Genomic DNA, 144,179 nt, shown 5'->3' with positions numbered 1-144,179 from the left:
CAAATTGCAGAATTATTAATCCTGTTTGAAACCCTTTTTATATCACACCATTTACTTTAATTCTTATTAGTTTGACCATTATCATACATTATGCATTTTTCTTTGTACTTTTTGGGAGGCAAAGTGGTAGCTAACGTGTACTCTTGAACTTTCAAGGCCTCCGAGGAAGTTCAGGGGAAGGCCCTGACCAGCTGGCGAAGGGAGGGGGAGGGAGGCCCCCCTGCTGCGGAAGACTCTTTCGACATCTTGATTGACAGAAACTTTCAGTTTTCCTCTGGAAGGAGGTTCTTTCTCCAGGCAGGGTAGAAGAGAAACAAACACTAGAAATAAGCAGGTTCTTGTCTCTAGTGGCTTCCAGTAAGTTTATCATCACATCTGCCAAAGAATATTCTTTTATAATTAAATAAATAAGTAGGGATGATATCAAATCCCTGAGATTTTAAAGGAATTTTGAGAAAGAAAACAACTATGTAGGTGTTGAGGCCTGTATTAAAAAGTTAACCCTGTAAGGCCAACTGGCCCGAGGCAGGGCAACGCAATCAGACTCACAGGTTGCATCAGACTGAAACTTTCTGGACCACCCAGTTCCAGGACTGACCTGGAGACTTTCCACCCGGCCCAGCCTTCCCGCCTTTCGAGGGGCGGGACTAACGATCCCAAGACTGATGCGACCGGCACCAGATGTTGCCACGATACCCGAAAAGACCACCAAATAAGGAATACCCTGCACCCTCCCAGATTCACCACACCCCTTTCCCTTCGTCCCCTATAAATTCTTCCCAAACCCTCCCCCCGGGCGCGATTTCTCTGGCCCCTTTCTCTCGGACCAGTGAACCTCGCCCGGGAGCGTCCCCAAATAAAGCTTGTTTAAGCTCTCCTCCGTTTTTGGTACCGTTCCTTACAAACCCCCTTGCAAAAGATTACCCATATTAGTGAGAGGAAAAAAGCAACATTGAAAACCTACAATGTCAACACACTTTGAGGGAGGGCTATTAGCAATGCAAATATGAAACCACCTAAACTTGCATTAATGAATTAGAATGAGAGAAAGATAGCATACTTGCTGGCTTTCTATTAAAATATTTAAATGTTTTGAAAGATGTAGACCCATCCACCTATTTTAGATAACATTCTTAGCTGGAACGTCAATTATGTACACACTAGGTTTTAGGTTTTTATCAGATATATGTTATGATGAGCAGTTCTGGACTCACCCACCCACATGGAGGAAAAACAAGAGGATAGTATTGGTACAGGAAAATAGGTGGCACAAAATATATGCCTGTTTCTCAGATTCTCAGAATTGTGGGGTAAATGGGTGAATAGGAGAAAGGGATAATTAGAAGAGTATATTTCACTAAGTTCCCTTTGGGGCATTGTCAGCACACAGTGCAGTAACATTGATGCCTCTAGCCCTGAGGGGCTCAGTCCTCTCACCAGGGCCCTGGAGAAATGACATCCCCTTCGGTGGGTGTTCCCATATTGCAATCACTGTGCATCAGAAGGGATGCATCATACACCTAGAGTGGAAAAAGTAAAAACGGAAAGATTAGCACAGGTGGGTTCTGTGAGGGCTTTCTGGAGCAAAGTTTTGAAGCTATTATGGAATATATATTTATTGCCATAGTGTTGTAGCCTAAGACACCTGTACTACATACTGATGGGGGGATGGGGCCTGGAAGGATGACTTAACTTTTAAAACCATCACCTGTCTAGACAGAGACATCCCTGAATAGATTTCTGGCCTTCTGACTTAATCAAAGTTTTTCAGTACGCTCTTCACACTCTAGATCGTATATAGGTACATTCAAATTTATTGACTCATTTAGCCATTGAACTAATATTTACTTGTTTATTTATTTATTGAGCATCTATTATGAACTCTGGGAAAACAGTGTTAGCATCTTATAATTTATGGTCTAACTGACAGCAAAGCAACAACAACATATAATTATATAATATGTTAAGTATTGAAAATTTTTATGCAAGAAAAAATAAAGCAAGATAAGGAGCTTGAGTGTTACAAGAGGATTTTTTTATATTAACTAATCAGAGAATCTTTGATCACAAAAAATCAGCAGAAACATGAAAACGGTGAGAGAATAAAACCTGCAATAATTTTTGGAGACAAGTCTGCTAACCAGAGGGAAGAGCAAAGATAGTGAAGCAGGATGGAGCTGAAATTTACCTGAGAATCAATCAACTTGGAAGCCAGTGTGGTCTGAGCAGAGAGAGCATGCAGAGGATGAGGAGAGGAAGTTGGAGGATAGACAGGGCCTTGTAGACAACCATTCAGTGTTTGGATTTTATATTAAGAGTTACAGGAAACTATAGTAACTTGGGGGCAGGACATTAAAATTATGTGATAAAGATTTTGAAAGAATTACTTGAGCTCCTCTGTTGAGAGTCAGGAGGTGAAGAATGGAAGTGAGGAGACCAGTTAGAATGCTAGCATAGTTGTGCAGTAGAGAGAGATGGAGATGATGGTGACTTACATTAGAAGCAGCTATGTAACTGGTGAGAAATGAACAGATTCAGGATGTATAATGGGAAAAATAAGCCAACATTATTTGTTTATTGCTTTGAGGTGGGAAGTGGTGGGGGTGGTGAAGTTTGCCTAAGCTAGATGAATGGTAGCACCATTTACTGAGGTAAAGATAAACATTTTGGGGGTCTAGAGAATACACATTTTATCTCACATATGCTATGTTTCTGATTCTTGGGGACATCTAAGTAGATAACTTACCCATGTACAAAAGGGCTGATTTTCATACATGAATGATAATCGGTATTTCAGTAATATTTTAGGTTACTGGCAGAATAATAAATTCAAATAAAGACAATCCATACAAAATATTTCTGAGCAGACTACTCTAGTTATTTCACTAAATATAATCCTCCATTTCTGTATAACCTAAAGAGTGTTTTCTCTTCCTTCTTCCTTTCTTGTTTGGAAGGTGGAGGCAAGATAGATGGGAAGGAACATGCTCAGTAACGCGCTGCAACCTCTGTGCATAATTCCCAGGAGACTGTCATTATGAAAGTATGTAAAACACAGTGCTATACATAGTATCACAGATGTCAGTAGAACTAGAAAAAGAATGTTTAATGGACTTTCAAGTTGCACAAGTATACTGTGGCTGATTAGACTGACCACAATTTCTATGGGTGCTATTGTCTATTTGTTGTTACATCACAGGCATTTCAATGCCACTTAATCCCCACCTCACCATTCTCAGGTAACTTGTTTACCTCCATTCAGTTCTTCTGGGGATTTATCTTGTCCCTTCATTTGGAACATGTTCCTCTGTCACTTTATTTTGCCTAATTTGCTTTTTTATTTCTATGTATTTGGTAGATTGGTTATGTTTCCCAACCTTGGAGAAGTGGTCTTTTGTAGCACATGTCCTATGTGTCCTAGCAGCCCACTCCCCTCTGGTCACCAGAGCTAAATGCTCTAGGAGTGCCCCCTATATGGGCTGCCTGTGTCCTTCTGTTGTGGCAGGCTGATTAAGGTGGGCAGTCTGGTAGGCGTGGCTGACCCCAGTTTGGGTTGGTTGCCAAGCACTGCCTTGGGTGGTGGCTGCCAACCACTGGAGGGCAGGGTTGGGTCATGAGGCATCTGGCTGCAGAGCCCTGGGGGATCATGGAATTGGTATTGTCTCACTGGTGAGTGGTGCTGGGTCCTGAGGTATCTGGCTGCAGGATCCAGGGTTCCTAGGGCTGCTGCCTTCCCACTGGTGGGTAGGGTTAAGGCCCAGGGTGTTCCGGGTCCAGTACTGGCACAATTGTGGGCAGAACTGTGCCCCAGGATCTCTGGCTGCAAAGCCCTGGGGGTCCCAGAGTTGATGTCTGCCCACTGGTGGTTGATACCTAGTCCTAATGGATGGGTGCAGGGCCCTGAAGGGGTCCCAGAGCTAGTACCAGCACACTGAATGTGGGGCCATGTCTTGGGCCCTCTTGTGTACAGGGCCAGGTCCCAGGATGCCTGTGGGCTCGGGGGGTCTTAAGGAAGCCAGCCTGTTGGTGGAGACTGTGTCCTTGCCAGGCTAGCTGCTTGGCCTGAGGCATCCCAACACCTGCACCTACAGGCTGGTGGGCGGGGCTGGGTCCCAGTGCTAATAAGCTAGAGGGAGAGTCCCAAACTGATGCTTGCCAGCACCAGTGTCCACATGGTAAAACAGACTCCCAAAATTGTTCTGCCAGTGTCTCTGTCCCCAGGGTGTGTTCCAGTTGCCTCCTGCCTCTCTGGGAGATTCTCCAAGATCAGCAGATGGATCTGACCCAGGCTCCTTTTGCCCTGGGTCCTGGAGTGTGTGGTATTTGTGTGTGCCCTTTAACAGTAGAGTTTATTTTCCACAGCCCTCTGGCTCTCCTAAGAGTAATCCCCACTGGTCTTCAAAGCCAAATGTTCTGGGGGCTTGTCTTTCTGGTCCAGGACTCCTGGGCTGGAGAGCTCAGACTGCTTGTTCCTTGGAAAGAACTTCTGCAATTGTAATCACGCTGCCATTTGTGGGCTGCCCACCCAGGGGCATGAGTCTTGACTATGCCATACCTCTTCTCCTACTCTTATTGTGATTTCTTCTTTATAGCTTTCATTTTAGAAGACCTTTTCTGCTAGTCTTCTGGTCTTTCTTGTCAATAGTTGCTCTGCAAATAGCTGTGATGTTGGTGTGCCTGGGGAAGGAGGAGAATTCAGGGCCTTCCTATTCAGCCACCTTGGCCACTCTCCCTATGATCTTCTTCTTGAAGCTTGATGGAGCAAAAAATATCTTAGCACCCTTAACAGAAAGAATTTTGAAATTGAACCTGTAATAAGTAACATGAATTTAGATGGCATGAATTTAATAAACATGTTGAAAATAAGTATGTGCAGAAATAGTTTAGATAGGTTAATTGATTCAATCAGTATTTTTAAAAAATATTTATTTATTTATTTGGCTGTGTCTGGTCTTTGTCGCAGCTCGTGGGATCTTTGTTGCAGCGCACTGGCTTCTCTCTAGTTGTGGCGTGCAGGTTTTCTCTTCCCTAGTTGAAGTGCAGAGGTTCAGGAGTAGTGGTGTGCAGGTTTAGTTGCCCTGTGGCACGTGGGATCTTAGTTCCCTGACCAGGGATCAAACCCATGTCCCCTGCATTGGAAGACGGATTCCTTACCTCTGGACCACCAGGGAAGTCCCCTCAACCAATATTATAAATAAAAATTTTAAACTAGCACCAATTGTCCAGGATTTATTCCAACTATGTGAGAATAATTTCAGAGAAAATATAATACTAGGCCTTCCAAGATATAAAATTCTTCTCTGAATGGACATTGGGTTTGAACCCTTGTGTAATTTTTCCTTTTATTATGTAGCACAGGGTAGCAACTAATTCCTGTGATTATCATACCAATAATATGCCTTTCCTTATGCCTTTTGCTTTATGAAATATCCAGACCTCAGTTATTTCTTCCTCATCCAGTGTCAGCTTTGGGTGAAAGTAAAGGAGATATTTTTCAACTTCAAGGCTTTTATATCCTTTGTAATCTAATATTACTTATGGTGCAGGGTTAGTCTGGCTTCTCAGAATATAGTTTCTAGGAAAGATGCTAGAGCAAACACTACCATGTTGTACACCAGCCTAGAAGACACAGATTTACTTGTTTTACTTTAAAACATTCATTTCCAAATGCTGGGGGGAGAAAAGCACAAACACTTTCATTTTAATAACTGCCTTGAAAAGGTACTTATTCAACTTTTCAAAAGATACAGAGTTGAGGATGACATTAATTTCCTGAACTGCCGAAGATTTAAGGGACTGAATCTATCCCTCTGTAGGTTTCTTTCTCTCACCTAATGGTCTTGTCTGGCCCACTTCGGCCATAATTGGGATAACCTGAGGCAGGGACAAAGCTGAACAATTTAAGGCAGTGACCTTGCCCCTGGACAGAAGTGGTTCAGCACCTTGTACCAGCAGCTAAAAGGATTCTTATGTATTTCCCTCTGGATATAGTAGACAGCTGGCAAAATCGTATGCATATTAATCTTACATGGCACACACATCTTCTCAGGTACAACAAATATATTTTTAAAATCTTTGGTGCATCAAGCAAAGGATCATCCTACTCTATTCTTTAAGGCCTGATGAAAAGTACTGAGTGATATATTAGATTTCTGAAGTTTTCGGGGGTGGGTATATATTGGGGCGCTTACCCTGCCAGAAGGAAGAGGATAGAATGCACTTCCATTGCAGCAAAAACAAAATGCTTTATGGTTCTTAAAGTTCCTAAGGGAAACACCATTAAACCCTGGAAATTATTTTTTATCTACAACATGAGAGGGGAGTAAGGGCAGAATGGTGTTTAATGCTTTTCCTTTCAGGAAAGTTTGTAGCATTTCAAAGGCTTTGGTGTCTCCAACTTAAACTGAATCAGTACAGCCACAAAAGTGTACCTCCTCCTCCACAGACCTTCTCACTGGATGTTTTAAAACCTACTGCTGTGTGTAACTGGAGAATTTAAGGCATTTTATGTGTTTGGACAATGAGCTTGAATGCAGAGCTTTATAAGGCTAGAAAGGTACATGAATTAATAACTTTATAATTTCATTGACTTGGTAAGGAAGGTATATGGACCAAGACAAGAAAATTCATGACTAGCATTTAAATCCCTGATTTGGGATGTCCCTCTCACGTGAAAGTAAAGTACAGATGAAACTCATGGGGGAAAAAATATGTTGGTGTTATTTGTGGATTAATTTCAAAACAAACTTCCTGAAACACTTTCATCTGTTTAAATCACATTTTTACACCCTGTTACTTCACACCAGTGATAAGAGATGTGTTGGAAGGAATAGTGAAATATAATCTTTTCCTTTTAGTTAGGAAATATTTCCAACATCTCTGAAACAAAGGATTTTGTATGAGAGAGGCTGGTCTGCTTTCTGTATGCCCTTCTGACAATCTGCCCTCCTGTCCCATTTAGATATGCCTACCCTTCTCTTTCCCTGCCCTCCCATGCAGCACTCACTGAGAGAGTACCACATCTGAGTTACCACACCAGTCCTTATATTAGTTCCCCTCCATGGAGCTCCCTTCTCCCTCACATCCAACTCATCCTTCATTTCTGTCTGAGGTTTTCTTAATTGTAATCAAAGATGCACACAGCCAATATTTACTGACTACCTTCTATACTTATGCCACAAGTGTCTTTTACAATGTAGCTATTACAAAACAAGATCTCAAATTATATGTGTGTTATGTGTATACATTATCTATATATTATATACATTACATAATTATATACATTATATGATTCTATAACTAGATAATTACATATATATGTACATATATATATATATGTACATATATACACACACACACAGGAGAAAGAAGAGAAAAATTTGTCATTTGTATTCTTCATAACAATAATTACGAGAAGTATCATGTTATACAATCGAGAACCCTGTTTCCAAGGCAGGGTTTTTTCTTAACTAAGGATCAGGGACATTAGTGTATTTAGATGATCCAGAAAATGAAACAAAAATCTAACAAACACATACACACATACATACACACACACAAACCACATTTTTCTTGTATATGTTTTTAGAAAATTAAAATGGGAAAAATACTCAAGATCAAATTATGTTTAAATTGTGTTATTAATGTATAGTTTCTAACATTCAAAAGCTACAATGTTAGGTGTGCTGGTCATCACCACCAAAGTACAATGGCAGGAAGAGTTACTGGGAAGGGGGAACATTGTGATTGTAGATGGGAGCCCCAGTTTACATCCAACCCAGCTAAAGTTATAAAATGTCAGAAAAGGGGTGCATGTTGATGTTTAAAAATCATTTAATTGATATAATTTTTCCATCATTGTTTCAAATGGGATCCTAGATCAACAGTGCTTCTTGTGTTGAAATATCCATAACAAGGGAAGCATTTAGTTAATAAAAGTGCTTCTCTCCATTTTTACCATGCACTAAACTGAGTGTGTGTGTGTGTGTGTGTGTGTGTGTGTGTGTGTGTGTGTGTGTGCATCTGTAAGTGGTGGGAGATAAAACTTGATTTTTAAAGTCTTTATTTACAAATACTTGAATTTACCCCAAGACAAAGAAAGAAAACTATTGTGCAGCATATTAGATTGCTACTCTTACTGGCAAGAAAAGGAACTATGCAAAATTGGAACAACCTTGAGGAAAATATGGAGCTTGAAAATTATCAGACTGCTCTGTGGCTTGAAGCAGAACAAGACAATGTAAGCAGGGCTTCTGTCAGATGATATCTTCCACTCCATAGAACAGGTTATTTAGTTCAATTTTTTGAAGCAAATCATGGAGAAATTGTCAAATATGCCATTTGCCTTCATCTTATAACAGTATTAAACTATTGTGAGCTCAGATGGCTTCTATTCACATGCTTTAGTCACAACCATGGATGTCCTAGGAGAAAAAATATCCATTTCCTTTTGAAAAAGATGCTTTACTGGAAGGTTATATTGGTGATGAAATTCTACTGGAACTGTCTTAACAAAGTATTTCTTTTTATTGATTTCTCTGCAGGCAGAAGATTCACAGATAGCTGTAAACATTGAGGAACAGTTTGGGAATTTCTCTTTAGAGGACCTTATTTGTGTTTTTTGACACAGACAAAAAACACCTCCCCTCCTTTTGCAAAGTGAGATTTGAGAACCCTTACTTCTTTTGCTAATAGTGACCTTAGTTTTATAAATCTTGGATTTACCAAAATCAGATTGATCAAAATTTGCTGTTGTCAAGTGTAAGGTTGGCATTAATTAATTGTCTGAGGTGACATGTCAGTTTGTATGTCAGAGGTCATATGAAAATTTTAACTTTCACTCAGGCAAGTTTAAAAGTTAGGTTCACTTAGAGTTATTGCATCTGATCTTTTATTTTATTTGCATAATTTTGTTATATGCTTTTCTTCAAAAAATGGCAATATCTTAATAAAAATAAGAGAATATATGTACAAATTAAAGCTAAAAATGACAGTACTTATGACAGAAAATAAAGCAAATATCTGAGTTCATACTCATATATCATAAATGCTGATATGAATTCATATTTTTTTAATAAATGAATAAATGAGAAGGAAAAGGCAGCTCTTCCTTACAGCAGAATTCCATAAATAAATGTAATATAAATGAGGGAAGTATAAAATCACTATAAGACAAACATCATAGTGAAATTTGTCACAATTAAGTTCCAGTAAACTATTCTAAAATTAATGGGTTAAAGTTTAAGATGAAAGGTTATACACATTATCAAAGTAATTTCCTCAACATATTTATAAACTACATTGAGAAAGATGGTAACTTTACCGTAAAGAAACCAGAAGACACCACCTTAATCAAGTGATCACAGTTAACATCCCCAGGAGTAAGAGATATCAGCCTCATGACCTCTTTGATATGATATATTGGGGAGGACACAGCATAATTTCTGGGGTATTGCTGCTAAAATACATGACCTCATCCCAATTAGGATAAAATATCAGATAAATCCAATATGAGGAACATTCAAAAAAATAATTGTTTGGTACTCTTTAAAAGCATTAAGATCATAAAGGACAAAGAAAGGCTGCTGAACCTTAAAGATTGAGGTGACTAAGGAAAAAATTTGGTAAATGTGATGTGAGGTCCTGGAGAGACTCTTGGAACGGAGAAAGGACAGTTCATTATTGAACTGGTAAAATTCAATAATGTCTTTAGTTTAGTTAATAGCACTATAGCAATTCTCATTTTCCAATTTTAAGAATTGTTTAATGGTTGTATAAGATATTCATATTAGAAGAAAGTGAGAAAGGATAAATTGGAACTCTGTAATCTTTTACAACATTTTTTAAACTTAAGTTTAAGGTAGTCAAAAATGTTCATTTGAATTAACCTATCAGTGAAAAAAGTTTAACATTGTGTATATGTCTGTCTGTGTATACTATAAACCAGGGGTTCCCAACCCCCAGGTATCCTCGGCGTGTTAGGAACCTGGCCGCACAGCAGGAGGTGAGCCTCAGGTGAGCGAAGCTTCATCTGCTGCTCCCCATTGCTTGCATTACCACCTGAACCAACCCCCCCTCCCCCAGTCCGTGGAAAAATTGTCTTCCATGAAACTGGTCCCTCGTTCCAAAAAAGGTTGCGGACCACTGCTATACACCATCTACCAATAGATAATATACAATTTATTTCCATTTTACTAGAGATATGTTATTTTTTATTAGATTTAGAAATTGATCCTGAAATTTTTAAAATCACATCTGTAAAAACTTAGGATAACCAGTTCCTTGTTTGGCTTTATAGAACAACTTTTCACATTCTCCAGCACCTCCTCATCTTTTCCTCAGTCCTTACCTTTCCTCAAGTAATCTCCCATGTCTGACCTTGTGAATTACTGAACCTAGACCAAGAAGCAAACTATGGGTCAGTTTGTGTTTTATTTTTTAGATTTCCCAGATGTCTAAAAAAAAAAAATGTGCTCTATGAGAAGACCATGTGGATCCAGAAGAAATGTTTTTAGAATCAGGGAGCAAGAAAACTCAACTAAAAATCCAAACTAGATTACAGTGCTGGCTCTACCTCTAATTTGCCATTTAATTGCAAATCTCTTAAGATTTTCTACTTTACTATGCAACTGCCAACATCTTGTAACTCTCCAAGGCTTCAGTTTCCTGTCTATTAAGCAGGAATAATGCTTCACTTGCAAGAGTATTGTGAATATCACATGAGAGATGAGAGAAAAAAACACAGTGCTTGGCCGTGGTGAGTGAAAAGTAACAGTTGTCAATATCTCCATTTGGTATTCTCAAAGACAAGCTAAGTCAGAGCAAAATTAATAAGGCTGGGACCACTTTCTAGTTGGTCTTCAGGTACATTTGGCAATACTTGGTTGACGGCAAGAGGACAAGAAAACAGTTTGGGGACATGTCAAAAAGGAAGGATATTCAACATTAAGATGAAGAGGCTTCTGTGACCAATCAGTTCCTAGAACAAGTGTGTGTGTGGGGGGTGGATGGGGTGATTTTATGGGGTCAAACTGTCATAATAATCTTTATGAAAGTGGCTGCCATAGCAGGTAGTGTCTCAGTCTCCCTGTTGGTCATTTTCCTTACTGGAATCAAGAGATCAACCTTGACTCAGGCTACTGTGCTATCATCACTAGATCATCATCACTGACTATGTTGGGTGCCATCATAGGCATCCTGCTTAAAGATTTTATCCTCATAGTCTATCTTGTTGTGTAGTTGAGTATTGCATGATCATCTGTTGTATAGTCCATCAAGACAGCAGCTGCCCTACAGCATTTAACATCCTGGAAATGACACACTTGATGACTGATATGCACCTTTCCAACAAGGTTTAAGAGAGTAGTCTTTCTTTGATGTCTGTCCCAGGAAACAAAATCTCCCATTTGAAGATTATGAAGAGGCTGTTTAGGAAAATTTTGCTGAAGGGTGGTCTTGACCTACTAGTGATAACAATGGAGTCCTTTAAGTTATTTTGCCATGTCTGCATGTGGCAGAGCAGATTCTAGGGTGGGAGGTGAACTACCTGCTGTGCTTTCCAGTCAGAAATTCATAGGCAGATAACTCACATGGCCCCAAAGGGATGGCTTGGATGACTACAATAGCTAGGGACTGTGCTTTTGGTCAAAGGAGTTCAAGAATTTCTGAGAGGTTTGCTAGTCTCTGCTTAAGAATGCTTTTGTTTCCTTCAACCTTTCTAAGTGAGGTGGAGTATGGTGGTGAGGGCAGTGTAGTTTTTGAGAAAGAGGAACTACTTAACAGATTTCTTCTATGATAGTTCCTGAATAATGTGTGCTTCTATCAACTTGGTATAAAAGTCTGTCTGTCCCAAGTTGGAATCATAAAATAAAGCAGCATTTTAGCAACGGTGAGGACTGTAGCTTTTCACTACAACTCCTCCATATCTTGCATTTGAGGAGTATACTAAGACATGGATTAATTGATGAAAAGTCAGGTAAGCCCGATTTGTAGATCCTGAGGAGGATTCTAAGGTTTTCACTGACTAGTTGTCTGTCTTTCATATGCTTAGGAAAATTCCTAATATTATTTCTAGGACCAAGGTTTAAATCCAGTTGTGGAGGACATTCTAGGCTTATGAACTGAGTTGACCTTAAAAGGAATTGGCAGATGAAAGTGGTAGGAAACTTATGAGGAAAAGGTTCAGGGAACAGAGAGGAAGAAGGTGGGCCTGAAGAACTCTGTATCTCTAACTAAGGGTAGAGCGGGGTATGAGGAAATATGAGGTGCACAGGAGGTAGGGTTCTAATGGGGAAAGCTGTCCCTTCTTTAGTGTCATCAAAATCTTTTCTTACTTTGGCCAAATAATCTTTTAGAGAAGTTAATCTGAGTCAGAATTTCACTTAGAAACTTCAATGTACCAATTAAATTTTTTTCCCATTGGGCTAAGCAATTGTATTCCCCTTTTCCCTAAGTTATCTCTCAAATGAGTAATTTTTGCTAAATCAAATGCTCCCCAAAGTGGTATTAGAGACCCACTTCACTGGCGTTTGCTAAATGACATTGGTGAAATTCTGCCATTTAGAGAAATAGGCACAAGGGTTAGTATTCTAAAGTCATATAGGAAGGTAGGAGTTTTCTCAGAGGCGTAGGAGATTTAGATTAAGGAGAGCCCATAAGAGCTGGTCAGTCAGTGGAAAGTGCATTTTGTGTCTCAAGCCCCTTACCTTAAGTTTAATTACATCTAAACACAAATTTGACAAGGTGTACCCCACTCCCGCTCATGGAAAAACAAGGAGAATAATCCCTGTGTGCAAGCTTTCAGGCAAGCTCTCAGGATGAATAGTCAGGATAGGAGGGGAATCTCTTCCAGTTTTGTTGGTGACTAAGAGCAAAGTTAGTCGCCCTCAGAGTACACAGGTCTGGAGAAAACTACAAAATCCTCAGCCTGGGAAGCTGGTTGGAACAACAGACTTGAGACTTCCTTCCTTATAACTAAACAACATTTAAAAGTATAGCAAGCAGAGGAAGATCACCAAGGATGTAAACCAAAAAGGTTGAGACTTCCTTCCTTATAACTAAACAACATTTAAAAGTATAGCAAGCAGAGGAAGATCACCAAGGATGTAAACCAAAAAGGGAATTTCCAACAAATGCAAATACCTAGGAATGAACAAATAAACAAAATACCAGAACTCTTAGACAAAGAGGGTGGACCCAGTGAAGAAGATTTACTATTTTGAGCAATTGGAGAAGCAGCTGCAGCTCAAAAGACCTGGGTGGGTTCAGCTCCTGCTCAAGAGCCAAAGTCCACATCACAGATCTGGTGGTGTCCATGTGTGGCACTGAGATAACTGTCAAAGACAAAACTAAGTTAGCGACAAAATTAATGAAGGTTATTTATTCATAAACTTACTGTTGGGGTCCCTGTCTTCCATCACTTTTTTTTCAGCAGGAGTTCAAACGTATTAGAAGGGTGAATACATTTTATACACCAAAAAAGAAGAAATACTGAGACAGTCTCTGATTGGCAAGTGTTCTATTAGAGTGGAATTTTTAGAAGTGGGGAGACTTTTTTTATTGTTCTTAGGAACATGTAATTGTCCTTAGGATGCAAGAAGGCAAGCTGTTTGGGAACATTTCAAAAGAGGAAAGATTGTTCAATGTTAGGGCAGAGGGTTTTCTGTGGTCAACCATTTCCTGGAATAAGCAGGGGGTGCTGGGGTACATTTTGCACTGCCATAATAGTCTTTATGGGGGTGGTATCTGTGATGTTGGGTAGTTTCTTTACATCCTATTATGATAATACTACATGCAGTTGTAGAGGAGAAGTAAACATCCAGAATCTCAACTCCTTCACTGAGGACAATTAGAATACATAGATTTCTTCTTATTTTGGCTATATACTTCTTTCCATCTGATGAACTTGTCATATCCTCTCTAAATTAACATCTTCCTTTGGTTTAGCTTTCACATGAAAAGAGGATGCGGATGTGCTTTTTAGGACATCTGATGAGATCTTGCCTATATCCCAGGAGTTTGTACAGACTTTTCAAAGAGCCATATTACTGTGTGCTGACAAATCCAGTGGCCACCGCTACTTGCCTGGATGCCTTCCAGCCCACTTTCAATTAAAACCAACCTGATCATAAATAAGAGACTAAGCTTTGCTAATGTGCTCACTAAATACTCCATCTTAAAATGATGTACTCTGGAGGCTATATTTCTTGGACAGCATATGCCTTTCCTGAATGATGAAGCCCCCAAGTATAATGTTACAACATGATTTATTCATAATACTATTTTACATTTATTATCATTTCATAAATCTTTTGGTTTGTTTGTTTTTTCCCTAAGTAAACTGAGATTGCTTAAACCATTTCCTCTCACAATGTTTAACATAACACCACCTATCCTTGGCAAAGAACCATGTATAGGGAAAAAATAGTTATTTGAATTTTTGTTACTTTTTTCTCCTATATTAATTTTATATAATTGGGTTCTTCTTATTCAAACTGACAAAACAGTTGACTACCTTTAATATTTTTTTCTTTACAGTATTCAACTACATCATTCTTTTTTTCATCTCCACAGTTGAATTCTGTTTCTCTATTCTGTCTGTTCGGGAACTACATTTCTACAACCAAAATTGAAGCAGAAACTAACTCTGATAGGATTTTATTGAAACTGAAGAAGGGTTTATAGACTTTTTTCTCATAGAGAATCCCAAATTTTTACTTGCTAGTATGTAGTTCTTGTAGCTTAAGGTTTTTTTTTTTTTTTTTCCCCTTCAAAATACAAAGGCTATTTCAAGAAGTAACGGCATAAGAGAAAGCATAACATTGTAGATAAGGGATACCCTCTGCAGCCACATGGTCTGAGAACATGCCCTGACCCTCTCTTTGTATTTGCCTCTACATAATATATTGTTTGTGCTAATTAACACATGTAACTATAGATGGTTCATTTAAAGTTCTTAGAACAGTGAATGACATGTAATAAGTGTTTATGGCAGACATTAATGAAATTCATTAGTATATCTAGTTCTCCTTTCAGCATAAACAATAGGACTGAGCTTACCTCTCTTTGAATTTACGTGTGGCTGCATAACTTTCTTTGGATAATGAAATACAAGCTCAAGTGAAGTATATCTTTTACAAGTAAATGTGTCTTAGAGCCAACGCAAGAATCTCTCCTCATAGCAATCACCAGAATACATGTTGGCATGCTCTGTGCCATAAGACCAAAGTGGCCTGGAATGCTGACCAAGATTTGCTGGAGGTTGACTATCCTAAGGAGTTACACAGTCCCACATTAAACTTGGAGTGATGAAGACTTTTTCTTTTTAGTTAGTTCACTAATATTTTATGATTGTTTGTCATCATAGCATAACTCAGACTATCATAACTAATATTCTAATAAATATAAGCTACTATTTTAATTTACACAATAGGTTTTGGAAGGAGAGAAAGCATAGAAAGGGAAGGACTTGTGCATACAAAGTAATAACAAAAGGAGAAGTTAAAGTCTGGGGCATTCAAACATGAATTTCTTTAACATCAAAATGGTTTCAGGAGCTTGCCTCACTTCTTTTCTTTTTAAATTATGTCATAATTATTAATCAATTATTCAACAGTTATGTGTATCAAATGTTTTTCTCTGTCCTTGTTAGATTATTTTTTCTCTATGTTCATTAAAATCTCTTTCTATCAGTTTACTTCACTGCTTATTCTCTGTCCCTTCTTTGCCAAATTCATATCTTTAGTAAGGATCCACATTTAATTTTTTTCCTAGATGAGGACAGTAATGCCCTACTCACAAAACAGTAATGATTTGTGAGTAAAATGGGATGGACTCCAAACTCCTTATCCTTTACACAGATCTTTCAAATTCAGACTCCCAACTTGCCTTTTACATCCTATTTCCAATTATTCTCATTCTACATTTTCACTTGAACTCACAACACTTCTCAGAACAATCTGATCAAAGATAACCAACCTTTATTCCATTTTGTTCTATCACTTGTTCCAATACCTTCTATTGTCACATATTTGATTTATCATCTTTCTAAGTAAACTATATCAGTATAATATCACTTTGCATGTCTTATCATGCCTAGCATATCCCTTGTATTTAATAGATTTTCCTTAAAAATATATGCCACACATTTATCAATTGAATGAAAAATGAATATGTATGTTTATAAATGAGAGAATAAATGGATTTAAAGTTCTCCTGAAAATTCTCTAACTAAAATTTAAAAACTTCTGACATAGTATTACCAATTTATCTCTCTGAATTGAAATTTAAAACATCATATTTATTTTTTTATTTATAAATGATGGCAGGGCAATATCTAAAAAAAAAAAAACAAAAACAAAAACTACTGCAATGACCTAAGGTAGGGAGTTTAGTAAGCAAAAGTCACTAACACTCAGAAATACTTACAACTGAGAAATAAGGCACAGTTTCTTAAATTTCAACTCCTAAAGTCACAGTGCATCAAATTGAGGTGTGCTAATTGATCCACCAGCTGTATGCTTGAATGTGTATATGGCATCGTGGCACATAAAACCTAAGGGTCTTTACTCCAGGACTGTGTTCCTTTAGTGGTGCAATATCTTCTCCTGTAATTGTTTTTCCTTAAGTCTGAACTACAGATTATATTTGACAAAGTCAATTATTAATTTGATTTAAAACAGCTCTGATCAGCTAACAGGGAAGAATTTTACTCCCATTTTACAGATCAAGAAATAGACACAAAGAGATCAAAGTCACTGGTCTGAGTATCTTAATCATTGCAACCATTCTCCTGAAATACACTCATTGTTTGTTCTAACCTGTCATTCTGCTTGACTTTTTTTTTTTTTTTGTCTTGCTTAGTTCCCGGACCAGGGATTGAAGCCGTGCCCTTGGCAGTGAAAGCGCAGAGTCCTAACAACTGGACCACCAGGGGATTCTCCTGCTTGACTTTCTATGAGGAATTTTATTCATCTTGGGGCCAAAGGGGAAGATTCAGCTAATGGAAGAGCAAAACTAAGAACAGAGACTGACCTCCATGACTATTATTCTACCATTTCAGAAATTAACTAGAGGAAAGGTAAAATTTAAAATATTGTAATGTTTCTTTGCCTTACTTTGTATATATTTGTGGGAACTGTTCAATTTCCAGCTGTTGGCCACCTAGGAAAGCCACCATGACTTCCTCCCTTTCTCACAATGAACCAGTGTAAACTTATTGAATAACTGGAGCAAGATGGAGAGAAGGAGGCAATTCTGCTGCAGCAAAAGTGATATAATGCAATCTGAAGACAACTGTGAATAATCTTTTTTTCTTTAAATCAATCATGCAGCTGTTCCTCTCTATTAGCGCATGTAATTGAGAGACGAATATATATGCAAAGAATCACTATTTCAACACTGAAGTTCAGATTTTCTCAAGTTATACTCTTTTGGGAATAGAATACAATAGCCACATATAGTCACCAACACAAGTATAATAAGAACAGTTAAAATCAATTAGATTTTATGACTTAATTTGGTCTTCCAGAAACCTCTCAATCCAAAGTACTCAATGCTTCCAAAAGCACATTGAGGAACTGGGAGTAACTCTTCCATAGTTGTATTGTAATATAAAGGAGGAACAATTTTACTCTAAACAGGTCCTAAAAATATGTACCTCAGATGATAGACATTTTTAAAATATTTATGAAACTTTGGGTCAAATTTTCTATCCCTCTATCTGTCCTCTTACCTTCAGGTTATAGGACATCAACTACTTCTTTTTCATTTATTAGAACTAGGTTAACACTCTTTCAGTCAAGCACATTTTGAGTAAAAACAATAAAAACCCTCATAACACATGAAAATAACTTTATAATTTAGTCAAGAGAACTATGCTTTAAACAAGGATTCTTCTACCCCTCTCAAAGTCAGAGAGATTTATTTATGTTTTCTTGATTTAATTGGCAAGTTCCACAGTGCTTCAAAAGTTTAAAAATTAGAAGGGAAAAAAAAAGAAAAAATGAGAGCTCCAGGATGACTTTTTGCATAACTTCACACAACAAGCAGGTGTTTGTAAGATCAACATACAACAGGGACCACACTGCCCACCTAGCTTGGACAACTTCCAACCCACTTCCAAAACTTACCTGATCATAAATAAGAAATAAAAGCTTGCTAACCAGTACAGTAAATAATATATCTTAAAATAATGTATTTGGGGGCTGTTTAGAGACAGTAAATTAATTCCCATTAGGTTAGAAAATGTTAGAAGAAGATCTGAGGTCAGGATTCCCAGGAAGCCCATAAAATATTATCTTTTTCAGCATTGACTCTGATTGTTTTACAATGTGAACTGCTGAATTACTAAGAAGTTTACAACGTGGGCTTTGCCTGTCAGATGCCACAATGAGATGACTATTTTTCAGCCCCTATGAAAGGTTCAATAAATGTAGCTGTCTGGCAGTAAACAGTTTGGAATGGACAGCATGAATAAGGTGATCAAGTTGGGCATGAGGCCTGGACATACTGTCTGCTATAAACCAGGGCATCCTTGTATAATTGCACCACCCTATTCAAAATAGGAGTTTTTATGTTTTTCATGGAGGAATTTTGGCTTATGACAAAGACCTAGAGCAGAAATTTAGGCAGAAACCTGCTTCCTTCCATTATATTAGTTTTGGAAGCTGGAGGAACAATGAGTATCAAAAGGAGGGAATAGAAGGAAAGTGAGACCTTACAGCATCCATCCTTCCTGTTATGGGTTGAATTGTGTCCTCCAAAAAGATATGTTGAAAACCCTAAGCCCAGTACCAGTAAATGTAACCTTATTTGGAAATAGGGTCTTTCAGAAGTAATCAAACTAAGATGAGGTCACAAAAGTGGGTCCTAATCCAATCTGACTGGTGAGCTTTGTAAGAGGAAAATTTGGGCACAGACACAGACACAAAGGGTAGGTGGTTATGTGAAGGTGAAGACAAAGATTGGAGTTATGCTGTCAAAAGAAAAAGAATACCTGGGGCAACCAGAAGCTGGAAGAAGCAAGGATGAATTCCACTTTAAAGAGAGTTTGGCCATGCTAACACCTTGATTTCTTACTTCTAGTCTCTAGTACTGCAAGATAATACATTTATGTTACTTTAAGTCATATATTTTTTGTTATGTTGTTATGGCAAACTAATGCAACTCTCTTTAATAGTCTACAGAGTTTAGAAAGACTGGCACAAAGACCTACCCTACTTGACTGAAGCATTTCAAACCACCTTTCTAATGCCACAGGATTTGGTGGTTGACACTGCTTTAGAAGTATTGGAATAACAGGTCACCATCAAACAACATTCCAGCTTGTTGTCTAAATAAAGACATAAAAAGAGTTGTTGCTCATTCATCTTTTTCCAACAGGAGTTGATAATTGAAGGTAAAGAAGCCAATGCTCATGTGTTAGCCAGAGTGCTATCTTGGAAACATAAACTTCTATGTGTTTCAAATGAAGGGAATTTAATACACGAAACACGTTACACGGAGAAACATGTTATAAGAGATAAGGTGCAAATTACATGATGGTGAGGCAATTCAGAGATCAGTAACAGTGGAAAACTGCTACTAGCTCTAGACCTAAAGGGACAATTGAATAGATGGTACTGAAGCTGGGACTACCCAGTTGAAGCCAGAACCACAGAGATTCTGCCTAGTAGGGGCTGGAGCCATGAAGAGGAGAGATACTCTGAGTGCTTCCTTCCTCCCAGCTATGCATTCTTGGCCAGTGCCTCCTGTTAAGAATCCAGATGAGCTTAAAAAATGCTGTCTGCAGTGGCAGAACCCATAAGAATGAAGTGGTAGGGCCAAATCATGAAGAATCCAATGACTGTGCTTTACAATCTGGATTATATTCTACCCATAAGGGATAAATCATTTAATAGTTTAAACAGGGAAATCAGTTGACCTGAAATCAATTTTTAAGAAGTAATTCTGGATGTAGTGAGGAAAAAAAATATATAGAGGAAAGAAGTATGAGTTGAAACAAACAGACTAAATATCAGATATTGCAATTACCCAGAAAGATGATGGTGGGTAAAACTAGGTTGTAGAATATGAAGAGAAGTAAAGAGTTGAAACATTTTTTTCAGGTAAAATTAATAGGATTTGATGGATCCAAGTGGACTTCATTATAGTCAAATTCATATAGTCAGTATATAGTCAAAATTTTCAAATTTTCCAAAGATTCTAGTGTTGCTGGTTCCTCACAATGCTCTTTTGGTTCCACATGGTACTAGTTCCCCAGCTGATCCAGTCCATTTAATCAAATCATTAGTTTTTATCAGTTGCTTTCCCTGGACCAACCAACCATTTAACTGATTGCATTTAGTTTGCAAATAGTAAACTTGTAAAAATATTTGTTGGTTTGAACCAGATCAATTTCCAAAATTTATGCTTCATTATTATGTGATCATCCATGCCCACATGTCCTTATATTGTAAAAGATCATCAACCTAAGGTGTTGTACATCTCACAACAGACTTATTCAAACAGCTCAGGTTCTATGTAATTGTGGAATCAAACTGGGAGCTAAATGCATTTTATTTCAGATCTCTCATGGATGTATTTAACTAGTGGGAAATCAGTTATGCTTGATCATATTGACACCAGATATCACAGAGGTAGATTAAGTGCTAAAAGTAATAACTGGCTTCAGGGCATCCTACCTTCCTTCCACCAGAATTCTCATCCCTTCTCTTGCTGTCATTCCCTTTTCCTGCCCGTATCCCCTCTTCTCTCTCAAAAGTAACCATAGACCCAATAATCAAAACCAGTATGCAGTCTCTTTCTCCTTATACATTTGTAATTTTCACAAATGTATGTGATATATGTGTAAATTTCCTTGGGAAAATTATATTACCCATTGATGACTGAATGAATGAAAGAATAAAAGTGGTTCAAAATAAAACAATCTATAATAGTGATTTACCAACTACTGGTAGCTTCAAGTAGATGCTTAGGCTTTGGTGGAAGGTATTATTCACTAATAAGGAGTTTAGAAAGATTGCTAACTTTTTTTTTCCAAAGACTCATGTTTTATGACTCTATGATTGAGAAAAATTAATCAATGCAAGTTTAAACACACAAAAATTAGATAGTTAAAAGAAACAACACTTCTATGTAAGTTATTAACATAAGTTGTTAAGGAACAAAAATAAGGTTAAAGGGAGGCATTTTTCAGTGTTTTAGGCCAAAAGCTATCTTGACAACTCTTTTTTATAGAAATAGTCTTGATCATTTACTATCGAAGTTGTTGATTCTATAACCTGTAAGAGATATTTACAGATAATTAATCTCATTTAATCTTAAAGAGCATTCCTGATAAATGCATACGGCAATTTTCAATGTAATTATGAGAAAATAGGCTAAGAATGATTAAGGACCATCTTCAATATTCAAAGCATGTAAACTGTTAAGGCAGCATATGAACTCAGATATCACATCATGCCACAGCTGCCTCAAATACAATGCTATCATAAGGATATTTTTGATATAAATCACATTATTTAAACTAATAAAATTTACATGTGGTGAAATTCTAATTTCCAACCTTATATAAAAAAACATGCATTCCCATGTTATGTGATTTGAGAGGAAATAGAAAATATTCACAGCTATGTTTTGGTGGAAACAAATTTGAAATTATTATAGTCTACACAAGAATAAATAAAACTTTAGAATTCTTATGAGGTGAATTAGCCTTAAGAATTTTTTCTTTTAAGATCCTTATATTGATTGCCATTTTCATTTAGATGACTCTTTAAAATCTATCATTTTGCTAGATGTGTCATCTATTCCACCTCCTCTCAGGTTCTTTTTTCTATTTTTTTTTTTTAGTATTTAGCTTTTTATTATTATTAATTTTTTAGTTTTTTGAACATATTTACTTTATTATTTAGTTTTTATTTGTATTTTTAATTTTTATTGAGCATTTTTATTACTTAGTTTTATCGCTTTTACTGTCTTTACTCTTTTATTCCCTTTATTTAGTGATTACTCTAGGGCTCAGACATTTTTAATTAATCTTAGATTACCTTCAAATAATATACTGCTTCACATGTACTACAAGGACCTTTAAATAATGTATTCTAAATTGTTCCCTTACATTTTGTGTGCTGTTGTTGTCACATATTTTGTTTTTACATATGCCAGAAAACTACTAATTCATAATTTTGTCTTAGGAAGTCGATACTTTATGGTATTTATATAAGAAAATAAATTTTGTTTTACTTTTATTCTTTCCAGTGCTCTTTATTTCTTTGTGTTTTTTCTATTCCTATCATAATTTTTCCTATTGGAGAATTTCCTTTAACATTTCTTGTAGAATAAGACTACTTGCAATGAATTTCCTCAGTTTTTGTTCGAGCATGTTTTTATTTCTCCTTTACTAATGGATATTTTTCCTTGATCGAGAATTCTGGGTTGACAGGGTTTTTGTTCTGTTATATTTTTCATTTCAGCAGTTTAATATGTCACTTCATCAAATCTTCTTTGCATGTTTCTGATAAAACATAAGCTATAATCCTTTCTCTTATTCCTCTATACTGTGCCCTTTTTCCTCTGTCTTTTCTCATGATTTTCTTTTCAGGTTTGATTCTCAGTAATTTGAACATAATACACCTAGGTATGTGTGGAAAAGGGGAAATTTTATTCTGCTTCTAGTTCTCTGAGTTCTTAGACCTGTGGTTTAATCCAGTCGTTAGTTTTGGAAAATTCTTGGCCTTTGTTTCTTCAAATACTTCTTCTCTGTTTTCTACCTTTTCTTATAGAATTTCAATTATATGTATATTAGACCATTTGATATTGCCCCACAACTCTAGGATCCTTTCTTATGTCTATGTTTTTTACTATTCACCCTACCCTGTGTGATTTAGATTGCATAATCTGTATTGACTTGTCTTCAAATTAATTAATTATCTCATTAGCTGTGTTGACTTGACTGATGAGACAACCAAAGATGTTCTTTGTCTCTGGTAATATGTTTTTCATTTGTTGTGCTTTCATTTGATTTATTCATATAGTGTCCATTTCTCTGCTACAGTCATCCACCTGATGTTACATGTTATCTACATTTTAAATTAGAGGGTTTTTTTTTTAACATTTTAAAAATATTTAACTGCCTGCTTATTCTAATATCCGTGACATGTCTGATTTTGGTGATTGTCTCATCTCTTGAGACTGCATTTATGTGTCATATTGGGCTGACCAAAAAGTTTGTTTGGGCTTGTCCATAAGATGTTACAGAAAAACTGGAACAAACTTTTTGGCCAACACATTATTATACCTTATAGTTTATTTGTTTGGTTGATTTTTAATTGAAAGTATGACAACTTATGTAAGACAGTAGATACTCAAGTAAATCTTTTTTGTAATGCTTGGATATGAGCATAACTTTCTTATTGCTACATTTTTAGTTTATGGCCTTATTTTAATAAAGTCAGAAGTAAGGCTATGTTTGAACTTTGTGGTGCTATTGTTACCCTCAGGGCACTACAGATTTTATATTCTTCTAGTAATTACTTATATTAGGGTGTTGGTTGCAATCCCAAAGGTTATTTCCTCATTGTCTGACCCTTACCCTTGGCTTTGTGTCTTCTTCTTTGTGCTTTATCCCTGAGATAATGTCTCTTGAATCTCTCCCAGCTGTATCCCAGGGCTGTTTTTACTCTATGCTTGTTAGTCTGGTAGTGATGAGTTAAAGAGGAGAATATTCCTTGCTGTTTGGATTAGACCTCCTTCTGAGTCAAACACCATGCCCCTGAGTCTCCAGGTGAAACCCTCACAAGTTTCCCCTAACTCCTCTTTCCCTGTGGAGTCAGGCCAACCTGTATCCCTGTCTGTCCTCCAGGAAAGCTTTTCCCCTGTTCCTCTTCCATCAGTGCCCTAAGGCTTTTGTTCTGTATGAGAGATAGAAATGATGATTCAGGCAGTTTTCCTTCCATGGCTGCTGTACCCCTTCCTCAAGCAGCTTCCCACACCACAAGGTGAGCTGACTCAGTATTCTTTCCAATCTTCCCTGTGAATTCCTGGTAAAATTCTTGAGAGAAAAAGTCTTCAAGAGGAATACAAACACCTCTATATATGTCATCCACAGGGACTTGCATACTCTGGCTCTATCTCACACACAATCTTTTGTAATTCATTATAACTTTAGCTGAATTCTTCCTGGCCTATTTAGCCTCTGGCATCTGTCCTAGGTAAGCAAATGATCAAGATCTGTTTCCCCTTGGAGGCATCAGTCTTTCCTCACACTTAGGGTGAGTGAGTTACCCTGCCACCCTAGTTGTCTAACGGATTCAAGAAATCATTACTTTGCAGTTTTCTCAGCCTTTTTCTTGTTTTAAGAGTAGGAGTGATGCTTTTTCTGACTCTCTGTATCTTTGAGCTAAAAAAAAAAAAAAGAAAACCACTGGATACCTTTTTAATATCAATTTAGACGATAAGCAAAAGGGTTTGTAGGATCATTTTCAAATAAAGAGTTCTTGGTAACAACAAGACTCACCTTTTCCCACCACCCTTCGTATGTTCACGTTTGAGCAATCTAGAAATCACACAGCCAGGTACTAAAATCTTCTCCAAGCCCTTGCTTTTTCTTGTTCTATGTTTGCTTACATGGAACTTTGATGTGTGGACTGAAGTAAAGATATGCCTACAGAATTTACTGTCACTAGCAGTATACTCCAGAGGCAAGAGTGTATTAAAAACAGAGCATGAAGGTGCAGAAGATGGACTGGTAGGGGGCTCTCTGAGCCCAGCACTCTAGCAGAGCAACAGGGACTCTGAAAATCCCAAATTCAACTTGGCCTTTCAGTTTGTTATGAATGCTTAGAACTTTTAAATACATGATAAATGGGTCTTCATTGGTATGATTATCCTTGGCCTTGCAAGTAGAACATTGGTTGTTTCTATGCATAACAAATAATGTTTATTCTTATACTGTTGTGTATTATAACTGATTATGTTATAATGTCTATTACTTAGGTAGAGTTAATGTTCTTTGAAGGAAGAAACTAGGCTATTCCAATCCCAGCAAAATATTATGCATACAATTCTTAATCAATAGCTATTTTTACTGAATTGAGAAGAGAAAATTATTTCAATAGTCAAGAGCCAAATTGTACAACTATGCTGTATTGTGCTGGGAACTTTCTTTTTGTGTTATAAATACATTGGAACATTTCCTGTAAAGATTGCATCCAGGAAAATTCCCTATTTGTTTAAATAAAAATAAACATAGCTTCTTATTATCTTAGGGCATTGAACGAGTGGAAAGGAATCTTAATAGAATGAATCAAGGCTTCTAAGTGTCAGGAGGATAGCACTTAGATTAACATTCTTTTTCAGTTTGATGGAATGAACATTTAGATTAGTAAAGACATGGTTTTTATTAAAATTCAGCCTCATTATTTATAATATATCCTCAGTTTCTATTAGGACCATTTTAAATAAGAGGGACTAGGTAACTGCAGGTCATTTCAGGGGCATTTTGAAGGACTTTTTCAGAAATATGTCATAGAGTTTAAAAATTTACTATTTCATATCTTTCAGTTAATCATTATATTTTCTCTCCTGTCCTCCTTAAAAAATACAGGCAAGAGAAAAATACATCACAATGCTACTCTTGCCTTAATTTAAATATGCTTATATGTTCTCACTCTCTTGAGGAAATTGGAGATCAGTGTGCTTTAGTTGAAGTTATACATAGGCATTGGCATCACAGGAGTTAAGCAAACCTGGTGGTAAGTTCAATTCACCATGGTGTGTCTAATTTCAATCTCTGAGACATAAATGAACAAGGAATGTATGTGTCTAACAAGGACATACAAATATGTACACACATGTTTTATTCACACACACATTTAATTCTATTCATTTTTGTATGACAATTCTTTATTATTTAACTTAAAATTCTTTGACACATTTTCAATGTCAGTATAATGGCTATTTTTATAGATCAACCTATATAGATGGCAAGGACCTTCTATATGTCCCCTGAAATAGTCACATTGCTTTTTCCCAGGGTTGGTACAGTTTATAGAAACGCCTGTAAGGCTACCCTATATAGCTTCAAAGATTAGAAGTCTACCACAGCTATCACTGAGTGATAAGGAGACCTGCCATCCTGCCTTATTCTGCCCATCTTTCTGGACTGGAGAATTTCCTTTACCTTCCCTAGTGGCTTGGAGGAAATAGATGTATTATATTTCCACAAAGATGACTGCATACCTGCTAGTCTTCCAAGTCCAAGCTACCACATGGATTTTTGTTTTCCATGACCAGAAATGTAAATTTTGGCTTTTTCCTGAATCATGCCTCACCTTGTCTTTTCCTTAGAGTGCTGGACCTCTCCTGCTTATCTATGTCACCAGTTTGTTTTTACATTTGGATCATTTCCTATGTCACTACCTTGTCCTAGGAGGCAGGTAACATATCAGGATTAACTACTTTCCCATCCTTTCCTGACCCATCCTTTTTAACAGTTTTAGGTTCACATCAAAATTAAGAGAGGGTACAGAGATTTCTCATATACCCCATTCCTCCACACAAGCATAACTTCCTCCATTATAAACACCCCCCACAAAATGTTAGATCTTTTATCAAGGCTAATCCTACATTGACATACCATAATTCCCAAAGTCCAGAGTTTACATTACAGTTCATGCTTAGTGTGTGTTATCTGGGTTTGGACAAATGTATAATGGCATGTGTCCATCACTATAGTATCATACAGAGTATGTTCACTGCTCTAAACAATTCTGTGCCCTGCCTGTTCACCCCTCTGCACTCAACCTCTGGTAAAAACAGATCATTTTACTGTCTCCATAGAGCTTCTTTTTCCAAAATGACATATAGTTGAAATCATGCAAATTATACTCTTTCAGATTGGCTTGTTTCACTTAGTAATATGCACTTAAGTTTCCTTCATGTCTTTTCGTGGCTTGATAGCTTTTTTTTTTTTTTTTTAGTTCTGAATAATATTTCATTATTTGGATGAACTAAAGTTTATCCATTCCCCTACTGAAGGGCATCTTGTTTTTTTTTCTAAATGTTGGCAATTATGAACAAAGCTGCTATAAACAGCTGTGTGCAGGTTTTTGCCTGGGCATAAGTTTTCAGCCGCTTTGGGTAAATATCAAGGAACATGATTGCTGGATTGTATAATAAGAGTATGATTAACTTAGTAAGAAACTGCCAAACTGTCTTTGAAAGTGGCTGTACCATTTGGCATTCCCACCAGCTGTGAACGAGAGTATCTGTGGCTCCACATCCTTGCCAGCATTTGTGCTGTCAGTGTTCCAGATTTTGGCCATTCTAAGAGATGCAACAGTATACTTTTTGAGAAGTATGTTTGAGAGTCATGTTACACATTTGGCGCACATTGAGCCAAATGGTTTGCTTTATTGCTGACACATTGGCTTTTAAGTCTTCCACATTTATGATATACCTTTGTAGTTTACATTTTATTTTAGCTAAATACATTTGTTGTGGTTACATTTTGTGTGGGCCAAGTGTAATAGCCCCTCAAGAAGTTTTGTCTTCCTGCACTTCTTCTACTTCTCCAAGCAGCCCCACACCTGGAGAAAGAACCTGATGCTTGGACTTATATTTGATTTGCTTGTCTACCACCGATTTGTGGTGAGCCTTCAAAAAGTTACTTCTCCTTTTTGAATTGGTTTTTCTTCTTTCTTCTTTTTTTTTTTTTTTAAAGAGAACTAATACTACCAACTCCACAAGGCCTGTATCAAGGCTTGTATGACACAACATATTCATAACACTTAACAGAATCCCTACTTAATAAGAGTGATGAGTGAAGAGTGATGATCCAACAAAGATATACACAACTGACATAGCTTGTTTCCAAAACTCTACACAGTCCTACCAAATATGTGTTATACTCTTGACTTTATTTTCAAGACTTTATACTTTGGTATGAATGGGACCAGACGTGCCATCCCAAAATTATTCTGAGCTGAAGGCAATTAGAAAGAGCAGACACAAGAAAAACTCCTTACCTTCATCATAATTGCCTAAAAACAGGCAATAAATTTCCCTTTTGTAAAGGAAATTTCCATTTGTAAAAGTGTTCTTTTATCCTGTACCAGGAAAAGGAGAATGAGTGGGAGATAACTTTTATCACCTGAGATGACTGGAATCTCCATAGCAAACCTGACTGAACTACCCTGTTTACCACATATTTCCTAGTCACCTTCCCACAACCCTTGCCCCCCTCCCCCACCCCGCCCATTTTGGAAACACAAATCTCCTTCTGCATACTTTGTTAAAATGTTATCTAAGCCTCTGTATCTATCTGCCTCTTTGGATTTTCACTCCTTTTCTGTGAAGCTCCTCTGTGTATATGTAATAAACCTTTTTATCCTATTAATCTGTCTTTTAACAGTTTTATTTGTGTGCCCCACACACTAAACCTGTGTTTTCCTTCCCCTACAACCACCAGGGCTTGCTCTTTTCTTTACAAAGAAAATTGTGGTCTCTGTCTCCTTTCCAGTATTCAGGTTCTCTGCTTTGACTTTAGTGCTTACACTTTCATTTCTGAACCACTATTATCCAGCACATTTCTGTGACCTTCAGGATAAATAGCAGACCTTTTCATCCTGGATTACCTCTGTCATCAGTCTGGGCTTAGGTAGGTATCCCTCATCTAGTATTAGAACACAAGGTTACTAAGGTCTACAAGGAGGTGGAAGAGTGGGGAAATGATTCCAAAGTAGTCTCAGATAGAGGATTTTAGAGCCTTAAAAACATGTATCATATTTATTAAAGTCTAGTCTTATTTATAGTCTTTTTATGGTTTCTCTTTCTAACATACATGGAGTTTACAGTACCAACATTTCCCATATTTCTGATTCCTAGTTGATGTACTTCACATAACTCATTATTGAAAATCCAGCATGAAAACTTTCTGTAATAAACAGATACAGGTGTGTCTGTATGAACATGAGTCCTCCCCCATTCTGCCAGTACCTTGTCATCATTCAGTCTTTGACCAAGGCTGCATAAATGTTATTGTCTTTTCTTACTCATGTACATCTTTTTTTAAGAGTATACAGTGTGCCTACTCAGCCTTTGAATATTAGGAATTATTTTCTTAAGTGACCATTAATGAAAGAAGAATGCATCATTCTTCATCAACCTATCAGCTGAAAATTGCTGACAGCAAATGTTGTTAATAAAACCACATTAAATAAAGAGAATGAATTTGACAGTTAAATGAATAATTCTCAGTGGCAGGGAGGCCATATTTTTTTGGATGATTGGATAAATTGATATTTATCGAATACAGATGGGTATTAGAAATGAACCCAAAGAGGGCAGCTTTTTTTTTTCTTTCATTTTTTTTATATAGATGGAAAACAAAAATGTCACCTGGGAAATAGCTAATCCAAATCTTATTTTTTGTCGTTGTAGCTATTAGTTTCAAAATGTTTTCCCCATGGGAGCCAGCAATCCCTCCCCATCCTGAACTACCAAATTTCAGACTACAAGTTTTCAATGGCAGCCAATCTGGAGAGTTGCATATATCTACACTTAGACAGCTGCATTATGGAACTAAAAGAAGTGCATCTAAATTCATGAGCCGATAAAAAGTAATCTGGTTAAAGTCCTTTTTTATACCAGAATATAGTGATAATCACACCCTCTTGAATTACAAATGTTCCATAACCATTCAAACCAGTACTGAGTTACTGACATTATTTGAAGTAATGACATAATAAAACACATTTTAAAAGACAAACCCATAATTTACTTACTTCTCACTTAAAAAATGTTTCAGAAATCTTTTGAGATCATAATTGATAGAACACCATGATTTCATAGACCATCAAAGACTTGAATAGGTTTTAATAAACCCAGAGAATTAAAGTGGCTCTAGTTTGCTTGCTAGCTATATTTATTCTCCACCTTCTCCTAGCATTCTGAATAATCTAAAAGTACAGCTAAAAATTAATTAAAACATATAGTGACCTGAAGCTTATTTAATTAAGTTTTCTTCTAGAGGGAAAGCAATAAATCACATATACCTGTATTCTCTATTTAAATTATTTTTAGAGTAAATTTGTAAATAGTCCCTAGTCTAGACAAATTAAGCATCATAGTGCACAGAAGCATGGATTCAATAAATTGGAATGTAAGAGCATTAACAAAGACTATTTATAATTCCTCTTGTGTCCATATTTCTATGGTTCAGAATTCAAACCTTACTGTTAAATTATCTTTGGAAATGGCAAGTCATGATATTGTATCACTAGCCACAGACTGTTTGGGGAATCTCTCATTGGCTATGTTGAATTCATTGCCTGGTTGAGCTAATTAATTGTGCAAAAATATGCTTAATAATTGCTATTCTCAGGGATTTATTTTATAGTTTTAAGCTGAGAGTTTTACTTCAAATGTCTCTTTATTTTCATTCTAAATAAACCTGGTTGAACAAAATTACCTTCACCAGGTCTTTAACCCTTGAAGCATATGTATGGTTATGGTGAACAATGTGTCATGTTCATGTGTCTAAATTCAAAGCAATAGAAGGCAAGCACTTGACACAGATAAGTCTCAAAATTAAAACCTATAATGTTAAAACTAAAAATCCAAATCAGTCATTTAAAAATAATAAAACACATATAAACAAAATAAGTATATGGGGAAACGGCAGCAGGTCCTTTGAGCAAGGACAATTAAAATATGAAATACCAGATTTCTGCTCAAGCTCAGCTGAGTAGTTCCAAATCAGTAACCAAGGCTTCAGAATGCTCAAAGACACCTGGGTAAATATGTCTTGAGAGAGAAAGGCAGCAGAAATCAAGATAAAGGAACCAAGATGTAAGACATGTGGGGCCAAAATGAAATGGATAAAGTATGAACATAATGGGGACAAAAAAATGGGCAAGATATAGTATAAATTTCAGATAGGGCAACCATCAATGCTGTCATTTACCTTAAGGAAGATAAGCTCTCAACTTCCGCTAATTTATCCCAAGGATTACAGGTTCCAGTGACAGTACAAAGACCATTTGAAAGAGTCAAGCAGGAAACTGACCCTTTTTACATTACCTGAGTAAATAATTAGAAAAGATTAATTTTAGCCACAAAATGGTAAACCATTTTTTCTAAATGTCTTTGAGGATTACCAAATAACTTACCAAGGATAATTAAACATCACTTACCGTAAGCCATATAAGTAATATAACTCACAATAAGAAATACAGTGGGGACTCCAAGATCTAACCAAAACTGGAAGTCATGGATTTGCATACCAGGAAGAGATCTTAGAGACTAATGAGTCCAGATCTCCCATTTTACAGATAAAGTAGTTGATCCTCAGTCACAAGATGCTTCTTAATATCAGAGACAGGACTAGATGTCACTTGGGTTGCTGTTACAATCATGGAGTTGAGAACATAAGATCACACTCAAGTTTTCACGCCATAATGCAATTGCCCTCTTGTGTAGGCTTTCTCCCTCCATATAAATCGTAAAATTTATGAATTTCCTAAGCACTTTTCTACTATTTATTCTGCACTCATCATAGCTAGTAGCAAATACAGGGATGGGCGCACAAAGGAATTCTCAATTTCTCTTTAGTGAATGATTTAAAGGTAGATAGAGGAACCGAAGGGACAGGTGAAAACAGTGTCAGGATGTACTGGGCAGAAAACAAAATGTCAACTGAGAAGAAAAGAGGAGAATGAATGTCCTCATTAAAAATGAACTTCAGGCTCTGGTCTAGTGTCCTGATGTTTGAAATAGAGTTTTAAAATCAATTACATTGATTTTTAAACAGACACTTTGTATCACAACCTTCTACCCTCGAACCCACCTTCTAGCTCTATGTATTTGTCAGTCTGGACCTGTTCTTATATTGCAGTGTTATTTTCCTTTGAGTGTGGAAGTTTGTAGATCTCTCCAATCTCCTTTATCTAGCATGAACACGTGGGTTCTCTGGGACTGTCCCTGAGAGAGAGTTGAAAGCAATGATTGAGAGTACAGGCTCTGGAACCTGAAATTTGGCTGCAGATTATGACTAACTCAGTAAGCACTCTGAGACATGTTACTTTAAACCCAGTGCTTCAGGTATTTCACTTGTAAAATGAGAATAATAATAGCATTTATTTCACAGAAATGTTGTGCAAAATAAGTAAGTTAATACTGATGAAGTTTATAGCACATTGTAAACCTTCAACAAATGTTATCTGGCATCTTCCAAGAATTCCTAATATCTTCTGCCACTCTGATGGTAACTTTCATTTCTGGAAATTTATATTTATAAAATAGCATTTATATAATTTTCAAAAATTTCAGCAGTTAGGAAGGCAGATCCATATCTTCAAACATCTTGGTTAATTTATCAAGAGAGAGAATGGACAGAGATCATTTAATCAAAAACGTCTGTTTTTGTTTGTTTGTTTGTGACAGATGAAGGAACAATTCCAGGGACATTCATGAGTTGGTTAAAACCACCCAGGAATCAGCAGCAGTGCTTCCTCCCATAAGATGCCATGTGTTTTCGTGATCACAGTAAATTGCTAAATCCAGTATCTAGTTTTATTAGCCAAAAAGGATCAACTAAAGCAAAATTCATGAATCAAATTAAGGTGAGAAGATCTCTGGATTGTTGAGAGTTACAGAGATTGAATTTTCATTTTATGATAATGAAGAAAACCTTGAAAAACTTAGGTGTTTCAGGTTGCAGAGTACATTGACATGCTAAAGACTTCACTAAGCAAAGGATTATAATATTTCTTGTGAAGGATTTTTCTGCATATAAGATACAGAAAATAAGAATTCTTCACGCTTAAGGAGAAAACATTGGGTGAAGATAAATTGAAACATTAACTCAATCCTAAACACATTGAGAGTTCTGTGGAAAATAGATCTGCCATGCACAAAAAGGTAAGGATTTGACTCCAGAAAATCTTACATGGCGGAAGGCATATTTTTTTTCTACAAAAAGAGGTAAACCTAAATCTATCCATTTTTATACACAACTTGGGTCTCCAAAGGTGAAATATAGTTACATAGAAAGATTAATGAGAAGGGGGAAAAATAACCTTTGAAATTTATTATTTCTCCATTTCCATTGAAATGTCAGATTCTAGGATTCTGTACTGGAGACATTTATATTTTTTTATGTATAAAGCTTAACAGATGCTTAGTAGGTATTTATTCTGTACACAGAATTTTGTGGAATACAAAAAGATGAAAAGAGTTTAGGTCAGTGGACGAAGAATTGTGTTTTGTAGTTCCAGGAATGCTAAAATTAACTCAATATATGACATTGGCCACGATTTCACAGCTTCTCTGAGTTTCAGTTTCCCACTCTATAAATTGAGGAAGTTGGATAACTATTGCCCATTTCAACTCTAATATGTTGGGAAAGTTACAGTGCAGCACACTGCCAAGAACAGTGTATTTCAAGCTAGGAACTCTATTTCTGATCTAACTAAATTATTGTTTGACCTTAAATCAGTTATTTAACTTCTACCAGGCTCTTTTCTTTTCAATTATGAAATGACTATTGATCTCTAAAGTTTCTTGTAGGTGTAAAAATCTATGATTCAATTCATGACCCTGTCCTCAAGAAATATTCCATCCAGTTAAGGAGATAAGAAATGTACATAAAAAGGTCAATAGCAATATCAGCCAAAAATAGAACAGATGTCACTAGGCAATGCATGCCTTAATGCTAAATAAATGGGGGCAGATGGTAAGTAATATAAATGTGGGACAAGCGAGATCATCGTAGGTTGGAATAGTAAGAAAAGTGCTCATAGAAGAGTCAGTCTAGCAGATTTTTAAAGGGTAGATTAGGTGTACCACAGGCAGAGGCATCTGTGGGGCTGGGTGTTACAGTGAGCAGAATACTCAAGTAGGAAAGTACATCCTGAATTGGAAAAATGACGAAAATGCTGTCAAAAGGGAATGGTAGTGGGGCCAGGTAACCTGAATATTTTATTTAGGCATTTTTGAGAATTGGTGCTTTAGAAGGAATCATCTGAGTAAGTTGTAGGTTGGATACATCTTTTCCCTTCTTGACTAAACAATTACCATTTGAGTACCTACATGAATCTGGATCATCCATGGAACTGGGTGCAAAAGGTAGAGGTTATAACTTCATTTGTCAGTATTATTGATGATCCCTTTTCATGCATTATTTCTCCCAAATATTTTAAATTAATTTCTCCCACAATGATCATTCAATCCAAATGTCATTTCCAGACAATTTCAGACCAATGCAAATGACAGATTCTTTGACGTTGGGGAAGTCTACCATTTGAAGCAAATTGCACTAGGAATTTAAATACAAGTATTTATCTGACAAACAAAAGGTGGCGTAGCCCTGAGGTGGGTGGTTGTTACTTCAGAGCCAGTGGGCCGGGAGCTTTACTTCACAGGGAATCATATAGAGCAGTGTTGTATAATGTTGGTAGAAAATCAGTATTTGCAATTGACTTCTTGAGAAAAGGTTCTCAAACCCATCTGGGACGAGGGCAATGCATGATTGAATGCCATATGTTGAAACATGGTTGTAGCTTCCTTAGATGCTGCACAAGATAAAAGCATTTTTTTTCACTCCTCTTGGATAATTTGTCTAATACTTTTCTGGCTCCAAACCAGGTCCCTGATTCAATAACCAATCTCAATCAGAGATATCAAAAGTTTCCCCCTGCCCTAGAGTATAAATTCAACCTCAGAAGCTGTCCACTCTATTAACAATGTATTCAAATTGCAAGCAAGTATTTAATGAATGCTGAGTTTCAGCAGCAGCAGGAAGACTGGGAGAGCCTTAGGAGTTGCTGAAATGAAAGGGCTCTTCTCTTAACTTCAAATATCAGAAGACTTGAACAGAACATGGTATCTTAGCCATCTGAGTTTTTTAAATGTGACATTGGCAGACATACAATGCTCAGCTCTGTGGTACCTGAATAATTGAGGCTTTGAATCTTCAAAGTGCTGACACCTTCAAATGCTCAAGTAGTTTTATTTAAAAGATTCTTCTCACAAAAGAAGACTAACTCTGCCATTTGAGATCAATGCATTCATTTCTCTGAAACAGTATCTCCACTTTATATTGAAACAAACTTGTTTACCACATACTGACTAGCTGTGTCTCATGCACAGAAAGTATTTGATTAAATATATTTATTTGTGATACTATAATACCCAGAAGAATTGAATGACTTGGTCGGGGAAGGGGGCATGATAACAACATAACATTTCCTACGCAGTGAATTTTCTTCAGATCTCTTGTCATTTAAGAAATCAGAATGAGGATTGGAGGATAATCAGTTTCACATTAACTGTTACACATTCAACAACTGCAACAATAATAAAAACACAATTTCATTTATTCTTGCTCTAAGTGATATTTAGTGCACACTCATTATATTCTGGGCATTGTACTAGGGGCTATAAATACAGAGAGAAACACAGAGAAAGTAGGTGTTGTTTAAATTCAGTATAAACTGTTAGGGGATGTTGAGAAGTATTATACATAGGCAGTTACTATGCACAGTGACGTATGCTAAGCAGCTGGGTATAATGGTGGCAGAACCTCTTAGCTCCACATATATAGATCAGGGTATCTGGTAGGCTTCCCAGAAGAGATAAAATTGAAGTTGCAGTATAAAGTATGAGAAGGAACTATCCAATCAAAGAGAAAAGGAAAAATAGGTAATGGCCCAGTAAGAGTTATAATCTTGTGAGTGTACAGAGTTGGTAGAGAGAGGAGATCCTGTGCCAAAAATTATCAATGTGTTAGGCCATCTGGTCCAAAGTGGATGGATTAAGAGATGAGGCTAGAGTGGTAAGGAAAGACCACAACATCAGGAATGGTTTTGTACATCCTGATTAGTTTAAACTTAATACCGAACCATTGCAGGCTTTTAATCATGGAAGGAATAGGACCGCATTTGCGTTTTAGAGAAAGATCACTCAATTCTATGCAGAGAAAAGAATAGAAATGAGTCAAGACTGGAAGAATGGGCACAAGTTGAGAGCCTCTTGCAGTAAGTACTCCAGACAAAAAAATGAAGAGCTGTTAGACAAGGATGATAGCAAGCTGGCAGTGGGAGTGGAGTTATATATTTATTGTATACCATGTTATTTACTAAAAGAGAAAACATGTTATTATCATGTTATTTACTAAAAGAGAAAACATAAGAGGAGGGGCGCGTTCATGGGAAGGAGGATGAGTTTAAGTTGGGGTCATATATGCCTTAGAAATGTGTATCTAAAGCTCAGCTTTAGAGATTGCTGAAAATGACAAAGGAAAGTATGCAGAGAAGAAGGTGGGTCCAGGGCTTAACCTTGAAGGATACAATCCTTTAAGAATATCCAGAGGAAAAGGAATTTACAAATAAGATCACTAAGGTTCAGTCATATACAGTAGTGGGATAGAAATCAGACATGTCACAGAGCTAAAGAAAGAAAGTATTTGAAAAAGGAAGAGAGGGTCAAGAGTGCCAAATGCTACCCAGAAATCAAGTAATATAAGAACTAGAATCGAGTTCTAATTTCACAGCAAGGGGGTACCTGGTAATATTGGAAATGGTAGATTTATTAGCAGGGGTAATAGAATGAAATTCAATGGGGTAGGCAAATGGGATATTAAGAAGTGGAAAGGACGATATTTCACAACTAAAGACTTTGGGCTTTAAAAGGGAGATGAAAAATAAAGTTTTAAGGGAAATGTATGGGTCTAGAGACGTGCTCAGTTTTTCTATATTTTTAAGTATGAGACCTGAGAACATGCACATGCTTATGTTAAGAAGCTGGCAAGAAGGGAGAGGTAAAAACTCCAGGAAATAATGTGAGTACCTGATGGAACCAGGATGCTGAGGAGGAGGGAAGGCAGAAGTGGAGGTAAAAGGTTAGTGAGAAGAAGAAATGCATTTGAAAATGACTGTTCTTATCAAAGGGTCTCAAGTACATAGATGTTCATTCATCCCTTCTACAAATATTCTGAACCTGTAGTATGTCTTAAGCACTATCCTAAGTGCTGGGGAAACAGTAGTGAACAAAGCAGAAACAGTAGTGAACAAAGCATAAAAACAAAGCAGAAAAAAGTCTGCTCTCACAAAATTTATTTTCTAGTTATGCTCAAGTGCAGATGGCAGAAGCCTTTGTGGAAATCATCCAGAGGGACAAGCTCATACCCTTTCCATGTAAGCAGTAAGTATTTTTAAAAAGGAGCTTCTTTACTTCTACCTCAGTTACCTAATTTGTAAGATACTTAGCATAATGAGCCAGGTGAATGGGAGAAGGATTTGGGAAAAACAGTGTTATAGCAAAAGACAGTCACCAACTCTGTGTGTAGGACTGGACTACACTCAGAATGGGAAAAGTTAAGGGGAGCTTTTAAGAGTTAGCTGTTCCCCTTATAGGAGCCATAGTACAATTCACTGCTAATAGTATTTATCTAATTGCAGAAACAAAATCGTACTGCCTGCTCCATAAAAAAGTGAAAACCCATTTTCATTTTGTGAGCTAGTATATGGACAACTGTGTATCAGTGCAAGAAAATGAAGAGTGTTTTGATAATATTCAGAAAGTTTTACCCTGAAAACTGAACACTCACATATCATTTTGCATATTTAATTGTCACGCTGAAGCTAATGATGGGACCCCAGGGGACTTACTGATCCCACATTAAGAATTCCTGACCTACTGCACTGTCTCTGCTTTTGGAAGTAGCAAAGAAAGATATAAATTAAAAATATAACAGGACTAGATGTAAGCAAAATGGATAAGAGAGAATTGCGAAGGAATGAAAAATGCAATAATAGAATTAAAATCTATATTCAGTATGATAGAGCACATTTTAATCTAAATAACTCAAAACATTGCAAATTCAAAATGTTTGTTATGATACCCATCATCCTCTGCTCCTTATTCATGAACATAGCCAGTTTCTTTTCCTGATCTCCTAATTGCTTTTATTAGCACTCTTATAAACTGTCCAGATCTTGCTGTTACAAGATTTCTAAATGGTGAAGATATGCTTTCTTAGTCTGTAGTAACAGTGAAATCTTTTTTTTTAACATCTTTATTGAAGTATAATTGCTTTACAATGGTGTGTTAGTTTCTGCTTTATAACAAAGTGAATCAGTTATACATATACATATGTTCCCATATCTCTTCCCTCTTGCGTCTCCCTCCCTCCCACCCTCCCTATCCCACCCCTCTAGGTGGTCACAAAGCACAGATCTGATCTCCCTGTGCCATGCAGCTGAGGGCATGTTCCAACACATTAAACAAACCAACAAACAAACATCTCAAATAATGTTTTTCTTTTCAGCACCGAGATCATTTCATTAGTGTTTAAAAATAAAGATATCAAAGAGAGAAGAGTTTATAATTCACCCCAAACATCAGCTCCCCAAGACAGAGATGTTTATATTGTCACCTGAATACTTCTCTAAGCCACAACTCAACTATGCACCCTGAAAATAAAAGTTTACTCACACAGGCCTCCCAACTTTACAGTACCTTCATCCATGAATCTGAGCTCTACTTATGCCTCTTACTGTTTGTTAAAATTATCTTCTCTTTCTTTTTTCAACTTCTGTCACCAACACTTTTGTACAAACAAGTGTGGTCTCATTCACAGAGGACTGAGCCTGTGCCCTGCCTTCCATTATTAGCCAGTTTACCTGTTAGTCTTCCTAAAGCACTGATGAGATTCTTTCTCATCAAAAAGTGTTAATGGCCCTCCACCATTATTGCAAAACAATCTTTTAAGTCTCTTTTTTCTTCACCTCAAAATGGACCCTCTGCATAAGCTTTTTTGGCCTATTTACATTTCCACCAAAGACACTAGCTCTCCAACCCACATTCTTGTTCACACAAGAACTGCTGCTTAGAATGCATTTCCGCCATCTCCCACATGGACCTATGCAGGTTTCACAGAGACATACTTGTCATTTCTGTTTCCTAAAATATACATCAAATTTTACCTTTTCTCATGAAGTCTCCTTAAGTCATTCCAGTTGAAATAACTTCTCCAATCCTATGCCATTTATTAAACACTACCTTGCACCGAGCTACAGAATAAGAGTTTAACTATAGTTGCAATGTTTAATCTATAACTTTTATATATTTGCATCTTTCACTAAGAGGATGTTTTTATGCATACGCTAATTGAATCCCTTCCTGTTTTATGAGAGTATGCCAGTACTAATTCAGACTTGTATGAAACAGTTGTAGGCCTTTGACAAGCTGTCCCAAGAAAGAAGAACTAATCAGATAACTTTGACCCTTTACACTCCACTCATTCTCTGCGGAATTTTAAGATCTGTGTTCAAAGAACTTTTCCTGCTGACCTACAATAATGATGGAACCACGGAAGCTTTATGTTCTTTACTGTGATGTCCTACCTCAAGGATTCTATTGGCATCCCAGATGGAATACCCAGTAGATTTGCCAAGAGTGACATAGTTTGTAATTGTAGCACAAGGTGCTATTGCATATTCTACATGCACTAAGTGCTCTTTTCATTGTGGTGGGAAATTAGCTGGTAGTAAGTTTTTGTTTTTTTTTTTTGGTGATAGCTATTCCCAAGTACACTTTATACTGTAGCTTATGGACAAAATTCTGACATTAATCAACAGTTTTCCTGTATTAAAAACTATTTATGAAATAAATGGCTCTAGAGTATTAGAGGTTATGGAACATATTAAGTCATAATTAGTGACTTACTGTATCTTTAGGGTTGGGTGATTTTGTCATTATGGTACCTTACTTCTATTCATTGCAGGCTGTAATGATATATATTCATATTTTGTTATTTTAAACATAGGAAGGTCTCTGAATAAATAATATATTTAACTACTTCTAAAAAGTTTAATTTATTAAAAGCAAATTTTATGCGTTGTGGCCAAATATTTTGTATATATATTTAGTATATATATATATATATATATATATATATATAGTATTTTAACATTTAGAAATTATAGTGTTTTATTCTTTCAAATAAGTCTTTCTTCCTAAACAGGGCCAGACTTGAAGTGGAAAAGAAGTGTGAAATCCAGCCATTTTGATAGACATGTGGAATCCAGAATATTTTTCTCTCTAACATTTTAAGACTTGGACAGCCAAACTTGAATATAAGTTAACTGTGTAGTCATGTATAGCTTTTCTTTTATGGATATCAAGGGTGTCGTCACCTGAATGATGTCAAGGTCAGCTTGAGATGTGGATATCTTGGGAAGGCTAGATGTGCAGTAAAACCCTAATGCTGGAGAACTCACTGTAAGCAAAATTTACAAAGACTTTTCCAAGAAAATCTCACTGAGGGGAACAGGGTTAAGGCAATAGCATATTTTCTTAAAGGACAAACATTTGTGCCTCTGTTTGGAATTCATGACCCCTACTTTTTTTTTTTTCTAAACAGATCACAACACCATCAAAAAACTACATTCTCAAAAATTGGTTCATTAAATTCATAATTAAATGAGAACCCTCATTTTCACTTTATATGCAGAGTATTCCATAGGGTCAATAGGGCTTTCTCATGGTGGAAGTGGGGAAATTGAAAGGTATCAAGGTTTTGCCCCGCTGTGTTCTTTCCAACTTTTCATTTACCCATCTGGACTCTCTTGATACTCTTTGGAATGGCTTGTCATGAAGAAAGCTTTAGGAAACCAAAATACACAAAGGTACCTTCTCCCAAACACCCTGTTATATTTAATAGAAAAAGATGGCAAGAGGAGGGATTAAAGTGAATATACCTGCATAGGGAAAATTTAATTCTTTATTTTAGAAGTAAAACTTTCTCTGGAAGTGTGTGTGTGTGTGTGTGTGTGTGTGTGTGTGTGTAAAGAGAAACATTCAGAAAAAATTTTGTGTAAGCATATAACACCTCCTAGTGACTGTCTTCCATGGTCTCCTTTCGTGAGGGAGGTGGGATTGACTGATACTGACCACAGTCTGCTCTCCCTCAGGGAGACTCACCAAGGACCTGTGTGGAAGGGCTGTATCTGCCTTGCAAATCAGCAGCTTTAAGTCCCCTTGCTCAGAATTTTGCTCTGTGGACTCTCATATCTTTTACACACATTAGAAAGAAACTCATTTTCAACATTAGAAAAAAGATGAAACAGGGTAACAAAACATATGTCATTAGAATTTCCACTGGAGATAATAGAAAAGTCAAGAATGGTTTTCCTAACTCCATCTCTTTCCCTCCCTCTGCTGGTTCTTCTGATGGTCCTTGCAGAGGCTCAGTTACATCCAGGCAACTGCTAGGTCATGTGCCTGATTGAATGAGTATTGTTAAGGGCCTAAGTCTCTTAAGACACTTAAAACATATGACCATCACAGCAAAGACCAAGGTAATATGGGTATCCTCTAGGTGTCATTGGTGTCACATTTGAGAAAGAGTAAAAGATGATTGCAACATTTTGACCAGTCAATATTGCTTAAATATCCTGAAATTTCCTTTTAACTGCATTTTAAAAAAGGAATGATGCCATCTTGCCCACAGAGGTGAGGCACCCCTAATCTAGACTGGCTCTTACATATTATCCACTAAGAGTATACTCAGTCCGTCCTGAAGCTGTGTTATACACATCAAGTAACTGCAATCTTAATAAGGCAATAACAATATGGAAAAAAACAAAGAAAATATTAGACAACAAACAAAAAGCCCGAGAGTATTACCAGACAATAATTCATATTTTATGAAAGAGACATTTAAAAAAAATCTCTTTGATTGGAAGTTGGAAGAAATGGTACCTCAGCTCAATTTTATAGTAATAGTCAGTTTAGTCACTGCAAATAGTAGTCTGAAGAAATGTCCCTTGGGCTTCCGTGGTGGCGCAGTGGTTGAGAGTCCGCCTGCCGATGCAGGGGACACGGGTTCGTGTCCCGGTCCGGGAAGATCTCACATGCTGTGGAGCGGCTGGGCCCCTGAGCCATGGCTGCTGAGCCTGTGCGTCCGGAGCCTGTGCTCCGCAACAGGAGAGGCCACAACAGTGAGAGGCCCACGTACCACAAAAAAAAGAAAAAAAAGAAAAAAAGAAATGTCCCACCTGAAATCATCACATTTCCCTCTAGCATAAGTAGCAGCCCCTATCTCTATATTCACATAATATTTGCTAACTTTTTTATGGCATATATCAAAATATTACATTGTTGTAGTTATTTTCTATTTGATGTTATAGGCCATCACTGTAGATGGCCTTAAACATAATATTATTATGTTTCCACTGTAGATGGCCTTATTATTCTCCACTGTAGATGGCCTTAAACATAATAAGTACAACATAACATTTTGTTGAACTTAGTAGAATTACCACTAGACTGGGTTTTCTCCAGTCAAAGTGAAGTGGAGACATAAGAACCAATAAAATCCTTTTGAGTTCTAGTATATCTAAGATATATGCTAATATTTCATCTTAAGCAATAAATCTTTCCGTATAAGATTGGTACATAGATTTTCAAATAAAAGCTTTCACCTGTCTGATGAGACCATGGTGGTAATGGTGGTAAATGGAAAAATCTGAATCTGGAGCAGGTGGGCTATCTAGCATGTGTCTAGAGTCTGTCTAACCAGTGTGCTTTACTGTAATCAAAAGAAGAAAGTGGCAAGATTTAAAATCAATAAAAAAATTAAAATAGCTTTTGTGGGAAACTGAATTGAGGCTGTTTAGCAGAAAGACAGGGAAATAATGCTCCAATCTAATAAGGGACACAATTAGATAAAATCCTCTGTGGGGATTTATTAACCAGAACAGGCTGGGCAGAAGGAGAGGCTGAGCTGCATTATCAAATTTTGAAACCAAATGAGTGAGAATAAAGTAGGATATAATGGAGATCTGAGGCCAGTAGTTTCCAAATGAGCTGCTACTACTGATCAGTTGAGTATTCTTAGAAAAATTATCTATATTTCATGGATTCAGTTTAATTGTTCACAAAATATCAAGTTCATGTACTTGAAGATGGACTCCAAAATAACTTTCAGCTTTAAAATTGTTTGAGTGTATAACAAAGGCAAGACGATTTCTACAGTTTTAAAATCCATTCTGAGAAATAGTGCCATCTAAGATTAGTCAATTGGTTGAGTTTCTGAGAGAAAAATTTATTTCTGGGGACTAATTTGCAAATTGTACTTTATAAGAAAATGAAAGTTATGCATCATAATGTGTTTCCCTTTTTACTTTAGTTTCTAAGGAACTTAGGAATTAGATCTTAGAAATTTTATAGCAAAATGAAGCTTCCAATGACAGTAACAACTTCTCGAGAGCTTTCTTTTGCTTCTGGATATAGCATATTACACTAGAAGTGTATATATTTTTAATTTTCAATGTTGTTTAGCTTTAAAGTATCTCAACATTTATGGAAAATGCATAATATAAATAAATGAATAGTGTTTAATAGTTGGTTATTATAAAATGAATAAATAAAAAAGTCACATCACTAACATTGCTTTCTACAGGTTTTTAAATTTTACCATTTTTCATTGAGATGAATTATTTAATGTACTAATAATGTTATGTGTTTGTAAGGGATCTTAAATCCACTCTGATCCAAATGATTTATTTTCAAAACACCACGAGCTTTCAAATCAAAGCTATAAATCTACAATGCCATGAATTACTTGATGGTAACTTCTTAGAAGTATAGCTCTTCAAAATAAAAGATAAACAATTTTTGGATGGGCAGTTTGTAAATCTAAACTATTTTGATAATGAGAAAATTTGCTATTTGCTACAACCCTAGGTCTTTGCAAATAGCCCTTTTCAGCATATTGCATCACTAGCATCTGTAGCTCTACTTGGTTATTTTAGTTAAGAATTGAAATTAACATGTTCAAAAGGGACTGGCAGGCCCTATTGTCAATTCTTATGCTAGAGTTGTATATATCTTCTTTTCTTTTTTTTTTTTTTGTTTTTGCTTTTGACAATTTGGCTGGCAACCTCCATAGAGATTCTACTCATTTAGGAACTAAATGGAAGTGGAAGTGATTACTATCATTGATATATGAGTGACTTGGAGAAATTCCATGCCAAGGAGATTATTTTGCTGGATTAGATTATTTCATTATCTACTAATTTCTTGTCAGAATTTTGAGTCAAGTTGTTTTGAATACAATGATATGTATACAAACTTTGTTGTCTGTGACCATTTATTATTTTGATCATTTTTAAATGCATAAATTATTTTTAAAGTTAGCTTTCTCAGAAAATATTATTTCCATGAAATTATTTATTCAATGCATTTTCATCTAAATGATATATGTACACATATACAGGCAATTGAATTTATTAAACACCTAATGATTGGCCTTATTAGACATGGCACAGGAGCCAATGTCCTAACACTAAAGGAGGTCTAAGTGGAAAAGAACACGGCCATGTCAGGGATGAGGTCGGATTAAACTTATCATTTCATATATTTAGTGTGTCTTTTTAAATGGCACAATTAGAGTAGACTTTATATAATTTCAACAAGTAAGAAGGAACACTGGAAACAGAAGCATTCTTCTCCAGTCTCTGGAGGGAATAAGGGAAGCCTCAAGCTACAATTTTTAACCTGAATAAAACTTTTAAAACTCAACTCACAAGTAGTGCATTTGGCCTTGAAATATCAAGTGACTGATTAAAAAGACTTTAAAAATCAATAAAACTGGTTGATTAATCAAATCAATCAAAAGTGTTGATCTGGAATCACCCAAATGCCTTATCTAACCTACAATATGTTCCCATCTTCTAAATTTCAGTTTCCCCTACAAAAGGCAAAACCACCTAGAGTGCATTAATGACTGGACAACTTGAAATGCCTATATCTATGGCATTTTTCTCCCCAAATAGAAGAGTGCCAGGTAAAATAAAACTTTTTTCCAACTGTTGCTTTCAAGAATATTCACTGGATTTTCATGTTTCTCGGATTTAAGGGGGATTTATGAAAAAGAGACTGAAGGCGCTTGTTTTCAACACCGTTGATATTATTGATTAGCTGATAGTCCCGAGGCATTATTTTCATTGTGCAAAATAAGCATAAAAATACTACAAGCAATTAATTGCCTGATTTTCGTATCATGCTTTGCAATGGCCTATCAGCCTTTTATTAATATTAATGAGGAGAATTAGCACAGAAGATCAGGGAGCCACGATAACGCTGAGAACCTGTAAGGACCCTACGGCTCCCTTGCTTTATTATTTTTTAATCAAAGTAGCTGACTTGAAGGCACAAAATTAAAGAACAGAGTCTTTTATGACTCCACAATGACTCGAATTAAAATGATCTATACTTGCAAAATTCCCGGGAACCATTTTGTGCTTGTTAAAAACAGTCAAAAATTGCATAAATTCATGATTTAAGGGCTGTGGTTTCCTTTTCTTAATGAACAGTCCACTTTATGTGTTTCTCCCAACTTGCACATGTGGACATAGTAAAGCAAAAGAGGGCGGGCAGAATGAGCAAGAGAGAGTTTAAACTTACTATTTACACTGAGTAAAAGAGAAATGCTCATTTGTTACTTCTTCTAGGCACACTACAAGTTCATGGCATTTACACACAGTTTCATTGAATGTCCTTGAAAAACGTGTGTAAAAGAAAAGAACTGGGAAAGCCACTTTTTGGTTAGTAACACAGAGCTATATAACAGATGGCAATGGTTTTGTAATAGAGCGCTGCAGTGCCCAGCCCTTACCACTAGGCCATTGCTGCCGGAGGTTACCCCACACCCACTGTTACCAGGCAGCGGTTACCGGGAGACCATTAATGCGAGACAGAGCCACGTTACAAGTCCTGCTTAGCCATTGGTCAGTGCCGCAGTGGGCCCCGCTCCCAAACTAGCGTCAATGAATATCGTTAGAGGGGCATTGAGCCAATGTTCGGGGAATGGTCTTCAGGTGGAGAGTGAGGTAAGGGGCAGATCCCAACCTTCTCCCTGGGGCCCTCCAGCTCACCCTGCCAGGGCCCAGGCCCTGAAGCGGCAGTGAACCTTTCCCCCATCCCTGCCTCTATGACCTAATGACAGCGACAGTCTGCATGGGACACAGTCTAGGGGACCTGGCCCCCACTGTTTGGGCCACCTGAGGAGCCTGAGGGCCAGTTGGGTCCTGGGCACCTGGCTCCCTCAGCGATGACAGCTGGGCAGGGTCTGGGAACCTGGCCCTGAGGGAGCCACCAACTGAGATCTGAGACTTCAGCTAGGCCTGGGCACTAGCGTGAGGACCCAGACTGGGTGCTGGATGAATGATCTGGGGCAGGGTAACTGCCCTCCGCACCCCCTACAGGGACCCCCTACTCTTGGCCACGCCTGGACCTCGAAGGGTGAAAGTTGTGCCTTGGGACCGTCCCCTTTCTTGTCAGTACAGAGAGTAACATTTGTTTGGTGGAGATTTACAGGAACATCTTACCTGACTTTGACCTGACCTCAAGAACAAAGGATCTGACACCAAGAAGTTTGCAACAACTAACCACACCCCTCCCTCACCTTTCCTATAAAAGGGCTTTGTTCAAAGCTTTCTGGGAGTTTGTTTTTTTTTTTTTTTTTTAAGGCAGGAGACACCCATCTCCTTGCATGGCCCTGCAATAAACCTTTCTGTTTTCCAAACTCCAGTGTTTTGGTATTGTTTGGCCTCACCGTGCATAGAGCACACTTGCATTTCAGTAAGTTTAAAATCCATTCAACCTGGAAACTGAAGTCTCAATTGAGGTGCTTAAGTGCATCTATAAAACTTATTTTCCTTTTGACAACCAAAAATTACAGTCTCTAAAGAATCTGTATGTTGTTTCAAATATTGATGTTCCCATCAAATTTTGTGTTAAAATTATCATGCTGTACAAAACTTTTAAAACGAGTGACTTACATTAGACAAATGTGTAACTAGAAACACAGACAAATGACTCTTTCAAAATCATAATAACAATATGGATATGAACACAATGAAATATTGTATATTAATTTTAAGATGGCATAGGTCCAATCTCAATTAATGGAATTCAGAATTCTAAAACATTCATGAGCAAAGTCTCTTTTACATCATAGTGGCACAAATAACAAATTTCAAGGAGATAGAGTTCTCATATTGGTAAAAAGGTGGGAGCTGATGTTGAGTTTAGGAAATTCCTGTATGTCCAGAGAAGGCAAGGAGATCTCCATCAGATGAAGAGGGGTCCAGGACACAAGCTGAGTTGGAAGTGTTGGGAGTTAAGTATCAGAGTAATCTTAAAAAAAAATATTGTCCTGAAAAGTATTTCTCAAATTGTGATCTGGGATCACCTTTATCAATGTCAACCCAAGAGCTTACTTAAACAAAAGAACAAAGCAAAACATTCTTGGACACCCACCTCAGACCTATGAACTATATGTAATCTCCAGAAGTGATGCCTTCGCAATTTCAAAATGGTTCTGCTATGGGAAATCAGAATAATGGTGTTCACTGTTTTGTTTTGTTTTTTAATAGTAGATTTTTTGTTTTGTTTTGTTTTTCTTATTTTTCTTAATCATAAGAGGACTCCTTATCTATAACAAAAAGAAAAAGAAAACTGGAGTTGCTCTGCTGAAAGTATACTGTGAGAGCATTGATCTCCTCAATCTTGGTACAACATTGTCTTCAAACAGCTATATCCCCCCAAACACTGAGACACTTCCCAGGAGTCATAATCATTCTCTACCTCAAGGATTTTTTTCTTCCTCCCCTTAAAACCCTTCCAGTCCTCTCTATCTTGTAGCAGCAGTCCTTAGAGAACATAGCTGAAATGTCTGATAAATCCTAACTTGATTTAAATTTGTTTTATGTTATTATTTGCACCAGCATTATAGATGCCATTCAAAATATTCTTGGGTAGAAGTTCAGAATGTGGACACTATATTGGCAAAGAGGTTTGTGTTATCCAAGTCACACAGTTTACTGGTTAAACATCTCCAGGGATAATCTATCTCTCACCTGGAGTTTCTTCTCTGCCTTTTGCCAAAATTGTGTCTGTTTTACCAGAAGCCCAGTTGTTCTTGATGAGTTTCTCCATAAAATAAAATAACTTTATTTTTGGTGTCTTACATTTATTTAAGAAAAAATAAGGATACATATGACATCTTATCCTGTAAGAAATTCTTACATTTAATTAAATCCAACTGAGAAAATTCCTCATTCTGATTTGAGTCCTTACCCAATCCTTCTTCAACCAACATCCTCCAGAAATTTATTATATCTTTTCTTGTTCCAAGTGTCAGCATCCACTTTCTGATTTGGATTGCTCTTCAACTGTGCTGATTGAGAAGATGTAATTTGTCTAATTCTTCATACTTTGTACACTAAAATTATTAACTTAAAGCAAACAAAAACAAGATTTTCACTACCAATAGGAAAACCATGTTTGCAAATGGATGTAAATGAGTTCATGTGAGTGGTTGTGAATGACACAGAGACCAAGGGAAGCTACTGGGAATGAAGAGCAGATAGCAATCTGCCCAGATATAGAAGGAGTTTGTGTCTATAAAACAAGCTTATTACAGTGCCTAGTACATGGCATATGCTCAACAAGCATCACCCACTGTTATTATTTACCTGTATTATGACAGATGCTTTCACATGTGTCCTCCACCTTCTAAATTAACCAATGCTTTTCATTCCCCATAAAACCTATAAGCTAATGCCCACTGTCTGCAGAACTGCTGTGGCCAGTTGGTTTATCTCTTATACTATCTGCCTTTCTGATCCCACCAGGTGAGTTTTACACTTACCAAGATTAATTTATGTTGATCTACAAAATTGTTAATGCCATCTATAATTTATTAATTTATTTAAAGTTTATGTAATATGTGTTTGAAAAGAAAACTCTAATTAGGAACTTTGGAAGAACTTTATCAAGTTTAGAGATTAAAAACTTTTTAGAAGTTCCGATAACATTTCCAAATGTTTTAAATATATATTTAAAATATATTTCCAGCTATAACTATCTTTTGTAATTAACTGATGAACAACCATAATGAGAGAACTTACACTCTGTTATTATCACCCTGAGGGCACTGAAACTTGGACTGACATACAACAAAGACAGGAAGTAGATGAAGCAAGGCTAGAAACCATACAGCCTGCTTCAGAGTTGTGTGCAGGGTCCACACTAAGCTTGCAAAACCCCACTTAAAGAAATAGAAAGTTTGCTTTATTTTAATTATTCTCAAAGTCATCATCATTATCAGTTACTCTCCTTAGATACTTTTTAAGATTCATTTCTCACCATTCACTGGTCCTAACAAATGCAGAATTAAGAGGATTTAAAAAATAGTTTCCCTGTTAAATAGTTTTTTCTTTTTTTAAACTTAAGAAAACATTGTATTGTGTTGCATTGTACTGTATTGTATCATATTGTATTGTACCATATCCTATTGGATTTTCTCACTTAGGATTTGTATCTAAAGTTACAAGTGAAAACATGCCTTAGGACTGAACCAAAAATGGGAATATCCATGGTCCCCTCCCTCTAGAACACATTAAGTGAATTGGACGGCTGAAAGAACCACCATCAATTTGATGTGCAAAATTTTAGTGTGTAGTCATTATTATATTTAAAATTTGAAATCATCTGCATATTAGTCGAGAGTGGGAAACTGCGGTGGGTATGCATGGAGCTTCCCCTGCATGGAGAGGTTGGCACATTCCCATCCACTCCCAAGGTGGTGGGTAATCCATAAACACTGAGGAGTCCCTCCAACTAGGTCAGCTTCCTAATGCATCTGAGTACTGACAATACAAATAAACTTCATGATAAACACGCCAAGACCTAGTTTAATTTTTCAAACTGTATTTTACATTTTGATGAGGGAAAAAATATCTGAACTGAGGGTGAAACAGGGAGAACAATGGTGGTGTGCATGCTACATTTTTCATCTTAAACAGCATGATTTTCTTTAGCCATTTCTGGAGTAACAAATCCAGTAACTGAAATTCATGCTTGGAATGCCTTAAAGGAATGCAAAGGCAAGTTGGTTTTTCATCTTAAAAAGCTATTCTGGTTAATTTGGTCTTGAAAGGGGATGGAGAAAAGGTAGGAGATCAGATGTAGAGAGAATATACTCATCTATCTTTGAAGTTACAGACTTGAATCTCATTGTATGTTAAAGGCATGTGAAAAATACATGGAGTATTCTACTGGGTGGTGTAGGCTTTTTCTTTTGCTCACTATTTATAGTAAGTACTTCTTAAGTAACAAGTTATACTCTGGGAAACACTGTACCAAAATCAGAATCTCATTTGCACCCTCTTCACAGGTGACAAAGATGATGATGATGGTGATGATGATGATAATTAAAATAACACAGTTAACAAGCTGTGAGTAAAAACCACCTAAAATTCTACCATCCTGAGAGTCACCATGAACATTTCCATAACCATCGTTTCACAGAGCCTCATAAACCTCATAAATGGGATAATATTATATGCACTGTTATCATCCAGAGTAGTTGGCTTTTTTTTTTTTTCTTACCTTCATGGTCATTATCTTCATTTGAAAGGAAACCATTATTTACTAATATATATTCATATAATTTTATTTGTGCATTTATGTATGAAGATAGGTTGATTAACATGCATACATATACAGAAATTTTCTTTGTTATTGTTTGTTCTTTCAAAATGGAATCTCCTACTGCCATCTTTATTTATTTTTTTAGTAACAAAATGTAAATTTTTCCCTCAAGTCAACAGGTTGAAATCTCATTCGTTCATTTAAAATATTGAATAATATTTCATGGTAAAGATTTACCAAAATTTGTTTAATATTTTATAGACATTCACTTTATTGTCAGTGGAACTTTTTATTTTTAGGATATATATTTCCAGGAGATATCAGGTTGAAGAATATCTATAAATTAATTTTAAGAAAGATTGCAAAATTGCATTGCCTATCTTGGTTTTCTTCAGAGCACTTATATCATCTATCCTTTACTTATTTTATGTTTCTCCCACTAGAAGAAATAAATCTATATAAACTAAGGTTGAATCCTTTGTTCATTGCTATATCTTCAGAGCCTGGTACATATCAAGTGTGCAATTAGTATTTGTTGAATGAATAAATGATTATTTAGGAATTGCTAAAACAATGATAATTAATAAATATCATCATGAATGGAGGCCCTCTTCTTTGTATTCCTGATTTAATGGAAATGACAGAGTTCCTCCATTTAAAATAATGTTGAAATTATATGATAAAAACTATTCATAAAAAACTAACATGCTTTTCTTTTGTTCCTCTTTGCTTAGAGTTTTTGTTGTTGTTTTAAAGACAAATGAGTAATGTCATGGAATTACTTTTCAGCATTTACTATTTAATTATGTGTTTACTTCTCGAATTCACTTATGTATCACATACACTGATTGAAATATCCTTGTGTTTCTGGAATAAATAACATTGAGATATAGTATTTTTTATATACCATTGCATTATATTTTGTTAACAATTTATGAAGAATAATTCCCTCTATAATTATAATTAAGATTGTTCTGTAAGCTTTTGTTTGGGGGTTTTATTTTTGTTGTATTTTTGGATTAAAATTGTACAGTCTTAATAAAATGACTTGATAAGATATTCACCTTTTTATAACACCTAGAATATTTTAAATATTGCTGGAATTGTATATTCATTAAAGCTTAGGTAGAATTTACAGTGAAACCACCTGGCCTTTCACTGTTTTAATGGCAGACCTTAAATCAACATCAGAGTCTCTTCTAAGGTAACTGTTCTATAAAAGTTACCTATTTTTCTAAACTTAATTTTGTTAATTTTTTTGTATATAGAAAATTGTTGACCTTTTCTAGTTTTCAAAGTTATTTTCTAGAATTGTGTGTATCCTATTTCATAACTTTGGGTTTTTGGCTTTTTACATTCCAGATTATACTATGTCTGGTATTTTTGTTTTTCTCTTTTTTCTCCAAAGTAGGCTATGGAGGGTTATCTATTGAATTGCTCTTTTCAAAGACCTACACTTTAAATTTACACACATACATACACACACATATGTATGTCTACTAAAAATAAGTTTCTGTAGCCTAACCTGTGTTTCAAACAGTTGGTGTCTATGTTTCCCTATATAGAGAGCCTATAGGGAGAACAAGAAGCCTGGATAATTAGAAGCACCAAGATGATATTATGAGTGTTTTTTTTAAATCTGGACAGAGCCAGTGTAAATCCTTGGTTAGAGTACATCAAAATCACTTGGCCAGCATTTAAGTCAATAGGAGAGTATTTAGCTGACTTCTAAGCTAACCAAGCAGGGACTTCAGTGGCACACACAGCAAAGAATATAGTCTTTACACAGTTGGTTCGGAAAGTCACTAAACAACAGCAACTACAAAAGCAATAATGACTTCTAGATGGAGAGGGGTCTGATTTCCAGATTTTCTACATTATATTGTTTAAAAAGTTCAGTTTTCAACAAGAACAAAAAAATACAAAACATGTAAATAAATAAGTATGGTCCATCCAAAAGAAAAAAAAAATCAATAGAAACTGTCTTGAGGAAGTGCAGACATTTTACTACATGAAGACTTTAAATCAGTTATTTTAAATATGTTCAAAGAACTAAAGGAAAGCAAAGAGCTAAACTAAAGCCTAAAGAAATTATAAGAATAATGTCTCACCAAATAGAAAATATCAATAAAGAGCTAGAAATTATATTCAAAAATAAAATGGTAATTCTGGAGTTGAAAAATATAACTTAAATAAAAATCACTAGAGGGCTTCAACAACAATTCAGAAGACAGAAGGATCAGCAAACTTGAAAATAGTTCAGTAGAAATTATCCAGTCTGAGGAATACAAAGAAAATAAAGCTAAATGAACAGTCTTGTGGCATACCATCAAGCTTACCAATATGCACAAAATGGGAGAAAACTTTCCAATTTTGATGAAAAACATGAATCTACACATGCAAGAAGTTCAACAAATCCAAAAAAAGTGGAATAAGCTCAAAAAGCCCTGTATTAATCAGCATTTTCCAGAAAAGCAGAACCAATAGGATTGGTGAGTGTGTCTCAGTCTGTCTGAGCTGCTACAAAAAAAATACTGCAGGCTGGGTGGCTTATAAATAACAGAAGATTATTTCTCACTGTCCTGGAGGCTGGGAAATACAAGAGCATGGCACTGGTAGATTGGGTGTGGTGACTGGTGAGGGCCCACTACCTGGTTCATAGACTATGGCTTCTCACTGTTTCCTCACATGGTGGAAGAACATGAGGGAATCTCTCCAGAGCCTCTTTTATAAGGGCACTAATCCCAGTAATGAGGGCTCTGCCCTCATAATCTATTCACCTCCCAAAGGCCCCACCTCCTAATACCAACACATTGGGGGTTAGGTTTCAATGTAGGGATTTTGAGGAGACTATAGCATTCCACCCCTGGCTCCCCAAATTCATGTCCTCCTTGCATCCCAGTAGCCCCCAAATTCTTAACTTGTTCCAGCGTCTGTTCCAGCATCCACCAGTTGTTTTTTTTTTTTTTTTTTTTTTATCAACTTAAAAGTCTAAGTCAAACTTAGCATCTAAATAACATGTGAGTGAGACAATTCATTCTGAGGCAAATTGCTCTCCCACTGTGAACGTGTGAAATCAAACTTGTCATGTGCTTCCAAAATACAATGGTGGGACAAGATATAGGATAGAAATCACCATCCCACAAGTGAGAAAAAGGAAAAAATAAATGGGGTAATATGTTCCAAGCAAGTCCAAAACATTAAGACCCACTGGGGTGGTGGGCCTGCCTTCTGGTCACACTAGGGTAGTGGCCCTCCTCCTCTAACTTTAACCAGTTCCACCCCCATGACATTGCTAAGTGCAGCTCATGCTTCAGGTCTCATGGGTTGGAATCAACCCCAGGGCTGCTGCCCTGGTTGAATTTGCATGCCAGTCTGGGTTCACTGGGGCAGTCTCACCCCACGGCTCCACTGGGTATTACCCTAGTGAGGAAATCTGCATGGTGGCCCTACCCCTGCAACAGCCTTCTGCTTGGGTTGTACACCCATGGTTCCAGGAGGCCCCATCTTTTGAAATCTAGGTGGAGGCAGCTATGCACTCCCTGCTTCTTTGCTGGATAAAACACAAGCTACACCAGGGCCTTTGGAGCTGCATCTGGGGCGGCTGAGGAGCATGGCACTGGAATTCAGGGTGCAGAACCTTCAATGTGAGTGCCGAGCAGCTTTGGTCCCTTCTTTAAAATTGTTCTGCCCTGAGCAGGCTTTGTGTTCTCTCCTGAACAGTATTTCTCATTTCTTTCACTATGGATAGGTTGAGAATTTTCCACATTTTTAAATTCTGCTTCCCTTTTAACAATTCAATCTTTAAGTCATTTCTCTCTTCTTGCATTTTACTTTAAGCATTTAAGAGAAGTCAAGCAATACTTAGATATTTCCTCTGTCAAATATTCAATTTTATTTTTTTAAAGTTCTACCTTCCACAAAACCCAAAGACACACACATAGTTCAGCCAATTTCTTTGCCACTTTATAGCACCATGGCCTTTCCTCTATTGTCAAGCAACATACACCTCATTTTTGTCTAAGACCTCATCAGATAGCCTTTCCTGTCCATATTTCTACCAACATTCTATTCACAACCACTTAGTTATTATAAAAGAAAATTGAATAATGTGTTATTATAAAAGAAAATTGAGGTTCTCTTTATAGCTCTCCTCTGTTCCTTCTGGGCCTTCATCAGAATTGCCTTGAAAAGTCCAGGCATGGCAAGTAGGCTTTTTCTAACACACACCTCCAAAATCTTCTAGCCTCTACTGATTACCCAGATCCAAAGCTGCTTCCACATTTTTACTACTTGTTAAAGCAGCACCCCCACTTCTTGATCTAGGACCCAGTTTTTGGTCTTAGTTTGTTTGTACTAGTATAACAAAATATCATAGACTGGGTAGCTTATAAACAACAAGAATTTACTTCTCACCGTTCTGGAGATTGGAGAGTCCAAGATCATGGTGCCAGTAGCCTTGATGTGATAGCTGGTGAGTTCCCACTTCCTGGTTCATAGCTGTCACCTTCCCACTGTGTCCTCACATGATGGAAGAGTGTGAGGGATCTCTCCATAACCTCTTTTATAAGGGCACTAATCCCATTCATGAGAGCTCCACCCTCATGACCTAATCACCTCCCAAAAGCCCCACCTCCCAATATTATCACCTTATCATCACCACTTTAATGGTTAGGATTTCGGTGTATGAATTTTGAGGGGACACACAAATATTCAGGAGATATGCATATGTGTGTGTGTGTGTGTGTGTGTGTGTGTGTATTTTAAGGAATTGGCTCACATGTTTATGGAGGCTGAGAAGTCCCAATATCTGTAGTCAGCAAGCTGGAAACTCAGAAGAGTGAATGGTGTAGTTCCAGTCCAACTGCAGAAGACTAATGTCTCAGATCAATAAGTCAGGCAGAAGAACATTCCCTCACTCAATATTTTTGTTCTATTTGGGTCCTCCATTGATTGGCTGAAGGCCATCCATATTTGGAAGAATAATCTGCTTTACTAAATCTACTAATTCAAATTTTACTCTCATCCAAAAATGCCTTCACAGACATACCCAAAATGATGTTTGACTAAATGTCTAGGCATCTCATGGCCCAATCAATGTGACACATAAAATTAACTTTTACAACTTCATACCTAGTACATCACACATTTTTAAAAGATAAAGTGTCAAATGCAAAAGATAAATAATCTTGAAAGCATCAAGAGAAAAATGAATTATCACATGCAAGAGATTCTCAATAAGATTTTCAGCTGTTTGTTCATCAGAAACCAGAGAGGTCAGAATGCAGTGGGATGACACCAAGTGCTTAAAGACATATTCAAAGTGTTGAAAAGTGAATTCTATATCCAGCCAAAAAAGTAATGCATAGTTGCAAATACACATTGCTTACTAAAATAATCCCCACCCTTTGCCATTCTGATGGCATTATGAGAAAGCTAAGCAAACTCTAAGGTATGAATAAGGGATATGGGGAGTTTCCATTTGGAAGTACATATTACTCATCTGTACACATCGTAACACCAACAATATATTCATCTTATTATATGTCCATTTGCTTTGGCAATACTAAACATTTATAGAGCAAATAATTTAAATGTTGAATTGTTTTGTTTTTATTTGCTAAAACTAGGGCATGACTTTCAAATAAACTCATTTTAGTCTTTTTCTATAATCCTGTCAATATATTAGAAAACCTCTTTAAAAATTATAAAAAGTCACTTTATGCTGGTTTAATTGAAAAGATGTTAAATTATGATTTATTTTCCTCTTTGATTTAGCACAGTGATTCTTACATTCACACCAATTACAAAGTTATCCCCCCATCCCCTAGCCCAGTTCACATGTTCAATGTTAAATCATACAGACAATGGTTGTTCTTCAGAACACATTCTCAAAGATTACACAGATCATAAGAGCATCTTATTTCCTTGTATTTTACTGTATTAATTTATCAAACTCATTTTTAATCTATTCACATTTTCTGAATAGAGTTTTAGCAGTGTGCTCCATTGTGTTAAAAGAAATATTATTTAAACTGTGGAAAACTCATCTTTAAGAGTTAGTGTCTTTTCTTAGATTTGTTATTTCATGGTGAATTGATACTTCTAGCTTGCATGTCTTCTCTCTAGGCATTAGATCCAAATTAATTCCATTTATCCAATCACTAAGTTCAGGTACTAACATGAGACAAGTGCTGTGAAACTACCTTCATAGAAGGCATAGTCTAATTATAGAGGAAAAAGCCAGTATTCAGGCATACATCATTTTATTGTGCTTCCCGTTATTGTAGTTCAAAGATTTTGTGTTTTTTAAAAATTGAAAGTTTGCGGCAACCTCACATCAGGCAAGTCTATCAGCACTATTTTTCCAACAGCGTTTGTTCACTTTGCCTCTCTGTCACATTTTTGTAATCTTCTCAATATTTCAAACATTTTTGAAGTTATATGTTATGGTGATCTGTGATCCGTGATCTCTGTTGTTTCTACTTTGACGTGCTGAAGGCTCAATAATGATTAGCACTTTTTAGCAATAAAATGTTTTTTAATTAAGGTATACATGTTGTTTTTTAAGACATATGCTATTGCACACTTAATAGGCTATAGTGTAAACACAACTTTTATATGCACTGTGAAACCAGAAATATTTGTGTGACTCAATTGTGATATTTGTTTTATTGTGGCAGTCTAGAACCAAACCTGAAATATCTCTGAGGTATGCCTGACTCAGACAGGAGAGTGTTGATAAGTATTGATACTAGGAGGAAGAAACAGAGTGCTCTGAGACACAGTAACAAGTGACAAACTTTCTACTGGGCAATAGGGAAAGTCAACTGAGATGATGTAAAAATGATCTGAGATTTGAAGGATAAGGAAATCCAGTTGGGAAAGCAGTGAAATATTCTAGGATTGGCTAGCATGGGGTAGGATTTCAGTGTTTACTTGCATAAGCTTCAGCCATTTCCATGTTATTTTAAAGTCAAGAATAAATGCTGCTTTGCTTTAAAAATTACAGGTCATGATCTCACTGTTGCACATTCATTGGCAGGGAACCTCGTTTTCCTGGTGTTGGACAAGAAGTGAGAAGGGACATCTTTAATATTCCATTTAAGAAAATTAGGGCTGCTTCTATCTTCAAAGTGAAATACAAATATTTCAAAATTCTGGAAAGATTTCAAAGATATTCTGTCAATGTTTCTAAAGAAGAGATCTGAATTTTTTTTCAAGAAGTCACTAGTAACCAATTATTTATCTGTTTGTTTTCAGGTAGTTGGCATTTAAAAAAATTTTTTTTTCTAATTTTAGGTTGCTGGGGTATTTTCTTTGCATAAAGATGCAACAAATTGAATGATTTTTTGAGAAAGAGAGGAAGTGATTTGAGGCCCAAAGTTTTCAGTTATCCCATGAGAATAAGTGCAGGCAATTTGTTATTCCACCTCAGTATCCAAAGGTATGAGATTTAAATGCTTATATACAGAAGCAACTAGGTGAGCATTCTAAATTTACAGTTCCTCCTGAAGTCACACAAATGTTTGAGATATTACTGTAAAAATTACTTGTTAATATATATTTGCATATCTTTGGAACAGTAAAAATTACTTTTAAAAGTTGTTACAAGTTCCAAAGCTAAAATATCTGAAAAGCTCATTAAAATGAGATGCAATTTATTCACTAACTCACAGGTGAATATTTTTTTAGTAATGATAGAAGAGCAAGGCTAAAGAAAAATACACCTTTCATGCATTGCTGTTGAGAGGCTAAATTGGTACATCTTTTCAGGAGAAACACAACGATAAGAGTTTAAAAATAGGCATGCCCTTTGACTCATAATCATATTTTTAGGAACTTATCCTTAGGACATTGATAAGAAATTCTAGGAATAGATGTATATAAAAGTGTGCTTTATGGTCTCATAAACTTGCAAGTGACTTATACCCAATTAGGGAACTTGTTAAAGATATTATGGTATATTAATATAATTCTATGCAAGTATTAAAATGATATAATTAAGATTTATTTTCATTGAAAATATTTATAATATAGGTTCGGTGAAAATTGATTCATAATCATATTAAGATGGATTTAGGGGGTTCTTGTTCAAAATGGCAACATAAGGGGATCATGAACTTACCTTCTCTCACAGATACGTGAATCTACAGATACATATGGAATGATTCTCTCTGAAAGAAACCTAAAAACTAGCGGGGTCAATAGGAAAAAACACACACTGAAACAGGTAGGAGAGCCTGAGACACAATCTCATCATAAACCCACCCCTAGTATGGCAACCTACAATCAGGAAGGAACACACAACTCTCAACTTCCCCCTAATAAGTGAAAGTTTTGAACCCCACATCCAACACCCCATCTTTTAAGACGCACCTGAGAGATGGGTCCCCACAACATCTAGCTCTAAAAGCCAACAAGGCTTGCATCCATGAGACCCTAAAGGCTATGGTGAACTGAGAAACAATTCTGAAAAGTCTCACACAAATCAGATTTGCTCTGGCTAATGCCCCAAGACACAGTGCAGAGACAGCCATCTGAAACTTGCCCAGTCTTTCTGTGAAAGAGGTCTATTTGTTTATCTTAAAAGACTTGGTGTGAGGGGCAAATGTCTAGTTTAACACACATATAGGAGTCAACTGAAATACTGAACAAAGATCATGGAGGCCAGCATGTGCCACCTTCCTTCTCTCCCTCTACCTTGCTCCAGGTTGCTGATGTCTCCCAGAAAGAGCCTTGTGCACACATCTGGGGCCCTGGTTTTTAATGGCTGCCACCCAGTGGACACCCCTTAATTATGTGGTTCTGGTAACCAGCAGGGCTTGCATTTGCAAGTGCACAAGACTGTAACAAATGGAGAAATAGTTCTTAGCCAGCTACTTCAATCCCTCCAACAGACAGAAACACCCAGTCTTTCCATAAAAGAGGTCTATCAGGTTATTTTCACAGCTACAGAGAGCTAATTAGACATATATCTAGGAGTTAATTGCAATTATCTCCAGAGACTTGTACCATCTTCATGTTCTCCTTCTGCCTCATACAAGATTGCCAGTGTTTCCAAGAAAGGACCTTGTGCATACATCTGTTGCTCTAGATTTTAAGGCTGCTTCTTAGAGGACACATCCCTTGAGAGCCTGGCTCTGGTGGCCCAGGGGTTTTTGTTCACATGTTCAACAGCACTGTAGCAAACAAAATATTTCAAAACAAAATAGTTATTGTTTAAAATAGAACAAAATAGTACTTAACTGGCTCAGACAGAAACACCCATATCACAGTCTTCCTCTGAAAGCTGTATATTTGCATACTTTAAACTCTGCTTCCTGAGGGTCTTGCTTCCAATCAAACTGAATCTAGGTGCTCACTGAGATAATCCCGTCAGGGCACTGACAGGTCTTGGTAAACCCTCAACTGCTGGGGACTACTTAGAGCAAAGTAGCCTTCTTGGAAAATCACAAAGTTTTGAGTGGCAACGAAGAGCGAGGGCAGGGTTGAACAATAAGTTTTATCTCTTACATAATTTAATCCTTCAAGACTGGGAGAAGTGGCTGTTTTTATGAATGCATAGAAATCCAAACTGAGAGTCAAGAAAAATGAAGAAACAGAGGAATATGTCCCAAACAAAAGAACAAAATAAAACCTCAGAAAAATACCTTAATGAAATGGAGATAAGCAATTTGCCTGATAAAGGGTTCAAAATAAAAGTCATAAAGATGCTCACAAGCTCAGGAGAACAATGCATAAACAAAGTGATAATATGAAGAAAGATACAATACAATAACTGAACTGAAAAACATGATGGAGGGGTTCAACTCTAAACTAGATGAAGTAGACATCCTATCAGAGCAGCACAAGGAAAAAATAATTTGAAAGCATGAAGAAAACTTAAGGGACTTATGGGATAATATCAAGTGGGCCAATATTTGCGTGATAAGGGTCCCGTAAGGTGAAGAGAGGAAGAGAGAAAAGAGCATAAAACTTTGAAGAAAAGTGATGGTTGAATACTTTCTTAATCTGGGGAAAGGAAAAACACATTCAGATCCAGATATCTTACAGAGCTTCAAGTAAGATGAACTCAAAGTGATGCACATCAAGACACATTACATTTAAACTGTCAAATGTTAAAGACAAGGAGAGAATCTGAAAAGCAGCAAGAGAAAAATGGCTTTTTACATGCAAAGTAACTCCTGTAAGTCTATCACAAGAGATTTTTCAGCAGAAACTTTGCAGACCAGAATGGCAGTGGCACAATATATTCAAAGTGCTAAAAGAAAAGAAAAAAGAATAATAATAATGCCAACAAGTAATACTCTACCTGAGAAAATTGGTGAGGTTGTAGAGAAAAGGGAGCCCTTGTGCACTGTTGGTGGAAATGTAAATTGGTGCAGCCACTATGAAAAACAGTATGGAGGTTCCTCAAAAAAAATTTAAAAAATAGAACTATCATATGATCTAGCAATTCTGTTTCTGGGCATTTATCCAAAGGAAACAAAATCACTATCTGGAAAAGTTATCTTCTCCCCATGTTCACTGTAGCATTATTTACAATAGCCAAGACATGGAAACATCCAAAGTATCCATCAAGGGATGAATTGATAAAGAATTTTTGATAGGGCTTCCCTGGTGGCTCAGTGGTTGAGAGTCCACCTGCCGATGCAGTGGACACGGGTTTGTGCCCCTGTCCGGGAAGATCCCACATGCCGTGGAGCGGCTAGGCCCATGAGCCATGGCCGCTGAGCCTGGACGTCCGGAGCCTGTGCTCCGCAATGGGAGAGGCCGCAACAGTGAGAGGCCTGTGTACCACAAAAAAAAAAAAAAAAAAAGAATTTGTAATATATATACATACAATTGAATATTATTCAGCCATAAGAAAAGAAAGTTCTGCCAATATTTTTTAATAATGTAATTTACTTGAGGACATTGTTAAGTGAAATGAGCCAAATAGAGATAAATAGATATTGTATGATCTCACTTGTATGTAGAACCTACAAAACATAAAAACACAAACAAAACAGACAAACAAAAAGAAAACCTAAACTCATAGCTACAAAGAACAGATTGATTGGTTGCCAGAGGCAGGGGCTGGGGTGGGGAGTAAAATGGGTAAAGTGGTCAAAAGGTGCAAATTTCCAGTTATAAAAATAAATAAGGGCTTCGCTGGTGGCACAGTGGTTAAGAATTCCCTGCCAATGCAGGGGACACAGGTTTGAGCCCTGGTTCAGCAAGATCTCACATGCCGCAGAGCAACTAAGCCTGTGCACCACAACTACTGAGCTTGAGCTCAAGAGCCCATGAGCCACAACTACTGAAGCCCACATACCACAACTACTGAGCCTGTGTGCCACAACTACTGAAACCTAGAGCCTGTGCTCTGCAACAAGAGAAGCCACCAAAATGAGAAGTCAATGCACCACAACAAAGAGTAGCCCCCACTTGTCACAACTAGACAAAGCTGGCATGCAACCATGAAGGCCCAACACAGCCAAAAATAAATAAATAAATAAGTCCTGAGGATATAATGTACAGCAAGGTGACTATAATTAATAATATTGTATCGTATATTTGAAAGTAGCTAGGAGGATAAATCTTAAAACTTCTGATCACAAAAGAAATCATTAACTAGGTATGGTGATGGAAGTTAGCTAGATTTATTGTGACAATTATTTCACAATATATACATATCTTGAATCTTTATGTTGTACACCTGAAACTAACATTACGTTATGTGTCAATTATATATCTATAAATGTAAATTAATCTTTTAAAAAGATGGAGTTAGTAAATAAGAATTGCAGAAAAACTTATAGAATGCTACACTCGCAAAAGCGTTTGTGTTTATTTCTACATGATAAGATTAAAAGTGATATGTTTTTTTCTGTTTTTGATCATCTACATTTTCTAAAATAAAATATATATTCCTTTCTTATGAGGAGAAATAATGTATTATTTTTCAATTAAGTTTCTAAATGTAATTTACATTAACAAGTAAAATACCGCCACTAAATGTAAGGTCAAGAGGTTTTTAAATTTTGCTTTCAAAGTTTTGACTAAAGGTTTACCTGATAGAGATGCAAATTTCTAGAGTGACATTAAGGATATTTTTCTTATTTTTCCAACTCCTGAGTCACATTTCTAAGTTAAATCCTTATTTATGAGATTTTATGACTGGCTATATAGAAAAGAAGCATTATTCAGGATAAATGATATTTGTTAAGGTTTTACAAAATACTTACAAGATACAGATTTCATATGGAAACAATTTGGAAATAAAAATGATTATACACTGATTTTTAACTCTGTGAAGTTTCTTCCATTGGCATTTATGGTGGTTTTTCTATCATCAGATGGCAATGTCTATACAAATATTTATACTTTTAATGCTGGTTTAACTGGTAATATTTCTCAATATTGTCCCATTCAAGGTGACCTCAGAGATTATTCAAGTGAGTTGTATTCCTCAGAAAGAATTGAATATTTGAAGGTTCGTTGCCATTATTTAAAAATAAAAATTAATATAAAAATATTAATAAAATAAAGAGAAAAAAGAAAAAAAATTAGTGATCTGAATAAATTTTCAGAACCATTATTATGATCCTATGATTGTCTTTCAGAGACACAGAAATGCTACAGATGATCCTTTCTCTCTACCTGAATGTTTAGACTGGAGTCTGGACAAACCATTTAGTCTCTCTTCTTTTTTTTTTTTTTTTTTTTTTTGCGGTATGCGGACCTCTCACTGTTGTGGCCTCTCCCGTTGTGGAGCACAGGCTCCGGATGCACAGGCTCAGCGGCCATGGCTCACGGGCCTAGGTGGGATCTTCCTGGACTGGGGGAAGAACCTGTGTCCCCTGCATCGGCAGGCGGACTCTCAACCACTGCGCCACCAGGGAAGCCCTAGTCTCTCTTCGTTAAATATCATTTCAAGGAAGGAGAAAATCTTCCAGATGAGAAACTGAAGATAACATGATGCTCATTTTCTCCTAATCCAAAATCCCTCTGGAATATTAATAAAGCATTTTTGAGTGCTATTAAATAAATGGGATTTATACAACAATTTCTAAAGCTAACAATGAAAACCAACAAATTCAGGTGCTTCAAATCATTCAAATATATCATTTAAGACATAGCAATCTCTGAAGTCAGCTGAGCAAATAGTGTTTCATTTACTGCTGAAGAAACTTCTAACTTATCCCAGATGATTCATGAGTGAGTGACTGAGTGGTGAGATGGAACTGCAAATGAATCAACTATTTTCTTCCATTATTTATATGTCTGTCTGTCTGCTTATCTATCTGAAAAATCAAAATCCCAAATAAAAGTGGAAATTACCTTTTTCATTAGTGTTCATAAATCCTTGGGGGTTTATTTTTGCAGAAAGTTGGAAGGAATATCCTTGAAAGCAGAGAGAGGGAGATAGAGAGGGATTAGCACATTGAAATTATTTGCTGGCAATTTTCAATCTCTTTATAGTTACTTTTCCCCTTGAATTGTCTGGCAAATTGTTGATTTTATTGTTCATATTTATTTCATTTTTGTCTCCTTGATTCTTGTAAACTGCATATGAAATATGAAGAAAGCAAACAAGTAAATTTGGTGGATGGTCTATCTTTAGTCAGAATGACCCACACCAGAAAATTCCAGATGAGCTCATGATTTTAATTGGTGATGAAATGACATACATGTATAATTCTAACTTCCTCATTTTCTGATTTGTGATTATTCACATGGGGCTGAATAGGGTAGGAATTCTTTTCAGAGGTGTGGCTTTTTCTTCCTGATAGGATTTTAGACATAGAAGAGGATTTCTAGGTGTACTGGTTAGATGCTATAGCTGAATTATAAGGGAACCAATGGCACTTTTGAGGGTCACCTATGTTGTAACTAGAAAGAAGAGTGAGCACACCTCATATACCAGTATAAATTATTGGAATTGTTACATCTTTAATTTGAGACACTTAAAATTTTTAACACTGCAATTAACTAAATATAGTAATATAGTTAGATTATTAAATTATCTGTGATTAGATGTGCTATTAAAAATCATAAACCAAATCATCAAATCCAATCTTTCTTCTAGGATTTTTATGATTTCAGGACTTACATTCAAGTCTTTAATCCTATTGAGTTAATTTTTGTGTATGGTATAATATAGTAGTCCAGTTTCATTCTTTTGTGTGTTGCTGTTCAGTTTTCCCCAACACCATCTATTGAAGAGACTGTTATTATCCCCATTATATATTCTTGACTGTTTGTCAAAAAGTAATTGCCCATGTATGTGTGGGTATATTTCTGGGCTCTCTATTCTGATCCACTGATCTGTGTGTCTATTTTTATGCCAATACCATACTGTTTCAATTACTATAGCTTTGTAACATAGTTTGAAATCATGAAGCATGATACCTCCAGTTTTGTTCTCTCAAGATTGCTTTGGTTATTTGAGGTCTTTTGTGGTTCCATACAAATTTTAGAATTTCTTGTTCTAATTCTGTGAAAAATGTCATTGGAATTTTGATAGGGATTATCAAATTCCATCTTGGTAACTTTTCATGGAATCTTTTTGCTGGATCCTATGAATCTTATATAAGAATTAAAATGCAGTTAACATAAGCAGGAAATAGCTGGGAGAATATTAAAATATGGCACACAATGTTAGATTGGAAATGAACTTTGAAAATGACATTGCTGAACATGAATATCATTTTATAAGAGAAATAGAATCCCAGAAAGATCAAGTGACTTACTGAGGTCAGAGAAATTGTTTGTGCAATGGGTAGGTATAAAGACCTCTACCGTTTTTCATACTTCCTGCCACTTCCTTGAAATTACTAACATTCACATCTATTTCTTGTAGCCATACACTTCTGGCCATGACACTTTACCATGTTATATTGATCTGAAAAGGACCTTCAGATCCTTTTCTGTTGTCTCACTCTCTTATACACTAACTGTATCACCTTAAAAATATAACTTAACTGCTCTGCACTTTTGTTTCCTCATTCATGGTATCTATGATTATTAGTATCCATCTCATAGGATTTTTAAAAGGATTCAATAAAAGAGTTCCTCAAAACAGATTGACATATCAACTGGCATTGAACTTGGTGTTGTTTATTGTTTTTATTGTTAATAATATGATTGTTTTCAGATAAATAGAAGAGGAACACGATGATGAGGATCTCTCTATAAAAGAAAAGAGATATAAGGAAAGTAAGTCTGTCTAGAAAATAATATTTTTGAGGAAGAGTCTGTAATTTTGAATTCAGGTCATCAACACAATCTCCTTCAACATAGGCTGTGCTGATGAATGTTTGAAACATAAGGAATAGCTAAAATGCAGAAATAACTCAAATGTCTATCAACTGATAAATAGATAAACAAATGTGTTATATACATACAATTATGTGGTGTTCAGCCTTAGACACATTCAACAACATGCATGAAACTTGAGGAAATTATGCTAAGTGAAATAAGTTAATCACAAGAGGACAAATTCTGTATGATTCTATGATACATGGAGTGGTCAAATTCATGGTGGCCAGGGGATGAGAGGAGGGAGGGAATGGAAAGTGTTGTTCAATTACTATGGAGTTTCAGTTTGGGAAGATGAAAAAGTTCTGGAGCTCATTGGTGCTGATGGTTATACTACAATGTCAATGTACTTAATAGTAAATTTTAAAATGGCTAAAGTGGTTAATTTTATGTTATGTATATTCTATCATCATTAAAACAAAAGAAACAAAAAAACATAAGGAAAGGGTGTTGCACTGAAGTATAAAAGTTTTGAAGATCTGTACCACAGGAGTCTTAGTAAAAAACTGAGATGGAAAGCCAGCAGTGTGCAGTGGCAGCACATAGTGTGAATGAGGGAAATATGTATTCCTCACTAGAACAGTGGTTATTAGCACAGGGAACAGAGGTATAAATGATTGTGCTTCTTCAGAAATGCCAGTTCCCCACATTTTCCAAGCCAGCAGCAAAGGAAGAGGTGGTCACATCAGTTGTTGTCACCTAACCCCAAGGAGATAAATTATAGAATTTGAAAGACCAGAGGAATTATGACTGTTTATTTTCATTCAGATATTGAATATAAAGAAGAGTTGAAAGAAACTATTTAAAGCTTTCTATGTGTCAGAGACTATGGTGGTTACTTTATGTAATCCCATCATATTTATTTTTAAGGATGTCTAATATTTTCTAGAATGGAATTGATTATCCTTCAGGAACAAATACTCATGCACAATTTTTTACCCTTCTACACTAATACATCGATTAAACATTTACCAGTAGAGCTTGAAATGTGTGTGTGTGTGCATGTGTGATGTGAAGTATTATCTTTTAAAAGGATAAACCACTATAATTTTTTACAAATTTATTTATAGGCAGGGGCAACTTACAGGCATGATTTTCTGAAAGAGTTAAAAAAAGAGCTACCTAAATCTTTCCAAGATGCTAAGAAATAACAGCTTAGCACTACTTCTGTTATGTCTTTATATTGAAGGTCATAAAAACTAGATAGGCCAGATGTTAAAGAACCCAGCCCTGGAAATCAGACAGGTTCACTGATGTGGTCCACAGTCCTAGGTGGAGACCAAGTGGCAAATGTGGATTATTTCAAGTAACAGGCCAAACAGAAAGAACTTGAAACTCAAAGTGGAAAAAGGCAGAGGATAATCTGTGAATAGGTCTGACATTTACCATTTACTCTCTATCTAACCTTGACCAATTTACTTAATTTCTTTATGCCTCAATATTCTCATTTTTAAAACAAGGATTTCAATATCATTGATATTTAACTCACAAAGTTCAAGGGAAGATTAATTAAAATAACACCAGTATAATAAGTAATGCATAGTAAATTCATACAATGTGCAAATAATTTAGACATTAAATTAATAAATTAATACATTAATAAGGATGTTCTCAATAATAGCTATGACAATAATATTTAATAATATGAATTGATATAATAAATTAACATAAGTATAAAATTAATATTAATTATATTTAACCAACAATATGAATAATTATAATTAAGATTAGTTTTATGTAAGACTATTAATAAAATTAATAATGAAAATAAAAATTCATATTACTTTTGTGTCAGACATAGTGCTAAATGTTTTATAGCTGTTACAGTAATTCACACTGTCAACAACCCTATGAGATCTGTATTATTATTCGTATACTCCTGCCCCCCACTGTGAATAGAACATAAGACACAGAGAAGATAAGTAACTAAAGGACACTAAGTGGCAGAGTGAGGATTCCACCGCAAGAGGTCTGGTTTCAGAGCTCATGCTACTCACAGACACAGTAAATGTGCATGAATGGTAATCAGTGGCACTAGCCATTGCATTTAACTCAGAAAGAGCACAGGGCACACTAGCATATGCTAATTGTCATTAATCAATTGATTTCTTCTACTTCTATCTTTTAATTTTACAAATGCTCTATTTTAGTTATATTAGTCCTCTTATAAGGTGAACAGTCAGCTCCCTTACATTACTACTGAAAATGGACCTGTTCTTACATATAAAAATGGAAGGTGATGACCCAGTTGGTGCAATAGGATTTCTCTTAAATACCTACCACATTAAACTTGTAAATTCAGATATCAAAACTGGGAAGAACTAGGGAACTGGTGAAAGAAACAATGCAGAGGACAAGCTTTAAGCACAGGAGAATGAGTGAGCAAGGGGGATAAGAAAAATTTACCTGCTCTAGAGTCATCTAGATTGTTGAAATAGGTAGATTTTATTTAATGTTCCAATCTAAGAACCAAGCAGATTCCCTAGACTGAAAAAATACAGATGTGGAAAATATTTCTAGGGCAGAGAAAGAAAGGCTTCAGCATAGTTGTCAGGTTGGAGAACACCCATGTGGTTGGAACTATGGTTCTCCAAGCCAAAATTCCTACTCCTACAGTGGGATTGAGGCTTAGCTCAAGAAAGGCCTTCAGTTTTCATATGACATTCCAGCAAAGGGTGAGATTAGTCACCTCACACATAAAGTCTTATGCTGGAGGAGATCTTCATGATTAGATAGTATTACAAGAAAGTTCAAGAAGGAGACCTAGGGTGTTAAATAATCAGTCCCAAGTCACACAGCCCATGAGCTTGGTCTTAATGTCCCCATCTGGTTTTCCTTCTACATATCTACTTTTATTTTATGTCTCATTTCCACTTTTACCACTTTACTAGGCAGCAGACATTTACCATTGAAGGGTGCCTCTTGCTTAACTTTCTATGTCAGAAGACTTCTTAAACCATAATCAACTGGGCTGACTGCATTTTGTTTCCCAAAGACAATTGCATTTTTAAGTATAGAAACTGAATCTACATTATAGTTGTGCCTATTTCTTTTTCTTAAACCAGAGTGCTGTCAACTAGAAAGCTGGAGGCTGTACTATCTACAGGCAGCCTTCTTTATTTTATTATATTATATTTTATTTTATAATTTTTGATTGTCAGCCCCCTTTACCTTATCTCAATTTAAAGATGTCCAGAAATGGGCACCTTGTTGTCTACTGCAATGCCTTTTGGTATTTTGTTACTTAAGTGCATCCCTGATAATAATATTGTGGAGATATTCTTTTTATTTTAATTTAATTTTTATTTTTTTCTCTGCCTAAAGAGGTTTTGTGGCAAAATCTAGCAAATGTCACTATCAGCTTGTAAATCATTATGTTAAAGAAGTAGAATCTATTAATGTATGAATGTGCAAAACAGTCCTAAGACATTCTCAGCAAGGCAGAAGGGAACAAAGGAAAAAAAAAAAGGATACTCTACAAACTTTTAGCAAAGCCTACTTATATATAAAGCTGAAATGACTATAAAGAGTTATGAAGAAGCAGAGAAAATACATCATATTCTGGAAGACAAAGCTTGTACTGTTGAATTGCTTTGCATTTTAATGTGTAAATTTGCTCTTGGCTTTTCCATTGAAAAAAAAATCAAACCATTTGGCATTCTGTGTGAGACATAAATGTATTAGAAATGTACAGCAACATTTATTAAAATATATAATGGAAAAAAAGGCTAAGATTAATTTTCCCCTTCTCTTTTTATTTGAGGGCCACCACTAGGACATTTAATATGGATTAAACCAGATTTGGAAAGCTTTCAACTAGCCAGTTAACACAAATGACTAAGAGCTTAATTGGCATATATCTTTTAAATACATTCAGTAGAGGAATTGGACTGTTTATTGCATTGTAATTTATAGGTTTTTTGGTTTTGATTACATAAGGGAAATGCATTTTTTATGCCTTAAAAGCATTCTTTTGTGATGTCAAAAATGTATTACATTATTGTTCAGAAAAAGGTGTTTCAATTTGGTGTGAAAATCTAAAATCACCAGAGTGGAAAAGATAACAAGTAGATTCTTCAAAGTCTTGCCATTTGTGATTTTTTTTTTTTCTTCCAAAGTTATTTTCTTTTGGTTAGATAATGAGTGCAACTCTGCTCAATGGCATCTTTCAATTCTTTCTAAGTGTTTAAATCTTATATTTAGTATATTTGTGGAAAGTCAGTTTAAACAGGATTAAAATAAGTATTTAGTTACTATTTCAAACAGACATAAGGAAAGAAAATGACGTTGAAAATAAAGTTTGAGTTTTTTCTTTCTTTTTTTTTTTACAGTTGGTGGTAATATAAAAGTAATTCTGGGCTTCCCTGGTGGCGCAGTGGTTGAGAGTCCGCCTGCCGATGCAGGGCACACGGGTTCGTGCCCCGGTCCCGGAAGATCCCACATGCTGCGGAGCGGCTGGGCCCGTGAGGCATGGCCGCTGAGCCTGCGTGTTCGGGGCCTGTGCTCCGCAACGGGAGAGGCCGCAACGGGAGAGGCCGCAACAGTGAGAGGCCCGCATACCGCAAAAAAAAAAAAAAAAAAAAGTAATTCTATCTCCACTTAGGTAATACCTAAGGTAACTATGTGGATCAGCTGTTCCATCAAAGATAATTATAAGAAATAAACTCCTAAAGAGGCAAAGCAGCTCTTCTTGCAGTAAAGTTTATCAGCATACTAAGGAGGATCATTTTCTGAAGGCGAGGCCCTTTGTAACCATTTCCACCTCCTCACATGGCAGCCCGTTTCTCTCCCGAGCTGGTCCCTGTGGCCCTGCCTCCTCTGTTTATCCCTCTTCTTATTGCCCTCCCCACATTCATCATACTCTTAACAAAGACAGTAAAGAATCACTGCTTATTCTGAAATTGTTGTGAACTCTTATCAGTCAAAAGGAAAAGGACACTTTCCTTTCCCTGGGAGTTTGCTGTAGTGACTGTTTTTGTAGGTCAGCCGGGAGGGAAACACTTTCTTTGGGATCATATCCTTCATTATTCAGAGGAGAGATAGTTATCATTCTGAGAAAGGAGAACACCCAAGCCATATATCTCCCCTCCCATTCTCTCTTCTCCAAAGAAAATGATTTGCATACATGTTTCCTTCTGAGCTTTGTCCAAGTCTGCTTTTGACATATGCTACCTGGAAAAGTGACTATAGAGAGAAAACGGGTACACTAATCAGGCATTGCCAATGTGGGTTGGAGCAAAGCAAAACTCTTCACTTCTGACGGGAAGATGGCCCCGGGGGGAGATAGCTGCCCCTTTCCAGCTCCCGAAGACTTCTTTAGATGTCTTTTGAAAGCAACTTGCTCTGTAAACTCTGGTAAACTATGTATAGTTCCTATAGTTGCACTTATCCAAAATTAATTATAAATATTCTACATATTATGGGGCTTTTCTGAGGCAAATAAATAATACATGTGAAATGGTTTTGAGATATCATTATGAATTCATGAATGTAAGGAATTGCCGTCTTTAGGAAATCAACCAGAACTAGTCTCAAAAGTACTAACCTAAGCTTACAGTTTGATTTTTAACTTTAAAATATTCACATATTCACATATTGCATACTTATATATATAATATTTATTTAGATAATCTTCTCTCTTAATTCACGTTTGATTAACCTGACCTGTGTAATGACACAGAGGTAAATGTTTTATAACTTTATATTTAAATTATGCAGAGAACTCTACTTCTGACTTGCCTTATTCTAATGTCACATCCTATGTGCACCTACTTCTATTGCAGCAATTGTTATCATATTATAAATATAATATACTAGTCTTTAGACTGGTGCTTTTCAAATATTTTAAACAGTGCAATTTTTCTAATGATATCTCATTTAAAACTTCAAAGCATAAGACATAAAGTTAACAGAAGTGTTAGTTCCATTCACAAAAGTGGATTTTATATATTCAAACATGGCATTTATTTTTTAAAGATTCGACCACTGAAGCAGCAATACTATTTATATGAGGACAATAACCACAGCCTTTTTAAATCAGTTACTATGCTTGGCCTCTTTTTTATTCTATCTCTTGAACTTGTATCTACTGAAAAGCAACGACACACTGCCTGTTTCTTTATCCTTCAGAATCTGGCCTTTTTCTTTATTTACAAGCCAACATAAATCTTTTAGATCCTTACAGAGCCATTTAATGGGTCTCTCTATGGAGTATACTCAGTTTTCACTCAGCCTCTGATTATCATTTTCCTTAATACAGAGAATGCAAAATATAATATTTAGATTTGACTTTTTTGACATGGTATTGTGGTGCTTAATAATATTAATAAAACAGTAATAAACACTCACTGAACTCTTACTCTGTGCCAAGAATTATGCTAAGTAATTTATGCATAATGGATCTTTTAATTAAAAGAAAAAAGCTACAACAGAATATTAAATGATTATTTTATTACAAGCTTTATTACATTTTTTACTCTGTTAATAAATGTGCACCAGACATCAGTGACCCGTTTGTAGATAATGTGAGATAAGAACCAGTGAAACAATATTCACTAGGTAAATCAAAAGCACTCAACTCTAAGGAGGGTCATTTGTTGGGTAGAGAAGTAATTGGCCTCTATTGGGTGTAACCCATCAATTCTCCCAAAGAAGAATTAACCAGTTGAACAGGATTTTTATTTTTTTAACCACTGATTGATGGAAATGTCAATCAATGCATTTGTCAATCTTATTAACTCAGCCATACTTAAAGGCATTAAAATCACATCAGTGTTTTGCTATTTGCCCCTCTGCAACCATGTATTCATACTAAAAGGCGGGTACAGAAATACTGTCATAGAATCTATACAAAATGCTCAAATGAATCATATAATTAGAGCATTCAGTGTTATGTTACTTAATAAACTGGTATTTTTGTATACGGTTAAGGGTACACGTCTTTATAAGTCTGTACGCATAAACAAAGTATGACCATATGTATTTATTGTATGTTTTATATATGTATGGGTGTATATGTGTGTATACATGTGTATGTGTGTATATATATATGATATCTATAGATAAACACATCCACATCTCTCCTGTTACTTGGTTGGATGCCTTAGGACACATTTTACTAAATGAATTTATATTATATTTGCATTAATATTTAAAACATAAAAATATATGGAATTTTCCTAAAAATACAACATAGAATGTGTAATAGTAATTAATAAATTAAATGAAAGAATACCTAGGATCTACGTATTGCTGAAGTGAAGGTCTATTAATTCCTGTTCTTCCTGTGCACAAAAGTGGGGGAAACTTTTATGGGAGACAACTGTAATTTTCATAATGTCTAGCTGCCAACATGCACTGGAAAATGAGAATGACCTTTATTTAGGGTAGTGAATGCTCATCAAAGCTCTCAGCCCAGGTGACTCAGTCATGCTGTTAACAGCTAGAAAGAGCCCCCAAAGGCAAGGTCATTATCTGATGATGGGCACTTCTCATCTAGATGCCTCCTTTATGTGCAGAAGTTGAGGGGAAAATAGAAATATACTCCTTGTGAGAAGATCAGCTCTCAGATAAAGTTTTCTTCCCAAGAAGTGACTTTTCCAAGCTACCTCAATCCAAACAACTTGCATGTGGTGCATTTTGAAGATGGATTGTCAGCTGTGCTCCCACAGCTGTGAGAGTCTGGCACACTGGCTCTCAAGTCAGCTAGCAGGAAGACAGATACTGTCATTTGGGGGGGAATGGATCACCCACAGATATTTAGAGGAGGAGGAGAAGTGTCTATGTCCTTTGGCAAACTCATCAAAATCAAACTCTTACACACAGGCACAGAAAGAACTGGAATCACTGCCTAGCCTGCCATCACATTACCCAGGATACTTTCAAACCATTCATCCTTAGGTGGAAAACAAAATTGTTTGAGATGAAATTCTTTGGCCCTCGAGCAGATGGTACTACATACCTCCATGTGAAGGAAACGCAGTACACCTGGATTTTTTTTATTGCAAAGTTTCTTAAGAGCAAATTCCTGCTCTAGAAACCCAAGACCTATTTTTTTCCCCTCTAGAAATGTTCCAAACTTAGAGTTAATGTTTGCTCATGAATACATTTTCATTCTTTCCTTGCCCTACGGTAGCAGTACTCTTTCTTTATACGCTACCTCTCACTTTGTATGCTTGAACGGACCAATAACGTAATTGTCAGGAGTCATTCTGACTAGCAGACATGTGGTTTTGTAGAAACATGCCACTTCAGTCCTTTCTGTTTGTGTTCTCTCTTCTTGCACACTTTTTGCTCTTCTGCTTTACATAACCCAAACACTACTACTCCATTCTCAGCTCTACTATTGTTATGTCTGCTAAATGATCAAGTCTCAGTCTCTTTTATTTTTCTTTTTCCAAAAGATGACTGAGTACCACTAATTCAGAGAAACAATAAAAGAGTGACTGGTCCACATATCAGTGAATCTTTTATTGTGAGAGTAAGCGGTATCAAATGCCTTTCTTAGATGAAAACATGGGTTATGATTGAACAATGGCAGACTGGAAGAATTAGCCTTTTGAAATGGACATGATCTGGAAAGGCAAGTTTCCCATCTATACATCCCCCACTTGCATCACAAGCTATTTATTTCTTAGTGTTTACATCAGATAAGAGTTTTAAATAACAGTTGATGTAAACTAAAAGAATGTTTTTAAAAAAGTGATCATTTGCCTTAAACTCATCACTTCTGTTTATAATCTCTTTGGCAAACGTAAAATGCTCAGTTATTAACACAGAGAGGAATGCTTTAAGGGTGATCAATAAGATTCTTTTAAAATAATGTTTCATGCCTGAAGTGCTCCCCTTAACAAGAACCTTAGTTCAATTGTTTTATCACTCTGCCTTGTTGAGTTTACTATTATTCATTTGCTTTAAATTACCTCCTTCTATCCATTCACCTAGACCAAATTCACCTAATTCACCTAATCTTTCAAAGTCATATGTACTTCTCACATCTTCTATGAACATTTTCTGGAATAATGAAATTGCATCTTGATTTTCTATAGTAATTTTGAGCTGTACAAAGGTTTATTTGGAATTATTATTGTAGAATTTTAGAACTACAATGCATATTAGAGATTGTCTATTCCCATTTGTAATTTTACAAAGAAAAAACTGAGACCCTTAGGTTCCCTCCTGTTCTATACCTGCCTGGCAAAGCTCAATTTTGTGAATGTGATACATTAGCTTTTATTTTAAAAGTGATCATCTACTATATTTATTTCTAAAATGCTTTTCTTTGAATATTATTACTCTTTCTTTGTGAGATATATACACGTTGTACACATATACATTGTACATATCTATACATATATATCACACACATACATATAAAATATATGTGTGATATTAATGTATATATATTTGCATGTATATATTTATATAAAACACTTCTACTATTATGAGGATTTTCTCATTGAGTTAGGGTTCCCATTATGTTAGTTAGCAATGAAAGTCTCACATCTCAAGAAACCCCTCAGACCCAGGAATCGGATTGTTGGTCACTCTACATCATGTTATTTTGTCTTTTTTGTAAATAAAAATTTAATGTCTATAATATACAATTAACCATTCCTTTACTGCTAAATATTCAGATTGCTTCCAAGGGTCCAATATACCCATATTTTTATATTTCCCTGAATCTAAAACCTCTACCCTGGATGGCACGGACAATCCAAGAGCAAACATTCATCCCCTAGACCTCAGCAATCTAATGCAATAGCCATGAGACACATGTGGCTTATGAACATTAAAATGTTACTAGTCCAAATCAATATGTACAGTAAGCATAAAATATAGCCTAGACCATGAAGACTTAATACAGGAAAATTGTAAGATATCTCATATTTTTATACTGATTATACATTGAAATGGTAATAGTTTAGCTATATTAAATATGTTGTTAAAATTATTTTTTCTAGGTAAAATTATAGAAATGGAAGATGGATAATTTGCTAAGGGTTAGGAATGCGGGACACAGGAGATAGGAAACTGAGATATATAGGGATCTTGGTGGTGACTGAACTGTTGTGTTTTGACTGTGGTAGTGGATACATGAACAGACGTGATAACATTGTAAAAAAACACATTCACACTCACATACAAATAAGTACAAGTAAAATGGATGAAATAAGAATAAGATTGATGGGATAGCATCAATGTTAATATCCTGGATGTAGTATTGTACTCTAGTTTTATAAGATCTTATCTCTGGGGGAAAATGGCTAAAGGGTACAGGGATCTCAATATATTATTTCTTACAGCTCCATGTGAGTTTACCATTATCTCAAAATAAATTATTTAATTAAAAATAATTGTACCTGCTTTTAAATTATTTGATGTTCTTACTTAGAAAATTTAAAATGTCATATGTGCTATGCATTATATTTCTATTGAGAATGCTGTCTTAGGAAAATGGTATATTTACCACCAGTAATTATGCAGATATTTTGTTTACATAAGGCATCCTTCCTTTATTTTTACCACTCAACACACTCTATGAAGAGATATATAATAATTCACCTCCCTATCAACAAATCACTATACAAGGTGAGGGGAGATATTATTATATTACTGTCAGTCCCCACCTTTTATGTCAGTAAATCAATATCTTTATTTTTCTCCTAAAACTTCTAGAAAAGGGGACCCTGAATTCATCACTGTAGCCTTACACCTAAATTTCTATACAGCCCATCTTATATCCCCTGCAATTTTGGAACCTCCCTCCACTGAGAAGCCTCATGTTTAGCCAATCTAGAAGAGTTTCTGAGATTTCAGAGGTAACCCCTTTATCTTTCAATAGGAAAAATAACAAAATCCTATTCTGGAAAGGCTCAAGTCCTGCTTTGTGAGCTGACATTTACCCAACATGATGCTATTCCTGCCCCAAAGCTTCCTGTTCTGAGGACCCATTACCATGAGAAGCTAATTTCTTTGGTGTATAAACTCTGATAGCCTTCCTCATTAAGTGGCCATATGTCTCACCATTATCTCATAACCTGAGTCTTTCAAACTCCTCCTCTACTGAGGGCTTTGATTCTTTGGCTTTTTCTTACAATATCCCCATTAGAATTAAATAGGCCTATATCTTCAAGTAAACTACTTTATCTCTCCTATCAAAAGAGGTTTGGGGACCTCCTTTATATTTCGGTTGAAATAGACTACACCAACTCTCTAATTATCAGTTAAGCATCATCCTAAATATTCCTAAACATTTAAAAATTGCCTCCTCTCAGACATGATATATTCCTGGAAGATAGCTCACAGTCAGTAAAATTATTATTTTGAATATTTTGAATATATTATTTTGAATGGCAAAATAATGCAAAGATTCTGACCCATTACATTATTTCTCTATAAGAGACTTTGGACATTACTCATTGATATTCTCATCTTCAAGACAATTTAACATTTTTTCTTTGTAAGAAATGTAAGGCAGAATGAAACAACACAACATAAAATATATCAAAACAACAACTAAACACCCTATGGCAAAGGAAAGGATAGCTATATTATATTTACATCGTTAATAAGATTCCAGGTTTATTGAGTTCCTACTGTATTAATTTTAGAATAAGATGGGAATGACATGAAATAAAGTTCATGTTACTCCTGCAAAGATATATAAAAAAGTTTCAAGGTATATATGAAATGTCAAAACTGTCTTTTCAGACTTCTGACTTTTAAATCCTACTTGTATCCAACAACTGATTATTAATTTCAGATATCGAACAATCTGAGTTGGTAATGACTTGGTTGAACATGATTTTTATTTTTTTTAACCATGAACCACGAGAGGCTAGAGTGGAATAAAATTAACTCAATGATATGTTGTGCTTGAAGATAAGATGCTACAAAGAGCCCCAAAGATGAGTATATAAGCAGAAAGTAGGTGAGTGTCAAGAAACCCTAAATAAGAGAAAAGAAAAGATGATATGGGAAGGGGTAGAGGAAATTCACAATTGTTGAGTGCCAGCTAGTGAGCTAAGCATTTTAACTTTTTTTTTTCCCTCTCATTGAGTCATCTCAGTCACACCATGAAACAGACAATGCTAAATTAGTCCAGAGGTGAGGAACTAAGACTCAGATTACCAACAGGATCCAAATAATATTTACTCATTTGAACTCAATTTCTGCATGAATTCAAAAAATTGTGCTTTATCTCTTCTACCACAAGCCCTCATGGGAATATCATTTTGAAGTTCAGTCTTTAAGAAAGACAGGATTTCTTCCTGTTCTGGCTGTGAAGGAACTAGCAGCAAGGTTAAATGAAGGTGACTGGAAGAAGTAGTCGCACAACACCTGGGACTATGTAGTCTAGCAAACAGGCAGCTTCATCAGCAGAAAGAAGCAGAAGCAATGACCTCTAACAGGTGGTGGTATGTTCTGTCCACCCCTGCCTTTCCCATCCTGCTGGTTACACTGATAGATGCTTTTACCATCTCAACTAATGGGAGCTAGACAAAAAGGGTATCAGCAAGCTCATCTCTCTAAACAGTAGACTCTCTGGCAGTCCAGTGTGCCAGGAGTAAAACCTTGGTAACCATGAGTACCTAAGTCACAACATTTAGGTACTTTCCTGTCACAATGGACCAACTATTTTGATTCTGTTTTCTCCTTGTTTTCTTGCATATCCCTCTATTCTAAGAATAGAGGTTTTGACATTCTGCTTAATTTTCATAAATCCCCTGAACAAAGCCATTGTTTATACTTTCTATACTCATAATAGCACTTACAGCATCACCATTGGTTTGGCTTTGGGTGTTATTTAGCATTTGGATTTCACTCTGTATTGAACCTTCTCAGACGTTAACACTTAATCTAATCAAGCAGAATTCACAAAATTTGCACACCAGTTGGCTACCTTTAAGGGGCCACATCTATAACTAGACTAATTTCCCCATTCATCATCCTGTCCAATTCAAATTCCATCTCTTCCCTTCCTTGCTCATGTGGCTGAGGTCCTAACAATTCATGCAGTCGTGCCTAAGAAGAATAAGGCACGGTCAAACAGATCCACTGGAAATATTATGTTCAAAAGGGGAAGAAAACTGACAGCAGTTAGCTATAATCCCGCTTCAGTGTCCCCTGACATAACACCGCAGATAGACTGCCATTGGCAAAGCCACAGGCAATGTTGTTAAATTTTTGTTTTTTAAGGTTTTAGGTGAATTAATCTTAAATGCTTTCAAGTGAGAATTACTCAATAGTCTAATAGTGCTTTGTTTTCCTTTCTCTTTAGATATTTAGTTAAAGACTTCAGCAAGAAGACATGCAATAAACCTGTGAATGTAATGAGTTTTTAGAGTACAGATTTCAGTGATATTCAACTTTTGAGGGGGAAATATTATCTCCAAGAAAACTACATGTGGTATTCCATAGAAATATCATGGCTGCTTCATGCTTTAATTTTAATCCATTCAATTTTCCTTTTCTTTCAATATTTTGGTTACAGTATTAGAGTTCTTTAGAGAAACAGAACCAACAGTAGATATAAATATATAGATATAGGTATGTAAGAAATTTATTGTGGGAATTGGCTCACTCAATTATGGCATCTGAGGAGTCACATGATATTCCCTCTGCAAGCTGTAGAACCGGGAAAGCCAATGCTGTATATTTCAGTCTAAGTCCCAAGACCTGAGAACCAGGACGTCAATGGTATAACTCTCAGTGGAGACTGAAGGGCTGAGAATGTAAGTCCTGGAGTCCAATGTCCCAAGAATCAGGAGCTCTGATGTCTGAGAGCAGGAAAGGAACAATGTCCCACTGCAAGAAGAGAGAGAAAGAGTTTGCTTTCCACCATTTTGTTCTACTTGGGCGCTCAATAGATTGGATAATTCCACTCACATTGGTGAGGGAAGATCTTTACCTCAGTCTACTGATTCAAATGCTTTATCTCTTCCAGAAACACTCTCTCAGATACATCTAGAAATAATATTTTACTGGAGATCTGGGCATCCCTTAGCCCTGTCAAGTTGACAAAAAATTAACTGTCACAGTTCCTGGTCTATTACCTCCTAGATTCTTACCACTGCTAACCCCTGGCCTCCTCTGTGTAATATGCCTTTTCTCACGCTCATTTGATCTGCTTTCTTACTTCTTCCTTTGTCTTAACTCCCTGGATATGATAACACTCACACCTCCAAAAGCTATGGGATTTTGGTTATCCTAGTACATCCACCTTATCTTTCTCCCAAATCTTTCTCCTTTTGTAATGGACAAGCTGAGGTAAAATACAGCAAAGAGTAGCTGAAGGCAAAAGTACCTCCAGGGCCTACATCCTCTTCCTCCCCTTAGTTTGCACTTTTCATTGCTGGCTTTGTCTGTTATCTTTTCCTCTTAGAAATAAAGACACATAAACTTGTCAGGGTTAAATTTATTTTCTTCATTCATCCGGGACATTCTTCCTATCCTGAACAAACAGATAGTCTTTTTCCATGGCTCTGTAAAATGAATTATTTGATTTGAGAGTCCGTAATGAATTTTTCTTGGTCTTAATTAGATCATTAAACCAGGGGTTGAGATCAAAACATGTCATCCTAATGATATCTGTTTAATCAAAATGTCCATTTGTTTATATTACGCCAAGTTTAGAGAGCAATTCCAAAGTGCTTTCCAGGGTGTTAATTGCTCTTTTAGGTTTCTTTCTTTCTTTCTTTTCTTTTTTTTTTTTTTCTTTTTTAATGTGGAGGTGAAGAATGTGCTGCAATGGACAAGAAATGATTTTACTAGGTCAGTCACTGGTTTTCCTTTTCTGTCTCTCATTATCCTCTGTTTTTCAATGTTCACCCTAAATGTCAACTTTTCTAAGAAATCTAGACAAGGTTTGCCTATGATTTTTCAGCATGCTAGGTAATCCCTGTATCTCCATTTACCTACCTATATGTAAAGGAGTTAGTAAAGAAAACAGTCCCTAGCAAAAAAACAAAAACAAAAACAAAAACAAAAACAAAAAAACAAAACCAAAACACCTTTCTTAATATATTTTTTTAGAAATGGCAACAGATGACAGCAGCTATCACTAGCTCTCCCAGCGGGAAAAAGGAGGACTGCCAAAGTGGCTGACAAAGGAGTTTACACAAAGAGGTGAGTCTTGGTTATCCTTGTGAAATAAGATATAATATGTGCTCTAAAACAGAGTTTCTCAAAGTTTGGTCCCAAACCAACAGCAACAGCATCCCCTAAGGACTTGTTATAAAGTTCCACACCTGAACTGCTGAATCAGAAACTCTGAAGATGGTTCCAGGTGATTCTGAATGCACACTGGAGTTTGAGAATGCTTAGAAGATAGACGGTAAAGCACTCCCAGGTTACTTAGAGCAGGGGCCCCCAACCCCCAGGCTGCAGAATTTATGTGAAAAAATAGCATTATCTGTTTATCAATAAATAATCATATATGGAACAATATCTATGAGCCAAGCATTTAACATTTTTGCCAACTTTATTAAATATGTATTAATAATTCCATTTCCCAGATGAAAACACATTAAGTAATTTAGCCCAGAAAAATAACTTACCCCAGTTGCTTTATAGCAAAGCCAAGTTTCAAATGCAGGCTGTCAGACTACAGAACTTGAACCCTTAACTGCTGTAACATTTTGACTCCATAATATAAAGATGGCATTTCTCTTGTTCCCACCTGTGTCCCAACATACATATATTCCTGGCAAAGATAGACACTTGGTATGTTTTTAAGAATGAGTGAAAAAATGGAACTAATTTGAGATGGGCATAGAGAGCAAGTAAAGAGTAATGCTCCTCTGTTTTCTTATCTACCTAGATTTTCACCTGCCCACTTTTCATCTACTTTTTATGGGATTCTTCTTTGTTAGGAAATAGTTCCATTACTACACAACAGAAACAGAAACCCAAAGCTGTGATGCTTTGTTCTAAGTCGATATCCTCCAAATACAGCCAACCTTTGAACAACACATGCTTCAGCTCCATTGGTCCACTTATCTGTGGATTTCTTTCATCAATATATACTACAATACTACATGACCTAGATTGGTTGAATCCCAGGGATGCAGAACCAGGGTTATGGAGGGTCAGAGGGCCAACTATAAAATTATAAGGGGATTATAACCTGGTGGAGGGTTGGGGTCCCTAACCACCTACCCTTGTTGTTCAAGGGTCAACTATGTAAGTTCATTCCTATGTTTCTCAGGTATTGGTCTACATTTGAATCACCTGGTGAACTTGTTAAAGTTACGAACACCTAGACCCCGCCATTGAAGATACTCATTCCCTGGTTCTGAAACAGGATCTGAGTTCTGGAATTCTTTTTTAACTGAACCCCTAAGAGGTTGCTATGGAAACCAGTGAAACTTTTTTTTTTAACATAAGGAAAAAATTTTAATAGATTTACATAGACAGTTGTTTTAGCCCCAAGGCAAATAAATATAAGCAAATTAAATAAATATGCAATTCAAGTGGGGGAAGATTGTAGTCCTTAGTGCTGTAGTTGATATTATACATAGATTTTTCAGGACCAAGTTACAGTTTCTTAGTGATCTTTCACTGAGTTATAAAAATACACTGAAGGTTAATTTGAGAAAATAAAATTGAAAGACTGAGAGAAAAGAGTCCAGTGTTAATGAGGTGTTGATTACATTTGGTATCACTTGCACTGTTTGAAGTACACTGGTCTTTGTTAACTGGGTCAGCTAGAGGTCAAGAGAACAGGTGGTTGAGCACAATTACATAAGTACCTGTTTAATATTTGGCTCTTCAATTTCCCTAATGTTGATCAAAGTGGAGATATGATCATTACCCAAAGATTGTTTAGAGAGACTGAGCCTTGACTGATGAGAAAGGAGCTAATTAGAAACTCACCTTTCCAATCTGGAAGGTGATCAATTTTAAAGAAGAATGGCGAGAAACAGACTGACCTGATAAAATTGGTCTCTTGCCACTCTTCTTGTCCCTCCTACCACCAAACATTTTTTGTTCACTTTTCCTAATTTAATTATCCCCTGGCTCTGTTAGAACATACACATTTGTTTTCTATTCTCACTTTTTTCTCCTTCTTTATTAACTGGATCTAACCCTGTCACAAAATCTTTAAAATCCAAATAGATCACATACATTGTTTGTCCTTACCTACATGTAGATTTATCTTCTTTAATAGTCTCAGTAGATTGTGTGCACAAAAGTTTTCTTTATAGAACTCATATAGCTTTGATTTGGAACAGTGTGCTACCTATACACCCTACATAAATCACTTGCTGGGAAGAACTGCAGTGGTGGGTAATGTGGGCACATTTTAGGGCACAGATCTTGCCTAACGAATACAGGTATTGGGAGTACCTAGATCTGGAATTCAATATATAATTAAATCTAGTGAAACTATTTTAGTTTCAGTAACTACATAGGGAAACATTTTGAGAATGAGATATTATGAAAGTATAGAGCATTGATATCTCAACATGAGTTTGAAAATTAAGTAAAGGAATGAGTGACAGAAGACTAAATCAAAGATTTTCATCTTTTCTCACTAGTATTAATGTATACTTTAAAATAAGCATTATGCAATATATGATTTAAAGTAGCAAATAATAGTTTTTCTAAATAATTAGAAAACATTACAGAGGTGGTAATGCTATTCTGCTTTCATCAGCTCCTGAATAAATTCTTAAAGTAATAAGTATACTTATCAAAACTTTCTAGGTTGTAAGCAAGGTAACCATTGGAAAAAGAGCAAACTTATATTTTTAAGCTTTTTAGTCGAAAATCATATGGTAAACCCCCATTATGGGAAATTGGAGATAATAGATAGATGCATAAAGAAAATCACCATCACTAGGGTTACATACATAGTTAACAACTTCAGCATCTGGCATCCTATCTCAGGGCTGAAGGTTGGTGACTGCTACAAGAATATACAAACAAATAAATAAATTTATCATTTTATTTTTTCCTTTATTGCTCATACATCTAATTCAACAAATATTTATTGAGGACAAGCCAATGGATCTACATAAGAGAATCAAGAGTAAAAATCCTGCCCTCATAGTACTTACATTCTGGAGGACAAAAGGAAGTGAATTTTATATAGATGAAGATGGAACATTTTCTTATAGATTCTCTTTCTTACTCATCATGTAAGCACTCAGATGAAGAACAACCAGCCTGGTGAAGGACAAAAGTGGCCACCAAACTAGTAGGTGAACAAGATAACTCAAGAGACTCTGACACTGGTCAAGATCATAAATTCACATGAGGAAAGGATATATTTCTGGTAAATGATGAGAAGACTGTGTACTCATTCGAATCCACTACAAGAAATTTTCTCAGGTATGGAAGACCTTCTATGGTTTCTGCATAGCCAAAGATGTAAACAAACCACCATTTATGCATGGAAAATTGTCTTATTTGCTGCCCAAAAATCCTAAATTATATTCAATTAGCAAGAATTTTGTGGCACTGTATCATGTGGTCTAGATTGAAATGAAATGCTATTAAGAATATAAGTCAAGTATAGAAAGTGATCTCTGATATAGAAATAGTGTACATTTACACTTTGGTTCAATGTATAGGCATACTTGTGGACCAACACTTTTTTGTGTTAAGGAGGTATTAAAAAAGCCAATTGTGCCAGGCAGACAAATCTCACATTAAAATATACATATATATTAGAGTATAGCTGATTTAAGATGTTGTGTTAGTTTTAGGTGTACAGCAAAGTGAAACAGTTATATATATATATAAATACTCTTCTTTAGATTATTTTCCCACATAGGTCATTACAGAGTATTGAGTAGATTTCCCTGTGCTATACAGTAGGTCCTTATTAGCTATCTGTTTCAGTCCCAATCTCCCAATTTATCCCTCCCCTCTTACCCCCTGGTAACCATAATAACCATAAGTATGTTTTCTACATCTGTAACTCTATTTCTGTTTAGTAGATATGTTCATTCATAAACGTTTTTTAGAATCCACATATAAGTGTCTTGCTTACTTCACTCAGTATGACAACCTCAAGGTCCATACATGTCACTGCAAATGACATTATTTCATTCTTTTTTATGGCTGAGTAGTATTCCATTATATATATATATATATATATATATATATATATATATATATATATGAGTATAGCTGATTTACAATGTTGTGTAAGTTTCAGGTGTACAGCAAAGTGAAACAGTTCTTCTTCTTTATCCATTCCTTTGTTGATGAACATTTATGTTGCTTCCATGTCCTCCTGGTTATTGTAAATAATGCTGCAATGAACACTGGGGTGCATGTATCTTTTCAAAATATGGTTTTCTCCAGATATAAACCCAAGAGTGGGATTGCTGGATCATATGGTAGCTATATCTTTTAGTTTTTTAAGGAAACTCCATACTGTTCTCCATAGTGGCTGTACCAATTTACATCCCCACAAACAGTGCAAGAGGGTTCCCTTTCCTCCACACCCTCTCCAGCATTTACTGTTTGGTTTGTAGATTTTTTGATGATGGCTGTTCTAACTCGTGTGAGGTCATACCTCATTGTAGTTTTGATTTGCATTCCTCTAATAATTAGTGATGTTGAGTATCTTTTCATGTGCCTTTAGCCATCGGTATGTCTTCTTTGGAGAAAGGTCTGCTTAGATCTTCTGCCCATTTTCTGATTAGGTTGTTTGTTTTTTTGATATTGAGCTGTATGAGCTGTTTGTATATTTTGTAGGTTAATCCCTTGTTGGTTGCTCCATTTGCAAATATTTTCTTCCATTCTGAGGGTTGCCTTTTCATATTGTTTATGGTTTCCTTTGTTGTGCAAAAGCTTTTAAGTGTAATTAGGTGTCATTTGCTGATTTTGTTTATATTTTCATTACTCTAGGAGGTGGATCAAAAAAATTCTTGCTGCAATTTATGTCAAAATGTATTCTGCCTATATTTTCCTGTAAGAGTTTTATAGTATCTGGCCTTACATTTAGGTCTTTAATCCATTTTGAGTTTATTTTTGTGTATGGTGTTAGAGAGTGTTATAATTTCATTCACTTACATGTAGCTGTCCAGTTTTCCCAGCACCATTTATTGAAGAGACTGTCTTTCTCCATTGTATATTCTTGCCTCCTTTGTCATAGATTAGGGGACCATAGGTGTGTGGGTTTATCTCTGGACTTTCTATCCTGTTCCATTGATTTGTATTTCTGTTTTTGTGCCAGTACCATACTGTTTAGATGACTGTAGCTTTGTAGTATAGTCTGAAGAAACGGAGCCTGAGTTCTCCAGCTCTGTTTTTCTTTCTCATTATTGCTTTGGCTATTCATGGTCTTTTGTGTTTCCATGTAAATTGTAAAATTTTTTATTCTAATTCTGTGAAAAAAGCCATTGGTAATTTGATAAGGATTGTGTTGAATCTGTAGATTGCTTTGGGTAGTATAGTCATTTTCACAATATTGATTCTTCCCATCTAAGAACATGGCATACCATTTGTTCCATATTGATATAGCATGTTATATCTCTCCATCTGTTTTGTCATTTTTGATTTCTTTCATCAGTATCTCATAGTTTTCTGAGTACAGGTCTTTTACCTCCTTAGGTGTGTTTATTCCTAGGTATTTTATTCTTTTTGTTGAAATGGTGAATGGGATTGTTTCCTTTATTTCTCTTTCTGAACTTTCATTGTTCATGTATAGGAATGCAAGAGATTTCTGTGTATTAATTTTGTATCCTACAACTTTACCAAATTCATTGATGAGCTCTAGTAGTTTTCCGGTAGCAACTTTAGGGTTTTCTATGTATAGTATCATGTCATCTACAAAGAGCGACAGTTTTACTTCTTTTTCAATTTAGATTCCTTTTATTTCTTTTTCTTCTGTTTGCTGTGACCAGGACTTCCAAAACTATGTTGAGTAATAGTGGCAAGAGTACATCATTGTCTTGTTCCTGATCTTAGAGGAAATGGTTTCAGTTATTCACCATTGAGAATGATGTTTGCTGTGGGTTTGTCATATATGACCTTTATTATGTTGAGGTAGGTTCCCTCTATGCCCACTTTCTGGAGAGTTTTTATCATAAATGGGTGTTGAATTTTGTCAAAAGCTTTCTCTGCATCTATTGAGATGATCATATGGTTTTTATTCTTCAATTTGTTTATGCGGTATGTCACATTGATCGATTTGCATATATTGAAGAATCCTTTCATACCTCAGATAAATCTCACTTGATCATGGTGTATGATCCTTTTAATGTGTTGTTGGATTCAGTTTGCTACTACTGTGTTGAGATTTTTTGCATCTATATTTATCAGTGATATTGGCCTTTAATTTGCTTTTTCTGTGACATCTGTGGTTTGGTACCAGGGTGATGGCGGCCTTATAGAATGAGCTTGGGAATATTCCTTCCTCTGCAGTTTTTTGGAGGAGTTTGAGAAGGGTAGGTGTTAGCTCTTCTCTAAATGTTTGATAGAATTCACCTGTGAAGCCATCTGGTCCTGGGCTTTTGTTTGTTGGAAGATTTTTAATCAGAGTTTCAATTTCAATACTTGTCATTGGTCTGTTCATATTTTCTATTTCTTCCTGGTGCAGCCTTACAAGATCTTACCTTTCTAAGGCCTCATCCATTTCTTCTAGGTTGTCCATTTTATTGGTGTATAGTTGCTTGTAGTAGTCTCTTATGGTCCTTTGTATTTCTGTTGTGTCAGTTGTTACTTCTCCTTTCTTCATTTCTTATTTTATTGATTTGAGTCCTTTCCCTTTTTTCTTGATGAGTCTGGCTAATGGTTTATCAATTTTATCTTCTCAAAGAACCAGCTTTTATTTTCATTGATCTTTGTTATTTTTTTCTTCATCTCTATTTCATTTGTTTCTGTTCTGCTCTTTATGATTTCTTTCTTCCTACTAACATTTGGTTTTGTTTTTTCTTCTTTCTCTAGTTGCTTTAGGTGTAAGGATAAGTGGTTTATTTAAGATTTTTCTTGCTTCTTGTTGTAAGATTGTATTGCTATAAACTTCCCTCTTAGAACTGTTTTTGCTGCATCCCGTAGATTTTGGATCATTGTGTTTTCATTGTCATTTGTCTCTAGGTATTTTTTGATTTCCTATTTGATTTCTTCAGTGATCCATTGGTTATTTAGTAACATGTTGTTTAGCCTCTATGTGTTCGTGTTTTTTACAGTTTTTTTTTTCCTGTAATTGATTTCTAATCCAACAGCATTACGGTCAGAAAAGATGCTTGATGTGATTTCAATTTTCTCAAATTTACCGAGGCTTGATTTGTGACCCAAGATGTGATCTGTCCTGGAGAATGTTCCACGTGCACTTGGGAAGAAATTGTATTCTGCTGCTTTCGGATGGAATGTCCTATAAATATCAGTTAAGTCTATCTAGTCTAATGTGTCATTTAAGGCTTATTTCCTTATTAATTTTCTGTCTGGATGATATACCCATTGGTGAAATTGGAGTGTTAAAATCCCCCACTAGTATCGTGTTACTGTTGATTTCCCATTTTATGGCTGTTAGCATCTGCGTTATATATTGAGGTGCTCCTCATTATATGAGGAGCACCTCAATATATGAGTGCATATATGTTTACAATTGTTATATCTTCTTCTTCTTGGATTGACCCCTTGATCATGTAGTGGCCTTCCTTGTCTCTTATAACAGTCCTTGTTTTAAAGCCTATTTTTTCTGACATGATTATTGCTACTCCAGCTGTCTTTTGATTTCCATTTGCATGGAATATCTTTTTTCATCCCCTCACTTTCAATCTGTATGTGTCCCGAGGTCTGAAGTGGGTCTCCTTTAGACAGCCTATATATGGATCTTGTTTTTGTATCCATTCAGCCAGTCTATAACTTTTGGTTGGAGCATTTAATCTATTTACATTTAATGTAGTTATTGATATTTATGTTCCTATTACCAGTTTCTTAATTGGTTTTGGTTTGTTTTTGTAGGTATTTTTTCTTCCCTTCCTCTTTTATTCTCTTGTGGTTTGATGAGCATTTTTGGTGTTGTGCTTGTGTTGCTTTTTCTTTTGCGTGTGTATCTATTGTAGTTTTTTGATTTGCTATTCCCATGAGGTTTTGATAAAGTAGTCTATATATATACAAGGTTGTTTTAAGTGGTTGGTCTCTTAATTTCAAATGAAATTCCCGTTTCCTGCATTTGTACTTTCCTCTTCTCACAGTTGCTGCTTTTGATATAGCTTTTGTGTATGGATGATTTCCTACTTTCACTGTATGTTTGCCTTTACCAGTGAGCTTTCCCATTTGTGATTTTCTTGTTTCTAGTTGTGCCCCACCCACCTATCTTGAGAAGTTTCTTTAGCATTTGTTGTAAAGTCGGTTTGGTGGTACTGAATTCTCTTAGCTTTTCCTTGTCTGTAAAGCTTTTGATTTCTTTCTCAAATCTGAATGAGAGCCTTGCTCGGTAGAGTATTCTTCGTTGTAGATTTTTCCCTTTTATCACTCTAAATATATCATGCCACTGCCTTCTGTTCTGTAGAGTTTGTGCTGAAAAGTCAGCTGATAACCTTATGGGAATTCCCTTGTATGTTATTTGTTGCTTTTCTCTTGTTGATTTTAATATTTTTATTTGTATTTAATTTTGTTACTTTGATTAATAGTGTTTCAGCATGTTCCTCCTTGGGTTTATCCTGTGAGGGACTCTGCGCCTCCTGGACTTAAGTGACTTTTCCTTTTTCATGTTAGGTAAGTTTTTGACTACAATCTCTTCAAATATTTTCTCAGCCCCTTTCTCTCTTTCTTCTTCTTCTGGGACTGCCATAATTTGAATGTTTAATGTCCCAGAGATCTTTGAGATTGTGCTAATTTCTTTTCATTCTTTTTTCTTAATTCTGTTCTGTGGCACTGATTTCCACCGTTTTGTCTTGCAGCTCACTTATTCGTTCTTCTGCCTCAGTTATTCTGCTATGGATTCTTTCTAGTGTATTTTTCATTTCAGTTTTTGTATTGTTCATCTTTGTTTGTTTGTTCTTTAGTTCTTCTAGGTCTTTGTTAAACATTCCTTGTATCTCCTTAATCCATGCCTCCATTCTTTTTCTGAGATCTTGGATCATCTTTACTATCATTACTCTGAATTATTTTTGGGGTAGATTACTTATCTCCTCTTCATTTAGTTGTTCTTGTAGGTTTTTATCTTCCTCCTTTGTCTGCCACATATTTTTTTGTCATATCCTTTTCTCTAACTTACTGTGTTTGTGGTCTCCTTTCTGCAGGCTTCAGGATTGTAGTTCTTCTTGCTTCTGGTGTTTGCCCCTGGTGTGTGAGGTTGGTGCAGAGGCTTGTGCCATTATCCCCTTGTTAGGAGGTTTGACTGGTGTTGTGGTGACCAGAGCCTGCCCTGGATATTGAGCGGGGCCTCCCCTTTGCTTTGCTGTTGTCATGCCCTTTCAGGGGCAGGGTCTGCTCCCTAGTTGTTGGAGTAGAGGCTCCCAGATCTGTTTCTTAGGTTTCTTAGCTGTGTTTCTGATCCGTCATTCAAGGTAGGTGGGATTGGAGCACTCACACTGGGAGAGAAGCCACTGAGTATTCTTCCTATGGAGATGTTCACCTGTGAATGTGCTCTGCTGTGTCTCCTTTTGCCCACTATGTGGGCTCACAAAGTACACTGTTGTCACTGCTCTTGGTTCCACCTTAACTGTGAGTATGCTGGCAGTTGGACCTGGTGACTCTTAGGCATTGTTTTCACCAGGCCACTGTCTCAGATCCACTGATGTCAGGTCCCAGGACTGCAGTAGTTGTGCACCTGGACCTGCTGTGGGAAGTATGGAGACAGCTTGAACTCTGGCCTGGCCCAAGCCCCACATGTACATGCCCACAAAGCCCACAGCTGCTAAAGCCAGACCTGTCCCAGCTGTAGGAGCACTTGTTGTCCTTGCAGATGTTTCACAGGTGCTGAATTTACGAAGAGGTCAGTGGAGGTGTAATTCCACAGTTTGTGTAGCTGTGAGGAAAGATTTCAGCTCTTCTTCCCTAATCACATGGCTCCTGGTACTCAGCTGGGTTTTCAGCCCCACCTCTGTGTGTGTTCCTGTCACCAGAGTCAGCTCCAGAGTTGCCAGAGCACAGGAACCTGTCAGTGAGGGAGGAGCCGAGGTGGTGATTGGGGAAAGCAGACCACCCAGGAGGGAGGGTGCTGGGGTAGCGATTGGAATGCACAAGATTGTCAGTCAGCAATCAGGGTGAGTGGGTCACCCAGGTTTGGAGGGAGGGCAAAGGAGGTCATGGCAGGGACTTTCAAGCTGTCTCTAGGGGTAGCCGTCCCCTAGTGCCTGTGAAGGCAGGGGCAGGCCTGTGAGGAAAGAGGCTGCAATAGCAACCCCGCTCTTTGTGCATCACTCAACAATGGCACTATGCTTCTGTGGTGGTCTGGGCTTCCTCCAGGATCATTCCCAGTTGTGGAGCTCAACACTCCCATTCCCTCAGGCTGTCTCCTCGCAGCCAACAGTAGTCCCCTCCCCCAGTCTGCTCTCTAAACCCTACAATGTAGCACCCAGTCCCTGTGCACACTGGCAGACACCCATCTCAGGCTGCTGTGTGCAGTGCTGTGGCACGGACCATCCGTTTAGGTCTCACTCTGTCCTGCCTGCCACAGATGTGTTGATGGTCTCTCCTCCAAGCCCCTGAATCTCCCCTTATATCCCAGCTGCTCTTCCTGCCAGTGAGGGGCATCCCCAGATGTGGAAACCTCTCCTCAGTTTCAGCTCCCCACCAGGGGTTCAGGTCTCGTCCTGCTTCCTCTCCTCTTCCTTTTTCCTCCTTTATTTTGTCCTACTCAGCTATGTGGGGATCTTTCTTGTCCTTTTTGGGGTCTGAGGTCCTCTGCTGGTGTTCAGCAGGTGCTCTGTGAGAATTGTTCCATTTGTAGATGCATTCTTTATGTTTGTGGGGAGAGAGCAACTCCACATCCTCCTACTCAGGAACAGAAACACAGACATAGAGAATAGGTTGGTGGTTGCCAAGGGGCTGGGGGTAGGAGAGTGATGGATTGGGAGTTTGGGATTAGTAGAAGCAAACCAATATATATAAATAGAATGGATAAACAACAAGATCTTACTGTATAGCACAAAGAATTATATATCCAGTGATAAACCATAATGGAAAAGAATATGAAAAATAACGTATATATAAATATATATATATTTATAACTGAGTCACTTTGCTTTACAGCAGTAATTAATACAACATTGTAATTCAGCTATATGTCAATAAAAATAAATAAATAAATCACAAGAGAGAAAAAAATGAAAAGACCATCCACAGCCTTAAAGACGATAATACACATATAAAGTATATATATATATATATAAAACTTTCAAAGCTCAATAATAAGAAAATAATACAATTTTTAAATGGGCAAAGGATTGGAACCAATATTTTACCAGAGAAGATATATTTATGGTAAATAGCACAGAAAAAGATAACATCATCCGTCATTAGGGTAATGAAAGTTAAAACAATAATGGGGTACTGCTACGCACCCATTAGAATAGCAAACATTTAAAAAGCAGACTATATCAAGTTTGGTGAGGATGTGGAGGAATTGGAGCTCTCAGACACTGCTGATGAAAATGTAAAATGTTATATACACTTTGGAAAAACACTTTGACAGATTCTTAAAAAGTTAAATGTTTACCTACCATATGATCCAACTATTCCATTCCTAGATATTAAACCAAAGAAAAGAAAGCATATATTCATAAAACCATTTGTACATGAATACTCATAGAGGCTTTATTTGTAATAGCTAAGAACTAGAAACAACTCAAATGCCTTTCAAGAGGTGAATGAATAAACAAATTTTGGAGTATCCATGCAATTCTAATAAGCAATAAAAATAAATAAACTCTTGCTATACACAACAGCTTAAATGTAACTTAAAACAAAAATGTTGAATAAAAGAAGCCAAGCCAAAAATAAATAAATAAATAAAAAGGAATACAGAGAACGCATGGTGTGCCTCAGCCTGCTGCAATGTCCTGCTGGCCTCTGCTGCCACAGGCTCGCCCTGCATCCGTACCCCTCCATCCCCCCAGGCCCGAGTGAGCCAGAGCCCCTGAATCAGCTGCTCCTGTAAACCCATCCTGTCTGAGCGAAGAACAGATGCCCTCAGGCGACCTAAATGCAGAGGCAGGGCGAAATCCAAACCTGAACCCCGGGAGCTGTAGGAAAAAAGAAGAGAAAGGGAAATCTCTCCCAGCAGCCTCAAAAGCAGTGGATTGAGTCTCCACAATCAACTTGATGTATGCTGCATCAGTAGAATACCTGAACAGACAACAAATCGTCCCAAATTGAGGAGGTGGACTTTGAGAGCAAGATTAATTATTTTTTCCCCTTTTCCTCTTTTTGTGAGTGTGTATGTATATGCTTCTGTGTGAGATTCTGTCTGTATAGCTTTGCTTTCACCATTTGTCCTAGGGTTCTGTCCGACCAATTTTGTTTGTTTGTTTTTTAGTTTTTTTAAAAAAAATTTTTTTCTTAATAATTATTTTCTATTTTACTAACTTTATTTTATTTTATCTTACTTTATTCCCTCTCTTTCTTTCTTTCTTCCTTTCTTTCTTTCTTGCTTTCTTTCTTTCTTTTCTTTCCACTTTTTCTCCCTTTTATTCTGAGCTGTGAGGGTGAAAGCTCTTGGTACTACAGCCAAGAGTCAGTGCTGTGCCTCTGAGATTGGAGAGCCAACTTCAGGACACTGATCCACAAGAGACCTCCCAGCTCCACATAATATCAAATGGCAAAAATCTCCCAGAGATCTCCATCCCAACACCAACACCCAGCTTCACTCAATGACCAGCAAGCTACAGTGCTGGACACCCTATGCCAAACAACTAGCAAGACAGGAACACAACCCCACCCATTAGCAGAGAGGCTGCCAAAAATCATAATAAGTCCACAGACACCCCCAAAACACACCATCAGACGTGGACCTGCGCACCAGAAAGACAAGATCCAGCCTCATCCACCAGACCACAGGCAGTAGTCTCCTCCACTAAAAGGCCTACACAACCCACTGAACCAACCTTAGCCACTGGGGACAGACACCAAAAACAACGGGAACTACAAACCTGCAGCCGGCAAAAAGGAGATCCCAAACACAGTAAGTTAAGCAAAACGAGAAGACAGAAAAACACACAGCAGATGAAGGAGCAAGAGAAAAACCCAAAAGACCTAACAAATGAAGAGGAAATAGGCAGTGTACCTGAAAAAGAATTCAGAAAAATGATAGTAAAGGTGATCCAAAATCTTGGAAATAGAATAGAGAAAATGAAAGAACCTTTAACAAGGACCTAGAAAAACAAAAGAGTAAACAAGCAAATATGAACACCACAATAAATGAAATTAAAAATACTCTAGAAGGGATCAATAGCAGAGTAACTGAGGCAGAAGAATGGATAAGTGACCTGGAAGATAAAATAGTGGAAATAACTACTGCAGAGCAGAATAAAGATAAAAGAATGAAAAGAACTGAGAACAGTCTCAGAGACCTCTGGAACAACATTAAACACACCAACATTCAAATTATAGGGGTCCCAGAAGAAGAAGAGAAAAAGGAAGGGACTGAGAAAATATTTGAAGAGAGTATAGTTGAAAACTTCCCTAATGTGGGAAAGGAAATACTTAATCTATTCCAGGAGGCACAGAGTCTCATACAAGATAAATCCAAGGAGAAACACGCCAAGAAACATATTAATCAAACTGTCAAAAATTAAATACAAAGAAAACATATTAAAAGCAGCAATGGAAAAACAACAAAGAACACACAATGGAATTCCCATAAGATTAACAGTTGAACTTTCAGCAGAAACTCTGCAAGCCAAAAGGGAGTGGCAAGACATATTTAAAGTGATGAAGGAGAAAAACCTGCAACCAAGCTTACTCTACCCAGCAAGGATCTCATTCAGAGTTGATGGAGAAATTAAAACCTTTACAGACAAGCAAAAGCTGAGAGAGTTCAGCACCACCAAACCAGCTTTACAACAAATGCTAAAGGAGCTTCTCTAGGCAAGAAACACAAGAGAAGGAAAAGACCTACAAAAACAAACCCAAAACAATTAAGAAAATGGGAGTAGGAACATACATATCAATAATTACCTTAAATGTAAATGGATTGAATGTTCCCACCAAAAGACACAGACTGGCTGAATGGATACAAAAATAAGACCCATATATATGCTGTCTACAAGAGACCCAGTTCAGACCTAGGGACACATACAGACTGAAAGTGAAGGGATGGAAAAAGATATTCCATGCAAATGGAAATCAAAAGAAAGCTGGAGTAGCAATTCTCTTATTAGACAAAATAAACTTTAAAATAAAGACTGTTACAAGAGACAAGGAAGGACAATACATAATGATCAAGGGATCGATCCAAGAAGAAGATACAGCAATTGTAAATATTTATGCACCCAACATAGGAGCACCTCAATACATAAGGCAAATACTAACAGCCATAAAAGGGGAAATCGACAGTAACACGTTCATAGTAGGAGACTTTAACACCCCACTTTCACCAATGGACAGATCAACCAAAATGAAAATAAATAAGGAAACACAGCTTTAAATGATACATTAAACAAGATGGGCTTAATTGATATCTATAGGACATTCAATCCAAAACAACAGAATGTACATTTTTCTCAAGTGCTCATGAAACATTCAACAGGATAGATCATATCTTGGGTCACAAATCAAGCTTGGTAAATTTAAGAAAATTGAAATTGTATCAAGTATCTTTTCCTACCACAACACTATGAGACTAGATATCAATTACAGGAAAAGACCTGTAAAAAATACAAACATATGGAAGCTAAGCAATACACTATTTAATAACGAAGTGATCACTGAAGAAATGAAAGAGGAAATCAAAAAATACTTAGAAACAAATGACAATGGAGACACAATGACCCAAAACCTATGGGATGCAGCAAATCAGTTCTAAGAGGGAAGTTTATAGCAATACAATCCTACCTTAAAAAACAGGAAACATCTCAAATAAACAACCGAACCTTTCACCTGAAGCAATTAGAGAAAGAACATAAAACCCCAAAGTTAGCAGAAGGAAAGAAATCATAAAGATCAGAGCAGAAATAAAAGAAAAAGAAATGAATGAAATGATAGCAAAGATGAATAAAACTAAAAGTTGGTTCTTTGAAAAGATAAACAAAATTGATAAACTATTAGCCAGATGCATCAAGCAAAAAAAGGAGAAGACTCAAATCAATAGAATTAGAAATGAAAAAGGAGAAGTAACAACTGACACTGTAGAAATACAAAAGGTCATGAGAGATTACTACAAGCAACTCTATGCCAATAAAATAGACAACCTAGAAGAAATGGACAGATTCTTAGAAATGCACAACCTGCAAAGACTGAATCAGGAAGAAATAGAAAATATGAACAGACTAATCAGAAACACTGAAATTGAAACTGTGATTAAAAATCTTCCAACAAACAAAAGCCCAGGACCAGATGGCTTCACAGGTGAATTCTCTCAAGCGTTTAGAGAAGAGCTAACACCTATCCTTCTCAAACTCTTCCAAAATATAGCAGAGAGAGGAACACTCCCAAACTCATTCTACAAGGCCACCATCACCCTGATACCAAAACCAGACAAAGATGTCACACAGAAAGAAAACTTCAGGCCAATATCACTGATGAACATAGATGCAAAAATCCTGAACAAAATACTAGCCAACAGAATCCAACAGCACATTAAAAGGATCATACACCATGATCAAGTGGGGTTTATTCCAGGAATGCAAGGATTCTTCTACATACACAAATCAATCAACGTGATACACCATATTAACAAATTGAAGGAGAAAAAACATATGATCATCTCAGCAGATGCAGAGAAAGCTTTCAACAAAATTCAACACCCATTTATGATAAATACCAAGCAGGAAGTAGGCATAGAGGGAACTTTCCTCAACATAAAAAAGGCCATATATGACAAACCAACAGCCAACATTGTCCTCAGTGGTGAAAAAGTGAAACCATTTCCACTAAGGTCAGGAACAAGATAAGGTTGCCCACTCTCACCACTCTTATTCAACATAGTTTTGGAAGTTTTAGCCACAGCAATTAGAGAAGAGAAAGAAATAAAAAAAATCCAAATTGGAAAAGAAGAAGTAAACCTGTCACTGTTTGAAGATGACATGATACTATACATAGAGAATCCTAAAGATGCTATCAGAAAACTAATAGAGCTAATCAATGAATTTGGTAAAGTAGCAGGATACAAAATTAATGCACAGAAATCACTGGCATTCCTCTACATTAAAGATGAAAAATCTGAAAGTGAAATTAAGAAAACACTCCTGTTTACCATTGCAACAAAAAGAATAAAATATCTAGGAATAAGCCTACCCAAGGAGGCAAAAGACCTGTATGCAGAAAATTATAAGACATTGATGAAAGAAATTAAAGATGATACAAATAGAGAGAGAGATATGCCATGTTCTTGGATTAGAAGAATCAATATTGTGAAAATGAATCTACTCACCAAAGCAATCTACAGATTCAATGCAATCCCTATCAAACTACCACTGGCATTTTTCACAGAACAAGAACAAAAAATTTCACAATTCTTATGGAAACACAAAAGACCCCGAATAGCCAAAGCAATCTTGAGAACAAAAAACGGAGCTGGGGGAATCAGACTCATTGACTTCAGACTATACTACAAAGCTACAGTAATCAAGACAGTATGGTACTGGCACAAAAACAGAAAGATAGATCAATGGAACAGGATAGAAAGCCCAGAGGTAAACCCACACACATATGGTCACCTTATCTTTGACAAAGGAGGCAGGAATGTACAGTGGAGAAAGGACAGCCTCTTCAATTATTGGTGCTTGGAAAACTGGACAGGTACATGTAAAAGTATGAGTTTAGAACATTCCCTAACACCATACACAAAAATAAGCTCAAAATGGATTAAAGACCTAAATGTAAGGCCAGAAACTATCAAAGTCTTAGAGGAAAACATAGGCAGAACACTCTATGACATAAATCACAGCAAGATCCTTTTTGACCCACCTCCTAGAGAAATGGAAATAAAAACAAAAATAAACAAACGGGACCTAATGAACTTCAAAGCTTTTGCACAGCAAAGGAAACCATAAACAAGACCAAAAGACAATCCTCAGAATGGGAGAAAATATTTGCAAATGAAGCAACTGACAAAGGATTAATCTCCAGAATTTATAAGCAGCTCATGCAGCTCAATAACAAACAAACAAAAACCCAATCCAAAAATGGACAGAAGACCTAAATAGACATTTCTCCAAAGAAGATATACAGGTTGGCACCAAATACATGAAAGAATGCTCAACATCATTAATCATTAGAGAAATGCAAATCAAAACTACAATGAGATATCATCTCACACTGGTCAGAATGGCCATCATCAAAAAATCTAGAAACAATAAATATGGTGAGGGTGTGGAGAAAAGGGAACACTCTTGCACTGCTGGTGGGAATGTGAATTGGTTCAGCCACTATGGAGAACATTATGGAGGTTCCTTAAAAAACTACAGATAGAACTACCATTTTACCCAGCAATCCCAGTACTGGGCATATACTCGGAGAAAACCATAATTCAAAAAGAGTCATGTACCAAAATATTCATTGCAGCTCTATTTACAATAGCCAGGAGATGGAAGCAACCTAAGTTTCCATCATTGGATGAATGGATAAAGATGATGTGGCACATATATACAATGGAATATTAGTTAACCATAAAAAGAAATGAAATTGATTTATTTTTAGTGAGGTGGATGGACCTAGAGTCTGTCATACAGAGTGAAGTAAGTCAGAAAGAGAAAGACAAATACTGTATGCTAACACATATATATGGAATCTAAGGAAAAAAAAATGTCATGAAGAACCTAGGGGTAAGATGGGAATAAAGACACAGACCTACTAGGGAATGGACTTGAGGATATGGGGAGGGGGAAGGGTAAGCTGTGACAAAGTGAGGGAGTGGCATGGACATATATACACTACCAAACATAAAATAGATAGCTAGTGGGAAGCAGCCGCATAGCACAGGGAAATCAGCTCAGTGCTTTGTGACCACCTAGAGGGGTATGATAGGGAGGGTGGGAGGGAGGTAAACACAAGAAGGAAGAGATATGGGAACATATGTATATGTATAACTGACTCATTTTGTTATAAAGCAGAAACTAACACACCACTGTAAAACAATTATCCTCCAATAAAGATGTTAAAAAAAAAAAAGGAATACATACGGTATTATGTTTTTATAAAACTCTGGAAAATGCAAACTAATCCTCAGTGACAGAAAGTGAATGAGTTGTTACCTGGGAGGACACTTTTCACAGACCACTAATCTTACCAGTCTGATTAAGAGCCCAAGCAGGAACAGTTTCAGCCTCTTTTGATGTAATTAATGCAATAAACCTCTTTCCCTTTCATAGTCATCTTTCTAATCCATGATTCTTCTGTGATCAAAAGGTCAGGAAAACACATTATTTAAATGAACAATCTAAGTATTTGTTGATTCCTCTGTCAGTGCCTCAAATGAGAGATGGGCAAAAGCTTACCATTAAGCCATGTCCTAAATGTCAGTGGAACCAAACAACTCATTTTTGGAAATACTAGAACTTGCTTAATCTGAGTCTGTGTCTACACGCAAAATATGCAAGTGATAATAAAGACAGTCACATTAGAAAGAAGGTTAAAACATGTTTACTTTTATGTAAGAATCAACTCAAGTAGGTTTCCCAAAGACAGTGGTCCTTCATTTCACCTGGGGAGGCATTTTAAGCACTTTCATATATAACAATTAATCTGAACTTTCTCTTGTTAAAGTTGGAGAGTGGTCCCTACTTACAGATGAGAAAGCTGAGTGTCAGAAGTAAATTCTCACACAGGCCTCTGTCCATGGAGGGCATGGAATTAATGCTCAGTTGTGCCAATTCTGAGTTTTGGACTTTAGTATCTCACTTCCCAATATGAAATATATTTGCTAAAATAAATGCACATTAATTCCACATGGTTTACTCTGTTTCTAAGGATTGGGTACCTGTGATATTGTAATATAATAAGAAATGTATATTTGTCTTTTCTCCCTGGTTTCTGGAACAAAGCTACTAAAATCCTTGTAATTATCTGAGTGGTAAGGGAGAGGGGAGCATATTTTGCTATTTATAACAAACCCTTTTTAACCATATTTGAGTTTTTGCTAATAACATGACTTTTGGTGGGCCCCTAGATAACTTTAAGGTGAGGGCTGCCTGCCAGAGGAAGTAACTATATGATTAGAGAATTGGAATTTTCAATCCTCCTCCCTGACCTCCTAAGAGGGGAGAAGAGCTAAAGGTTGGATTAATCACCAATGGCCAATGATCTACTCATTGTTCCTGTGTAATGGATCTTCCATAAAATCCCTAAATAAAGAGGTTCAGAGAGCTTACAGGTTGATGAATGCATCCACGTACCAGGGGAGTGGTGCACCTCAAACTCCAAGGGCACAGAAGTTCCTGTGTTCAGGCTATTTCTGGACCTCGTCCTATTTACCTCTTCCATTTGGCTATTCACTTTATCTTTCATTTTATGAATCTTTTATAATTTCCTTTATAATAAACTGGTAATCATAAGTAAAGAGTTTCCGTGAGTTCTGTAAGCTGTCATAGCAAATTAGTGAAACTGAGGAGGGTGTCAGAATTCTGAATTTGTAACACAGTTGGACAAAAGTTGTGTGTAAACTGGAGACCCATATTTGCAACTGATGTCTGAAGTGAGGCAGTTTTATGGTACTGAACCCTTAACCTATGTTATCTGCACGAACTCTGGATAGTGTCAGAATGGAATTAAATTTCAGGACACCCAGTTGGTGTCCACAAGAATTGGACAATTGCTTGGTATAGAAAACATACATTTGGTGTCAGAATTGTTGTGAATAGCCACATAATTTTCTGGTAGTAACCTTTAAGGAACTCGAATCCCTAGTACCTTTAAGTCTATAGATATTTGATCTTTTTTTTTTTTTACCTTTTTGAAACTTTTAATTTTAAAGGAATTTCAAACTTTCAGAAAAGTTGCAAAAGTAGTGCAGATAAATGTCTTATTTTCCCCTTGACACCAGAGAGGAAGCTGTTGATGTGATCTCTTATCATGCTCAAATATTTCTGTTGCATTTCCTACAAACAATGATATTCTCCAAAATAACCAACATAGAACTGTCAAAATCAGGAAACTAATACTGCCTTATTACTGTTATGGAATCCACTGATGCCTATCCAAGTGTTTCCAATTGTCCCAACAATGCCCTTTTTAGTAAACTATTCCCATCCAGTATCATGTGTTGTTTTAGTTATAATGTGTCTTTAGTCTTCTTCAACCTGAAAAACTTCCTTAGTTTTTCCTTGACTTGCATGAGCTTGATATTTTGAAAATTACAGGCCAGATATTTTGAATAATGTCCTTCAGTTTGGTTTTATCTGATTTTTCCTCATGAAGATATTTAGGTTATGTATTGGGGGGGGGGTAGGGATGTCACAAAAAGAGATCTTGCATTCTTCTAATTGTAGTCTGTTGGTTGGCACATTATTTCCATTTGTCTCATTAATCATGATTCTCAATTTGATCACTGATTAAGATGATGTCCTACCAGGCTTCTCCACAGTAAAGTTTCTGTACTAACTAACTAACTAAATAAATAAATAAATAAGAAAGAGAATGAAAGAGTGAAATAAAAGACAGTACTACCCATGAGGGGACCCCTGTCATGCAGGTGGTCCCCATAATGTTTCAGACCCTGGCAGAGATCACAAAGCAGTGCAAAGAAGGTAGTGCCAAGGTGGCTGCCAGTCAAACTTCAGGGCTTTATTCAGACGACTTTTAACCCTAAATTTAACCTTTTAATCAACTGACATCTAGGACTTTCCAAAGTATTTAAGAGATTCTCTCAATCCTCTAGAAGCCAGGGCGCCTGACATGAAGGTTGTTTCTGAGTCAGCACTGTCAAACCAAACATTTGCACCCTGTTTCCATTTTTCACGAGAGCCACTAAAGACCTCTTTTCCAATAAAGTTTGTCAAATTTATAATTACTTAGAAAGAAGAAAATTTCTCCTTGTTCTAGACTGGCTTTGCCAGTACTGACTTAAGCATTATATCTTTTTTTTAAGGTTTTTAAAAATAAATTTATTTTTCCTCTTATATGTAGTCCATGCAAGCCATGATTTCTGTAATATTCAATTAATTAAAAGTTTATTTAATATATAACATAGATAAACAACAAGTACCTACTGTATAGCACAGGGAACTATATTCAAAATCTTTTTTTAAAACTTTTTATTTTATATTGGAGTGTAGCTGATTAACAATGTTGTGATAGTTTCAGGTACACAGCAAAGTGACTCAACCATACATATACACGTATCCATTCTCCCCCAGACTCCCCTCCCATCCAGGCTGCCACATAACCTTGAGCAGAGTTCCCTGTTAAGCATAATATCTTTAAAATAAAATATCAACAAAAAACCCTGAGCTGTAGGTCCCAGACTTGTCTGCCCATCTAGACATTCAGAGTCCCATATACGCAGAGTAAACTACCAAAATTGATGTAGGAAAAGAGAGTAATCAGGATGATTTCTTCTGCTCTAATCTAATCTTGACCTTACTATCCCAACCTGTGCTCAATGACATCATGCTGCTGGCTTTGGGGAGAAAGGAAAATGGAAAAGAAAAGGCAAAGTGTGAGAAAATGAAATCTAAGCCTGCATTCTACCTGTTCCATCTGGCCCTGACTGAGTCTTCACTCACCCCAAAGAGGTGGCTGCAGCAAAGTCTCAGAGACTTCAGCACTGCTAGAATTGAACACCTGCTGCAGAAGACCAGACTTACCCAACCTCTTCTGCTTATGCCCCACAAGTCAGTTGTCTCTAAAACTGGGCTCAGGTGTCATCATAGGTCAATAATGAACTCACTGTGGAAATTATTTTCCAGCAGCAACACCACCTTCTGGGAGAAAATCCTAAATATTATTGTTGATCCCAGACCTTAGTCCTCTCCTCTGCCTTTACCTGTCTAACCCTTGAATGACACCTACATTGATTTAATGCTTCACATTATCATCCTTACCACCATCATCCCTTGCTGACTTTCTCGAGGAGGGTTTACGGCTTATTTAATGCTTCTAAGTTTGAACGGAGTGCTAAGTACCTGGCTTATTTGGCTTCAACCCCTCTTAGGAGTATAGGACTTGTTGGACCCCTTTGAGACCCCCAGCCCTCTAATCACCTTTCCTGGATGATGACTGACTCATAGGTCTCCCACAGCAAAGGGGCGTGAAGAGGAGAAAAAATGGGACAGGAGGATGTGAGCTTCTGATACTATGCATGGCAGCTGAGGAAGAGAAGGAGGAGGAATTCAGTAATTTAAACATAAAACTGATAATTCAACAAGACAACAATGGGTTGACTTCACCTTGAAGACTCTACCTTCAGCATTAACTCTAAAAATATCCTAAGTGAGAAAAGTAGAGTTGGAAGAGTCTTTACAATTTCTGTAAATCAATCTTTTAATTTTCAGGTTTAAAGTGCAGACACCAAGATGTCTAAGTTTGAACAAGAAAACCTAGGGAGTTTGCAAAGAAACTGGATTCAACTTCTGAATCCAGATTTCTTCCACTGGACCACCCCTTGTCTAAGAGCAAGAGGTGAGAAGGGTAGGAACACCAAGCTCCAGGAAAGGGAAATAGCATCAAAATGGAAGTGGTGGGAGGGCACTGAAGACAGCTTGACTTATTTGACTTTATTTACTTATTTACCTTATTCCCTAAACTCCTGCTGCTTGAAACTTCATTTTTGTTACAGAAGCTGGGAGGGAGCCTGCAATCTCACGTGTTGGAGTCAGTTACATTTAGGTATCTTCATATTTCTTCTTGGCAGAAACCACATAAAAAAGGCCCCTCTGTGCCTCCAGTACAATCGTGGAGGGGTTACTGTGGGGCATCGTATGGTTTCCATCACTGCCTCCAGGCATGGGGCTCTACAGCACTCCTCTATGAAAACATTCTCAGGACATTTAGGGCTTCTCAATGGCTTAACAAGTATCTCTGTTTAAGCTAAATATGCTACTTTCATGTTAGAATTCCTTTCAACTTCTCTCTCTTCTTCCTCATTGCCCTCTCCCCACACCTACCTGCTGGAAAAGTATGCTTAGCAACTGTCATCTTTACTTTGCTTAAAATGGACAGTAATATTGTTGGTAATATGTCTTAGGGCTCAAAGTTTCAGTTCATCCCTTCAAGATTACCATTCAGAAATCATCTTTATCAGAAAAAGTAAAAAGTGTCTTCTTCCTTACTTAATTTTATCTGTTAGGGTTATTCTCAGAATCATCATGATTTAAAATACAGAGATACTTCCAGGTTCAAGAACATTTTATTATTTTATTCCAAAACATCATTAGAAAACTTAGGAGGGAAAGAAATATAATGAAGTTAGTTTTTTCATATTCTAGTAGAAACAAACAAAATGTTTTGCAATGTGATAAGGTCTTTAATAGGAATGTACCATTAGGAGATGCCCAGGTAGGAAAATAAGGAAATAAAGTTTCCTGAAACAAAGGAAGTCTGAGACAAGATTAGTTTTCCTAATGGAAAAGGGGAGAAAAAACTTTCAGGTATTGATAAGTTCCATGGCGAGTGAAGGGACTTATGTGTTTGTATGAACTGAAAAGTCAGGTGCTTTGGTATAGTTTGATATAGTTTCATCCTGGAAACTTTGGTGTTTCGTACGGAGTGGTTAAGGATGAAACTGGAATGGAAATTTGGAATCAGTTTTTCTTTGCCCTCTCATTCCATATTACAGTGAGTTATTTTTGACTTGGATGTTTTTTCATGGCAATTCTTTCCAAACATGAATCATAAAAGCATAGCTTGAGAAAGGATCCATTCTACCATGATTTACAAAGAATGGGTTTAGCTCTGATGGGAAGAAGAAATGAGGCCAGTCAATCCTACTTTTTGCATCTTTACTTGCTTTTCACTTTGCTTCCTCCACTAATTATGTTATTAATTTTTTGAAATTTATAAAAGTAATATATGTTCTCCAGTTCATGTACCTTCAGTCAATATATATACTACAGGGCTTCCTTGGTGGTGCAGTGGTTGAGAATCTGCCTGCCGATGCAGGGGACACGGGTTCGTGCCCCGGTCTGGGAAGATCCCACATGCTGCGGAGCGGCTGGGCCCGCGAGCCATGGCCTCTGAGCCTGCGTGTCCGAAGCCTGTGCTCCGCAATGGGAGAGGCCACAACAGTGAGAGGACCACGTACGGAAAAAAAAAAAAAAGAGAAAAGAAAAAATATATATATACTACAGATCAACCAGACTATACACTATCAGATAACCTTTATTAAACAAAATATAGTTGGCTGTCTTCCATTGCTAAAAAAAAATATATACATTTTTAAAGTCATAACTCCTTGGCCTGGTATCAGCTTGGTCTGGCCTCATGGTCAGCACCTTACAACAATCCCTAGACAATCCATTTGCTTGATCCTTAATCAAGATGGGAGGGATTCCCATTGACCCCCTTTCCTGCAATCTGCATTTCTTTCCAGTTTCCATTTGTTCAATCATACATTTTCCTTAATTAAACCATCTGCATTTTCACCTCTCCAAACTTACCCATCTTTCAGGGCCAGATTAATTCCTTACATCTGGTGTGAAGTCAACCTAATTCCAGTTTGTTTAGAAATTGATTTTATGAAATTACATAGTATTTATCTTCTACATCAATTACATTGTCATTAAAAATACATGAGAGACAGAATGACAAGTTGGAAAGGGAATATCTTTGAAATAAGATCCATGTTTCAATCTGAACTCTTCAAATGCATGACTTCCTGTTCTTCTTCTGAAAATAGGGTAATATCTTAAAATAATAAGAACCTTAAAGCATTATTGTAATTGTTAGATGAAATAAATATGTAAGTATTTGGCATGAAATAGCCTCAATTCTCCTTTCTTCAAAATGTTTTCAAGTTTAGTATCACAATAGTATTGGTATACACAATTGTCATGCACTGCTTTGGATTCTTATTTTTCATGTATTGTCTTTCAAAACATATTTTAGTGTCTTAAGGGTAATAACTGTGTCTCTTGTCTAGTATCTCTATATTATCTAATTCATAATAGGTTCTAACTAAATATTATTTTTCATTATCAGTGTATTTTATATGAATGCCAAATAGTTATTTGGAATAAAAGCATCATTTCTTACACACATAAAATCATATATTGATGTTTTTACTAATTGTTTGGTAGGAAATGTCAGTTAAACAAGCTCCTTTTTTCTCAAATCTTATCTCACTGTTCACATCTTTTTTAAAGAGTAAAATCACTTTTTTGCACCCAAATCCGACATCCCCATTGTGGAGCCATGCTTAGGAAATATTAAAATGAAGTAGCCAGATGGCCAAATCCAGGTGTGACAGAGAGATATGGAGAGGTTCTTATCAGAATGCAGTGAAGACCCTTCAAATTAGTCTGCTAGCACTTGGGAAATCTTCTAAAATCACTTCATATATATATTTCCCCATAAGTCTCTCTTTCTAAAGACCATCTCCATATTGGGTCAGATTATGCATATTAAGGGATCTTCAAAAGCCATGCTAAATTAAGCTGCAAGCACTACACATTACAAATGACCCACACCAATAAAGCCTCTAAGTCTCTGTGTGTGTGACTCATCAACTTCCAGAAAATCAGGTCAGAAATTACTCAGTTTAGCAATTAAGGCTCTGAAATGGAACAATAGCCATTTAGACAGAATGCTTAGTATTATCATAGGACTGCAACAAATCTTAAAGCCTGAGTCTTTTCCTCAACTTGCATCTAAAATCTAAGCAAGATAGTTGCTGTTGTTTTTTAGATAGATCATCAGAGAACACTCTACCTCCAACCCTTGGCTTATAATGTATTATTCTGTTATCATGTTAGTTCTATATTCTTTCTGTGATTAATGCTATCAACATATATATAATTAACTAGTGAAAACAAGGATATAGTCTGAACTCTAGTCTGACATTCAAGGTCTTTGGCAATGGGACCCCAAACGTCTTTACCCCAAGCATTCATTAAATATTTAACTGCAGATATTGCATCCCTACCAGTTGCTCCTAGTTGCTTAGAGTCCAGTGGAAAAGACAGATGAGTACTCAAGAAAGTACAATGTCAGGGCAAACACACAGAAGATAAGATTGAAAATAATGTTAAAATAGCCCAGAGGAAGGTGCCTAATGGGAGCTAGGGTTTTAAAGAGAATTTAAGATAAAATATCAGCCAAGCTGAATCTTGGAGGAAGAATTGGGCATAAGAGAGGGGTAAATGGTTCATATTCCAAACAAAGAGATGAACATGTGCAGAGTTAAATATACTAAATGTGTTATCTATTTTGGAAATTGCAATTAATTCAACAGAGTTAAAATATATATAACAATGTCCATTTGTCAAACAATGGAACTGTGTGTAAGATTAGCTTCCCCAAAAATAACAACAGCAATATTTTGGACCCCATGTACTCTTCCAGAAACTTGCCTTTCTCCCGTTAAGAAAGGGAATCCATTTCCCACCCCTTGAAGCTAGGATGGTTTGTAACTAACCCATACAGTGTAGAGAGAGTGACCTTACAAGACTGAGGCTAAGTCAAAAAAGGCCACAGGTTCCACTTGACTCTCTCTTTTCCCTTGCAATCTTTCCACTGTATTGTGAGAAAGCCAAACAGAAACTTAGAAAGTCCATGAGTAAATGTTCTCACTGACTGCCCAGACTGTGTGAGTCTTCCCAGCCAACAGCCAGCATTGACCAATAGAAATGTGAGTCTGCCCTCAGATGGTTCTAAGCCTCAGCCTTTGAGCTGCCTCAGCTGATATTGACTGAGCAGAGATGATCTGTCCCTGCCCAGCTCTACAAAATTTGTACTTTATGAACAAAATAAATGGCTTTATTGGTTTAAGCCACTACATTTGGGGGTGGTTTGCAACACAGCACTAATAACTGGCTCAGATTGGAAGATAGCTAGGTCCTACACAGTTTTAGGATCTTAGGCAATGATTTTAGAGTTTAACATGAATGTTATGGGGAATGCTTAATCAGGGAAGTGTTTTGATTCGATTTTCCTTTCAGCACAATTATTCTAGCAGCACAATAGAGACTGAATTGGAAAAAAAATGAAACAAGAGTCGGGGATACCTGTTAATATCATAGTTTAATAATTTAGACTAGACATATAAAGGTTTAAAACACTTCAGTAATTATGGAAATGGAAAATTGGAATAGGTATGAAATATATCAGAAACAAGAAATACCAAAGGACTTGGCATCTATTGAATATATTGCAGAAGATGAGATTAATTTCCAATTTCTAATTTGTATGACAGGATGAGTGACAAAGTGATCACTCAGACAAAGAATACTAGATGAAAATCATGTTTAGTGGGGAAGGTACATGCTGAGAATAACAAGAATTTGAGGTCATGTCTAAAGTTATAATGTCAAGTGGAAATATTTGGAGGTAACCTGGATATATGATCTATAAATCAGAGTATACATTTGCAATGAAAATATAGATTTGGGAAACATTAACATAATGGTGGTGAGTGAAGTTATGGGAATGGAAAAGATTTTCCTAAGATATTTTATAAATGGAAAAGAGAGAAGATCAAAGATGATGACCTGGGAAACAGCAACAATAAAAAATGCAGAGAGAGAGATACACAAAGGGAACCAAGAAGCATCCAGAGAAGGAGGAAAGGGATCAGAAGAGAGTGTTAAGAAATCCAGGTGTACAGGTTATCTAGTATTTTGTAAACAATTACACAATGGCTTAGCAAAAACAACAATAAGAATGTGTTATCTCACAATCTGTAGGTCAGGGATTTTGAAACAGTGTAGCAGGTTAGTTTTGACTCCAGATCGTCTCATGATGTTGCTACCACGATATCATCTGGGGTTGCAGTCACTGAAAGCTTGAATAAGGCTGAAAGATATGCTCCCAAGACAGTTCACATATGTGACTATTGTCAAGAAAGCCTCAGCTTTTCACCTCATGAACTTCTTCATAAAGGAGAGGCACAATATGGCAGCTAAACTTCCTGGGAGTGGGTGATCCAAGAAAGCAAAGGAAGAAGCTATAGCATCATTGTGACCTAGTCTCAGAAGTCACACATTATCATTTCTGCACAATCCTATGAGTTACACACGTCAGCTCCATTCAGTGTGTGTGTGACTATGAAAAACACAAATATCACAAGGTGGCTCATCTTGGAGGACCGCTCCACTCCAGGGAAGGTGACTATCTAAAGAAGTGAGTGGTCTTCAGTATAAAAGAAAAATTTTATTCTACATGACCACGCATCATTTTTCCATTCCAAATAGTTTACCTACTTTCTTTAACTGTACCATGAACTTTCTCTTTTTTGATCTATTGTTTATTCTAATTCTCTCAACTAAAAGTTCTTCTATTTTTCCTCTCCTTCCCTATCTACATTCTCTAAATCCTTCTCTACTTCCAGTCCAGCTTGTTAAAAAATTCCTCCTTGTTATTTAGTCTGAGAAGCCACTATGATCTCTTTCATCTCTGAGCCACCCTGGCATCTCACTTATCAGGCATTTATTCACAAATAGTTATTAAGCATTTTCTATATGCCAAGCCCTAATCTAGGAAGTGAGGATACAGCAATAAACAAAAAAAAAGTTTCTCTTCTCATGGATCTTATATACTAATGAGACAAAGGGAAATAAATAAATAGACTCATATAATAATTAAAGTAGAAATGCATCCTATGACAAAAAATAAAGCAAAGTTATAGGGAATAGGTAGCAGTGTGTGACTTTAGGTAGGATTGCCAGAGAAGATCCCTCTGAGGAGTTAAGTTTGAGAGAATTCTAAATGAATTTAGGTTGAGAAAAGAATGTAGAAATAATAACAACAAAACAAAACTTGGTGCTGTACTTACCTATTGCTACCTAATAAGCCATCTCCAAATTTAATAAGTTAATATTTTAAAGAATTTTTTTTTTTTTCTTCAGAGATCTGTAATTTCCACAGGGCTTTGTTAAAGTAGCTTATCTGTGCCACACCAGTGTCAGTTCAAGCAAGTCGCCTGGGGCTGGAAAATCCATTTCCAAGATGGCTCACTCATTTAGCTGGCAAACTGGTCCTGGCTGTCAGTTGTACATTTCAACTCGGAGCCTTAGTTCATTTCTACATGAGCCTGTCAGTTGGGCTTTTGGAAAACCCTCACAGAAAGATGGCTAGGTTCCAAATTTGAGTATTTAAAGAGGGAATGTAAACTTCCTACCTCTTAAAACCCATGCCCATAAATTGGCACAGAGTCATTTTCACTGCATTCTTTTGGACAAACAGCCACAGAGGCTACCGGATTCTAAGGGGAGTGACATTTAGCTATTTTTAAATCTACTGCAACTCTTTCTTGTGTGTGTGTGTTATGCAGGCCTCTCACTGTTGTGGCCTCTCCCATTGCAGAGCACAGGCTCCGGACGCGCAGGCTCAGCGGCCATGGCTCATGGGCCTAGCCGCTCCGTGGCATGTGGGATCTTCCCGGACCGGGGCACGAACCCGTGTCCCCTGCATCGGCAGGCGGACTCTCAACCACTGCACCACCAGGTAAGCCCTGCAACTCATTTTTATATATTGTTATTTATCATTTCTAATCAGAAATAGTTCCAGAATTAAACTGTAAATATTTTGAAGGTAGACACTGTCTTATATTCTCTTTAAATGAGCACTGAGATAGCTTGGAAATAATATAAGAAACACTTGTTTAAATAAATACAAGAGCATTATAAGGTCAAAGGGATATATACCTCAAACATGTGAACATTCTTAAAAGTATTTATTCATATCTTCTTATTCCAGCTCCACCGTATGGACAAATATGGGAGCATAGCACTTGATAAGCAGTTCATCACTTAACAAGGTTAGATTCCAATTATGCACAAAGGCATAATAAATAGGGAATTAAAAACTGGAGATTGTATTAGGACACATGCAAGGCATCATTTAGAATTAGTTACAATATGGCAGTATTTAGAATATAAATTAAACTAATGTCAACTGAGACAGCAAGTATCAATTATGTGTCTGGGTGTCCTGAAACAGGTTGAGGGGAGGCCAGGATTTGCACTGAGGTTGGAGATAGTGAAATGGCGAGGCTAGCAGACCAGCGATGCTTTCATGGAATTTACTTTCTGTTGAATTTAAGATCATAAGAAATAAACAAAAATAAGTAACAAAATGCCAGCCAGAGATAAGGTACCATGAAGCACAGGTTATTGGTTAGGCAGAGTGAAAAATACTGGTAGGTTGTTAGGACCTGATGTAAGGGAAATTTTTACTGTGGAAGAGAGACAATGGTTAAGGAAATGGAAATGAGGTCAAGGAAGACGAATTTTGAAAGTGTTATAGTTTGTCCAGAGAATACCCTATTCAGGTTATGTTGGATAAAGAAAAATAGGTATTTTTCAAAGGGAAATTTTAGTTATATAATCGTAAAATATATCTCCTGAATCTGTCTTTATTTTTATTTTAAGCAAAAGATTCTTGACCTATGTTTTCTCAAAGTAGCACTGTACTTGGATTCTCAAACTAAACAACATTTAAGTCTCCTTTAGCTTTAAATGTGTAATTGTGAGATTTGGGTTCAAGTCCTGATTATGATGCTTAACTTTCTTTGAGATATTGGTAAAAATCCTTTAATTAGTTGGTTTATAATTTTTGATCTGTAAGGTAGAAATTATAATAGAATCCTATCTCAGAGAGTGGGATAAGAAACAGATCAGTTAAACAATGTGACTATTCTAGTAATCAACACTTTCTCTAGTCTTTCAGATTCATCTTCCCCAACAAGTCACTTGTATGCTAAGGCTGAGGATGAAATTAAGTGTACTAAGTCAGAATTCCCATGCCAGTCAGGGTTCTCCCTAGGTTGACTCAACCCTACCTATGTAACCTATAGTCTCAAATTAAATATTCCATTGTCCCTAGGCATCTTATGCATATGTGGTGATGCCCTTTTTGAATCTAAAATGTTATACTATACAATTTAATTCTTAAATATAGGCAGTTGAAAAAGTTAAGATTGAAAATGTCCATAGAGATCTTTGTCATTATTTCCCTATATTTTACAAATTAAAAAAAAAAAAAAAAAAAAAAAAAAAAACAAAGGTAACAAAAGAAGAGAAGCTCAGAGATACTGAGTCATCCAAGGCCAGAAGACTAGAATTTAAATCTCCTAATTTCAGGAATGGTGCTTTTTCTATTATAACATGTTGTTGATCTGTATTTCCTGCTAGGATTGTATGTAAATTCTTTCAAATAAAATTTAAAAAGTAAAGTAAATTAAAATAAAATACAATATTTAACTAATTGCTATTTGACCTTTTATTTTAGAAAGAATTTGTGACAAAATTATGGTGATGATGCTCAATATTAAATATGTATACCTTATGGCAGCACCCACTGCTTCACTACCTGCTCTTCAAATTGACCTCAAATAATACTGGCTATCCTGTTTTTTACACACCAGCATGAATATAAGCTGTTGGAATGTGATACTGGGGAAAAAAATATTTGCACTGGGCTTCCCTGGTGGCGCAGTTGTTAAGAATCCACCAGCCAATGCAGGCAACATGGGTTCAAGCCCTGGTCCAGGAAGATCCCCCATGCTGTTGAGCAACTAAGCCCTTGCACCACAACTACTGAGCCTGCTCTCTAGAGCCCACGAGCCACAACTGCTGAGCCTACGTGCCACAATTACTGAAGCCCATGCGCCTAGAGCCTGTGCTCCACAACAAGACAAGCCACCACACACTGCAACGAAGAGTAGCCACCGCTCACCACAACTAGAGAAAGCCCACATGCAGCAAGGAAAACCCAATGCAGCCAAAAATAAATAAATAAAATAAATTAATTTAAATATATATATATTTGCAACATTGTAGAGCAGTTTCTTTGAGACAGTAAACAAAGTATATTCTAGGGCTGGATATTTTCCTGGAAAACCCACAGCTACATTACCCTAGTGGCTATGTGTTTGATCTTCCCTACAATCTCTTAGTCTTCCAAAAGAAAATATTTATTATTTCATTTTGAGTGAATCTCTGTCCCAAGTTGTGTATTAATATTTTCCTTAGTCGATGAGGATGTGTGTCTGATGAACATAAGCCTGCTGAGTGGGCAGGTAAGCTAGGAAGAAGGAAAACTCAGGGGAATTTTATTCCTGCAAATGATCTTCCAGATACTAAAGAAACCACAACTAAAGATGTAAGTCTTACTAAACTTACCTAAAGATAGTATGCTCTCTCAAATCTGCTCCTGCTTGACGTGCTCATTTCATCATGGCACATTTACAGGCAAAATCATAGAGTGCTTGAGTTTAAAAATAAATTCTCAACCATGTGAATATTAATGGAGAGTCAGGGATATGTTTTATAATAGCTCACTTCCCCCTGTGGATAGGTAACCTCATTGATGCTGGCATTTCCATTTGCAATGATTGAATTTATATATTATTTTTAATCATGTTTTAACACACTTTCTCTTGTCTTCCCTCCCTGAACATCTGCCATTTTGAAAGTCTCTCCTAAAAAAATAAAATAAAATGAAATAGAGTATCAGACCTAGAAGTTATGCTAAATGTGACCTAATCATTCTTTATTGTTATTTTTGTTTAACAGATTAAGATATTAAGGGCTGGAAAAGCCACCTGGCCATGCAAAGTCCCATGGCCAAATAGAGCAGAGGTGGAACTAAAAGTCAGACTTCCAAGCCAAGTGCTCCAGCTTTTAAGACAAACTGGAACTTCTTACAGCTTGTCACTCAGTTTAATTCAGGTTACTGTGCCCTTCTAGTCACTGTTACTCCAAATAAATTATATTCCACCTTTTCAATCAATATTTAATATTTATAATTATATGCCAGACAAGGGAGTCATATCAGTGGACTAATAGGCATGATCCCTGTTCCACAATTAGTAAGATTTCACTTTCTGTGTCCTCTATGAAGATCAAAGAGCAGATTCCATGCTTTCCTGAGACACTCAGGTTCATTCAGCCGCCCCCATTCACCTTGTTTCTTGCTGTTTCTCCATCACTAGAAGGCCCACCTATTGCCTAACCTGCTCAGACACTAACTGAACCTCTCTTTCTGTCATTTATACAACCGTCTGTTGACGGCAGTTGCTGGCAGATTCTTTTGCTCAAGGTATTTCAGTATGGAAAAATTAAAAGCGTAGAAGAGTGCCTTGAGCAATAGTGGCTGCTGTTAAAGTGCTTTGGCAGTTTGTCAAGATTTAGCCACCTGCCTGGAAGAAGTTTTACTCACCAGCAAATTCTCCTCTCTGGCACTTCCCTGCCTCCCTTGTCCAAAACTCACACACTCATCAACAGTGGATCATTTCTGTATTTTTTCATTATGATCTTCATGGAAGTCAAAGGTGTTTGATTCAAAAAACTACTATGGCAGAAAAATAGACTTTTTTAAATCTCCAATTTATTTTCTTCCAGATGACTGCTTTCCAGTGTTCCTTCAAACTCAGCATCATCCGTTGCCAGAGCACCTGATGGTTATGTAAGGACAAATCCAAGTGCAAACAGAGTCAGCTTTTCTAATTCTCCTGTTTCCCAGTGGAGGCAAAAATATAAATAAATAAAACTAAAACCACACTGATGGAAAACAATTAAACTAAATCTCAAGATACTGGAAATAAATAATTTTGAATAATGCTGAAAAATCCTCCCATCTTGCCAAACCCCATGCAAGCATTTTGTTTATTTCTTTGAAAAAAAATTACAGAGGAGAAGTCTCTTTGTAAAGTTGTAGATACTTGGAGGAAACTGTATGAAATTTCAAAGGAAAGGGAAGATGTAGTTTGAATCCTGCAACTCTTGGGTTTTATTGAGGGAGGTAAACAATGGAGTCCAGGGTCGGAGAGAAGTGAAAGTAAACATTTTAGAGTTGGACCATTCTGTAACCCTGGAAAATTAATTTGCGCTGTGTAGAACACAACAAACACTCTATGCCAATGTCTCTGTACTTAGAGCATCAGTTCATTAGTACTGCCGTACAAGCTGTACCAGCTCCTCACTGGGTTATCTACGCACTTATACTCATGGCCATGGTCTCACTGAGACTAATTTCACAGAGATACGAAAGAGGAACAATAAGAAAGGTATAGTCTGAAAAGTAAGTTCTGTGGCTTATGCCAGGAATCAAAGAAGGCAAGGGTGACATTGGAAATCAGACCAGAAAAGTGAAGAAAATAATATTTTGCTTCCTTGAATGTTTATTTTTAATGGTAATTTTTACCTTGAGATTGTAAATTCCCTGAGAGAAGGGAGCACACAATGTGCCCATTTCATAATTCTCAGGTAAGAAGATTGGCAACTTCCATGCCCTATACCTGGATGGTGGATCACACTTTTCAGTGTCACAAACAAAAGGGCAGAAGTAGAAGGAAGCAAATGGATCCAAGAAGAAAACTCCCTTGTTCTACAGGAGAAACCTGACCTCCATGCACAAGGTTGGGTTTGTGGCAAAGCAAGGACAGGTACATTATTCAGAGCTTCATGCTTGTCCAGTGCTAGTTTGACTCTTGTCTCTGCTGATGGGCTATACTTGACACTACTCAAGCCACATGCTGAATTTTACTAGATAGTTTGCTATTGAACATGTTTCCCTTTCTGTTCCTGCTTTTCCAAATCCTATTCATCTTTTAAAATACAGAAGAAACCCCATGTCCTTCCTCAGTAATTCCACCATCCAACCTCTCCATTCCAGCCATTCTTCACCTAAAGCTAGAGATTGTCTGTGCCTCCCTAATAGATACTGTCGCTGCAGAAATCCCCATTACCCACTGCTGGTGCCACAAGAGATTGGCTTCCCTTACATTTTCCTTTTCTCTGACTTTTTATCTTTGCCTGGGAATCCCTCCTTATTCTTGCTGTGATTGGAAAACATTTTTAAATATTAAGAAAACATTGTCTTTTATTTGTCTTCCTTATTGCCTCTTTTTCCTTCCCTTCATTGAACTACTTCTCTGATTCTGTTGTTACCATCCTCATGGTGGAAGGATGGAGTAGCCTACAGGTATTTCTAATTTTTTTTTCTCAAAAGGTTAAATTTTTCAGAGAAGGTAGAATTTTTTCAAAGATCAAGTGAAAGAAGTGAAAGAAGCACTAAGAAGAAATGTGAAAACAGAATGTGGGGAAAGAAAGTTCTGGAAATTCCACAGCAAGGAGGCGCTGGTCCTTAAAACTGGACAGCATTGCTGGTTAATGGCAAGATCCTCCAACTGGAATGACAGCAGAGTTGGTGAGTTCTGGGCACAGGGTTCTCAGGCTTAATCAAAAGTCCCAAGTCCCAAGCATGAGTCTGAGATAGCATAGAGCCTGGGAGCCTGAAGATGTCATGTACCCAGGAATTATGGACGTGTCAGAGGTAACCTATATAGATAGATGATGGGGTGTCAGCATCTTCCCAAATCTTCAGCCCATACATAACATCCTAGAATCCTATATCACCTTAGGAAAATTCCAAGAACAACTAAACTAAACTTCCAAACACTTGGTAGGATGGGAAATCATATTTAGAAATAAAATTGAGTTACAGAGAAATAAGGAAAAGTTATTTCTTACACACCCGAGATGAAACTCTAAAATTCATCCCGCTACCTCACCTTGCTAGATTTAGAATCAATTCAGACTTGTAGAGGCTAAACTACTGTGATGGATGATTAGGAAAAAAAGGGAGGTTGTAAGGAAGTAACATCCCCTTAACAAGGCCTTTCTAACAGGAGTATTCTGGTCTCAACACTGGTCTTCTCAGCAGCATTCTTGGGCCTCATCCCTTTGAAGAACGTGTCACCACCTCATCACCTATGAAGCCCTGTGGTCTTGGGCAGTGCCCCAGTTTTCTCATCTGTACACAAGAGATAATAATTGTCCTTACTTTTTAGGAAGATTAAATTAATTAATACATGCAAAATACCTAAAACATTACTTGTCACATAGTATATGATCAATAAATTGAGTTATTTTTTATATTAATGTGTTATCCTCTCAATTCTCTCCTTTCCTAGATTAGGATGATGTGACTGGTCTTGTTCTTTGAAATGGAAATGATTATGCATAGATATTGGCTTTGTGTCTAAGGTCTAATCTACAACATGAAAACGGACACTGAGGGGAGAGGAGATATGTGTAGAAGTAGAAAGGGAAAGAGCCTTTCCTTCTGCATCTTCCTTGCATTCACATAATAAGTTAAAAGAAAAAAAAAAAGGCAAACAAATCTTTAAAATTCTTAAAAGAAGTATGCAATCCCTTCAGGGATAAAAGGAGAGAAAAATTGTGAGACCAGTTCTGGAGGACAGCCAGAATAGAAACCCATCCTTTCCTTGGGGGACATAAATGAAAAACAACTTTGCAACCAGGAGCCAGTCAGGCCAAGCCACACCCTCAGGGATTAATATAGACCAGTAGCCAACGTTTCTCAGGACTCCTCACCACCATGCTCTCACACCTCCCCTCTGGGACTCAGCACTTACTTCTATATACATGTCTGCAGGTCCTGCCCTGCTGAATTGTTGAGTGAAAATGACAGGAGCCCAGAGGACTTGCAGCTAAGATAACTCCCCTTCCAACACAGCAGCAGAGTCCCACTCCTGGAGATGCAAATTTAAATTCTGAATGCATTATGCCATAGAAACATTGTTATGCTTTGCATTTAGTTTCCATAGTGTTATTAGGACATTACTGTAGTTCAGCTACATTATGACTTAAATAGGCTTTTGTGAGTGGATTGGGAACTAAAACACCATGTCTAAAACACTTTTCTGTGGGAAAAATGCCTCCCAACTTCAAAAATGGACTTGTAAATCAAACTTCTTTTCAATATATGGGAAGGAGACTATTGGCAATAGTGTGTGTTACATTTTTATTTGAATGTGTCTTATATTACAAATTCAACCTAAAATACTAAAAGGCAGATTTCTCTAGAGTTTCCTTATAACACTCAACCTATACACATATCCAACATAGTATTTTTTACATAGATGTTCAATTAATATCGGTTGAAACTGACTTCTTAGGCCCGCCAGAGCTGGTTTTTCTCAGCAACTGCTCTTTGTATCACCAAAGCAAATTTACTTGTTAACTAATTTGTTTTGATTGAAGTTTCTTTTTCCCAAAAGTTATGCTCTGTATTTCTAATACCCAAATGGAAACAAACAAATGGACACACACAGACTGTGTACCATATTTGGAACTACTTACTTACATCAAAACAAATGTCATGGGCTTCCCTGGTGGCGCAGTGGTTGAGCGTCCGCCTGCCTATGCGGGGGACACGGGTTTGTGCCCCCGTCCGGGAAGATCCCACATGCCGCGGAGAGGCTGGGCCCGTGAGCCATGGCCGCTGAGCCTGCGCGTCCGGAGTCTGTGCTCCGCAACAGGAGAGGCCACAACAGTGAGAGGCCCGCGTACCAAAAAAAAAAAAAAAAGTCACATCAAGTCCTGTGTAATCTAAGCACTGGCTGGTATAAGAGACCACTAGGAGTTACCTCTAATGATATTTCATTTCCTGTTCTTTTTCACAAGAGCAAAATCATCATGGAGGTCACTTTAGGCAAACCTGTTTTTCCCTGTTCAGTGTTTGTCTGCACGATTGAGACCCAACCTCACCTCATTTCCTCTGCTCAACAGCACCTCTCCCCCTCACGCTTCCCCTCCTCTTCTTCCTTTCTTTATTCTTTTCCCCCTTTGAAAACTCTAATGACTAGAATAAACCAAAATGTCAACATTTGCAATTCTGGTGCTTCATTTAAGCAATAAAAATAATAATTAAAAGGGTAAAACCTTAGAGAGATTTCTTCATTTTATATGGTTTGCCAGCGATGATACACACTCAGAAAAGCCAGTAAAAGAATTAATTAGAAACAGCCAAAGCTCGACAAGCTCTGCAAGTTAATGAAGCAGAGAGGAAAATGTCATCTCTGAGACCCAGAGCTGCACTGGCTTGGATAATATCCACTCCTGTCTTACTCTCCTAACTAAACCTCTTTTAATCTCTCCTTGAGAAATCAATGCTAATGACATGGATTTACCAAGAAATGACAGCAGCATAATACGCCGAGAACTGCTCCTGTTTAATGTAACTTAGTTCTGATGGGAACACTCAGAGTTTCATTCTGACAGCAAGTTGTTGTTTTGCAGGCTCCTTATGGGACTCAAAATAATGGAAGAGCTTCATCATATTTTATTTTGAGTCTTTTCATTGTGAGTTTGGTATTTTTTTTATATTGCTCCCTTTATCTCTCTTTACAAAGCAGATTTCTTTTCTCTGGCCATAAGATTCCCACCCCTGCCATGCCCATCCACATTCTACGTACCAATCTTATTTCCTCTATCTTTTTTCAGAATGGTTCTCTTACGGCCACAGGTGGCATTGTTGTGTGCACAGGTTTTTCCCCATGTCTCCGGTACAAAAGGTAATTTATGTACATACATTTACTTATTTGTGTTTCTATTTAATTTGCCTATTTGTGTGGTTGCTGTGGTCAACACAGGATATTTCAATAATATGTCTAGAATGCACAATTCACATAAATGTAAGAAATATCATTTTATTATTAAAAAATAAATGTAATAGTCATGCTATATAACAGTTCTGTTCTTAAGCATATTGTAGTAACAGAGATACATTCCACAGGGTATTTATTGCACCTGTAAAGATTTAGAGTCATAAAGGAGTGAATGTGTCTGTTTTCCCACTTACTATATCTAGTAGTGACTTTGGGAAGGAAACTCAATTCTTCTGAAGTTTTTCTTAATTTATTTTTTTACTCTGTAAAGAGATGTAAATAAAGTATCTATCATATATTTCCCTGTCTGTAAGAAGTAATGAGGAAATGTAAAGTGCCTGGCACATATGTGGTCCCCAATAACCCTTCTCCCTTCCTTGTTTCCTTCTCTGTCGAATTTCTTCCTTTGGAGTTATCAAAATATATTGTACCTCATTTTTGCATGCGAGTCCATCAGTCTTTTAAACACAGCCACTGTGGTCACAAAGGCTTTTTTCTTTGGGATAAATATCTCAGTAGAACTGTCAAGCCTCCCTCAAATGACAGAGATAATTTGAAGCTCCCCAAGTGAAAAATGAGACTTGTATAGATGGATTAATTAGTGTAAAATACATTGTTTATTTCTATGGCCTTTCTAAGGATATTGTTAGGAGTAGGTTCAGCTTTGAGGGACCTAAAGCTTACACAATTCTCTTTTAATACAAAGAACACAGAAATGGATACAAAGACATGGAGGAGTCATGAAGCTCAAGTTTCATTTAGTTTCACAAAAAAGGACAAATAACAAGATTCCTCTCACATACACGCCACATCCTACCACCTAACAAGGGTCATTTAGGAAACCCCTAAAATTTAGTTGCAATTTGGAGTCTGGTGAGGAGGGAGAAAGAGGCAGGGGTGTTCCTAAATGTACTGAGATAAAATTTCTGCTTTTTAAACAGGAATCAGTTTGGTTATAGAAAAAAAAAAAAAAAAGTAAAGCGGAAAGCTCCATTTCTAGAGCAACTGAATATGTGACTATATAACCAGAGATTCATGACTGCATAAATAATTTCAGATAGTATGGTATTGATGGAAAACTTCTAGAGAAACTGTGAGTTTGGGGGAATGTGACTTTATATACTGTGATCAGAGAGATGAATGTCGAGGCTGTTAAAGCATGAGAAGAGTTGACGATGCCAAGAAGCAGGAAAAGGAAAGACCCAGCGGAGAGAACATCTAGCACAGAGTCTGGTAGCCTGGAAGCCTGGAAAAACTCTGGAATATGAAAAGAAAAAGAAAAGAAAAAAAAAAGACTAAAGGTATCAGATGAATCTGGAAGGACTGTGTCTCACTTGTTTATCAAAATAAAAATTACAACATAAGTATCATAAGGCAAACATGTCCTTTGTTATATTCACTCTTTCATTGAATCCACTAGAGTCCCATATATGTATTGTTAGCCTTTCTATCAGAAAGTAAGTTAGGAGAAAAACTGGTAGTAGATTTTGGAATCATGTACACAATTTTATTCATAGTGAATACAATGATCACCTAAAGCTTACAAACTCTTAAACTCTAAACTAATTGATTACCCCAATAGATAATTTAAATAAACTCATTGATAATAGTTGTAATATTTTTCAATATTCCTCACAAAATTGGAACCTAGGAATTGTTGGTGGGCATCAGTGTTGCTTAGTTTCTCTCAGTCTTTAAGTAGCCCATCCCTCCATAGGTAATGTAGCCTTAAATTCAAAGTTCAAATGCCAGAGTTCCTTTAGGGTCTTGCACAAGGCTGGGTTCTCTTTAAAATACACTTGTAGTTAACTTGTATCAGCCAAATTTGGAATATGGGGTTTGACTCCTCTCCTAGAACAGCAAAAAGGGAGGGCAGATAGTTGAAAGGATGGATATTGGTTTTACTCTGGAAAAATTTAAAGAGCTCAGCAGGCAGCAGCATAAACATCATGTTTCAGAGATCCTTTGCTGTCTATGAGTCCCATGCTTCCTTTGTATGTTATTATGTTGTTGTTACTTAGCAGTTATCTAGCCAAGGACTTTATTTCCCAACGTCCCCACTTCCACTTCCTGGATTGAGAAAGGGTTGAGAGGTCTTCATCAATAAAGTGTTAGCATAGGTGACATCACTTATGAAGCAATTTAAATAGCCAATTTATTTTCTCTGCCCTAATGTATTGCATAATGGAGCCACACTGGATAGTTCCATGAGAAAGTAGTAAATGTACATTGTTTTAAGCTGCTAAAATTCTGGGGTTTGTTTGTTATAGCATCTTGTATTAACCAACTAATACATGGGATCTTCAAAATTCTTGAGCTATAGCAAACTGAGTTAATTATGTATCCTACTGCAGGGATGAAATTAAATTTAAGAGTTTTGTTTTGCTTGGTCTTTGTTTTATCTTCTTGCATGAGAGAAGATCTTCTGGAGATGGCTAAAAGTGGTTCTCCTGAAAGGTAGGTGTGGAGTTTTTTGAAATTGTAGCAGAACAAACTTGACTCCATATTGATTCTATTCCTTTAGTTCTAACCTTTGTACTCTGTTCCTGTGCTTAGGCATGCTCGCTCTGTACCTTTTGTAAAAGACTGTTTCCTATAGCCTGAAATATATGAGGTAGCCCATTCTCAAGGCTCTAGCTTTTAAACATTTTCCTATTCATATAGAGATAAAAAGTTTCAGGACAAAGAATAAAATTTGTCTCTTTGGAAGTTTATAAAAACTTTGTTACCAGACCTACATGGACAACTGCAAGAACAAAGGATTCCAGCAGGAAGAAGTTTGCAACAACCAGCCATATCCCCTCCCCATTTAATATAAAAGAAGCATGAATTCTAACTCTGGTAAGATAGTTCTTTGGGACACTAATTGAGCATCTTCTCAGTCTGCTGGCTTTCTGAGTAAAGTTGCTATTTCTTGCTCCAACAACTTGTCTCTCAATTTATCAGTCTGTTATTCTGCAAGCAGTATGAGCTTGGATTTGGTAACAAAATGATTTTAGAAGATATTCTTAGAGAAGTAAATTATCCCAAATTCAAATTCATTCATCCGATAGGACAAGAGAGTGCATCACAGTACAAGGAGTGTAGGAGAAAAGGATGACAATTCTGGGTCTGTGATGTGGTTGATAGTAGACCTGAAGTGAATTGGGTCTTTTGGGCCTGGCTATGCCCTGGAAGATACAGAAATGAAAATATGAACCATCTAAAGAAAAGATTAGAACTCTCTAATTGCTGCAGCCAATGCAGAGAATTTGGTTGAGTTTAGCATGAGTAGGACTGTCCTCCCTGAAAAGCCATGTCAGCCTTAATGTGATATCAGCAGTGGCCCAGCACAAGCAGGCAGATTGTGTGTTATCAATTTTTAGCAGCAATACCATGTCACAAAAAGAAATTCTGGCTATAGTGGACTGATCAGATCCCAACTCTTTTCGAATTATAAACTGAAAACTGAACACAGCCCCCTTTTAGGACTACATGTAGCCCTGAGTGTTGTTCAATAGTCAAGAGGGAGACACTGGGTGTTCTGTCAGTAAAGCAGTTGGGGAATCGAGCTATCCACATATATCTCTTTTATAAATAAAATGTGGGAAAAATCTTTAAGATTATATATATTTGAAGATTTTTCAACATGTAATATTCCTAATATTTGTATAACTTCTTATAATTTATAAAGGATTTTCACAAGCTTTATTTTATTTGACCTTCTTAGCAACTCAATAAGGTAGATATTATCACCTCAATTTTATTGATAAGAAAACTGTGGTTCATGGGGTTAAAGCAACTTGCTGAAGATTACACTAATATTAAGTGGTGAAGGCACAGTTCAAATACTGGATTTTATCTAACCTGCAATCTTAAACGTTTACCTCAAAACTGTGATGTAACCAACTGTAATCTAGATAAATAATGTATCAAAATTTGCTCTTAAGTCTTTTGGCTGTTGCCTTATAGTTGTCTCTGTGGTTTCTTTTCTCCACAATCTCTGTTGATTCCTTGCAAAGAAGAGGCTACAGACAGCTTCACTCTTCTTTCCTGCTTCATTTATTCCTTTCCAAAATCTGGCTGACATCAAGCAGCACTGATTTAAGAATTTTAAGGAAAATGAAAAGTAGCTTCTACATATACTCATACACCCAGAGACACTTGATTTAATACAAAATAAGTTCATTGTTTGAATTTTACATTAATAAATGATTGACAATTTTGTACCCTTGAATAAATTCAAAAGAAACACCACCTAAATATTCATGTACAGCTTCTATTATGATAGATTCAGATAATGTTCACAGAGCTGAGCATAGTGGCAGAGGGGAAAGAAAGCAAAAAGAATTTGTTTTACGTCACATAGTTTCTTTGTACCCCTTCCTGAAGGCAGAAATTAAACACTCACAGTAGTTTTGTGCCATTGGACCCTGAAAACTCAACAATACTTTGCATTATTTAAGTTTACTTCTTCAGCGGCTTAGCCACTACCCCTCCATTCTGATATTTTCCTCACAGGGATTACTTTCTATTTTCTTCACAAATTAAATGGCTAAATGTTATGTATTTTCCCATATGACATGGGTGACCCATGCTCTGGGTGAGAGAACCAGAACATATAAAGAAAAGCCAGATTTCAACTATGCCAAAGGGCCAATGGGCATATTTTTCTGCATATTGAAAAAAAAAAAAAGAAACTTTTATTCCATACCAGCATCAGAGCATTGTCCCCATGCACTAATTTTCTCAAATAGTGACCCTTTGGGAAATGATGGTCGTGAAACTAATTTACGAAAGCATGAGGTAAATATTAAAATAGAAATACTGAAGGTTTTAGCCTCCTGCAGGTTCTAAGAAACGTGGAGTAAATATTTACCTTGACTTTTCTGCCATGGAATTACTTTGTGAATCTCACCATGAAGAAAATGAATTTTTTCCAGTTATTCTCAATAGCATTTCTCTCAGGGTGATCGTTGCCTTTTCTCTTTCACACTCTAATGTTATATTGAAATGCTGTGAGTGTGCTCACATACTGTTGTGAATTCAAAAGGGTACTTATGCCAAAAAACAAAAGACATTTCTTTCCCTATGGCTTCCACCATCCTTACTTGGCTAGCTGATAAATTGGTTATTTATGAAGACTTTAACATAAGAAAAATAAAAATGTGGAGATTTGTGTGATGGGGGTTGGGGAGAAGTCTTGGTTTAATAAAATGAATATTTTCATCTGAGTCTATAGGACAACAACCCCATCAACTGCAGAGTGAAAAGTCCAAGTTTGTCCGACTGCTTTGTCTGTGTCTGTAAGTTACCAGATATAGAGGTTAATGAATTTTTCACACTGAATTGATTGGTTGTCTTGAAGTTAGGGGCAGCAGTGTACTATCTTTGGATATTTCATCATCTTGCTCATATATTCATCTTTTACACCTCTGCCCAGAAATGTATAGGATTGTGGGTCTACTGTGTATTTGTTTATGTGAACAACATTTCATCTGGGGGGTGTGTGTGTGTGTGTGTGTGTGTGTGTGTATTTACCTTTCTGTTGACCTTTTCACTTTGTTCCTGATACTCCATGGTTCCTTAAGCTGAGTTCCCCATGGAAATGACTTATTGAGGCGGTTCAAAGAAATGATCACTTTCTAACCAAATGAAGCATGTAACAACACTGCTTCTCTATTTAAGCCAGTCAGTTATTAGAATATAATTTATCCAAATATGCATCTCTCTTTTCTGCAGAGAGAAAAGAAAATTTCTCCAGAAAAAGTTAACTCTCTTCAGATAACCCCTTCTTCAATCATGCACACTTTTTAGCTTCTTATCTTATAGGCACCTACTGTTAAGAACCAAACTTGGGTTCTTAACCCAAAGCTTGGGTCCACTTGCCCAAGAGCAGTAAAACCAATCTACTGACACAGGGTTGTGGTGAAGGAAAGTACAGCATTTATTGCAGGGTGCCAAGTAAGGAGTCCAGGCAACTAGTGCTTTAAAGGCTCAAACTCCCCGAAGGCTTTCAAGGAAATGTTTTAAAGTGAGGGTAAAGGAGGGGGGTTGTGGGATGTGTGATCAGCTCATGGATATTCTTCTGATCGGTTGGTGGTAAGGTAATTGGGACTCAACAGCATCAACCATCTGGTTCCAATTGGTCTGAGGTCTATGTGCTTGTGGGCAGCATACAGTTAACTTCTTCCATCTGTGGAGTTTTCAGTGCCTGCAAAACAGCTCAAAGGACATGGTTCAGAATATTATCTGTAGCACTTGAGGAGGAAATAAAAGTCCTTGACTTTGTTTAATGACTGTTTTCCTTTCTTCCTGCATTTTCTCACTTCTCTCATTAATTTATTCTTTGACTAAAGTTTTTCTACAGACAAAAGGCAGGTGGGGGACAGGGAGTGGGGTGATCTGTTCTGGGACGGCTCCTTAGGGTTCTGCTAGGTTACACTGTCAGCACTGAAATGAATCAAATAACCTAATACAGACAAATTTCTTGATGCAACTGTCCTTACACTTTGCCTAGTATCCCTCTCATGTCTCAGAGCAAAACAACATGGCATTTAACTCCATGACCAAAAAAAATCTTTTCACAAAATATTTCAGTGGTTTTGTACTTAGTAAATCCAATAAATTTGTTTTTAGTGTCTTTATTATATCATTTGGCATTGTTGACAACTCCCTTTCTCTTGAAAGATTTTTCGACATTTAGCATCTATGTCTCTAAACTGTACTTATTATTTTTTTTCCCTCTATCTCTCTGGCTTCTACTTTTCAATTTCCTTTATTTTCTCTATTCATCTGCTTGTTGTTTGTATGATATATCCCCTCAGGGTTTTTTTCTCCCCTCTCCCCCTGGAAAACATCAATTCTACTTCCATTGAGTCAGTTATTACCTATCTTACTTTCTAAATATCTCTCCTGAAGTCTAATCACATATATATCCAACCTCCAACTAAACCTATCCACTTGAATATTCTATGACACTTCCAACTCTACTCAGTCTTGATGGAAAGCACTATATTTTCCTCCTTCTTTTTCCCACATATTTTAAGGACTAAATGCTTGTGTCCCCCCAAATTCATTTATTGAAACCCTACCCCCCTACATGATGGCATTACAGTGTGTGGCCTTTGGGAGATATTAGGATTAGATGAGGTCGTGAGTGGAACCCTCATGAGGGAGATTAGTGCCCTTATAAGAGTCATGAAAGACCTAGTTCCCCAGCCTGAAAGAAGGTGCTCACCAGAACTTGACCATACTATTACACTGATCTTGGACATCCCACTTTCAGAACTATAAGAAATAAATTTCTGTTGTTTGTAAGCTACCTAGTCTATGGTACTTTATTATAGAATCCCAAGAAGACCAAGATACAATCCCACTGACTGGCCCTTTTATCCCCCCACACTTACTGCTTCTTGACTATTCATCTCTAAGACCCAGCTTACATATCACTTCCTCTGGGAAGACTCTTTTGATTTATCTAGATGAGTACTCCTGTGTAGGGACCCCCTAACTCTGTGTTGACAAGGTTTATTTACTTGCCTGTTTCCTCAACTGAGATGTAAGTTCAAGAAGGAAGGCCCAGTGCCCCACAAAAAAACTTGGCATAAAATAAACATGTATTTACACAGAAAAAAAATATCTGTGTAAATGAATGAATCCTTAAAAAGTTTTTATGATCCAATTGTTTATCTATAAATACCCCTAATATACAGGCCAGGAAACTGAGGCTTACTATGGACAAGCTGTGACTTACTACTATATCTTTTGTGGGTCTCTTATTATATTACTCTTTATCTCTTAATGTAGTACGTAGCTTATAAACAAAATAAATGTATCTCTTTAGAAGTGATAGACTACTTTGAATCAAGTAAAATGTCTGAGATTTCTGATTACTTTGGCAACAAACTGATATTACTATAATTTACAATGCCATTCTTTTCTTAGTCCTGCTTCCCACCCCCACAATTGTTGTTTCCACAAAACCCCCAAAATAGCTGTGTTACTACTAAAGGTCTTGCCTGTAGGTGCAGTTTTCCAGCTGATTCCAGTGAAAGTAGATGGCCTCTCCTTTTCCAGGACTTTTTTCTTCTTAATCATTGAAAGGAGGCTATCTCTGCAAATATTAGTAGTTTGTTCAGTTCATAGTTTTCCAGTTGGAACACTCAACCATTTTTATCTTCTGTGTTTGGATATAATCAGGGTTATTTTGAAAAATGTTTCTTAGTAGAGTAGGCCCTGTTACAAAGGAATCTTTTCAGTGAGTGCCAATCTTCTCTTGATATTTGTACTTCTATATTTGATTAGTTTAGCTGTTATTATAGAATTTTAAAACTAGGAAGAACTTCAGAAATTATAGTAATTCTCTTCTTCTCTTACTTTTTCCACATTTCAAGTAAATAAACTAAAAGCTTCAGAATATAAAGTGTACACAATCAGTGCTTGAGTCAAAGTTTAGAATATTTGACACATTAACAAGACTGAAAGTTTTAGGCAGACACCTATGACCCTAAATTCAAATCCATTTGCCCTTTTTCTTGACTTCTGAATACCATTCAATTGATTGACCGTTTACCACTCCCTCCTTCTTAGTACAAATTTTTCCCTTAACTTCCTTGATTACACTTCTTGATTTTCTCACAACCTCCCTAATTATTGCATCCTAGCCCCTCTTATAGGATTTTTATCCACTTCCCAACCAGGAAGTTGGCATTCTTTAAGGCTCAGTTTAGTGTCTTTTTTTTTTTTTTTTGTCACCCACGATTGCCTTTGGTTTATTACTTTTTCAGTGGTTTTGAACTTGGCAATGAAAACGTGGTTCATCCAGTTATACAAAGCAGAAACTTTAAGATTTCTTCCATAGCTCCACTTTCCTCCTCCCTCATATCTGACACATCACTGATCCAGTTGGTTTTAAGTCCTGAAAAAACATATTGAAATAGATTTCCTTCTCCTTATCACCATCATTGCCATCCTATTCTAAGCCACCAAATCATATTTCTAAGGACTATTATAATCTCCTTGTTGATATTGGTCCACCTCCACATTTGGCCTATGGCTGTCCATTCCCAGTACGGAGGTCAGAATAATCTTTTGAATACCAGCTATCTTCACATGCACAAACAATATGCACCCCTATACACCACACATATTTAAAACCCTTAAATGTATTTCCATCATCTTCATAATATAAATAAAAATCCCTCACATGTCCTGTAAGTCAATCCATGGTCTACTCACCCCATTCCTCTCTTGCCTGTCTTAAATTTTCTCTGAATTTCATATCCTGTATTCTTTTTATTTTAATCACATGTGCTACTTTCTTCATGATTCAACTATTTTAAGATCTCAGTCTTACTCCTATTGTCCTTTAGTTCTATTTGGCAGTACAGCTATCTTGGTGGTTAAAAATGTTGTCTGGAATCAGGTAGATAATATACAAATTTTAGTTTCACCACATGATACTTGTTTGACTATGGATAAATTATTACATTTTTGTTCTCTAATCTCCTCACTTGAAGTATGAGGATAATAATGCTAACTAATTCTTAAGGTTACTATGAGGATTATATGAATTAATTCGCAGAAAGTGCTCAGGAGAATGCTTGATACTTAAGAGTATTCAATACAAATTTGCATAGTATCGTCATATTCATCATCATCATGTATCATCATACTGAGCATCATCATCTTCACCTAAGTGTAAGAATTTCCATTAGAAACATTTCTTGACCTCTAAATAAGGCTTTCTTCTTTGTATCTCTAATTCATAACTCTTATCACAGGTGAAGAAAGGAAAGGCCTATTTCTCTCTTATCAGTCTATATTCTGTGCAAAGTTAATAATCATGTCTTAGCACATTTAAGGCAGAAACTATATACTCAACAAATATGTGTTAAATGAAAGAATAAATAAAGTCATACTATCTAAACACTAATAGTGACATACATTTTTAAACCAATATTTTATATATGTCTATATCTTTAATACTGCAAAGTACTCTGGTAAAAATATCTCAAGAAATTTCAAACAATGGAAAGTGTCAAAGATCAAATGGAGAAATTGATTATATGAAGACTAATTAAAAAGTATTTATACTCATCATTCATAAGATTATAAAAAGTAATAGAAAAAAGAAGCCTGAAACTCTGAATGAAACCAGAGGTCTAAAATGAGTGTAAGCACTCCTGTGCAATACATCTTGAAATAAAAATATAATAAATTATGGTAATACCACTTTTCAGGGTTTAGTAAGCATATGAAGCTCAGTTCAAGAAGTAACACAAGCTAACTACACAGATTTTGATAATGTTCAGGTATATCCATGGGTAGTAAACATCCATAGATAAATGAAAGAAAAGATAAATATTTAGAAAGATATTTCCATTTTAAAGAACAGTCTCACACTACAACAAGTCATGCCAGGATGGTCTGACACTGTTCCCCAAAATGTCCTCATCACACTTCTATCTCAATTTTTAAAAATTACAATATGCATTCACAATAAATGTATATTTATCTATCTATTTATATGCAATGTTACTATAAATTATTATATATACTATAAAACAAATTCCCTCAATGTAGACTGAGATTAAAAAAATGAACTATCATGTTTTAATAATTTATTATCATGCCCTAATGTATTGTGTTGCAAATTTCCTGAACTTGGTATACCCCACTTTGAAGACTCCTGGTGTAACACATGGACAACAGGACTAGAATATGTCCCTGATTTGATGCAGAGTGACTTTTTTTTTCACCCTTATCATTGCCACTTCTCAGCAGAATCTTTTTCAAAGATGTTAATTCCTTCATTTCTTTCTTAGCCCTTTTCCAACTTTCTACTTGTCTCTAATGAAAAAAGTCATTTAAACTTGAGAGCTGTGGTACGTTTTATTCAATATCAGGAATTTATTAAAAAGTATCAAGCCTGTACTTTCTTCAAATTAAGATACTCCTTGTGGTTCATTTCCAGTGATAGGTAATCCCCATCTCAAATCACTTTGCTAGGAACATTGGTATTTGATAAATACATTTTCAGGGAGCAGTTATCTTCAAACTCCACTCTCATCAAGCATTGTCCCACCACAAAATATGATCAAAGATTAAGGACTCTGGGAACTCATGGGCTCTGAACTCATCAGCCTCGAATCCTACTATAAATTATCTAAATGAGGCACTTGGCAAGATTCTTAACTGATTGTGCTATTCGGAACACCTCCATTTCAATTAGAGGTAACCATGATACACGACAGCACAGTACAAAACTAATAATTTTCACTGATGTCAGGGAAGGTTATAGGACTTCAGGGAATTACAGAAAGTATTTCAAGAAATGCACGTTCATGGCAGCATTCCTTGTCCGTGTGTCTGCTTTTTGAAAGAGAGGGTTTTATCTTAGTTTTCTGGTTCACATCAAATGGGTTCAAGGAATATTCATATATAAAAGTCTGGATGGCAGGGAAAATTGGTATGCTAAAGACTAAAAAGCCAATGCTGAACCCCCAAATTACTCAGGAGATGAGATGTGTCTTCAATTTTAATCCTAAGCCTGAGCAAATAATATGCAAACAGATGAAACAGCTAACATTCAGAAAAAGTTAAAAGATTCAAGGTCACAAATATCTACTCTTCCTGGACCAGTAGAAATCTTGAAATCCTCCATTAATGTTATATCTTAAAGTTGATTTTAACTGGGTATATTTGAGCAGTATACCACATTAGCTAACTTACTAGTTTCTCTAACTTTTAAAATTGTACTATCATACAGGGTGAAGTAAGTCAGAAAGAGAAAAACAAATATCATATATTAATGCATATATGTGAAATCTGAAAAAAATTGGTATAGATGAACTTATTTACAAAGCAGAAATAAAGACACAGACATAGAGAACAAATGTATGGAGACCAAGGGGGAAGGGGGGTGTGGGATGAACTGGGAGATTGGATTGACATATATACACTATTGATACTATGTATAAAATAGATAAGTAATGAGAACCTAGAGTATAGCACAGGTAAGTCTACTCAGTGCTCTGTGGTGACCTAAATGGGAAGGAAATCCAAAAAAGAAGGGATACATGTATACATGTAGCTGATTCACTTTTCTGTACAGTAGAAACTAACACAGCATTGTAAAGCAACTATACTCCTATATATATATATATATATATATATATATATATATATATATATATATATATATATAAATAAAAAATAAAATTGTACTGAGGACTCACTTCCCTGAATTTTGGGGTTTTGTCAAACAGAAAACTAATCAATTCCTTTCTAAAAGCAAACTCTGGGATTTGAGGAACTAGGCATGCCACTTACCAATAGAAATCAGTTTGATTCCATGATTTGGGCATAAATATGCAAGTCCCAAAAACCTGTTTTCTTGTTCTAACAGGGCTAATTACCAACTTTATGGTCTGGGTCTCCATTTTCTTGACTCTAATTTAAAATTTTACACTCCCTACTCTTTTCTCCAAATAGGAAGTAGTATGAGAAAGTATTCATTTTTTAATTAATTCAGGAAACACGTATTGAGTACCTTCTATCTAGAAAACATTTTATTAACCAGGCTGAAAGTATATAAAAGTGAAAAATCCATACTTCCCCACCTCAAAGAGCTTTTGTATAGTCTAGCAGAAGAAATATTAAAACAAATGAAAGCTAGCATCCCCTGGTATGATATGATGAAAAAGGCACTTCACCTTCATCGTATTCCTCCCAAAAGTCCATAAATCCAACCTAACCATGAGAGCAACATCAAACCTTAATTGAAGGACATCCTATAAAATATCTGACCAGTTATCCTCAAATTGTCAAGGTAATGAAAAACAAGTTAAGATTGAGACACTGTCACAGACCAGAGTAGACTAAAGAGACATGATAAACACATGAAACGTGCTGCTCTGGATCTTGGAACAAAACATTTTTAAAAGTCATTCCTGAAAAATCTGGGAAGTCAAATAATGTCTGGAGTTTAAATGCACCAATAATGGTTTTCTAGTTTGACAAAAACCATGGTAATGTCAAATATCAACATTAGGGGAAACTGAGTAAGAGCGATATAGAAACTTCTGTACTATTTTTGCAACTCTTCTAGACATCTAAAATTCTCCCCAAATAAAAAGTTTACAGAAAAATTCAGAAGCACAAAATATCTATAAAATAATCAAGGTATGACAATATCCATGAGATAAGAATAAAGTTCTGTTAGATTCTGGAAGTTAAGGATACTACTTCTGCATGAATAAAAGATGACTGCTTTTGTAGGAGTCTGCAACATCTATTGCAGAAACTTACCCCAAACTTTTGCCACACTCCTCTACAAGGTCAAACCACCTCATGGATCTATTTTGAGGGCCCAGCCTTAGATACAATGGGAAAATATTTTTGTAGAATAAAAGACAGAGACTCTGCGTTCCTGTAGCTACAAATATACCAGGGTAGTGGGGAGAGGATGTTTTGGGAGATGTGCAGATAAGAGAGGGTACTCTTTCTCCAGAAAAATGTTAATAATAAAGGCTTGGTTAAAATTTGATATGCCTTTTATTATCACCAGTCACCAGCAATCTTAAACAATATCAGTGGTAAAATGCTTCTCCTCATTGAGCTGGACCACTTTAACCAGCACCTTTGATACTTCATTCAGGCAGTTATGCCTCTGTAATAAAGAGTCAGACTCTACTTTTTGATGTTTACCTGCTAACAGTTATTAAGCCTCACCCCTCCTTTTTCTGCTTATGCCACACATTTGGGCAAGCTGATATTTAAGCTTAGGCACTCCCTTATTTGACACAGGTGGGAAGTTGAAACAAGGCAATCTTCTGCACATACGTGCAAGGCCTCATCCCAGCTACCACTCCTAAACAATATAGAAACCTCCAGTCAGTCTCCTTTTCTGATATCTCAATCAATTTTCATATCTTTTTGTAAGCCACCCTGCTTTCCCTAGAAAGCCTCATTATGTGAGAAATAAACTTTTTCATGTTCTCTTGGTGTGTATGTGCATGTGTGTGGTGTCATTAGATTTGACAGCAAAGCAAATTTTATGTGAGGGGTCCTTCTTTTTTATATACAGTGGCTACAACAGGTTCACAGAGTCAAGAACTGGAAATACCATTTAGGAAATAATCGATTGAGAACTACCTTAAAGTAGAGATATGATACAAAAAGAAAAAACAATCTATTACTATTCCCAGCAGCCTCTTCATTTCATTTAGAGTTTTCTTCCCATTGGTGCCCACGGCCTCCATCCTTCATTTGGTCAGCCTCCCTCTCTCCTTTTCTATTTAGTCTTTGCAGACTGCTTCATCATCCCAGGTCTCTTGTGCCAGGTCCCTCGTAGTTGAACAAGTAATTCCTGTTCATCCTAAAATTTCACATGCTTCAAGGTAAACACAACTTTTTTTTTTTCTCACTAAAACTGATCACTTGTCATAGTATAATCCATTGGTTTACTGTGAAAACATTCACTCCTCTCAGTGTGAAGATATGAAGGTAGGAAGCTAAGAAGAGGGCAGTGCTGCTCTGCATCCCAAGTGCAGGGAACATGTTGTTGTAACCGACTATATTTCCCTTGATTACATTTGACTTACAGTACCAACCAAAGTTACAAGAACAGCAGCCAGTTCAACTCTGCCTCCTGACCCTGTCTTACTTATTAAGAATGGGAAGAATGATTCATGAACATGTTTAGACCAACTGATGTCAAGTAGAGGAAGAGAGCATTTTCAGGGGCAGTCACTAGTTCTTCAGAAACTATAAAAAAAGTCCTACAACATAGGTGTTGCAGAAAGAGAAAAAGAAGTAAAGAGAGTATAAAAGAGTATATCTATCTTAAAATCCAGTTTCAATCCTAAATCAGAGGGTACAGATAGAGAATTCCTGCAAAGTTGATTCCATCTACTTTGAATGATTGACTAGTAACATGCACTTTATTTTGTAGACAATGAGGATGCACTTTTTTGAGTATGAAAATCACCCTGCTGCAGATAAGTTTTATCCTCTTGGGATACTTTTTTTTTTTAGATCAGTAAACAATGATGGGAAAAGATTCAGGAAATTTTTTTAGTAATAAATGGAATAGCAGCAATAGAAATGGAAACAAAGTTTCAGGTGTGAGAGACATTGTAGAATAGAATTTGATAGCTAATCAAGATGGCTTCCAAGATTTAGGTATGACTAACTAAAACAAGGAAGAAAAGCAGGGGAAGTGATTGCTTTGGATAGAAGATTATGAATTCAATATTGGAATTAAAAATTTGATGAATTGGATAATAAACGTCAAAGTCTTCTAACAAATTAAAAACATTTTACAAAAGCATGTTTTTATTTTTTTTCATTTTTCTCATCTGTATATTGTGTATCACCATAGCATGTACACTACACAAGGAAAATATCTGACTTCATATCAAGTATGTAAACCAGTAAGTACATTTTAAAGGAATTATATTCTACCTGGTAACTGCTAATGAAGTTGCGGTTTTGTTTCATATAATGCTCATTGCAATGGTTAAAATGCCCTACTAAACTGAGATGTGCATGCCCTAATGCAGTAGAGTGATTTTTATCCTTTCGGACTCTTGTTCTCTAGGCCTGTGACTCATATTTTAATCCTAAAAATATCAAAGGACAGATTTCAGCAAAAGGCAGCTCTTCTTTGCCCATCTGAATCACCAACTACTGTAGAATGAACATTGAAAAGGGGATTAATCCATGGATTTTAGCATTGTAGTCTGAAGTCTTTCATGCCATGTTACAAAAGTCCATGAATAATTTGGTCACCAAAACACTCAGGGAATTATGTAACCCTTTTATTGGATAGATAGATCAACTCACCTGGAGAAGGAGGACAGTGTCTACTAGTAAAGTCAACAGAAGGAAGTTTCAAACCAGTTAGTTAGATTAGACAGCCAAAATATATGCCTATATATTCTGCAGCTTGAGTATAAGGTAACTGCTGACTTTTACACATGAAGTACTGAAAACCTGTTCTTTAATAGTGAAGACATAAAAAAGTTAATTATGTTTTTCATGTCTTCAATTTAGCTATGGAGAAAGTTTAAATGTCCTACCATGTGACTTAGGGGAATATATTACACTATACAGCACTTAATGACACACTTTTTACACAATTGAGCATCTTAGTTTTATGAGTATTTGAGGGCAGACATCTTGTTTTGTGATTCTCTTAAACACCTCTCAATACCCTCTCTCTACCACCATGAGCAGAACGTGGTAAGCTTAAATTAAACATTTATCAAAGAAAATGGATTAAGTAGTCAATTAGCCTTCTTTTCAGATTGTTACCACTTCAGCAGCAAGAACATTAGATCTGAGAAGACCTTCCTGCATTTTTTTTTTTTTTTTTTTTTTTGTGGAACGCGGGCCCCTTTCACTGTTGTGGCCTCTCCCGTTGCGGAGCACACGCTCCATTTGCGCAGGCTCAGCGGCCATGGCTCACGGGCCCAGCCGCTCCGCGGGATGTGGGATCTTCCTGGACCGGGACACGAACCCGTGTCCCCTGCATCGGCAGGCGGACTCTCAACTACTGCGCCACCAGGGAAGCCCGACCTTCCTGTATTTATACAGTTTCTAGGATAGATAATAATAACATTTTATTGATTAAAGTTGTCTCAATTGTCATGGAGGTAAGTTTAGACAATGGACTGCGATGCTATTTGTTACCTCCTTTTAACTGCTAGTACTGGGTGGGATCTCAAAGAGGATCTGGAAGAAGGAAAAATGGGTAGCTCAGCAAGTCTGTTATAAAATGGATGTAATACCAACAAGATATGTATATTTTCTATCTTAAGACATCATAGAATTGAAGACATACTATCAATTTATTAAAAATTCTATGAGGAAAAGAGAAAAAACAACACATAAAGCAAATCTACCAGTTATATGACTCGTCATTTTAAAATATCTTTAAACAAAAGTTTTTCATGTTATATTTGCTCAACAAACCTGTCTTAGAGGATAATACCAACATATTTCTAATTAATAACAGTCAACCTTAAGTTCTGATTGTTCCAAAGCCCACCCTGTGCCCTTTTCTACAAATTCTGACCATATTTGACTGTCTGAAATCTACTGGGTTTGTGAAGCAAACTCAAGCTCTGTAACTGATGGCTTTGACCTTGGTGATGACTGTGTTAGACTTTATAAAGCTAACTAGACTCCACAGCCGGCACTGTTAAAACTTACTCTTCCAGCACAGATGAGCAAAAATAGATAAATAAATGAAGGACAGAGGCAGCCACAGGGCAGGGGTTGGGGTGGGGGAAGGCATAAGTAGATGGCATGCTTTCCTGAGTCTGGGTCACATTCAAACTCTGTTCAGCTCTGCTCCCTGCCACATGCCACTGTGCTTTCCTGTCCCCCGTTCACACAACTACTGCAAATGGTATCATTTTGCAACTAATTTGCTCACTTAGTTTTGGCCATTAGTCATTCCCAATATCCTCAATCTGCAGGTAATTTTCCACATTATTAGTTATCCACCTGTCTTGTTAAACTGGACTTTCTGAAACCCTGTGTGCCTGCATTTTCTGCACCTTAAGATCAAGCAAATAATTGCCTGTACCTGGATGGAAGAATTTAATAGGAAGATTATAGTTGATTCTAAAAGTTATTAACTATAGCATCTGGTTTCCCTTTTTAACATTTAAATGATAAATTCAATGTTCATAGAGAGAGAGAAAGAGAGAGAGAGAGAGAGAGAATAAGAATGAGTCAGCTCGCCAGAGTCTAAAATCTTCTTAATCTTTTGTGTTCAGGTTAAATATAGATGAGCAGAAGGTAGGCTTTAATCTCTCCACTAACGTACTTCAACTATGACCCTAAGGGACCCATCTTGATCACATTAAAAGAAAGAATCTCTTTTCATTGATAGGAAATTTAGCTCCCTGATAAGGAAGATGCCTATGTCCTCTGATTTCATGCAGTGTCTCTGATGTCTTTGGTCGCTCTGAATGAGAGACTACAGCTGCTTTGAGACATCTTCAACTCATTTTCATTCACATCTCCATAAAACGATCTGCACAGGATATCTTTTTAAATATTGCTTGGTGAAACTCAGAACGTTATTTTCTAAACCAGGTCAGGAAAATCCAGCACATAAAACCCAAGCTTTCAGAACTGAAGCCCAGGATTGCAATTTGCCATGAGTCTAAGGAGAGTGCCTCATTTGCAATTAAATTGACATTCGTTTCTATCAAAAATAAATGTGCTGGCCACAATATTAGCTGGGAGTTATAAGTTTGATTTTTAGTCTGAAAGGAGCTCCATATTTGCTTGTAATGAAAACAGAAAGCCAACATATATCCAAGAATCATCCTACATGGCTTTCTTAAATGAAACAATCATCAGACTCTAAGGCGCACAGGTCTTGGTCAGGGATGTGTAAAATAGAGAAGATGGCAATTACACAAACTTCATATTATGGTATTTTCAAATCTATTTAATCAACCACTTAAATTTCAGAAGTCCTTGATTTTCTGTACCTTTCTTCTAGACCTTTTCCACCCACTTCTTTTAATAAAAATGTACTCTCGTGAGGTACACTTACCAGGAATGGAAATCTGCTTAACAGAGATGAATCTATAATGATGGTACGTTTTAAGATTACAGAATGTAAAAGAACATTGGTGATCTTATCCAAGGCTCATGTAATATATAATTATTATTCTCAAGTATTTTTTGTTCCTCTGAACTTGTGTATATCTTATTATCTCCACTGCTTTGTTTTATCTCATGTTATTACCTATTACTCTTCACATGCCTCCATATCTGCCCAATTGGACTGTGAAGTTACTGTGGGCAGAAGTCTAGGTCAGGAGTCAACAAACGAAAGACCACATGCCAATACTGTTGGCCATTTATTTTATCTAAATCTGAAATTTAGACCCCCAAAATTAGATATTTGTTATGTATTGTCTATGGCTACTTTTGAGTTATAAGAGCAGAGTTGAGTAAGTATCCCAGCGTCTGCATGGTGGCATGCAAAGCCTAAAATATTTACTTCTTGGCCCTTTAGAGAAAAAAAAAATGTTTGCTAATCTCTAGTCTAGACTGCTTGGTATTCTTTCAGAGACTGGTGTAATGCTCTACTTCTAGTTACTCACATTCTGAAGCCACATTTTAAGGATAGCGAGGTTCTAAAAAATAGCTATGGCCACAGAATATTAAATATTTTATTATGCTGAAGGATTACCTCCAATGTCTGGGGAATGTGGCAAAGTGGTAAATCCAATCCTGCTTCGAATTGGTGGGAGTTGTTCCCAGTAACATTAGAAGTGCCAATATCACTACTAATTCCCAAGGCACTTTTCCTTAGTCAGGTATCCATGTGATAAAGGAAGGAGGGCAAAAGAACACTATCAAGATGGCTTATAATTCTTAACCTTTGGTCCTAGAAGACCTCTAATTTTGTCCTTGTAAGCTACTGACACTTCAATTTGGTCTCCATACATGAACATTAACAAAATAAGACAAGAATTAAGTCTGTTATGAGACATCTTTTCGTCTCTTTTCCAGTCTTCATCCATGCCATGTTCCTTAAAGCTTGAACATGCACATATAGGATATATTGACACTTATTTCAGAGTCACACCAAAAGCCTCATTTATAAGTATCTGGCAGCAGTTTTTTGTTTGTTTTCCCAAAGACATTCTAACTCCACTAGGATGGAAATAGAGAAAGAAAACACAGATGCCTCATCATTCAGATCTTTTGCATCCAAAGAGAGTCTCTAAAAGTGAATAAGGACTTTTTTCCAACCAAGTTCACATCACCTGTGTGAGCATCTCTGGAATAAAATTCCAAAAGTGAGATAACAGAGCTCTTATGGCTCTAATTGCCACACTCTAGGGAAGGCATCTGCAATGTTCCCCATGCCAAGAAAAATGTAGGGAACAGAAATGTTGAATTTTGGTCTGCATTGTTTTTTACAGCTTATTGCTGGCCTCTATCCATTCTGATCCATAAAGCGTCAAAGTTTGAATTTTCTGCCTCTTAGGAGTTCATGGCTAAGTCTCTTTTAATTATTAGACTTTAATGCAATTAATATTATAACTTAACACATATGACCTGAGGTTGTTGGGGCATTTGATTACTTGGCTGAGTACATCACACGAAAATCATTAGTTATAGGATACTGTTTAGATGTTGTTACACTGTGTGGTTTTACTAATTGATGGGTATGGATATATGCCTAGAGTTTATAGGTTTAAGCTTTCTCTCTCTTAATTCATAGCCTTATGGTAATAGGCAGGAACCAGGAAGAACCAAACGTCTGCTCGTCTTTCTGAAGGTGCCTACATAGAAGTCTCCCTCATCATTAAAATAATGCCAGCCTTATTTCTGAGTCTCATTCTTAGCAATCTGTTTTATTACAAACTCCTTCTTAAACTGACGCAACCTGTAGCAAAGAGGCCTCTGACATCCTTCCAGCAGCCAAACCTGAGCAACAGTCAGCCAAAACTAGGAGGAAAAGAACAGAACTTCAAATGAGAAAGCAGTTGTCTGGAGCCGCTGGGACTCCACTGGCATGGAACCAGATGAACTAAAATCCACAGGTCTGTTTCCTGCATAAACAGGTGAAGACAGGGCTGGGAGAGGTGTGAAAATAGTTCTTCAGCCATACTTTATAATGTATGGTCCCCAAGGTGCCCTCCTACATCTGTTCTGCATGTTGGCAGGAAGGCATGCCAGGCACTGACATTCTGCAGTACAACAGGCAGTTTATATAAGGAAAAAAGTAGTGAAATCTTGATCATTTCCTCTTCAAAGTTAATGAGATATAATTCTTTTGAGCTCTTTCATTTCATTTTATTTTCAAATGAATTTAAACATAGTTAGAAAAAGTGAATTATTACCATACAACTTCTGTTGGGTGGAAATTTTCAACTTAAAAAATGCAAACTACAAAAATGAAATTCAATTTAAGTGTAAAGCTGTGGATTTACATATACCTAGTTAACTATAGTCTTTTGAGAATATTTTGTAACTTGATGGCAAAATGTTTTCCACTTTCATTTATTTAATTCATAAAGAGGTGAGAGAAGCAGAAAGACAGAGACAGTTATAATATCCTGTGCTAGAGTTGTCTGAAAGTTTATACAAAGTGAGTACCCATGGCCTACATTCTCCAGGGCTATGGGGGTCACACAGAGTTGCAATTGGGAATTCCACCAAAGTTACTGTGTGGAAGATAGTCATCAAGAGAGCTGCTGCAACACTGTGGCTGAAAAAATAATTGTAAAAAACAAAACTAAGGCATTAACAGTAAAATTGGGGAGGAGAAAAATAATTCAAAAATATTTATCCTGTTTTTCTATAGTATAAACAATACATGTTAACATGTTCATTGTAGGAAAAGTAAGCAATAAACATAAGCTAAACAAAGTGAAAATGCCACATTTCACAACCCGGTATGTGGTGGGTCTGTGTGAATCTTTTAGAATCTGTGTCTAAAATAGAAATATATATGAGCAGGAATTGACATGACTTAGAATTAGGTATGCAGATTGATGTAGAGAGAATGATCGAAGGTCATTTGTTATTATTCACTGAACCCGGGTTTTAAACAACATAGATACAATCAATAGATTTTGAAGTCCTTAGTATTACAGGGCCATGATATCTATAATTTATCTAAGGGGAAATAGTAACAGTAATATTAATGCCATTGATATATAATACATGTTGAATATACACTATGTGCCAGGTACTTGGTTAAACACTGTTCTACATTGATCCATTTAATCCTCACAATAACCCTGTGATTGTACATGCTGCTTTGTTTACTCTAGAGATGTGATGAATAAGGATACATAAGGATACATGTCTAGCAAGTGGTAAGTCTTTATTGCTATGTGGGTAACAGTCCTTTAAGGTCCAAATTCTGAATTCTTAAGCTCTATTATCTAAAATCATGAATACTTGTGTTATTTCCTTTTTGTTTCCTTTTTTTCTTATTCTCTAATATTATTGAGTAATTTCCCTCCAGCCACACTGTAAGTGCCTACATTTCAGGGACCGTATTCTATATTTGTTCTCTTCTTCTCTACTTGTGCCATGCCTGAGAATAGAGATTTTGAAGGACTGACCTATTATTGGCAAAAGCTTAAACAAGGGTGGGATACCTACAGAGAATCAAGGAATTTCAAACTTGACATTTTAACTACTGAATAAATGTTATCATTAGCTAGCATTTTACTCCTATCATTATGCAGCACATACTGAAATAGAAATCTAAGTTTTCTGATAAATTCAATCAATAGAAATATTCAGAATATTTAATTCAAGTCATGAAAGCCAAAGAATTTTGAGAAGGATTTGCTCTCATTGATGACATTCTGCAGATAACATTCTGGCCTTTATTTTTGTTGGCCGACATTACCCTAAACTCATCAAGGATTGAAATTAGATCATTGTCTCTGAGTCTGTGAGTGCTCTCAGGTATGAGGACAGTGTCTCCTTGGGCACAGTAAGGCTTCTGCCCAGAGTAGGGTCAGTGAATAACCCTCCTCAATCTATTCTGAAACCTTCAGGAAGACAGCCAAAGGGATGAGACTGCATGCGGTCAGATACCCAACTCTGCTGATAATCACTTTAGTGGTCTTGCTATCCAAGTATCCAATGATCCTCAAACAGGCATTCTTAAGTATAATTCATTACCATCTAATAATTAGATATATGAAAAAACAAGCAAGTTTCCCAGGTCTCTTAAGAAAATACTGATTTTGGCCTAATCTCACTGCTAGTCTCATTCGTGGATGCAGTCTGCATAGGTGGGCCCTTCCCTTTGACTCATTACCCTGAAAATAAAAGCACCATGGTTAAATCCCCCTACAGGTTCCTCAAGTCGGCACCTTGAGTGTTCCACATCTGAAATCTCGTCTTGCCATCCAAGAGCCTGTCACCTCCTACCTTGACGGCAGCTGCTTGAGTTGGGAGCATGCTATTTAGTAGTGAGATGCTGATGAATACTGGGAGGAACAGTGACAAGCCTAAGTGCTGTTTTACATCCCATTAAACCAGGGGAGACACATCTGTTTATTTTCTTTCAGGGGTAGCACAAGGCTTAGTCTTTGTGACAAGGTCATGAGTCCAGCCCTAGGATTCCTTGTGGAGAGATAACCAAACTTCTCCAGACACTCAATAACAGAATGCCAACTGTGAGTTCTTCAAATAGAGATCCAAGGACACAATTGTGTCTGGAAAAGATGGAATGGGCCCAAATAGAGGACAAGCATGAATAGTCCTCTTTTGTCTGTGGGCTCACAGTCTGTCCTGCTGTTAGCCCTAAAGTTCTCATTTGGCGGAAAGCCATGCTCCTACTTCATGGGGGCCGATATTTTTCAAATGCAGAGAGGTTTACCACTGACTAAAGGGAGGAAAATAATAATTTCCCTTTTCCACATTTTGCTTAAATATGTACTTCTCAAGAGTCATCTCTCTTCAAAGTGCTTAAAATTCCTCACACTCAGAGTTTAATTATCAAATGTTATCAAAGAACCTTCATGACACTACACAATGAGGCTCTATACCCACCAGCACTCTGAAGTCAAATGGCTTGAGTTTATACCTGGCCTCCACCACTTTTCAGTCTGCCATCTTTGGTGAGTCATTCCACTTCTCTGTGCCTTTGATTCTCCATCTGTAAAGCGGTAATGGCATGTACTTCTCAGGTTACAAGAATTAAATAAGATAATATTGATGAAGGGCTTAGAAATGATCTTGAGATATAATTAGCTTATAAATGCTATTTTAATTTTTATTATTATTGATAAACTCACATCTATTGTTTTACCTTCATGAAAGTACTGTGAGAAAATAAAGTTTCCTAATCTAAAGCAGATATTACTTTTGAAATATTATGATTTGAAATAAAGCAGATATTATGATTTGAAATAAAGAGTATCTTAGAGTAGTCAAAAATTGTTCCAGAAGAGAAAAAGTGTTAAGTTCCAATGATTTGTTTTCTACCATTAACTCTATCTTATCTGTTCTTTACATAATGTCAGACAATGTATTCTGAATTTAGAGAAGGCAGCAAGACTACCTTAGCTAATCAAAATACTCTGGAATCTCCTTATTTGAGATTTTTTTCATTTATCTGGTTATTTCCTTTGGGTATGAAGTTTATGATGTGAATGAGTGCTCATTCTATGAGTACCAGTTTAAGCTTTAATAATTATTTATACTAGTATATGAACTACTAATATTTTTTGCTATCAAATTTCAAAAGAGAAGAAGTAAAATATAGTATGTCCTTGGTGTTTATATTTAGGTCTTCACCCAAGAAAGAAAAGCATGGAATTGGGAGTTTCTCTTGTGAAATAAAATTGCACAATCCTAAAATGTGCATAGAGTCAACTTTTCTCTGGAAGTGCTTAATAAACGTTTTACCCAGACCCTGAACAGAGAGTACACCTCCCTCACAGAGTTACAGCTGGTCACTGTACTTGAGGCTATTTTTATCTTCCAGCTTCACCACAGGATCAGAAGATGCAATAATACCACATTCAAATGAGAGAATTCTTCAGGGCCCTTTCATCCAAGGATCTGAGTTGCTTCATAAACATTAATTAATTCTCCTAACACCTATGTGAGGAGAAAGTTCTATTTTTGTACTAGTTAGACACACTAAAGAAATGCCACCAGCATTTAGACAGAATCCAGGCTGCAGAACTAGCCCAATCTTTTTGTATTAAGGAAAAAA

The sequence above is a fragment of the Pseudorca crassidens genome, chromosome 12 (assembly GCF_039906515.1).
Source record: "Pseudorca crassidens isolate mPseCra1 chromosome 12, mPseCra1.hap1, whole genome shotgun sequence".
NCBI classification, from domain to species: domain Eukaryota; kingdom Metazoa; phylum Chordata; class Mammalia; order Artiodactyla; family Delphinidae; genus Pseudorca; species Pseudorca crassidens.
Note: the sequence above shows the minus strand (reverse complement) of the source record.